Source organism: Xenopus tropicalis, chromosome 2, assembly GCF_000004195.4.
Source record: "Xenopus tropicalis strain Nigerian chromosome 2, UCB_Xtro_10.0, whole genome shotgun sequence".
NCBI classification, from domain to species: domain Eukaryota; kingdom Metazoa; phylum Chordata; class Amphibia; order Anura; family Pipidae; genus Xenopus; species Xenopus tropicalis.
This window is the reverse complement of record NC_030678.2, coordinates 111,993,627-112,137,805: the sequence shown is the minus strand read 5'-3', so window position 1 is coordinate 112,137,805 and position 144,179 is coordinate 111,993,627. Positions and strand designations below refer to the sequence as shown.

General features: G+C 39.0%; 1 protein-coding gene and 1 long non-coding RNA gene across 3 annotated transcripts; one reads left to right on the top strand and one right to left on the bottom strand.

The window, feature by feature from the left end:
• Positions 1-24,586: 24,586 nt before the first annotated feature.
• Positions 24,587-139,809, bottom strand: rasa3 (RAS p21 protein activator 3). 2 transcript variants are annotated; one of them, XM_004911800.4, is made up of 24 exons: positions 139,513-139,809; positions 103,885-104,002; positions 96,985-97,088; positions 87,575-87,669; positions 69,784-69,860; positions 65,888-65,968; positions 64,791-64,863; positions 61,456-61,532; positions 60,796-60,900; positions 58,756-58,909; positions 53,365-53,513; positions 49,488-49,602; positions 45,336-45,410; positions 43,584-43,707; positions 41,276-41,382; positions 38,934-39,011; positions 37,621-37,698; positions 34,983-35,056; positions 34,174-34,280; positions 31,859-31,944; positions 31,480-31,688; positions 30,881-30,984; positions 30,242-30,425; positions 24,587-29,146 (listed from the first exon to the last, which is right to left on the bottom strand). In XM_004911800.4, exons 1-24 carry the CDS (start codon positions 139,565-139,567, stop codon positions 29,071-29,073), a joined length of 2,505 nt encoding a protein of 834 aa, XP_004911857.1. In that variant the 5' UTR covers positions 139,568-139,809; the 3' UTR covers positions 24,587-29,070. The 2 variants fall into 2 exon arrangements, with proteins under 2 accessions (XP_004911857.1, XP_002937911.2); XM_002937865.5 differs by having other exon boundaries at positions 31,859-31,941.
• On the top strand, positions 53,443-72,504 carry LOC116408869. Its single transcript, XR_004221348.1, has 3 exons — positions 53,443-53,530; positions 57,999-58,073; positions 72,273-72,504. It is a non-coding gene; the product is annotated as an uncharacterized LOC116408869 (long non-coding RNA).
• Positions 139,810-144,179: the final 4,370 nt, after the last annotated feature.

Here is a 144,179-nt window from a genome sequence, read left to right as displayed (position 1 = left end):
CTTGTTTAAGCATGTAAGCAACATTCTCCTTCAAATTCCTATGCATATTGTGCTGTACAGAAACAATGGCGAAATCAGTATGTGCTGTTCCAATTCCAAAGCAGTCAAGTGGTTATTTTTGCCATATTCGTTTGCCATCCATTTAGTAGATCTGATTTTTAGCATAAATAAATATAAATACTTAAATATAAAGGGGCATTTACTTACCTGGTGCGGTGTGCAAAGTTCCTTTTTTGGTTTCTTACCCACAATACAGTGCTTTTTCCCAGCATTCCAGCATAATTGAGTGCAAGTGTGCATTTTCTTAAAATCATGTGCAAGTTGCTGTTAACATTTTTAGTGTGGAATTGCATCACTTCTGAAAACAGTGTTAAGGGCAGATTTACTAATCCACGAATCTGAATCCCGCAAAGGGAAAAAATCGTATTGGAATCGAAAATTTTGCGACTTTTTTCGTCACGTCACGATTTTTCGTATTTGTTGCGACTTTTTTGGCGCTGTCGCGACTTTATAGTATTTTGCGCAACTTTTTCGTCGCCGCCGCGATTTTTTCGTATTGAGCGATAGTAAACGGCGGAAAAACCAATCCAACTACCACCACGTTAAGATTGGTGGCTGCAGGGTTCCCCAGCATTAGTAGGAGTAAGCATGGGCGTCCACAGAAGGGGGCAAGAGGGGGCACTTGCCCCCCCCTGGAAAAGTAGCAAAAAAAACAAAAAACCTTACTCGTTTCTGCACTTTCCCCTCAAGCCCGTTTTGCTGTGCTCCGATTGGATCTTTCTTCTTGTGGATTCTCCAATCAGAGCACAGCTTCCTTGACAGACAGTAAAATTGACCAATCAGAGCACAGATGCACACAGGGATCGGGAGATTTTGCAAACTGGAAACAGAAATGAGGACTGAAAAGAAGAATCTTTACCTAAGAACCAACTCTCAACTTTTGCTGGAGACTTCATCCCACAGGTACTATACACAGGCACTATACACAGGCACTATACACAGGTACTATACCCAGGTACTATACCCAGGTACTATACCCAGGCACTATACACAGGCACTATACCCAGGCACTATACACAGGCACTATACACAGGCACTATACACAGGCACTATACCCAGGCACTATACACAGGCACTATACACAGGTACTATACACAGGCACTATACACAGGCACTATACACAGGCACTATACCCAGGCACTATACCCAGGCACTATACCCAGGCACTATACCCAGGCAGTATACACAGGTACTATACCCAGGTACTATACCCAGGTACTATACCCAGGCACTATACCCAGGCACTATACCCAGGTACTATACCCAGGCACTATACCCAGGCACTATACCCAGGCACTATACCCAGGCACTATACCCAGGCACTATACTCAGGCACTTACCCAGGTACTATACCCAGGCACTATACCCAGGCACTATACCCAGGTACTATACCCAGGCACTATACCCAGGTACTATACACAGGTACTATACAGTTCTAAAGAATCACTAGCTGACATTAAATTGTTTTTTGCCTGACCTGACATCTATAATAATTTATAATCTATCCCCTACCCTAACACATGGAGGGTAAGTTAACTCTTTCCCTCTGAAAAAGCTCATTGTGTGTTTGTATATTTGTTGTTGTTTTTTGCACTTACTATTTTTTTTTTATTTTTGTCATTGTTTTGTTCATTTATAGTAAGTTACAGTGGGGCCAATGTTGTGTATCAGTGCCAGTGTTATAGTGCCAGGGCCTGAATATCTGCCATCAGTACCCACTGCTTCTCACTGTATATAATGTGCTGGGTTTGTAAATACGGACTGCGTCTCACTGTATATAATGGGGAGTCAGTACCCACTGCCTTTCTTGCTATAAAACTAACATAAACACATCTAAAGGGGTGGTTCACTTTTAAATAAACCTTTAGTATGTTATAAAATGGCCTATTCCTAGCAACTTTGCAATTGGTCTTCCTAATTAATTTTTTTGAATAATTTGCCTTTCTCTTCTGCCTCTATACAGATTTTAAATGGGGGCCAAAAAATATTGCTCTGTGAGGCTACAATTTTATTATTATTATAATTTTGTATTACTTATTTTTCCAAGTAGGCCCCTTAACTATTCATATTCCCATCTCTTGTTTAAACCACTACCTGGTTGCTAGGGTAAATAAGACCCTAGCAACCAGATAGCTGCTGAAATACCAAATGGAGAGCTGCTGAACAAAAAGCTAAATAACTGAAAAACCATTAAAAATAAAAGTGAATTCGAATGCGAACTACCCCTTTAAGCTAACTGATCCCAAACACAAATGTTTGCAGATCCCCTAACAGAAGTGCACGTATGAATACATTTACATACTAAACATTTTAGGGTAAAAAAAAAAGCACCCCCCGCACTTTTGTACAGTATCCCTGGGAGTCAGTGGGAACGGCAAGAGGTAGTTGGGAGGTTAACTTTTTACGCCAGCAGCGAATCCACATTAGCTGTAGGTCAGTCTGTGTATGGGCCATCTTTAGCCTCCCCTAGTATCATCCTGCAAAAAAAAAATATATATATATATATATATATATTTGTCTGTTGCAGGATGATGCTAGCTTACTTGCCCCCCCTTGGAAAATTTTCTGCGGACGCCCATGGGAGTAAGCACTTTGGTGCTATTCATCAGCGCAGACCAAATTTGTAGTTGTAAATGACACTTGTAAACTGGGCACTCACAGTTGAAATATTTATTAATGTTACAAATAATATATAAGAACGGCACTAATGGAATGTTGTGGCACCAAAAACTAACCTCATACACACAGCTATGAGGTGTCAGCTCCTATGAAAGCTTTTCAAAACATTCTTAGGGAATTCCAAGCTCTCTTCAGTTCATTCTTACTTAGAGCACATAATCTCCTTTTCTAGTCTAATATTTTAAAGAAGAAGGAAAGGGTAAAAGTAAGTAAGCTTTATTATAAAGGTCTATGTAAATACAGCCATAAACACAGAACTACTGCTCTGAGTCCTCTGTAAGAAGAAATGCCACATTTCTTTCCTCCTGTTTTGCACACATAGGTTATGGTATCAGACTTCCTTCTCTCAGACTGCCTTCTCCCCCTCCCCTCCATGCTGTAATCTGAGCTGGGAGCTGTTTCAGGGAGCAGCATGCAGGCAGGGAAGTAACGCTAGACCAAGCTAAAATCTTAACAAACAGAAAGGTCTGCTAGGGCTGTACTCAGGTATGGTAAAGTAAAAAAAATATAGTGATATACAGAATAGATATAGTGTTCTGGTTTGTGTTCTAGAGCTTATTTGGGGACTTGCAGTGTGGTACCCAGTATGTTGCATAGACTTCTAGACCAATAACCGTAATAATTCTACAGCATATGAACATGTAAGTAACTGATATTAATATGAAATAATTGTAAAGTAAGTGATTAAAAAGCAAAATCGTGGTAAAGCCATAGTTAAATTTCAAGCCTTTAATAAACATAAATTTAATGTGAGGAAGTTAGATGTCAGGGGTAGGTTTATTGCATCTCCAGGTTAAAAATTTGGCATGTTATGGGAACTGATATACTGTGTGTGCATTTTTGGGATGTTTTTGTGTTATTGCTATTGTTATATTTACTTATGCTGTGTCAGTGCTAAAATATATTTCGCTATAATGTGTTTTTAATATATAGTCTTTTTGATTTACTGGAATTGTATGGAGTGGAGTTGTATGTATTGCTCTATACACCTGGGGGCAGGCTAGTTATATATACCCTTCAGGCACTGATAGGTAATTATTCTTTCCGACAACATGGCTGTGTCCAAAAAAATTATTTTCCCTGGCCTTCCGTGATTATTTTAAGCCATTTTGAATAAGGCTTTACATTTTCAATTTGCAACTGGCTGTCATAGTGGTCCACTGCCACCAATATTATTTAGAATTCACAAAGTGGACTTGTATTCAGATCGGCTTATACTCGAGTATATACAGTATGCCCTATTTGGTTAGTAGTAACTTTCAAATTTGAAACTGTTTGGCTCCTAACAAACCCTAGCTGTTAAAATGAAACAATTAGTTGTCACAATTTATTGTTAAAGATTGTTTGAGGGATTTATTGTGCCTCCTTTAATTTAAAAAAAAAAAAAAACACTAAATAAAACACTAATTAAAAACGGTTTTGTTTTGTTTTTCCTGGTGTTATTCCATATTTTGTCCTATATAAAAAGCAATTTCTTCCAAGGTAAATAATGGTCTCTGTATAAAAAAACCTATGCTGCAGTTTTTGTGATAATAAGGAGCTCTTTCCATAGAGGGCTTATCTGTTGACTGGTAATTTCTTTTTATCAGCTTCTCTTTTATAAATAATGACTCAGCATAATAGACATTCAGTGCTAATTTTGCTTCTGCACACCAGTTACTTGCTTTTTATTGGGTGCATATAATTCCCAGGCTTCTTCAATGCCACAGCAACCAGCAGTACTTTGTTAAAAGAAGAAGCACACCAGCACATTCAGCACAAATTGTCTTTAAAGGGGAAGGAAACGCAGGCACCCTCAGTGATTATAATCACTTACGTGATACCCCAGGCTAGTGTTTGTGTTAGTAGAAACTGCAGGGGCCCAGGGTACTTCTGAGCAAGCTCCATGGAGCAATCACCTTCTTTTACTTCTGCATTCTTTAATGGCCTGGGTTGGCGATGTGCAGTGTGAGTTTTAAGCCCAGCTTTTTCCTAAATTTTTCTTTTCCACCTATTGCATATGTACACCCAATGTGAAGAAGGGCAAAGCAGGGAGAGGATCACTTTGTGGTGCTTGCTCAGAAGTACCTCCATCCTGTGCTGCTACTAGTGCCAGCCAGGGTATCAGGTAAGTGATTATATTGACTGGGGGTGTCTAACATTTGCCAACCCCCACTGATTCTCCCTTGTACTTGAGGAAGCTTGTGCTGAGGCATTTCTTATATGTGCTGTTGTACTTCTTTCCTTTACAAAGTGCTACTCAGCAGAACAAAAGCTTGGACTTAAAGCTGGAAAACGAAAGCAGTTTGATTTTGTTGTTAAATGCAAGAAATATAAAAAAAACATCAATATTTTTTAAAAGAAAAGTACAACAGAAAGCAGAAAATTGCAGCACCCTGGGTACTTCTGAGCGAGCACCGTGAAGTGATTTTTACTTTTTTTGTGTCAGGTGGGCAGACATAGCAGAGTGAAAAGCAGGCCTTTTCACTCTACTGCTAAGTTAATGGCCAGCCTGAAAAGCAGAATAAGATGAAAGTTTCTTGGTGCTCACTCAGAATTTCTTGTCCTAAACTTATATTTTGCCTATTTTTTTTATTAAAGGATTAGGAAAGGTGAAATCACTGGGAATAGGTGCCAAATGTTAGGCACCCCCCAGTCATTATAAGTACTGGGCCGGACAAGACATTGAACTTGTTGCAAACAGGTGTTTACTGCCCCTTTAATTGCTCCTGCAAAAGAATTCTATGCTTTGTTGCACTTGAGAGCAGCTCTGACCTTGGAACAAATGACGAGCATTACTGACCACAATATCAGAAAAACATCATTGTTACACAACATTGTTACACAATGCAGGACAACAGATATTCTCACCACCTGTCAGTCTGAGTACAAATCAACCAGAGGGACTAGAGCTGATTTTATCTCTCCAGGGAAAACATTTTAGCTTTGAAGCTGACAAGTTTAAGCAAGTTCAGCAACTTCCTACAGAAAATCTCAGGGAGCATGACCACTTATGGTAATTGTAGCTCATGTTACAATTTCTGCAGTGGCACAGAAACATATCAGATAATTTAGATAATGTACTGAAGGGCATGGGTTACTTGGGTTGACTCAGCTAACATACAAGCTACATACATGTTGCTAAATATCTACCTGCCTTTATGTAGATTCAGATATGTAGCTAAAAGCAAAATAAAGCTTGGTTTTGTTTTTTAATCACACTGGGGTTCTTTTGCTTCCTTGCCTGACTCTAAGGGGAAGATTTATCAAAATATAAGTTTAGAGCTTAATACATAAAAACTCACAATTATGATCTTTTCTGCGATCATTGCTTTGTACCCTCCACTTACGTTCAGAGCTGAATTGTCAGACAATCGACAACGCAACAGTTATCAAAAGCATTTGCCAATATCGGTTGCCTCATCTCCTGCCGTACATGCACAGAATATTGTACAAAACTTTGTTTAATATGGGTGCTTGTATGTCCTCCATTATTCTTGCTAAACCTTATAATGAGAGAGTAGGTACCCTTCTGTATTCCAAATGTGATTGGTGAAGCAAAATGATTCTCTAGCTCCTTTATTAAGTACACATAAAGCCTGCTTAGGTGAGCTGCCCATTCATTGACTGACCTGCTTGTTTAAACAGGTAATTACTTTGGTCCATGCAGTTACCAACCAACTACATACATTACAGTGTAGAAAAAAATTATTTAAACCTGGTAATATGATATTCTTTGGCTACTGACACAAAAACAAGTAAAGTAGCGCTCCTGCCACTATATCACTAATCTAATAATACAGTTGCTCAAGAGTGTAATATTATTTACAATTTGGGCAATTTGTTTCATTTCATGTAGCTATATACACATCCTTTCATGTGTTTCTGCCTGCTATGATGTACAAAGGAAATATTTGGATTGTTTGCCAACTAAGCCTGAATTAAAAGCATTGTAAGACATAAACATGTCTAGCTGGAAGTGAATTGCACAATTCCTGCATTTCTTACTGATATTAAAAGAAAATCAGAATACTGTACATCTGGTGTGAGCAGACAAAAGCTTTTTGTGTGTGCCATTAGCCTAAAGCGGACAGACTGGAACAAGTAGAGCATAGCATTTTACATTTTTAATGATCATCCAGGATAACAAGCTTGTTTTACTGTTAAAGGAGAACCAAAGCTCAAGGAAGGAAAAAGGTAGCTATTGAGTACAGGTATAGGTATCTAGCTTTTTCCATAACTTGAGTATGCAGTGTAGTTTTGGGCCCCATTCCTTAAAGGAGAACTTATACCCCCGGGCGCAAAAAGCCCAGGCGTATAAGCCCTCACCTCTCCCTTATGGCATAATTGTTTAAGTTTACACTCTGTCCCTATCGCCAATACGAACCTGCTTACACATGTGCAGTTGAAGCAGATTTCCTGCTACCTCCAACTGTGTATGCGCAAGCAGGTTCATATCGGTGGAGACCTGAAGTGTCTTCAGCCGGCAAGAAGATGTTGGCGAGGTACATGGCTGCGTTTCTCTGCATTTTTAGCTAGCAGATAGCGATAGGGACAGGCAATGATAGTTAAGGGGGCTTTTTTCTTTTTAGAAGGATAGAAATGAGCTGGAGAGAGAGCAGGAGAGAGAGCAGGACAGTGTTGGACTGGCCTACTAGGATAGCAGGAAAACTCTCGGTGGGCCCAGGTGTCAGTGGACCCTTCTGCTCACCCAACCATTTGCCTTGTATGCCTACACCATAGCCATTACTCAATTCTATGTGAAAAAAAAACAGAAGAAATAGAGGAAAGGCTAGATAATAATATGCAAAAAAAAGTAATTAAGAAATTAAAGAAAGTGATTGAATAGGGAAGGAAAGGTGGTCTGGAGAGTGAGTCTGAGTGGACCCTTGACACCCCAGTCCGACACTGTGCAGAGATGTGCAACTAAAGTAGTAAGAAAACCAACCAGGGCCCCCCAAGTTGTTGTTATAAGATTCTATTTTATGTCTTACTTTCTGGGTTCGGCAACACTGCACAGTCTGTAGGGAATTCACATAAACATCCTTAAAACAAATAAGAATAAAAATGTAATGGTTCTTAAAGTGGACCCTGCATGTCAGTTTCTATGGTGGGCCTAGAAGACTCTAATGTCATTAGTTAAAAATGAGAAATACTGCAAATGAGACAGATGATATTACCATAGCAACATTTTTGGTGTAGAAAGAATCATTTGGTCTAACATTTATAAAGATATAATAATATAATAATACATAAATGAATTATTAATACAATAATATAAATACTAAAATACACAAATAATTAAAATAATTACAACATTACAGAATAAATTCCATTATTCAGATGAGTCCTTGTATCCGTGGTGCACACAGGGAGGTTTTTTGGAATTTTTTGAACCACATTATTTAGCAGCCCTAACACCTTGGCTAAAATCAAGATGAACTTCTGATGGTGCCTATAGGAATAGATTGCTAGTGCATATAAAATGCCTTGTATTGTTATTTTAACAGTCTGAGCACTAGTATTGCACAATAATCCTTCAACTTTGGTTTGATAGAATGAGTTGGGCAGTTTTGGAAAAACTATTGTTTGACTTCAATTCAAGTCAGTGGATGTGGTTTATTAGTGCCCTTTCAAACCCTTAGCCACCACTTGCTACAGGGCTGATAAGTACACGTGGATGTGAATATACAGTACATTATACCAGAAAATGGTTATACAGATTATCAACTCTCTGGGTCAACTCAAAGCTTTGGCATTAGGTTAGATGGTGTGAAGATGTGTACTGGGTTTCCAGCACTGAATCAACTCTTCTCTGCAGACCCAAATATTTGTTATTTCATAATATTCACTTTTACAGAATTTAGGGGTGGCTCAAATCATTGTAACCCCCTCATCCTTACCAGCATGGAGTCTTCTAATTAAGTGTCAGGCAAGCTCTCACTTTGCTTGGCTAGTTTACCCGAATGTATAAATAGAACCCTCTCCAGTATATTAAAGGAAAAGGAAAGGCGTTTTGGCATTTTACTGCCAATAGATTCGCCACAATAGTGCAAGCTAGAACACTATTTATTCTGCGGAAAGCTTTACCATACCTGAGTAAATAGCCCTATAAGCTCCCTCTATTTGTTTAAGTTAGCAGTTTCCATTTTAGCTTGTTCTCAGTAGCTTCTATGCTGCAGCTTTAGCTGCTGGTAGCTCAGATTACACAGCAAACTTGGGAGGGGGAGGAGAAGGGAGGAGGAGAGGAGTGAACTGAACAGACTCGTGCCCATGCAGCACTGTAAGTGCTTATGGCTGTATTTACATAGACCTTTCTGATGAAGCTTACTTTGGTTTTACCTTTCCTTCTTCTTTAATAAAAGCTGTCTTAGAAAACAGAAAAATGAATAATGCTTGGCAGCATTAAATGCTCATTTGGTTACGTGGGATCAGTGTTTTTGCTGCAAAAACACTGATCCCACGTAACTGGAAATCGGTGATATCCCCATCCTTTACGGAGTGGGTTAACTTAGTGGAAGACATTAGAAAAATGGAAGAGATCACCCATATTTTACATAAAACAAGCATGCTTTATTGGGAAATATGGGAACCTTAGCATAACTTGGTTAGTATATTAAGATAGCTAGTGATTATGATATTATAAGGAAAAAACTGGAGTGTTAGTACCATAATCAGGGCGGTAATAGAGAATTAACAGTTAGTGTATTTGCATAGTACTGCTTGTTTTGTTATGAAAAACATTGACATAAACAGAAACCACATGAGAGAAGCATTGAGTATGGTGAATGTATAATTGTGAAGAGGATTAATTGTTAAGGATATGCCTGTTATTTTGTGACATGACTTGATTGATTTCTTCCCCCCTCCCCTTCCTTTTTTTCCTTCTGTATCCCTTTTATTTTGTTCAGAAAACTAATAAAGAAAGAATATATAAAAAAAATGCTCATTTGGTTATATCTGTCATGTTAATTTACATGGATAGGCTAAAAAAAGTGTCTTAAGTATATTACCAAGCAAACAGATGAAATCAGAATATTTCCTGGAATACTTTTCACCATTAAAATGATCACCCATGTATGTACAGCCAAATACCTCCCAGCTAGAAAATGTTTTCTTTCAGAGTGTTAACTCCTCTGCACATTATTATTATCAGCTAGAAAAGTAAGGGCCTAACTCTTAGAATGCTGAGCCAGAATATGGATCTTACACAGTATCTCTATAATTGATTTTGTTACAAGCCAGGTCTGTAAAATTAAAGCAGCCTGTGTAAGCAGAAAATTAGACACTTTAGGCAGACTCCTGTCTGTGTCAGTGAAAATATGTTATTCCAAATAGATGGACCTAATAATCCACTGACTACTGGATTTAGGTCTTCTATCCTCAATTGAAAAACAAACTGAAATCTTTTAGGTGGAGGGAAGAAAACCAGAAAAACTAAAATAATGTGGTTGCATAAGTGTGCACACCCTTAAAACTAATACTTTGTTGAAGCACCTTTTGATTTTAAAACAGCACTCTGTTTGGGTATGAGTCTATCAGCATGGCACATTTTGACTTTGCAAGATTTGCCCACTCTTCTTTGCAGAAACACTCCAAATCTGTCAGATTGCGAGGGCATCTCCTGGGCACAGCCCTCTTCAGATCACCCCACAGATTTTCAATCGGATTCAGGTCTGGGCTCTGGCTGGGCCATTCCAAAACTTTAATCTTCTTCCGGTGAAGCCATTTTGTTGTTGATTTGGATGTATGCTTTGAGTCGTTGTCATGCTGAAAGATGAAGTTCCTCCTCATGTTCAGCTTTCTAGCAGAAGTCTGAAGGTTTTGTGCCAATATTGACTGGTATTTGGAAATGTTCATAATTCCCTTTATCTTAACTAAGGCCCCAGTTCCATCCAAAGAAAACAACCCCAAAGCATGATGCTGCCACCACCATGCTTCACTGTGGGTATGGTGTTCTTTTGGTGATGTGCAGTATTGTTTTTGCGCCAAACATATTTTTTGGAATTATGGCCAAATGGTTTCATCAGACCAAAACACCTTTTTTCCCACATGCTTTTGGGAGACTTCAGATGTGTTTTTGCAAAATGTAGCCTGACTTGGGTGTTTTTCTTCATAAGAAAAGGCTTTCGTCTTACCACTCTACCCCATAGCCCAGACATATGAAGAATACGGGAGATTGTTGTCACATGTACCACAAAGCCAGTACTTGCCAGATATTCCTGCAGCTCCTTTAATGTTGCTGTAGACCTCTTGGTAGCCTCCCTGACCAGTTTTCTTCTCGTCTTTTCATCAATTTTGGAGGGACGTCCAATTTTTCTCTACTTGATGATGACTGTTTTCACTGTGTTCCATGGTATATCTAATACCTTGGAAATTCTTTTGTACCCTTCTCCTGACTGATATCTTTTAACAATGAGATCCCTCTGATGCTTTGGAAGCTCTCTGGGGACCATGGCTTTTGCTGTGGGATGCGACTAAACAAATGTCAGGAAAGACCAACTAGAGCAGCTGAACTTTATTTGGGGTTAATCAGAGGCACTTTAAATGATGGCAGGTGTATGATGACTCCTATTTAACATGATTTTGAATGTGATTGCTTAATTTTATCATAACACCAAGAAAGCCATCAAGTATTTGTTTGGGAATGTAATTGGAGCCATTCCATGTGTAATAATCTATTCAGTGTCCAACTGCCTTCATTTAATTACAGGACAGTCTGTAAAAGACACGTTATTTTAATTCCCCTGTATAAAAAATACTTGAAGTTAAGTACTACACCACAAGATCAGAGTTACTGTTAACTACCATAAAATTGGCCAGAGACCGTTATGTCATGTATTATAATCATCATAATGATCATCATGCATCTTTTTTACCTGGTTTTCTGCAGGCTCAATGCCAGACATTAGGCACTGGTTAATAGTGAGAACACCACCACCATCTTGTGGCTTAAAAGTTAATTACAAGCATTTTTATTGGCGAATACACTGTAGCTTTGTTTTAAGCTTCCTACTTGTTGCAATGGGATTAGTGTGGCGGCAAACAGGGCATTTTATCTACTGGCGTAATTCATCTGACGGAGGAGCACCTGAAACCATTCCTACCACCTCCAATTAACTTAGGAACTGCCCAGAAGTAGCTATTTTTTTATTTCAAATATGCTTTAGTAAGGCTGAAATGGACCCAGTGATGGTGCTGTGAGGTATGTCAGTTTAAGTTAATGGGATGTGGCGGGGATGGTTTGAGGGGTTTCCCTTGTGCTATCGGACTTAAGAAAGCAGATTTTCCAAGAAAGCCTCTAGTTGGAAACTTAAATACTGATGTTGGTAAATACACATTTTGTGCATTTTTTTGTACATTATTTGCTAACTCTTCACAACGGGAGGGTTGATATATTTACTGTTATAGATTTGGTTGATGGTACATCTCATCATATCTCATCATCTGATTAAAGATGGCTTCTTATTTAGAAGGACATAAGGCTGCTAATTTGCTTAGATAAAGTGGAATTCCTTGCATTGCAAGTTTTGCCATTTATAGGGCAAGTAAGTCATCAAGGTCATAGGCCTTGGATTATCTATATCATGGCACAGGGTTGCTGTGCTATTTCTCTCAGACACAATCCTAGTACCTCTTAATTTACAGTATTCCTGTCTTCTCCTTCCCTAAACTCAGAACATGGTGTATTCTTATCTAGCAGAATAAGCAGTAAGGTATAATTTTCTGCATAGCTGCAGGCTGCTGTTTGCTCCCCCTGCTGGTGGGCTGCTTGAGGCATGTTTCTCACCTTTTCTCACCTGGGAAGTTATTGTTCAGTCCTGTTTATCATTTTCACAAGTTTGATGTGATTACATCAGAGGCTGGATTGTGAAATGGATCAAATAATGATACACACATACGGCTGATCATATTTGACTTTTGGAATGTGATTGCATTCAAAGAAAACTAATTGCTTGTTTGCTTAATAATATACAAATAGTTAAATATCTTCCTTGCACTCTAACAGGGCAGACAATCAGAGTAGAAAAAGTCAGTACCAGAAGCAGGCACCTAAAGTGAATAAATATTAAAGTGGGAAAGCAAGCTAAAATATAATGTAATGCATGCCCCTTCAAAGTTACTCGTCCTCTCACAAATATACAGTTATATAACATAAAAACTGTAGCCACTCTGCACAAGAACAGGATGCATAGTTTATCCACGGATACCTGCTTTCGAGAGGTGTCAGGAAAGTAAAGTTTCTAGGACAGGAAGCAACAATTTCATTGCATTGTACACATTTTCCTGCAATTCACTCATGCCATTGCCATTAGGTTCCAAATTGATCTCATATAACAATAATAAGACAACATATAAAATCTGTAGGGGCTGTTCACCTTTATAAAACGTTGTATATTCAAATCTTACATAACAAACAATGTCCTATTTCTTGCTTACTATTTCTACTGTAATTACATCAGAATGTCCAAGAGATTAGTCTTTTAGTTTTCCTGATTACTTATCAGTGTAAAAGACAGTTATTTGTGAGTTCCTCCAGATTAAGAAGTGGAAGAATAAGCTGAAGTAGAAGAACATTATGTTGATTTTTCAAACCAACATTATTAAATTAACTCAAATGTTTCTCATTCCAAGGCCACTAGATGTCAGAGCAGACCAGCAGAATGATGCTAAAAATGTGCTTATTTATCTGTGCAAAAAGACAAATACATCACATATCGCCATCTGATCACCATCAAGTTGTGCATTAATTGTTGTTATTTGCTTCTTCAATATACTGGGGTAAACAGTCCAATGGCTTTTTACATAATGGAAAATATATTTCAGATGACAAAATGTATCTTCAGTCAGCCCATAATGAAAGACATCCGACTAGCTCTCCTAACCCTCTCTATCAAAGAGTTAAATAAACCTCAAAATAATTTTTGGGCTCTAATCTAGCCAAGCACTGGCTAGAAAACTCCGTCACATAGTACAAAACCTTCTATATTTAATAACTTTATTGGCAGATCAACTAGACAAACATAGAGAAATATGGACATAATGAAATAACTATTGTAAGTCTAGAAATAAGTACTGTAATATTTAGGAACAATTGCAGTTGTACTGTCTATTCCCCCCCCCCCCCTTTGTTACTCCCCTATGCTAACATCAACACCCCTACTTTCAGATACACATGTTACAATTATGACTTTCATAGTGAATTATGACACAAATGTGATACCCATGATCGTCTGATGGTTGTATCTTAATTGCTGAAAAATAAATACGAGATTAAAAAAATAATAATGGAATAAAATAAGCATTACACACCTTTAGAAATAAACTAATTATTTTACGCATTGAAGTAAATCCAGAGAAGACCCTTTTATTATTTAATGCTACTGGTTCTATCAGCATAAAACAGTACAGGTTATAGTACATGTAGTTACAATGATGTGTTTCTTAAAGGAACATGATACCAAGTGATTATAGATTTAGGAAAAAAGTATTTTCATCATTGCTTCTTTTACTGATTTTACAAATAAACATGCAGAGAAAACCTCACTGTATTGGAAGCCTATGGCAGGAGCCAGGCCCAGACTGGGATTCAAAATATGCCCTTGCATTTTAAGCACACAGAGGCTCAAATTGCAGCTATTTAAATGGTTAAGGTGATGACTATTGGATACTGTGATGGTACTGTAAAGGGGATGGCTATTAGACACTGTAATGGTACTGTAAAGGGGATGGCTATTAGACACTGTAATGGTACTGTAAAGGGGATGGCTATTAGACACTGTAATGGTACTGTAAAGGGGATGGCTATTAGACACTGTAATGGTACTGTAAAGGGGATGGCTATTAGACACTGTAATGGTACTGTAAGGGGATGGCTATTAGACACTGTAATGGTACTGTAAAGGGGATACTGTAATGGTACTGTAAAGGGGATGGCTATTAGACACTGTAATGGTACTGTATAGGGGATGACTATTGGATACTGTAATGGTACTGTAAAGGGGATGACTATTGGATACTGTAATGGTACTGTAAAGGGGATGACTATTGGATACTGTAATGGTACTATAAGGGGATGGCTATTAGACACTGTAATGGTACTGTAAAGGGGATGGGATGGGCTAGGGTTAGACACTGTAATGGTACTGTAAGGGGATGGCTATTAGACACTGTAATGGTACTGTAAAGGGGATGGCTATTAGACACTGTAATGGTACTGTAAAGGGGATGGCTATTAGACACTGTAATGGTACTGTAAAGGGGATGGCTATTAGACACTGTAATGGTACTGTAAGGGGATGGCTATTGGATACTGTAATGGTACTGTAAAGGGGATGGCTATTAGACACTGTAATGGTACTGTAAAGGGGATGGCTATTAGACACTGTAATGGTACTGTAAAGGGGATGACTATTGGATACTGTAATGGTACTGTAAGGGGATGACTATTGGATACTGTAATGGTACTGTAAGGGGATGGCTATTAGACACTGTAATGGTACTGTATAGGGGATGACTATTGGATACTGTAATGGTACTATAAGGGGATGGCTATTAGACACTGTAATGGTACTGTAAGGGGATGACTATTGGATACTGTAATGGTACTATAAGGGGATGGCTATTAGACACTGTAATGGTACTGTATAGGGGATGACTATTGGATACTGTAATGGTACTGTAAAGGGGATGACTGTTGGATACTGTAATGGTACTGTAAGGGGATGACTATTGGATACTGTAATAGTACTGTAAGGGGATGTCTATTGGATACTGTAATGGTACTGTAAGGGGATGACTATTGGATACTGTAATGGGACTGACCAATGACTTTTAATGGAGGCACACAAGCAGCAATATCAGTCAATACTGATGCAGATTCTGAGGGAAGTGTAAATGAGGAGCTGTTGTTTTTTGCATCCTTAGGGCAAGGTTACACAAAGCGTAGATCTGCTTCTCTCACCCCTGCATTTTTCCATCAGTGGATCTGCTTCCCTACACTGCTCCGTGTGCCTGCACTGAAAGCTACAGTATCCACACAAGTGCAGGCACATGGAGCAGAGCGGATCGAAGGTCAGCCTGGAAAACACAAAAGCAGGCGTTTGGAGGTTCAGTGTGGTGCCATAGGGCCTGTCACTATAGGATGGGTCCTTGTTAGTGGGAAAAAGCCAGTACCCTGGAGTAACCTGAAGACTGACAATGCTTTTTAATCATGCAGAATGTGAAGGGGGAGGGGTTATTTTGCTGGACCAAATTTCGCTCCAAATGATGATTGAGAGATCACACACTGTTACAGTGTTTCAGACACGCATGACTCTGTCCTTCAGGAGTTTATGTGGGCAATTCTCCCTTGAGTCCTGCTGTTGTTGCTCTGTTTGTCCCCGATATGTTTTGTTTGAAACTTATTCCCTAAACTTTAATGTTTAGATACTTCTTGAACCATTCTTTCACTTGATACATGTGTCAAAACCTAATAACCACTTAACTGCAACACTTGTAACACTATAGTTTCACCTATTTTCACTCCATTTTACTATATTTCTTTGCCTCTTTTTGCTTTCTTTTCTTTTGTTTACAGTGGTTGCTATGTTTCCAGGGTCACTTTTTGGCACCATTTTTGGGGGGGGGGGTACTTAAATTGTGTGTTGGTATTCAGTCTGTTGGTTTGTCCCTAAAGAAGAGTACTGTTTGTACTCGAAACGTTGGAGTTTCTTCAATAAACTTTTTTCTTTTGCACCAAGTCCCTAAGTGTGCGGTACTTTTTCTCTATATGTCTATTTTTTGACCTGCACCCAGGGCTGTTATTATGGTGATGGGTGTTAAGATACATTTGGCAAGCTAGGAGCCAAAGAAATTCACAATTCACAGAAAGTATCTTATAGTACCAGTAATATATACATTGCCTCAAAGATCTGTTTAAAGGAGAAGGAAAGGCTAATAAAGAGTTAATCCCAAGCTGCAGGCATACCTTCAGTTGTCTCAATAGTGCCCTTAAGTCTCCCCATATTTCAATCGTTCAGATGATCAGAAGCAAAAATGCTGAGCTGGGTAGAGAAGATTCCCATAATGCCTCGCTCCTGCACAGACACTAAGACCAGCTCTTTAGTAAGCACATGCGCACAAGCAGGAGCACTCCCCATAGCGTCTGGTTGCTATGGTGACGTGCCATGTAAAAAGTGGATTCATCGGTGAGCTGGGGCTATAAGAAGAGGACGCAGCCGGAGCGGGGGGGAGCGGGGTGTGAGACGCGGCCAGACACAGAAAGACGCAGCTGGTAGGTGCTGGGGGGAGCGGGAGAGAGTTGGGGGGAGACGCGGCCAGACGCAGGGTGCTGGGGGGGGAGAGTTGGGGGGAGACGCGGCCAGACGCAGGGTGCTGGGGGGGGGGAGAGTTGGGGGGAGACGCGGCCAGACACAGACGCAGGGTGCTGGGGGGGGGGGAGACGCGGCCAGACACAGACGCAGGGTGCTGGGGGGGGGAGAGTTGGGGGAGACGCGGCCAGACACAGACGCAGGGTGCTGGGGGGGGAGAGTTGGGGGGAGACGCGGCCAGACACAGACGCAGGGTGCTGGGGGGGGAGAGTTGGGGGAGACGCGGCCAGACAGAGACGCAGGGTGCTGGGGGGGAGACGCGGCCAGACACAGACGCAGGGTGCTGGGGGAGGAGAGTTGGGGGGAGACGCGGCCAGACACAGATGCAGGGTGCTGGGGGGGAGACGCGGCCAGACACAGACGCAGGGTGCTGGGGGGGGGAGAGTTGGGGGGAGATGCAGGTTGCTGGGGGAGCAGGGGTACACAGCCGGATGCAGCATACTGAAACAAGTATGTAGTATGTGTATCTCTGTAAATCTTTCATTAGGCAAGCCAAAAATATAGCGATTCTACATAGTGATAGTAGTACTATTTAATAGTGTGCTTAAGAGATTTTGACTTTCCTTGTCCTTTAAGCCCCCTGGGAGGCTGATTATATCATCCAGGGCTTCTTCAATTGAAAGGATAGCTCATTTTGTGGATTTTATACTTCAACCATATATTAAGGATATTAGTAGTTACATTAAGGATATCAATGAGATTGGTTTAAAGTATAAATTTCCCATTGAAGAATCTAGTGCTGGTAACTATGGAAGTGCAGAGCCTTTATACCTGTAAAATTTAGTGATTGGCAATTTGGAGTATAAGGCTAATGCCACACGAGACGTAGGGCGGATATTTTCGGCAAGTGTAAAAGCGCTTGCTGAAAATTCCGCCCTACGCCTCCTACTTGTGCCTGCACCTGAATGAATGAGATACGCTCGGGTGCAGGCACATGTAGCCGATATACGCATGAAAACGTGAGACTTTGCATTATCTCGCGTTTTCATGCGTATATCGGCTACATGTGCCTGCACCCGAGCGTATCTCACTCATTCGGGTGCAGGCACATATAGGAGGCGTAGGGCGGAATTTTCAGCAAGCGCTTTTATGCTTGCCGAAAATATCCGCCCTACGCCTTGTGTGGCATTATTAGCCTAAAGGCCCCCCCATCCGCACGCAACCCCACCCCCCATCCGCACGCACCCCCCCCACCCAAACACCCCCCCCATCCGCACGCACCCCCCACCCCAAACACCCCCCCATCCGCCCACCCCAAACACCCCCCCATCAAAACAGGGTAATGGTGAATAGATTGTTCTAAGGATTTTCTTTCGCAGTGATATGTATGTATATTATAAGTGGGTTTACACATTGTTTATGGAATGGTTACAAAATATTATCTTTTCTCTACAGGATTTTTATTGAATGGATTTTTAAAAGGACACTGTAATAGGAGCATTTTAAGGTACACTGGGGACACCTGCTGGTGAGATTGAAGTATACATTTTAATTGACTTTCGTAAATTATTTATGGTCATATTATGGTTAAATTATTCCACTTTTGTTATTTATGACATATGTAGTATGACATTTATAAAACTTTGAAAAAAAGAGTATTTACAAGCATGCACTATTAATATGATTTTTGTAAAGAGAACACTGGTTTTGGTGTGTTCAAATTTAGCTACTAACACTATGGGGCTGATTCACAAGGTCGATAAAACGAGTGCTATTTATAGCATGCGTTAAAAATTGTATTGCTTCTTATTTTTTTGTGACTTAATGCTTGATTCACTAAAAGGACAGGCGTCATAATTAAGACGCAATGTTCTTTGCGTTATTTAACTCGTGATGAACTTGGCCATATGCAATATCATACGTTCCACAATGAATGCTACTCTGTCCACAGTGTAATGATTTTCTGTTATATTCTGTGTTCTTTCAAATATATTTATATTTTACACTGGGCAGATTTAATCTGCAGGGGGACGCAGGTCCCGTGTTTATGAGGTTAAGTCATTGACCAGTGTTCCCTTTAATAAGTGTGCCTTATCCTTAAAGAATGAATACGTACAAAGAAAATGTTTTTACATGCACACACAATTCAGCACTGGCTTGGACACTCTCACCTCTCCACACACATGGGTTTTACTAAGCATGAACAAAAAAATCATTTTTATGCACACGACAGAGTAGAAACCAACATATTGGCAGAGCTGCCCAACACGTAGCCCTCCAGCTGTTATTAATCCATATCTCCTGGATCTCTCTTTTTATACTACTTTCTTTGACCTCTCATTGAGGCCAATCATGTATAGCAGAATGTATTGCTGTCTACTTGCTTTTACTACAAAATATATTGGGGCTTAAGAAACAAAGGGCAAGAGCAAATCAATTTGTAACTGCAACAATGCGTCATTATGTAAACATACATAACTGAAGAACCCAAACAGGCCACTGCTGGATTTTCATTTTTGAGTTCTTTTTTTTTTTGGGGGGGTCTACATGGTGATACTCAGGGCACCCATACAATTATTTACTGTTATTTGAACCATTAAACTATGATATCCTGTAAAATATAGATTGGAAGGAATTCTATTCAACCTCACAAATGGGTAAAGTAATTCTGAATATTTCTTTAGGTTTTGTGGTTATACATAAAGCGAAACTGGAATACATTAAATTAGGAGACCCCTAGAAGCATGAATACCAGAAAACACATAACCTCCATATGGATAGTGTCCTGGCTGGAACTGTAATAGTGAATTTGTTATCATGAAAAGCACACTGGCATACAGCAGCAGTCCATTTAAATGAAGAACTTAACTATAAAAACCAATATGGCTAGAAATTCTGTATTCTATATACTGAACTTACTGCACCAGCCTAAAGTTTCAGCATATTTATAACAGTGATGTTTCAGGCCTTTGATCTAGTGTACAGGGAGTCATCATCTTGGATTCTGTAAGGGGTGTCAGGGACTTCCTAGTCTTAAATCAAGCCATTATTAAACCAGTTAAAGGTGAACTCCACCCAAACATAACTTAACATAGTAACATAGTAAGTTGGGTTGAAAAAAGACATACGTCCATCAAGTTCAACCATAATGCCTATATATAACCTGCCTAACTACTAGTTGATCCAGAGGAAGGCAAAAAAACCCCATCTGAAGCCTCTCTAATTTGCCGCAGAGGGGAAAATATTCCTTCCTGACTCCAAGGTGGCAATCGGACCAGTCCCTGGATCAACTAGTACTAAGATCTATCTTCCATAACCCTGTATTCCCTCACTTGTACTGAGAGCTATCCCCCTACCCCTGTATTCCCTCAGTTGTACTGAGAGCTATCTCCCCTACCCCTGTATTCCCTCACTTGTACTGAGAGCTATCCCCCCTACCCCTGTATTCCCTCACTTGTACTGAGAGCTATCTCCCATACCCCTGTATTCCCTCACTTGTACTGAGAGCTATCTCCCATAACCCTGTATTCCCTCACTTGTACTGAGAGCTATCCCCCATACCCCTGTATTCCCTCACTTGCTAAGAATCCATCCAGCCCCTTCTTAAAGCTATATAATGTATCAGCCAGCACGACTGATTCGGGGAGGGAATTCCACAACTTCACAGCTCTCACAGTAAAAAAATCCTTTCCGAATATTTAAATGGAACCTCCCTTCTTCTAAACGGAGTGGGTGCCCTCGTGTCCGTTGGAAGGACCTACTGGTAAATAAAACATTAGAAAGGTTATTATATGATCCCTTTATATATTTATACATAGTTATCATGTCACCTCTTAAGCGCCTCTTCTCCAGTGTAAACAGACCCAACTTGGCCAGTCTTTCTTCATAACTGAGACTTTCCATACCCTTTACCAGCTTAGTTGCCCTTCTCTGGACCCTCTCTAACTCAATAATGTCCCGTTTGAGCACTGGAGACCAAAACTAAACAGCATATTCTAGATGGGGCCTTACCAGTGCTCTGTAAAGGGGAAGAATAACCCCCTCCTCCCGTGAATCTATACCCCTTTTAATACAGCTCAAAACCTTGTTTGCCCTTGCAGCTGCTGCCTGGCATTGCTTGCTACAGCCAAGTTTATTATCTACAAGGACTCCAAGGTCCTTCTCCATTATGGATTTGCCTAGTGCAGTCCCATTAAGGGCATACGGGGCTAGCATATTTTTACATCCCAGGTGCATGACCTTACATTTATCCACATTAAATCTCATCTGCCACTTAGCTGCCCAGATTGCCAGTTGGTCAAGATCCTGCTGCAAGGATGTCACATCCTGGATAGAATTGACTGGTCTGCAGAGTTTTGTGTCATCTGCAAACACTGATACATTACTTATAATACCCTCCCCTAAGTCATTTATGAACAAATTAAACAAAAGTGGACCCAGTACAGAACCCTGAGGGACCCCACTGAGGACCTTATTCCAAGTAGAGAATGTGCCATTAACAACCACCCTCTGTACCCGATCCTGTAGCCAGTTTTCTATCCATGTGCAAACGGCTTCACTAAGACCAATAGACCTTAGCTTAGAAAGCAGTCGTTTGTGGGGAACGGTATCAAATGCTTTGGCAAAATCCAAATAGATTATATCTACTGCATCCCCACTGTCCAGCTTCTTACTTACCTCATCATAAAAAGCAATTAAATTGGTCTGACATGACCTGTCCTTCATAAAGCCATGCTGATTCCTGCTCATAATGCCATTCTCCAGTACATCATTTTGAATGTGATCCCTTAACAAGCCTTCAAATAACTTTCCCACCACGGATGTCAAACTTACAGGCCTATAATTGCCAGGCTGAGATCTTACTCCCTTTTTAAATATAGGAATGACATTCGCCTTCTTCCAATCCCTAGGTACCATACCTGATGAAAGCGAGTCTGAGAATATCAGAAACAAGGGCCACTGCAATTCTGCCCCTAGCTCTCTCAGTACCGGAGGGTGTATTCCATCTGGCCCAGGTGCCTTGTTTACATTTATCGTGTGTAACCCTTTAAGCACCATATCCTGTGCCAACTACTGTGTAGTTGGAGCTGAGGCAACAGTTATTGGGTGGGACTTGGCCCACTGGCTCCTCTACTGTATACACAGAAGAAAAGAACTGGTTAAGCACATCTGCCTTTTCTGTATCCGCTGTAACCATATTGTTACTATAACTCAATGGGGCCACACACTCAACCTGCATCTTTTTACTATTAATATACTTAAAAAACTTTTTGGTTAGTCTTGGCCTCGGCCGCGATGCGCTCCTCATTTTCTATCTTTGCCTTCCGGATTGCTGTTTTACAACACTTGTTATAGTGTTTATATTCATTAAACACAGCTACTGTCCCCTCTGACTTATATTTCTTAAAAGCTTTCCTTTTCTCCCTATTAACTTCTTTACCTCAGAGTTAAGCCACATAGGGTGATTCTTAACACTTCTACTTTTTCTTATTAATGGAATGAATTGAGAACAGTAATGATTTAATATCATTTTGAATGACAACCATTTCTGCTCTGTGTTTTTATCAGAAAACATAATGCCCCAATCTATGCCCTGAAGCGCTGCCCTTAAGGAGCTAAAATTTGCCTTCCTAAAATTCAGTGTCTTTGTTGCCCCCGTGTAAATTTACTTCCTGCACCAAACATCAAATGAAATAACATTATTATTATAATTAAGCTTTTTAACTTTGAAGTACACATAAATTAAAAAATATACAGCCTTTTCATGATGTACATCAGTGCTGTCCAACTGGCAGCCAGTCCATGGCCCCCCTCTGTGTGGGCCCCCCACCTGTCTGGCTGCTGTGACTGCTTGCCTTTGTGTAAGCTTTAAATGGTATCAGTACTGAGATTAACTGACACATTTTAGTGCCTTCATTGTTTACACCTCAGTCTCAGACTCTGTATGGCACACACAAGCAGCACTGGGAAGGCAGAGTATGACACACAGGCAGCATAGGGCAGGCAGAATATGGCACACACAGGCAGCATAGGGCAGGCAGAGTATGTCACACATAGGCAGCAAAGGGCAGGCAGAGTGTGGCCCACACAGGCAGTACTCTGCCTTCCCTATGCTGCCTGTATGTACCATACTCTGCCTTCCCAGTGCTGCTTGTGTGTGCCATACAGAGTCTGAGACTGAGGTGTGAACAATACAGGGGGGGGGTAAACAATGAAGGCACTAAAAGGTGTCAGTTAATCTCAGTACCGATACAATTTAAATCTTACACAAAGGTAAGCAGTCACAGCAGCCAGACAGGTGGGGGGCTCTGTCTGCCCTATGCTGCATGTGTGTGCCATACTCTGCCTGCCCTATGCTGCCTATGTGTAACATACATAAGATTTCTGAATGTGTAAAGAGTTAAATCTTGCTTTGCTTATTTGTGTGACTAAAGAACATAGCAATTGCTACAATTAAACGAGCAGGGAATGCAGTGGTATAGAATATAAATCAACCGGGGTGGTTTTAGACTTTTATTTCTGTTTCTTTAGGTTCTAGGTTCATAGTATGCAATTATTTGCTCCTGCACTGGATACCTGGAATCCTTAATAAGTTGCTGAATTACAAATCACTAAGGTTAGTTCTGGGAACCTGAAGGGCCTAAGGGTGTCTTAACTGGTTTATACTGTGTTTTTCATAGCATATGTGAAATCTAGCAGTTCAGGCTGCAGCAATTTTAGAATTTAGTTCAGCTAGGTGCCCAGACTGTGATCAGTGGCCCTCCCTTTACTGGGTGGCCTCCCAGAGTCCAACAATGCCAGAAAACTAGATGTGCTATCAGCTTATCCAGGATTGATTACTAACTTCAAACAACAAAAACAAAAAAGTACATCCAGACAGATGCTTAAAGGAACAGTGAAGTGAAATTGGCAACAACTGGCATCAAACAATCATTCCAGCAAATCTCTCACAATTCCTGTTTGGTGACGTATTTTCCACAACTTTCAGTAAAAATACAGTTTAAACCTCTGTAAAACAAGCAGAAAGCAGCATGCAAACCCTTACTGTAGCACTTTATTATTATTATTACTATAGTACTATTATAAATGTATTAGGCTTTTCACATTACAATTTTTTCAACAAATCTCCTAGGATTGTATTGTGCTTCACAGATGACAAATGTAAGATAAGTTGTTCAGGGAACATGGGGTAACCCCTGAGAATACCAGGTTCATGTTTGAGTTAGGATTGAGATAAATATGTTTATAGACGGGCATTTGAGTATCTGAAAACAATACTAGCAATAAAAGTGTGTTTAGTGATGTCATGTGTGTGTCATATGAATCAATGAAACCTGTGTATTATAAAAAGTAATGTACCCCCTGTTGTAAAATGTGTATGGCACACAAAAGGCCTTGATGCCCATAGCTGCTGCAGCTTGTAATGATCTTTTAAATGGTTCAGCCTTTGTTGTTTACTATGGTCAGCATAGGAGGCCATGGGCAATAATCTAACTTCCTGTAGGCACCCTCAGCATTATTATTTTTTCCAAAAAAAAAAAAATGTCAAGATGTAACACAGTATTAATTTCATTTAATAGGGATTTTAACCCAGTTGTTTTATCAATCATATTCGTCTATACACAATGAAAACAATAAAAAGCTTCAGTTCTCAGAGTCTGAGCATTAATAAAACATTGTTTTAATATCAAGTAAAAACCACAATGAATATTACAACAGTATCTACAGCATGGGTGATATTTTACAGACATATTTTGAAAATGGCTTGGGGTGGGTGTTACTATACAGAAATTCTAATTAAAAAAACCCTATATGTTCTCTGACATTACTTCACAAAGGCTTCTGGGGCAAATTGTTCTAATATACTATCAAGGCTTAGGTTACATTGTACAGTTAGGTCACAGAGCCCATACTCGTGAGCACACTGGGTTAAACACTGCTTTGAATAAATGCCCTGTGTAAGCATACGATCAATATCAGGATTCATACTCCATACACTATTAGTATTTACTACACTACTACTTAATACGTTGTGTGGCTGTGTAGCTCACCTAATTTAGTATATTATGCTGTCTGCATAGCCAGATGCCCTCATGTGCCTATTTCCGAGGATCACTGTTAATTAAAGGGACAGTATACCCCCTTTTTAACATGGGGCACTAAATAAGGCTTGTGCTGAACAAACTTTCTGCCTATTGTTTTAATTAAGAAATATCTATGGTTTCTCTTATTTCTTGCACTAAACAGGTCAAAAACTGTACCTAAAATAGTAAAAAAGTGATTACAAATCCAACTTCCTGGTTTTTACAAGTTGGTTAAAAACAAATCACCAGAGAATCCTTCTGTATAAACAAACCCCTGCAGTCAACCAGCTTCTGCCTTTCTTAGGCTTTGAGATAAGGAGCAGCTTTCTATACAGAGAGAATACCTGCAGACTGATAATTTGTTTTAACCACCTCCTTAGAACCTTTCATTTTACTTTTTGCTCCGTTTTTTTGCAAGAAATAACAAAAAACAGATATTTCTTAATTAAAGCAACAAACAAAAATATGTTCAGAACAAACCATATTCATTAAACTAATGGAATATACTGTCCCTTTACGTCTAAGCAGCAGGGGGGTCTGTTACTAAAGTCTTCCTAAAGCTGGCCATACACTATATGATCCTGTTGTTTAGGAAGGTTGCCCCATTAAGGCGGGAGATATTGGGCCAAACAATCGTATTACAACAACAGGAATTCCTGCTGTCAGAGCAAGGACCGCATCAACAAGCCAACATGGTCTTTAATCAAACCTGTGCCCATGTATGGCCACCGTAAGTCTCTGCCTCACTGACTGAGCAGCAAAAGAAGCCCACTTACCTCAAGAAAACTGGAATATATTTTTATGTGTGCAAGAAAAAAATATTGCACTACAAAAAGTGTAGAATGTGACTTATGGAGCGCTGACTGGTTCCAAAGGAACTATAATATTTAGGGGGCACATATGAAGTCCCATGGCATTTAGATCCTATACTATGGAGCAGACAGAGGTCCCCTTAAAGATACAATTACATTGTGTTTTCTGAAAATTAAGAATTACTACAGCACACATATAGGATGGGCTCTGGATGACCTTACATAAAGAATGCTTGGTTCCTTTTGGCTAGACTTTAGCTTATACTAAACATGCCTGATAGGGCATAGCCATAATCACAACTGACCACATTCTGGACACTTGCCTTCAAAACCTATTTACTACAACACATGGTCAGCTACCGTAGATCACTGATAGCTTAGGCTATGTGGCAGTTTTAATTCTGCAACATCTCCATTACTGCTAGTTACCTATCATTGTTTATAATTATAGACCGGGTTGGGCACCTAACCATAGTAGCCAGCATTTTTCTTTTGCCGTATACATTAAAAAAACATACCTTGGAAGGCTAAAATGTAGATTAAGTAGATTTTTTCAGCCTGTAAGTGGCAAGTTTGTACTCCTCCTAACACCCTTAATAACACATCAGTGACAAGTAGCATAACAGACAGAACCAGTGTAAGAAACAATGGAAAATGAGCCAGTGCAAAAGGGGTGTGCAACATGTTCCAATTAAACACAGTGCTCTATAATTACTGTGAGGTACTTGGCTTTTAGGAATCACTGCAGCATGAACGTTTTATTTATGCCACTAATGCCAAATGCTGAACCAGTTACGTTGCTAATGTAATGTTATTCTATACTACCAATATCCATTTGACAAAAAGTTTCTAATTCAAACAACAACACTGTACACGTTATATACATATTTTATATACTCCTTCCATTTGCCTTAGTTCTTCTAAAATTAACACATTTTTTCCTACTTTCCTAACCACAGTAAATGAGCAAATATTAACATCCACGTTGGCAAAACATCTCTGAAGAGACAGTTAAAACATGTAACACTGAAGAAGAAAATACAGAACTCTACAAAATGGGGCAAGGCCTAAAGTAGTTGAAAGAGTGTTGGCTGGTACCTGGGAGTGTAGTTCAACAATGTTTAGATGGTCTCTTACTTGTCCTTTACTGCTCTTCTGGATTAAGATTAGGTTAAGTAGGGCAGTGCTAAAATATAATCTTGAAATAACCAGCTACACAAAAGTCTGCCATTCAAAATATTGCTAGATAATGATGCAAAAACAAGTGGTTGCTTTTTGTGTACCCCAATAAGTGACTTTTGGTCCGGGTGCATTTTAGGCATCCCTTGAAACTATATGATATAATGACTTATATATACAGTACAAAGGCTGTAGAGCAGTGGTTACCAAACTGAGGCGCTAGCCCTAGGGTTTTGGGGCAATCAGCCTGAAGGTCAGTTAGGGTAAGATATGTAGGGAATGCCCGCTGGCTTTCCCTGATAACAGCTGAAGGGCATTAAGAAAGAGATTTAAGGTGAACACTGGCCCATAATGATGTGCAGGCTGACCCGATACCCGCGGGTTCGGACCGACCTCGGGACACCATTTGGTGGGTGTTGGGGGGGGGTTTGGGTTGAGCTCTTCCACTTGCCCTCCCTGCCCAAACCTTACACTGCCGGCTGCCTCTTCCGACTTCTGTATTTATAGGCATGCGCCGCTTTTGTGATGACATTGCGGGCCGGGCGCAGGTCTATGAATAGAGGGGAGAAGTCGGCTCGGTTACAGGTAAAGTTTTTCTCGACCCGCACATTACTACTGGCCTAGATATTCTGGCAAATATGGTTGAAATGCTCATTTTCATAACTCTGTAGTCTTGTTATTCATTATGTAGTTATTACCATTTAGATAGCATTAGTTAGCATTTAGTTACCATTTAGAAAGCATATTTCTTGTTGCTTACTTGTGAGCTTATTTTTTTAATACTGTCATATTATTTCTTATTATTTATTTATCTTTAATTTTGGGCCATCTCCTATTCATTTTTAATTTCTGGTATTCAGTTCTTTGCTCAGCTGCCCTCTGAGTAAATGGGCAACTACCTGATTAATTTGCCCAATGCAAGTCACACTACAGTAGCTCGGCTGAAATAAAACACAAATTAAGAACACTAAGCAGCAGTTTGGCACAGAAAGTGGAAGTGCAGAGAGAAGAGCAGTAGTTATTTTTGTACCATCACTCAAAGGACAATAAAGCAGAACAGTAAAAGCAAAGGTAGCTGGTGGCACCATCACATTTGTTCCTGGTGTTGATGGACAGGCAGCCAAGGGCCTGCTTTATAACCACAGATATATTAACCATTAAGGCCAGTTTTAAGGTCCTAAGGATAATTATTTCATACCTCAAGTGTATGCAACTGTATCAGTTTTAGCTAAATGGCACTTACCAAAGAAAATAATGGTTGGGGTAGCATCCACTGATGCCTGATATATTTTTTGTAATAATTAGATGTGGGAACCAAAACATTCTCTGTGACTCAGCTTCATGGTCCATGGGAGGTTAATTTGCAAAAGTGATTATTGCTGTGTTAACCTCCATATAACGCTGGTAGTGCCTTTTCTGCTCCTCTACTCTTTTCAGCAACAGGAAATATTTCAAGTGAAGCCAGAACAACCACAAACAATCCTTGAGATTTCAGAGCATTCAATAGGCAGGACACTGGCAAATGGTGCCAAGGATAAATGAATGCCCCTTGGGAAGGCATTAAGGCTGTAAATGGATTTTAAGAAACGCACAGCTCATGTGCAACCCCTTACTTCTTTCTGTATATAAGCCCCAGGAATGCATGTGATTTTAAGGAAGAAAAAGCAAAAGGTCCATGTATGACACAGTTCACTGAACCGAGCATAAGGAAAAGAGGGAAATGCTAACAACAAACGAAAAAAAGGTTCTGCCATCTGTTATCAGATGAATAAAGTGCATAGCAAGTATTGTAACAGTCCCCAAAACACATTGAAATCTCAGCAAGTCTCTGCTCGTAAGTCCAAAGCACTGGGTAACATTGCCCAGGCATTCAAGCACTCTCTGCTCTGTTCATATGCCAACATCTTCAGAGATTAAACATTTCCTCTTTCCTGCTTTAATCCTTCAAGTGCATCCTACGTTGGCTCAAATGGAATGTGCAGATACCTCTGACTGCTGCCTGATATAGCTTTGGAAGCTCTTGTCGCCTATGGGGTGCTCCCTGAAAGAGATAATAGATTCATCTGTAGTGTAGTTTAACATATATTTGTGCGCTGATTTGAATAAAGTGACTTTTGAACTTTGACATAAAAACAGGGGTTGCTATTGTCTTGGGCAGATTTACTAAAACTCTAACATTTCTCTTTTTTTTTTTTTTTTTAATTTAAAATTCGAATAAAATCGTTTCTACAAATGGCTGGCATTTACTAAAAAAATTGAAATGAAAAAAGTTTAAGCTGGCAAATTGTCAGATTCCGATTTTTAGCCATTTTGAGGCATAGTAAATCTCAGAAAAGTCACAACTTTTTTTTCTAAGTGCTAAGTGTTAGCTCGGAAGAAGGCTACCTGCACCCAAGGAAACATATTTGATACAGAGTTATTAATGTACAAGGCACATAAGGAAGCCCAGTGAATATTCCCCATCCCCTACACTCTCTCTCTCCTATATCCCTTTCTACATGCCAGGGGCACCCTCTACAGCCCCAACTTTTTCTACAGTCTCTGACATTTTTTCCTTGTTTTTCTGTTAAAATTAAAAAGAACAATAAGGAGAAAATCTTTAAAAACAAAAAAAACATATTTGATGGATACATATTAATTAAATTACATTAAACACACATTAAATTACATTAACAAGGTATATACTCTTTGTTGCATAAACGGGGAACCCCACTAAAAAAAACAAAACAAAACAAACAGTTAATGGAGGCTAAAAGTCCTCTTGTGTGCCTGAACCAGCCAGCTCTCTGGGTATCAGCCTATTTGGTGGATTGCCTGAATGCTATTAACAGATGGCTGTTATTTCCAAATAAGTGCCAATTCTAGCAGGGTAAACGACAAGGGGCCATTAGCCTCCTTTGCCTAATTAATTTATTTAGCAAATATTGAGTGGGCATGATATATTTGAAAGTTTGTACAGCCCTCTAAGTTTTACAGATCATGAGGTTTCCTTTCACTGAGATTTGAAAAGACACTGTGCAACTCATGATTAATTGCACTCCATTTACTCAGCTACTGTGCCCAAGGAGCAGTCCTACATGGATTTAGCTACATAAGCAGACAGACTGAGTAGTTCCCCCTCCAAGGCTCCACTTACTGGCTTCCATACTTTGTCTTTTTGAACTTATCCCTTTTGTACTGAGCATGCTCCTGTTCCAATGTTTTCACTCCATCTATGATCTGGTAGAGGGTCTTGTAGGTTTCTCGAGGTTCATCAATTAGGAACGTGCTATATTCCTCCTGCTCAGGCCCATCATATACAGACTTACTTCCACAAGCCTCTACCAAAACAAAACAGCAGCAGCATTAGGACATATTCAAAGTGGGCACAGTGATGAGAATTTTACAACTGTCTTTGGTTACAGAATAAACCTAGATTATCACTACAGCAAAAGTACCTGTGCATTCTTTTTTCTTTTTTTGTAAAACCAGAGGCACAACTGATTACTACAAGCCTTCTATATGCAATAAAGGAATGGGATCCTATATCCGGGAACTTGTTATTCAGAAATTTCCAAATTACAGGAAACCCTGCTCCCATAGGATTCATTTAAAAGCAAATACTCATTTTTAAAAATAATTAACTTTTTTTTATGTAATAATACATTAGTACCTTGTACTTGAGGGTAACTGAGCAGCATGAATCCATACTGGTGGCAAAGCAATCCTTTTGGGTTTATTTAATGTTAAAATGCCTGTAGTTTAATACAGTTATAAACTGTTTATTTTGACTTACCTTGCATTTTTTCTAGCTTGCATATGTAGGTGTTAAACAGAGAATAAATGCGTTCTGTCTCCCTGTCTCCATCTATGTCAAGCTGTATATTTGCTGGTAGGCCCCTGCAAAAGAAGACAAAACTAAATTGTCTAGTAAAACATTCTAACAACTGATTCTGAAATCTGCAAAACATTATAGATTATATGGATCCCACAAGCAAAAGCTATACTATTTCTAACTTGGGTGAGGATGTTTATCTACATATTCAGGCAGAAACTGATGGTGTAATTGCAATTTTTTAAATATACATAATAATTACTAATAGTATTAAAACAGAAAAAAAATAATCAAATTAAGGTAAAGAGCATACTTGAAGCAACAGCACATTGGATACTATAATCTATCCAAGTAAGTTTTACAATAAACCAGCTTTGTGCTACCGGGATTTCCCTGGCCAGTAGTAGTAGGCCAAAAGGCGGGTTACGTGTACATGTTATGGAGATTCAGTTTGGGAACTTGGCAATTACAATAAGATAGTTCATAGAACTGCTCCTAAAGCATTGGCTCTAACATGACATTGGTTCTAACTCTAGTCCAATCCCTTGCTGAACTCTTACCCTGTGCAAGGAGTGCATCCAGGGGCATTTTCTGAGGTAGCCTTGCAGCACAGCCAGTGAGCATTCAGATAGGCTGATGGGTGGTAAACAGTAAGGCGCTTCTTGTTGCACTGACTAACTTTAGTGAGGATGTCTATCCAGTCCTTGGCTTCCACACAATTATTTGCTTGGATGTACAGCGTTCGTACTGGTTGAATAACCTGGAACATCTACAGGTACATCAAACTGATTAGTACAATATAGAAAGGTTGGTAAAATAAAGCGTGCAAAAAAAAAAAAAAGTTTAACTTTAGCAGAAAATCAGGTCTGTAGTCTGTGTACACACAAGTATGGCAGCTTTTCAATTTCAGGCAACACAAAGTACATTTAAGCTACTCACATTCTTCATTTTGAATGATTCCTCCTCTAATTTTTCAACAGCCAAAATGTTTTCTATGGGGATACTGCACAAGGGGTGATCTCCTGCTTAAAAAAAAAAGAGAAAGAAATAATATTAAATATTCTTTGCTGACATTTCTCACACAACCACCTACAGAAAAAACATGGCATTTACAAGTTGGACTTGTCTTTCCTCTGTTATAGAGAAATAAAATTCGACAATGACACATAAGGAGTTTTGCATTGCAGGGAACATAACATCAGAAATGCCACGTCTTTGCCCACAGTGTAAACCATGGCGGGTAAGTTACACAAGTCTCATAATTGCACTAAAATCATTTTGGCCCATTATGTGACTTGAGTAAGTTACCTGTTCTAATTTACACTGTAGGTGCGGACATGGAGTCTTGGGCATTTTGCAGCTTGCGATTTAACATGGAACTCACAGATTTACCTTCTGGGGCTCTTTGTATTTATTAATATACAAATGGGGGCTGCAATATGGACCCTTCTCCATAGGCAACCACACAGCAGCACTATGAAAACAGTTCACAGCCAGAGCTGGCAATAAAATATCTCTGAAAAAGCAAATACTATGCCCCATGTGTAACTTCATAAGAATCTATGCTCTCACACTTAGGAAAAGCAGGGTAGAAAAGGAGGGTAGAAAAGGGGTTGGAAATTGAAAGGGTTCTTTCTTTTAGTGGTATATTTAAATGTGGAAAGAACTAACTATTTCCTACAGGTAAGCATGCTGGTGGTGTGATCATAAAAGCAATATTATGCAAGTTGCTTTTGTAAAGGTGCAATGTACACAGAATAATGTTAAAGTTTGGTGGAATAGCAATCCCTTTAGTTTCATCTCTGCGGCCCACAGGGCACCATGAAGAGGACTTTGCCCATAGTCTTCCTACATGTAACACCTAGCACCTGGAAATTAGGAACACTGATGTGGATATAAATAATAATCAATAATTTAATAATATAAAGTTGTGGCTGCTTCTAAGGATACCAGTCACAAACATACAGATAATACAACTGCCTGCGTAAAACTTGTGTATGCTTTTCTGAACATTTCAAATGCTGTCGATGGAAACCATACCTATAAACAGTGTCATTGTTTGTTTAAGTATCATTCTGTGTGAATATACCTAGAAGGATGACTTATCGTATAAATGTATCCATTCTTAGCCTTTGTGTACTTGAAAAAGCAATTAATACTAGCCATAACCCTTACCTCCTGCAGTGAATCAAATAAAGCTGGGCAGGCTAAAACAAAGAGCTCCTTAGAAATATGCTGTAGTTAAACAAAGCTAAAGAACACAGAAGGCATATTATACATATTAGCACAAAAAACACTGGCACTCAGAGCTGCAAACGGGACTAGCCCTTTAATGGGGTCACTTTGTCCCGAAATGTTGCACCTCCGCAATAAAGATTTTTTTAAAGGGCTAGTCCCGTTTGCAGCTCTGAGTGCCAGTGCTTTTTGTGCTATTTGGAATTTTGGGAGGGTGCGCCGAGCGTTAAATTGTTTTGGAGAGCCAAGGGAGTGCGAGGAAGGTCTTCTGTTCATTTATATTATACATATTACACAGGCTTTTCCATGTCAAATGTACAAGTGGCGCAGTAAGGCTAAAGGCACATTGGCATATATGTCAGCAGAGAAAATCTGATCCACAGCCTTGCACCTTGTATGTATGATCGGCCTGTCAGCACACAAATAGAGCAGATTTTGATGTAAAAATGCATTTTGGTGCCTCCATTTCATTCTATGCGCTGACAGGCTGATCCTGCACATACATGCAAGGTGTGAAAGCAAGAGATTGGCTTTTATCCACATGTTGTGGTCATAGGAATATGGGTCAAGGTGTTAGATACATAAAGTTGGTTTGCAGGTGAACAAGCTCTGCCACTTAGGGTCAGATACAGTTATTGGACCTGTTATCCAGAATGCTTGGGACCTGGGGTTTTTCAAATAATGGATCTTTCCATAATTTGGATATTAAGTGTACTAAAAAAAATTATTTAAATTGAATTAAACCCAAGGTACTGTTTTATTATTAAAGATAAAAATTAGAATTATTTGCTTATAATGGAGTCTATGGGAGATGGCCTTCCCGTAATTTGGAACTTTCTGGATAACGGGTTTCCAGATAGTGGATCCAATACCTGTAGCAGATACAAAGGGCTGAGTTTCACTACTATACATATTGAATACACATAAACTGAGGAACTGCTTATCACCAGCATCTCATTTAATAAATGGCAGTGAAACTGATAAGAAAAAGTATTACAGTAAGTGAAAACTTGGTTTACCTTTACTTTTTTGGTATGTAAATTCATGGTTGGTAAGGCGAAACCATCGTTTCTTAAAATTTTTCATCCCGAATCGTTTTCTCCCTTGTGCCCTCTTGATCATAAACCTGTTTTAAAAAGGAAATACATGCACAGTCACTTTAAGGAGAGCACAAAAGCTATGCTATTTAGCAAGCAGTGCTAATGGTATATCCTATATTCCTGTTATTACATGTATTCAGCTTAGCTAGAAACAGATCTTTTTAAGAGATTTTCACGTTTTCTCTCGATCTTAGTTAGTACTCCCCTGGTATACTGTATTATATTGTCTTTTTTGTACAAACTCTAGTGCTCCCCTACCATTATTGACAGGGAGGGATATTTTCTCCCTTAGAAAAGATCAAAGAACGAGAGGCCACCCTTTTAGACTTGAAGCGGCTATGGTGTTTCTTCACAGTGAGGTTGTGCTGGCAGATTCTGTTAATGCCTATAAGAGGGGCTTGGCTGATTTCTTGAACAAGCATATTATCCAAGGCTATTGTGATACTAAAATCTACAGTTTTTATAGATACTGGTATATATAGTTTATATATGTGAGTGTATAGCTATCAATGTTTATGTATTTGATACAGTGGCACTGTTCCGATCGCTGCCTTTTCTTTTTTGCAACAAACAGGCATAACCAGGAGTTATGTCAATGTGAGATTACCTGCCTAGCACATCCTTGGCTTTGTGTGAGCAGCTGCTGACAACACAGCAATAAGATCAGTACACAGCCAGTTAGGCTCAGCCGTTTAAGCTTGCATGCAATTGGTGTGCCTGTCACTTACCCTTCCTTAAGTAGAATTGGCTGCTCTATTCTTTTGTGATCTCTTCTTCCAGAAGATGAAATCAGATCAAGGAACTGCACAAACAAACAGAGGCACAACATAGAAAACCAAACCAAATCTCCATGAGGTAAAGATGATTGTGTAGTGTGAATAGAATAAGGTCAATTTGTCAGCAGTGTTTTACTCTACACTGCAACAAGCATAATGCCCCACATTAGGCATCTTATCAGAACAACAGGGAAAACTATAATCACATTTATTTTTGCAGCAAATATAGCAAAACACAAACTGAATCAACCAGTAAAAAATCATGTGTATATGTATATGAATCCCCTCCCTCTATCTTGTGTCTTAACCCCTTCTTTTAGATTGTAAACTCTTTTTGCCAGAGCCCTCTTTACCTCTTGTGGAGAAGGAGAAGGAAAGTTACAATCACTGGGGGTGCAAAATGTTAGGCACTTCCCAGCGATTGTAATCTTTTACCTGAAACCCCCTGCCGGTGCACAGGCTGGGGTGTATGCAACAAAGTGATCCTCTTGCTTCTTTGCTTTTTGCGCATGCGCAGTGGAGTGAGGAGCAGAACTTTAACAAAAAAAGACAGCTTTTCGCTCAACTGCGCATGTGCCAGACCCCAGGATCTCATCAAAAGGAGAAGGAAGGAAGGAAGATCGCTCATCTGCATTAACCCGACAGATGCAGATTTCTTCTACCAGGAGCACCAGCCAAGGGTTTCATTTAAGTGAATACAATTACTGGGGGGTGATTGTAACTTTCCTTCTTCTTTAACACTACTACTACTAATAATAATAATACTAATATTAATAATTATGTAGCAGAAGCCAGTTGATTAACAAACTTGAAGGTCTCTGCTACATTGTTAAGAGTCAGAACCAGAGCACAGAAAGAAATACACAAAGACTGCCTTTAATAGCAATTACTTTTACAAATAACTTCCAAAGCTCTGAAAATGTATAATTAATGTATATTGGGAAATTGCTTAAAGTACACTTACAGATCAAATTTCTGCCCAAAGAGATAAGACTGAGATCTAACAGGGTTGTGACCAAATTTTTTATTTAGGATTTTAACATTTTAACAACAAAAAAAATAACAGTTTAGAGAAAGAAAGCAGGAAGAAGAAAGGGTATAGAGAGCTTTAGCGAGCCAGACGGATTTATTCAGATTGTGCATTTAACCAGGTATCCCACACTGCATTGAATTTGGCTGGACAGCCTCTGGAAATGTACACCAATTTTTGTTTAGGTAACACGTCATTGACTAGTTTTTTCCAAAAGGTAAGCGAGGGGGCAGATGTTGATTTCCAGTTTAGCAAAATGGCTTTTTTAACATAGAATAGCAATTGCAAATAGCATAACCGTTGATATGACGATAACCCCAGGTCCTCTAGCACCCCCAGTAAACATAACTTTGGGGAGTGTATGTTAGGGAAAGCCAATGCTTCATTGATGTATTTCAATACTGCTGACCATAATTGTTGAATAGCTGGGCATTCCCAGAAAACATGGGGAAACGAGCCTAATGCTGTATTACATTTGGGACATAAGTCTGACGTTTGAGGGTATATCTTTGCTAATCTGTGGGGTGTTAAATAAGCACAGTTAATAAATTTAATTTGGATAAACCTGTCTCTGACTGACATTGTTATTTTGGGAATCTGATCAAGAGCATCTTCCCACATTTCGTCATCCAGGTCTGGTATGTCGCTCTGCCATTTAACCTTGGTCTTAGCTAGGGGGTTTGGGGTAGATTGCCATAGTAGGTTATAAAACCATGACATAGCCTTCCCCAAGTCCGGTCTATGCAGGTATTTTTCAAGCGAGGTGTCTGCCAACTGTATAGGTCTAATAGTAAACTTGGCGTAAAAAGCGTGCCTGAGTTGTAGGTAGCGGAAATACATGGCAGGGGGGAGCTCAAATTCCTCTTTAAGGGTACCGAATTGTTTCTATTCCCCATCTTTCACAATATCATGAAATGTTTTAATGCCTTTACCTGCCCATTGACAGGCATAGAGTCGAAATGGGCCAGTGTGGGATTACCCCATATAGGAATTCGAGGGGACCATGCCTGGAGGGATTTCTGTGCTTGCTGGAGAGATCTTTGGAAGATCGTAATCACAGTGAGCATTGGGGTAGTAGTGCGGTAGTAGCCTCGGTATGGGAGTTTAGCTAGGGCCGTGTAGGGCCGCAGCTTCAAGCATGACAGCTAGGTTGTCTGCTGCTGGCGTGAACCACCAGTGTGCATAGACAAGCTGACTGGCCCAAAAGTACAGTTTAAAATCTGGCAATGCCAACCCGCCTTTAGTTCTGGGCGCTTGTAGGATTTTTATATTGAGGCGGGGGTGTACCCCAGCCCAGAGGAATCCACCAAATTATTTTATTGAGGTGATTAAACCATTTAGCTTTGGGGATTATCGGGGAGTTGTGGAAGGCGTAGTTAAATTTAGGGAGAAGAAATTATTGCTTAACTAGAACTCTCAGCAGCCTGGCTATAAAAAGTGGAAAGGTTCTGTATATCATCATCACATTCACACATCTGTCAGATCCTTGCTAACTGCACTGTCACATAACTGTTAAGGAAACTACAGCCAGTTATCAGTGTTAACAACAAAATTACTTACATTTTTTACAGCATCTGCATATTTCTGTTCATTAAAGTTCTCATAAAAAGCAGCCATGTAATTCTCCTTGAAACTTGCCTGCAATTTAAAAGATATGGTTACTGTGAGTGTTTAATTACATGCACCTACGGAAGTACAAAAAATCTGCCATGCCACTGCTGCTGGCCTGGAACCATAAGATTGCAATGTTGTTATTGTTAGCCAATAGAGGTATCACTTTTACAGTTCTTTTGTATTTGTTTGGTTTTTTTTTGGGGGGGGGGGGTTGCCACTTTTTTTGCTCTTGTTTTGTCATTTATGCCATGAAAATACCTTAAATGCTATCTATTATCACCTGACTTTACCAAATCACACACAAAACAGTTTTCCCATCTGTCTGCAATTTGTGTGCCTATGCATTAGAAATCAAGAATTCCCTAGAAAGGCCAAACATCTTATTTGCACATAAATTGCAAACACATGGCAGTAAAGTGTTGTTTTTCATGTTTTTGTTACAAATATGGCAATGGATGATATGTTATTTTCCTTATGCAGTTTGCATTTTATATAGAATACCCCTTTTAACAGAAATTTTTAATAGTATTAAGTTATGGGTTTCAATGTATCCTGGCAGTGAAGAGATTATCCTGGGATTCTGAAACTGTGTTATTTGTGGAGGGAACAAGCAATCGGCAATCTAGAGAAGCATGTTTTACACAGGAAAACCTGATGCAATCGTACAAACATCTAAATCTACTTATGGTTCCTATAAACACATTATATGCATCTTTTAACAAGATTACTGGAGCAGGGCTTCAGGGCTGAAATTGTACTGCTCTGCAGCAAAACATGCTCTCTCCCTAAGCATTTCACTAGGGGAGATTTTTAAAATGTACCTTTAGGGGGTAAACTCCTATAATGTCTGGAATATTCAGGAAAGTGTATTTATCAAAAGGTGAAAGTTGGATTTCACCATTTGATAAATATGCTTCTGCAAATCCCACAGGAATGAATAGGAAGTGCCAGAATTTTTCAGTGGTGAGCTCTAATCTCACATTTATATACATCTGCCCCTAAGTGCTGTAAATAGCAAAATTAAGGATTCATCTACTAATATCCACAGAGGTCAGAGCCTAAAGCAATTATAGCAGCCAGGCCCATGTGCTGGTCACAACTTAGATCCTGCACAAATCTGTCTTCTAAAAATCAAAATATCAAATCACTACTCAGGGTACATAAAGCAGGTATGTAGGTTACTTTCTTCCCATGGCAACAAAAAAAATGTATAAAAAACATAACGTATGCACAATTATAACACTAGAAAAGGCACTTACAGATTTTGATTTGGATAAACTTCCTAGTGTCTGTATAGTCTTGGAGATAAGAGTTAAGGTTCTAGACGTTTGTGGGTCCTGCAGGGAACAAGAAAAATAAGAACAAGAGAATATGTCAGGAAGAAGAAAACAAACATTACCTCTACAGAGATGTTCAAAACTATTTGTCATCTCGAGTAAAAAGAACTTTGCTTTATGTCTATGAAGATTCTTATTCACCCAGGTCAAGATACAAAGTATCTAGTTGAAATAGGACTAAAGCAACTGAAGAAGCAGCTCAGATGAGTGGTTAAACTTTTTTTTTTTTTAAGAAAACGCAGAAAGTCCAGTTGCTTTAGATTTAGTCCTACTATACAATTTACTATTTTTTAAGTAGTTAGTTAAATAAACTGCCTCATATAAAAGAGGTTGAATACTGATTCATATGCATATGTTGATATCAGGGGGAAAAAATCATGACTTGGTAGTTGGCAAGACATATGCAGGCAGTTTCTATCTGCAGAAAGGCCAACTGATGGGGATGCTGGGAGAGCAGGCTAAAAGAGAGAGCAAGAGAGAAGAAGGAGCAGACACTTGGTGGGAATTTGGCAGAGGAGCAAATACCACTGAAGGAGTTAAATGACCTGTCAATCAAGTGCCTCAGTCAGTGAAATAAAGTATGACGCTTCAGCAGACTGAATCTGCATAATGAAAGCCTAAGATATTTTATGTGAATGTGGAAAAAAAAATGTTGCTTACCATACAAAGAATTCTGAAACATTAATTTATGACCAGTGCTCTGGTGTTGTAACAGACATTTTCTTACATTATGTGAAGCATATATGCCAAAATATACAATTGAGTGGAAGAAGTAAGCTGAAACAGGCAACTTCCTACCAACACAACAGTTGGCAAAGTGGAAATCCAGTGATCATATATATGGTAGTATCATTGGCTTTTACCATTCTAGCTCAAAAACATACTTATACAAAATCATGGTATCAAAAGACACTTTACAGATCATGGTATATTACAGAATGATCTTTTTTTTTTTAAAGTAGCATCAGATGGGCATATGCCCCAAGCACCCAGACATAAACAGCTGTATAATAAGTCCTTTTCAAATTAAACATGTAACCCTCGGTCATTTTTTTATTAACACATCTATACATATTATATAAGCATTTAAAAGTCCCAGCTGTCAATCATATATTGCCTGACCCGCTTCTATGCCTTAGGCATAGGGGTGGGGCAGACAGTTACTTTCACTTTCAATTCAGAACTTCTTAGATGTCACTGAACTCCTCACATTCCTCATCCCTCCTCACCATCTAATTGTGTAACCAGTGCATGGATATGGGTATCAGGTCCCCCCATACTGGCACAGAAACAAGATTTTAGCAGGATGCACAGCTTGCCTTAAAGTGCCGATACATGTTAAGATCCACTCGCTTGGCGAGGTCGCCAAGCAAGCGGATGTTCTCCTGATATCTCCACCTACTGGTGGGAGATATCGGGCAAATTTAGGCTAATTCGTAATCGTTTGGCCTCAGGGCCAAAAGGTCGAACTATAACAATGGCAATGGGCACAGTCGACTAAATCTTTTAACCTGCCCAATCGATATCTGACCAATTTCAGGCCAGATATTGGTCGGACAGGCCCCGAATCGGTCTAAGGGACCAATATCGGCAGCTACAATCGGCCGGTGTATAGCCACCTTTAATAATAGTGTCCACAAAATGGCCCCTGCCTGTTTTCTGCAATTGTGAATTCCAGTGCTGAAGGAAATAAGTTTAAAATAATTTATATAGAGTAATTGACGTTTATTTTGCTTGACAAACACAATAGAAAACAATTTGTAATTATTTCTTAGGGTGACAGGTCCCCTTTAAGCCCAATATTATTTCTACATAATAATGTTGCACCTGCATCCTGTATACTTAGAAAAGCCTGGGATATTGGGTATCCACATTATTTAGCAAGTAAAGTTTGAGTGAACAGACAGATTTGTTTGATTTTATAACAGATATAATGCAATGGACAGAAGAATAGTCCTTGCTCTATATGTTAATAGCAGGTACTTTTGCAGATTTTTCAGGTACTAAGAAGTAAGGATATAATCTCTAAAACATCAGAAATCAGTTCTAAATAATAACCTATCAAAATGGCAATAATAATAAAGAAAATGACAAGGTGTTTCTGTAAATGTTCCCCAGCACCTGTGTCTGTAATGCATTCAGCACATTAAAACCCAAAGCCTGGCACAGTGCGTTCTATTCCCACTGAGTTCCATTCAGCCACTTCTCTGCATAGAGTGCCACTCTGACATGTAATTGGCACAGAGCTTCTCAGAAACACTTACTGGGTGATGAGGGCTGAGCTGGAATAGATTAGGGGATAAGATGGCAGGTGCAAAGAAGCGGAGGAAAATGAAGCTGCTCACAGCTGTGAATCGAACATCTGGGTCACCTGAGAAATAAATGATAAAAACCAAATGTTAAACAATAGAAGGGGACAAGAAACAGCAAATAAATAATGACAGAGGAAAAAACAAGAGCACACACTGAAAATGACTGGTTTACACTGCGTGGCACTTGCACCTGGTGTGGGCTGCGCAGCATTTGTGCCTGCTGTATGCTGCATAACATTGTCATGCACGTTTGGTGCAATGGTGCAAGCAGTGTGTGCTGCATGAGGTTTGTACCTGTGCCTGGTGCCAAGCATGGAAAGAAATGGAATTGACATATTTTATTTATCATGTGAGTACTGAACTGGGCTTGTGCTGTAGATTATGTCTGGCCAACATCCACCTCTAAGAACCTGCCTGACCAGCACACAATGGGGCGTGTTACACTGCAGGGAAAAGTTGCTTGTGTACATAGCAATAGGTATCTTGGGCATATGCATTTTGCACACTGCCCTGAAATCCTATATATAACAACTACATTTTAGTCAGTACGTTTCTAATGCATACAAAAGAAAAGAGAAATTAAAAAAACACATATACTGTACATGTATCAAATTATGCTTTTCTAGGTACAAAATTCCCAGTAGTCTACCTTCATGCCCTGCAACCATAAATGGCCATCAGAAAACTCTCTTTATTCTTTTACCGATTTTAACTATTTTCCTCCAAAATTATTATATACCACTAATAATCTCTGATTATTTTCTTGATTGTAATTTATATGATTTGACTTTTCTTAGGCGAACCAGTCATCTTCTATGCCTACAGGGAAGCACCTGATCCCGCTACTGCCTCCTCCTATTCAGTTAAATGGGAATTGGCTGACAGCACCAGCACTGAAGCCCAAAAATCAGTTTACAAATTGAAAAGCTCCAATATGGGTGCTTTCAAGTGTTTCTCAGCTGGCAGAGAAAACACCTGTTGTGACATCTGCCTACAAAATTTCACATTAATAAACTACTGAACCAACTGAAGGGGCAGTTGTAGATACTTCTACGATGGCTGAAATATGGAAAACAATACCTTGAGTGCCATAGCCCTTAGTACGCCATACATTTCATAAGTATTGTCTGCTTTAGATGTATTTACAGTGTGTCTCTTGCAGTATATCATTTGTTGTGTACCAGCCATTCCATGGGGTTCCATGTGGATTCAGACACACTAAAGGTAGAGTACTGTTGGCATTGTTTAACTGTTAAATAACTCTGTTACTGTCGGTAGCATGGATGGCTAGCTCTCAGCATGAAAAATATTGGCAGTGACTGCTCCATGAGAGTCAACCCAGTTGCCCTCATCCATTGCTTGTGTTTAGCATTAAGTGTAACTATCTACTCTAGATTGGGCATGTTGGGCTGCTGTGTGGCCATACTATTCCTGGGTATATTTTTTGCTATTTAGCAAAAGCGCCAGTTAATGGTCTCTCAAGCAATTCTATTTCTCAGAGATGAAATACCACCTTTATTTTTATTAACAGTATCGCTATCTGACAGCCATGTGGTATTTTCGTTGTTACAGCTTTATTATGTGCAACCCCCAAGATCAAATATAAATCCCACATGAATTTTCCTAGTAAATCTGCACTTTAAGATTACTTTATGTGTTGTCATTTAAGAAAAAGCTCTTGTTTTCCAGGAGTGGAAGGAGTCTAGCCAAGGGTATAGCTGATAGTTGTTGACTTCCTCTGTTTCACCACAAAGAATTTGCCCTGTCAGGTATATGGAAGAAGGTTAAGTCCGGACGAATAGAGAGGCCTGCCAGCAGCGTGAATACGTGAGAAGGCTTTTAATGCTGTTGCGCTAACCACTTCACTGACTTTATTGGCATTCTAATAAAGGCACTTAAGAAATGTGTTGAAACTGAAGCAGAACAAACTAAAGCAATTTGTGTATGAATGCTCTGAAAGCATGTAGGCCCTCTATGTCAGACTTGTAGACCTCCAGCTGTTGTGAACTACAACACAATCAAAGCTGTTGAGGAGAACTAGGGGTTTCATAACTACAAGCTATTTGGACTAGTAAAGCTGCTATCTTCTAACATTTATCATTCGATACTTAAAATGGCAAGTATGGTACAGAATCTCTACCGCAAGTCCTCTGCTTCCACCCCCTTCGATACCATATGTAAGCAAATCAGAAGAAACACTACCATACACATATTTATGCTTTCAGTCTGATGCTAAATTTGTCTTCAGTACCAGCCTTACCTTGGAATCGCTTGGCAGCTGACTCTCTAAGTGAGAAAAAAATGTCACACATGACGGTGGGGCAGCTCACACCAGATTTTGTGATGACATCAAATATCCGGTCTACATAATTTTTCAGGTTTTCCTATAATATTTTGTAAGGACAGACATAAAACAATGTAAGCTAAAACAAGTTTTCACATCTCACTGTCAAACAGAAACATTTCAGATAATGATGCTGATTGGGAAAGCACATTGCCTACCTCCCAGGGCTGTACTGTAACCATGCCAAGTACAATGAAAAAGCAAAACAACAACTATTGAGGGGATATTAATAACAGGTCAGTATGCTCACAGAAACACAACCTTATCTTGAAGCTCACACTGCCATCTACTGTGCTATAAACCCAACATAAAAACTGCCCACATTTTAACAGTAATGGACAATGTAACAAAATCTTGAGCTTTTACGTTATATATTTAGAGAAAACAACAATTCCTTTCAGAGACATATTTCACAAGGTATCTAGTGAAGAGATAAACTAACCCAAAACTGTAAATAATGTTTAACAATAATATATTAATCTGTTGGTTAGTTCCTCTGTAAAATGGGAGTGTGGTTTCTTTCTAACTTAGAAAGAGAGCAACTAACTATGCATGTATACAAAGGTTAGAGCTCTAGTGCAGGCAGCGAGACTCACACAGACAGGGAGAAACATTGCTAGGCAAGCAGGAAAATACATGTTACCAAGCAGGTTACAAATTATTAGTGATAAGCTGATAGATCCAGATCAGGTCTATTAGTTGTAGCAGTCAAGGCAAAAGAAGCAATCTAAACTCCCTGCAAACCATAACCCCTTGTCTCTATTAATTGGTGGCAGACACAGATAATCTTAAACAGAAACTGTAAGGACACACAAGGAGGTGGTCTCATCAAGAGCATTTAAGATAATGTGCTGTTATGCATACTAAAATAATCATTTCATACAATTGCACCCCCCCTTCCTAAAGGCAGGTGTTTATGCTGCCTAACCCTAGTTCTGGCCATGGTTAGCACCACCAGACGGCTCTGCCCTTAGGTGGCATTATGGCTTGGTAATTTTATGATCACATGAACTAAAACTCCTGGGGCCAATAACTGTGTCAGCAATAGCTAAAATTGGAAAGCATTTCTATACATTTACTGAATCTGTCCAACATTTGCAAACAAATTCTCCCTCCTATTAGCTACAGTCCTATTTTTATAAGGCTGAGGAAAGGAGAGCTTTCAAGCAAATCTAAAGTGCCCTTGTGAACCCAGCCAAGGAAAGGTTTTCACTCTTTATGTGAGTGTGTTGAGAGCCATCCATGACCCTGTATCCTTACTTAGGATAAGGGGGTGATGCCAAGTTGGCACCAGGTTTAGCAGTCCACACCAAACAAAGAGAAGGTGGAATTTACTGGTCATCTACTTAAAAGCATATGCTGGAATGGCTGCTATGGGTTACCAGATGTGCTGCAAACTTTAACTTATCTTTTAATAGCTGTGCAAAGCTGGCCCTACTGCACTACTTACTGGAAAAAAAGCAAAAAAAAGCGGGTGGTTAATATAAATTGTATTAGTTTCTGAACACGATTTTTAGCCTCAAATAGTAACAAGCCCAAAGGTATTATTTTTCCTTTCTCCAATAAGGTGAAAGGTACCATGGGCAAAACATTCATTATGGTATGACTCTCCATTAAAATGGCCTTGCAATAAAGAAATTCATACTGTGTAAGATCGGTTCAGTTTACCTTATTGTTTTCAAAATTTTCACCGTCTTTTAACTTTACCGGATCTATCTCACAGGGTTTATGAGCCTCGCAGATCTGTGTGTCAAACAAAATAGAATGAATTAATGTATCTGATATAAATTGCCATTAGTGTGCTGTAATCATTTAGGTACACCATCATACTGCACTGTACCGGCACAACTAGCTTAGCATGGCTGCTGCACCCAAATCCATGTCTGTTGTACTCCAAAAGTTGTGGCCCATTTTAAAAATCACATTGCAGCAAGATGTCAGTAAACAATGTTTTACACAATGCAAAGAACTGCTTTAAATAGTGAATGAATTAAAATACAGGTATGGGACCTGTTATCCAGAATGCTTGGGACTTGGGTTTTTCTGGATAAGGGATCCTTCTGTAATTTGGATCTTCATACTTCATACTCAAATATAATTTAATTGTTAAATAAACCCAATAGGATTGTTTTGCCTCCAGTAAGGAGTAATTATATCTTAGCTGGGATCAAGGACAATGAACTGTTTTATTATCACAGTGAAAAAGGAAATCAATTTTTAAAAGTTCAGCTATTTGATTAAAATGGAGTCTATCCATTCCTGTAATTCAGGGCTTTCTGGATCATGCATCCTATACCTGTACATGATTTATTAACACTATCAGGCTGAGTTCTGAATGCAAAAGACAAGGCATGACTGGCAGGATTTAACCCAGCTCAAGTAGAGAATCCTATAAAGTTCTGTGCACCAAGTACAGTATAAAGCACACATTTCACAAGTGGGGAAAATGAGGTTTCCTGTGAGTGACTGGGAGAGGAAGCTTGTGGTCTGACTTGTTGATATTTTAGTGCCCCGGAAGAAACTTTCGCAAACTGCCCAATACAAGCTCAAAATTTGTACTGTGAATGGAAGCACCAGGCAGGGTGTAACCATTATCGTTATGACTGTGCAACAATTTCAGAACATACTGTCAAAACAAAAAAATAGAGCCAGTGACAGGTTTGCTTAAAGGAACAGAAACACGCATATTCCTCATGCATGCATGCAAGGCACTGGGCGTATTCACAATCTATTCAGAGATGCCACTGAAAAGCATGCAAAAATATTAAACAATTAGCTGATCAGCACTTCACAGCTGCTTCATTCCATAACATTTGGTAATACAAGTTTGAGCTGTTTCTATTAGGTTATAAGCCCACACTTCACAAATGAAAACAATTAGTCTGCACTCTGTATTTTGGCATTGTGCCCCAGATGGGACGGCTACTTTATGTTCGTGGGAATATATAACATTGAATGGCACTACAAATGTTAATAAGCAGTGCTGGTCAAATGAGCTATTTGGCTATATAGTTGGTACCAGGAGCCGCAGTCCAAAATCAGTCTGGTTGTGAAGATGTTAATGCAGCCACCCTTCTTTAACCTGCTCTCTGATATATGGCTATAATTAGTTACATGCACAGTTGGTCAGTTCGGCTTACAAATGCTTGAATGACTGCTTCGGGCTTTTCCATGAATAATGAATGTTCTCATGGAATTCCTTGCTTTCCATGCAGACCAGATGTAATGGTTTTGGCAATCTTGTAAAATTTTAATTTATCCCCCATGTTTTTTTCCTCGGGCTTGCTCACTCTTGCTCAAGAGAACACAGGGAGTACTTTTTACTGAGGTGCAAAAACAAAGCATGTGTGGAAAGAGATTTACATGTATGCACACAATCTGTTCCTCAACCACAATCCTTTGTCACAGACCCATGCCCCACTATATATTCTGTTATATTCACTTGTTTTGGATATGAATGTTTAACAGCAGTTTCTGAGTTTGTTTTCTTACAATCAGATTTGTTGGAGAGCTCCTCTCTCTGATTAAACCTAAAAGAAAAGGAGAGACTGTAATGTTGGGGACCTTCCAGTTGGTATGGAACCCAACAGGGCTGAACTGGGACTCAAAATAGGCCCTGGCATTTCAAGTACATAAACAGTCCCCACGGGCCCACTAAATAGTGACTGACTATGGCATCTTATAGCAGCTCCTCTGACATTTGCCAGAATCCACAGTTACTAGTCTAGGTCTGGCACCCATCGGGACCCCAGCCGCCAACTAGTATTTCCTTGCAGTTACTCTGGTTTGGTAAAAATTCCACCTACCAGGGAAGCATCTATTACTTGCTGCTCTTGACGCCACACATTGGCAGCATATGTGCATTTCCCCTTTTGCCAAACAGGCAAGAGTAGAGTTGCCCTCTTCTGTTGGATCAAGGCAATGCCATATTCCCTGTCAAAGCACTTTGCAACACACAACACAGAGGCAGACACAAAAGGTATGCAGGGCTGCATCTCATATTAAAACACTTTTGTAGCACTGTTCTTGAGTCATAAACTTAAACCTGTTTTTCAGCATTATCTGTAGGTATGATAGTTATTCTGGTTAAGAAAAACAATAAAACTTTGGCTGGGTTTATCATTTTTAAGGGAAATAAAGGGTACGCTATTAGGGTAAGCATCCACTTTGGCTTTCCCTACAGAACAAAAGTAAAGCAATCTGCTCATCTTCTTCAATATGTATCAGTTAAATATTTTATGTGCACAATAGGTAATTTTCCAGAAAAGGACAGATGTTTGGGCAAATCTGCGCCAGGAATATCCCAACACTGTGGTAAGTTCATTAAGCATGTGTCAAGCTGCACATCTCAGTGTATGTCATAAAACCCTGGGGGCTCATGGAATAAGCCTTGGCAGAGTATCCTATGAACAATGAACAGTTTGTACTGCCTGGTTAATAAGTAAACGCCAGTGTGTTATATGTACAGCACAAGCTTTGCACCAAATACATTCCACACTGAAAAACAGCCTTGTACTTATTGCTCACACACATGAAACGCTTACAGCGAAGACATAGTTGCAATAGTTGTTGCTGCAATTTTCGGAGAGAAAGACCTTCTTTCGTCTTTTTAATGTGGCTGACTAGACAACTAGCCAGAGTTAACAAGCAAACACTAATGTGAGCAGACATAAATGTATTGATGCCATTAAGACACATACACATATGCACGGCCACAACATGTTAACCAGGGATAGCATTCTTGTCAAATTTTGCACATGAATTGACAAATTGATTAGTGCTACCACTGTAGAAACAAATAGTAAATAAAATATATCCACCCAGTGAGAGTATCCAATAGGTAAAGTAAACGCATGTCTAAGACCCTCACCCAAGGGTTAAATATCCCCACTGTCTGCCATTCATAGCAGCCGGCTGTTGTGTGAAGGGTCAAGGCAGGTGTTTTTAAAATAGAAAGTTGTACTATAAGTCTATCGCCTAACTGTGCATTTACAACTCTTAAAGAAAGCAAAATGAGGAATTGCTTGCCAGATGCCCTGTGCATGCACTGATTGGTGTGAATTGTATAGAAAAGCACTTTATAAATACACAGTATATTTGTTTATATGTGTCTTTATTAGGATGACATTCTGCAGTCAATGATATTCTGTGTAGTTTTGAAACCCTGAACCCCTAAAAGAACACAGACAGTAGGTCCTATGGAGTTTATTAAGGCCCCTGGTAATGGGATGGATGCAGGTAACATGCAAACTCCTGTGTGATCCCAGAAATCAACACCTTTTCATAGAACACCATTATCCAATAAAAAGTCAACATATTTTAAAGGGCTGTACAATAAATGGCTGTATATATGGAAAACAAGAATTTCCATACACAGCAGCCAATAACCGATACAAGGGGTAAAGAGTGCCCTGCCCAAAAGCACTTACAATCTAAAAGAGTTAAATAGAAATGATGTTCCTTTTTTGTTACTGCATCAGAATTTGGGAAGCCCTTTTATAATAATGCCCATACCAAAACTGATATTTTTAATGACAATATTGTGTTGTATTAAGCAGCCAGTGGATTTAGACCCAAAAATTGCTGGCTTGGTACAATATTTTAGTCCATCCATGACCTCAGACACAGAGATATAAGTAGAAAAATTCTTGTTTAAATTAAATGTAGGGTAAAAGGACTAAAGGTAAGGGCTTAAACAGATAATACATAGAACGTATTATAACTCCCAATTCGGGAACAGCTTGAAAATGGTAAATGAGAAACAATTTACCCGTAAGAAACATGCAGTATCTCCTAAAAACGTTTATTTCATATACTTACCTCGTCTATAATCGGTTTTAGTGTAACTTGAAGATAATGCATCCCTGCCAATTTCATTGTCTCATCGATGCACTTTGAGGTTAATGAGTTTCCTCGGAATATTGTGTTCGGATCTCTGGGAACAAAAACAACTGTTGTTCATTTTTATTCTATTAATACTGGAAACAAACACAAACTGTGACCAGAAAATGAAATTAATGTGAGTTTCCAGGCATTGCACATCCGCACATAGTATTGGAAAGCACCCTAGAGTGTACCCCAGAGACACACATCTGCTCTTTAATGAGATATACAGGATAACTGTTCCTAGTAAGTGTTCTCACACAAGAGAACTGGTCCTTATCTGAGCTGCTAAGCTGACCTCTATTTTATGTCACGGTTTGCAATATTAGGGGAACAGAAAGAACATAGGAGAGGTAATCGCAATCCAGTGGATTATCAAAGCTCTGTAAACAGACTACTGACAAATCATAGAATAGTAAAAAATAAATGTGTGCTCAACACAGATTGCCTTTACAAATAAACAAATAGATAACGATGGGACACCTTGTTCTAATGGATATGGGGTGTTCAAGAGGTGCAATATTAAGTATAAATACTTAGCAATATATACTCTTCATCAATGAAGAGGCCTTGCATACTGAAATCTTATACTGTGAATTCCAGTAGATATTTATGTAGTGGATTGCTATGCCATGTGTTAAACAGGATATAAGAGATTAGGTTAGTCCATAACTATTCCAGAAATCTTGATACAATCCTTAGGCTAATGCAGTGTTGGACTGGCCCACCTGGATACCAGGAAAACTCCCAGTGGGCACAAGTGTAAGTGGGCCCTCCTGCTCCTGACAATTTGGCCTGTTTCATTGTCAGTCCCTAATTCTGAATGGGAATAGAGAGATGGAAGGATAGATGGTAGCATGTAAATAAAATAGACTAGGAGAATGAAGAGGTTGGGTGAGGAAAGGAGGAAAAATAGTTTGGAAACAGGCCTAGGGTCCAAGGTTTTCTTGTGGGCCCCTGGGGTCCCAGTCCAACACTGGGCTAATGTCACATTGGGTAGATTCTCCATTGCCACTTTTTCAGCAGATGGAGAGCCTCTACCTTCTGCCTTCTATGGCTTCTTAAAAAATAACTTGTGAAGTTAATGGGAGATATGGTTCCAGAGACATGATGCATGTTGCCTTGAAGTAACTGGTACTATTCTGTCTGCTGAATCTAACACCTTTCAGTATGGGGTATTTTCTGTCCACGCCTTAACGCCTTCAGCACAGAGATGTGCTTATAACAAAGGAATCAATTGTATCCAAAGGAATCAATAGTATTCATTTTCTAAAGTGTAGGGATACAGAGGAAAAAAGTTATGAATTCAGTTCTAGGACAGAGGTGGGCAAATGTGCAGACAGAGGCCTTGCAAATAACAGGGACAATAAGCCCTGCAACTCTTTGTGGTGATTTCAAATATCAATTTTTTTTTTTACTACTGAATAGATCAAGACTTCTGCTATTCCATTCTGCCCATGGCTTGGTTACACATGGACTATATATGGGACAGTCTAGACCAGTTGGTAGCACTATTTATTATGTACAGTGGATATAAAAAGTCTACACAAAATGTCAGGTTCCTGTGCTGTACAAAAATGAGACAAAGATAAATCATTTCAGAACTTTTTCCACCTTTAATGTGACCTATAAACTGTACCACTCAATTGAAAAACAGAGAGCTTCCAAAGCATCAGAGGGATCTCATTGTTAAAAGATATCAGTAAGGAAAAGGGTACAAAAGAATTTCCAAGGCATTAGATAAACCATGGAACACAGTGAAGACAGTCATCATCAAGTGGAGAAAATATGGCACAACAGCGACATTACCAAGAACTGGACGCCCCTCCAAAATTGATGAGAAGACGAGAAGAAAACTGGTCAGGGAGGCTACCAAGAGGCCTACAGCAACATTAAAGGAGCTGCAGGAATATCTGGCAAGTACTGGCTGTGTGGTACATGTGATAACAATCTCCCGTATTGTTCATATGTCTGGGCTATGGGGTAGAGTGGTAAGACAAAAGCCTTTTCTTACGAAGAAAAACATCCAAGCCAGGCTACATTTTCTGAAGTCTCCCAAAAGCTTGAGGGAAAAGGTGTTATGGTCTGATGAAACCAAGGTTGAACTTTTTGGCCATAATTCCAAAAAATATATGTTTGGCGCAAAAACAATACTGCACATCACCAAAAGAACACCATACCCACAGTGAAGCATGGTGGTGGCAGCATCATGCTTTGGGGCTGTTTTTCTTCAGCTGGAACTGGGGCCTTAGTTAAGATAAAGGGAATTATTAACATTTCCAAATACCAGTCAATATTGGCACAAAACCTTCAGACTTCTGCTAGAAAGCTGAACATGAGGAGGAACTTCATCTTTCAGCATGACAACGACCCAAAGCATACATCCAAATCAACAACAGAATGGCTTCACCAGAAGAAGATTAAAGTTTTGGAATGGCCCAGCCAGAGCCCAGACCTGAATCCGATTGAAAATCTGTGGGGTGATCTGAAAAGGGCTGTGCCCAGGAGATGCCCTCGCAATCTGACAGATTTGGAGTGTTTCTGCAAAGAAGAGTGGGCAAATCTTTCAAAGTCAAAATGTGCCATGCTGATAGACTCATACCCAAAAAGACTGAGTGCTGTAATAAAATCAAATGTTGCTTCAAAGTATTAGTTTAAGGGTGTGCACACTTATACAACCACATTATTTTAGGTTTTTTGGTTTTCTTCCCTCCACCTAAAAGATTTCAGTTTGTTTTACAATTGAGTGGTACAGTTTATAGGTCACATTAAAGGTGGAAAAAGTTCTCAAATGATTTATCTTTGTCTCATTTTTGTACAGCACAGGAACCTGACATTTTACCAGGGGTGTGTAGACTTTTTATATCCACTGTACCTTTTCTCAAAATGGCACCATTTTGTGCGATTTACCAAATTAAATGACATAGAAAATTACACCCCTGACTTCCATTTTCTGCTAAATATTTTTATGGCACATAGGTCAAGCAGGCTTGTGCTCCTCTATGACAGCATGCTCCTTGTGCAGCAAGCATACTTTAGGCCAGGAGTCCCCAAAACTTTTTTTTACCCATGAGCCACATAAAAAATGTTCCTGGGGGTGCCAAATAAGGGCTGTGATTGGCTATGTAATAGCCCCTGTGTGTACAGACTGTATAAAGGAGGCTCTGTTTGGTAGCACACCTGGGTTTTATGCAACCAAAGCCAGAAATTCAAAGATGAGCACTTACTTTAAGGCTACTGGGAGCAACATTAAAAGGGAGGTGGCAGATGGGAAGATTAGTCACCCGCTACCAGCGATTTACATTCTTGCCGGTGGGATGGCATTCCAGGAGATCAGTCGCCTGCGGTAGCGAAGATTTATCGTGGGTGAATAATCTTCCCGTCTGCCCATAAAGGGGTTAGTGAGCAACATGTTGGTGGCGAGTCACTGATTGAGGCTCACTGCTTTAGGCTAATGTCACATGCAGCATTTTTTTCTGGCAGTGAAGAAAACAACAATCCCACATAAGTAGGGTGGATTTCAACTAGAAAACGCACATGTGTTTTGTGCCAAATATCCGCCCTATGTGTGTAGTAAAGGATCCCATGAATATCTGTTACAACACACACAACTCCACTGGAGGAGAAAACGCATTGTGTGGAATTAGCTTTAGCGTTGACCCTCACTTTGTATCATGTTATAATACAGTCAAACCAGCATTGAATCAAAGGAGAATTGTTTATCAAGGAGGTGTAATGCATTTTTTTGTTCTACAGCACATGCCTTATGATTGATGAATAGGAAACATACACTCAAAGGATTTCAGCTACTCACTGTGTTCTGTTCACTTCAGCATTTGCAATTGCGCTGATGAAAGGCACAATCTTGCCATAATGCAAAAACAGGCGGACTAGAGGTATAGCAGCTTCCTGTTTCTCTCTGCACACTTCACCTAACACGTGGGCAGCAGATGCAGACACAGGCTGAAGAAGAGCAAGAGGTAAAAAAGAAACATTTACAATGCGTATTAATAAAAATACAGCAACTATTAACTCTAAGAATGAAGTTCAGGAAAATTATGAGTAAAAAAAAAAAGTGGGTAAAGAAAGTTCGGTTTGTGCTTATTATACGGGGACAAATTTTTAAAAATACAGGTCATTTCAGATAATGGATTCGATACACGTATTTCCCTTTCTAATGAAGAACACACCCATATGCCAAACTGTTAGCAACAGTTTATAAAGATATTGTGGTACAAAGTAACTCTTTATTATATATATATATATATATATATATATATATATATATATATATATATATATATATATATTTATTTTAATTATATATGCCAATGTTCCTGGGTGCAGTTTAGCAGATATCACATGGACCAAAAAGATACATTCCGCACTCACAGGACTTAAATAGAAGTGGTAATTTATTGTGACGTGGAACGTGGAACTGTGTCCACAGCCTTTGTCAAAGTTACAGTGAGTGGAAACAACCCCCCTGAAAAACCCAAAGTGGCCAGAAAACAGTGACATCATCAGGTAGACAAATTGCAAGCTAATTAAGTAAAAAAAAGACAAAAAAGAATGAGCATCAAAATAAAAAATAAACACAAATAAAAAGAGTAAGAGTGAGTATTGAGAGCACTAAAATAGCAGGAGAGAGATATGTTTGAAAGGAAATAAGGAAGCGGGAGATCCTACGTAGCTGAACTGCAACTCACCGATCTTTGCCTGTAAGTGTAGCTAAATTATAGCATCAGGAACAGGTATTAAATATAATATCAGCACAAATCGCCAGGTAAGCAGCATCGGCACAGAACCGCAATAGTATTAGGTATGAGTATGGCATCACTAGGCGGAGTTACTAGCAAAAGTAGCACAGCGTTACGATTAAATAAGTTTACAAGTAGGATTGAAAAGGAACCACTGACAGAATACAGTAAAGTGAAGTGAATGAAAGCAAAGTGAAGATGTTAGTGAGCAGAAAATTGCAACATAAGTGTCACAAACACATGTTTCGGTCTCTATCTCCAATATGAGACTGAGCTAAGGCAGGTGACAAGAAAGAGTTAAATCGTAAAAGTTACATTTGCAACAATATGTGGCAGTGATTGGGGAAACAACATAGCGACATATTGCCACTCATATTACAGAATAAATTATGTGCATAGGGTGTGCAGAATAACATATTTTAAATAAAATGAGGAATAGGAAACCAGTTTGTTTAGTCCATGGGGGCTAATCGTGTTCAGTCTATGCATCCATTTGAGTTCCATTTGGAGGAGTAGTCTCTCATGAGCTAGCGAGTTTGTGATTATAGGACAAAAAATGTGCCGCAACTGGGGTATCAGCTTTTCCCATTGAGAGTGCAGAGCGGATGGCTGACCTATGGTTCGCCATTCGGTCCCTGAAAGTGGTGATAGTTTTACCAATATACAGCAAACTACAGGGGTATTTAATGAAATAGATAATAAATTTTGAGGTACATGTAAGTCTAGGTTGGATTTGTATGGTACGGCCCGTGTGGGGATGATTGAAGACTGGTCTGGTTATTAGGGAGTTGCAGGTAGTACAATTAGGACATTTATAGCAGCCAAGTCTAGTCGATGGGAGCCAAGTGTTAAGAGTACTAAACTGGTAGCAATGGCTAGCATCAGTTTTTACAAACAAATCACGTAGACTGTTGCCCCTTCTGTACACAATGTGTGGAGGGGTCCTAAAAACTGGGGGAAGAGTGTGGTCCTTTTTTAAGAACAGACCAATGGTAAAGAATTGAATCAACCAATGGTTTCTTATCTGGGGTGTACGTGGTGAGGGAAAGTCAATCTTTCTTCCTGTGGTTGGCATTGTGATCTGTCCTTGATGTGTAAAGTATCATTTTGTGTGAGTAACAGAGCTTTATCTTTGCATGGTAGCAAATCTTGAAGCTTATAGCCGCATTGTAAAAAACAATGTGTCAGATCATCAAGTTGTTGGTTTAATAGGAGTGGGTCCGAGTTATTCCTAACCACGCGTACCATCTGGGAATACGGGATACTCCGTAATAGGTGTGGTGGGTGGCAAGATGAGTGGTGCAATAATGTGTTCCTGTCAGTTGTCTTCCTGTAAGTAGTGGTGGTCAATGTTGTGCCAGCAACCATTAAGGTTAAATCCAAGAAGGACAAAGGGGTCAATGTGTGCAGTGAACTGTATAGTAGAGGGAAGTTCGTTGAGTTCTTGAACCATCAACCAAAACTGTTCGCAGGTGCCAGTCCAAAGTAGTAGTAGGTCATCAACAAAGCAGAGCATTCTGAAAATGTGTGTGCCATAGGTCGGTAATACAGGTTTGTTCATAATATGCCATATACAAGTTTGCGAAGGAAGGGGTGACATTCAACCCCATGCTGGTACCGTTGGTTTGTAAAAAGTATGTTAGTTCATATTTAAAGTAGTTTAAAGTCAGGCAGTGTGTGAGGAGGGTGGTCAGGAACTCCGTTGGTGGTCTAGTCCTGTCTGGGTGATCTATAAGATGTCATTTTACATTCTCAATCCCTTCATCGATCGGAATTACCTTATATAATGAGGACACATCCATAGTGGCCAGTTTCAGACCAGTATGTTAAGGTTACAGTTCATGCAGCTTCAATAGAAGATCACCTGTGTCTCTAATATATGTAGGAGTCTTCCTAACTATAGGTTGTAGAAAATAGTCAACTTAAATGGACAGAGCTTGTAGAAGACAGTCACATGCGCTGACTATGGGTCGTCCAGGTGGTGCCGTTAAACTTTTATGTATTTTAGGTATTGTATAAAAGACAGAGCATTTCGGGTGTTCTTTAGTAAGAAAATTAAAGACATCAGTGGTGATGTAGTTGATTTGTAATCCAAACTGTAAGATCTTATCAATAGTTTTTTTAAAGGACCAAATAGGATTCCTGTCAAGTTTGTGGTACACATTACCATCAGATAATTGTCTTATGCTCTCCTGACGGTAGTCAGAATAACTGAGAACCACGATTGCACCTCCCTTATCGGCAGGTCTGATAATGATATTGGGGTTCTGGGACAGGCTATTTATGGCTTCTCTTTCTGATCTAGTGAGATTGGGGTGAGACAGAGTAGAATTAGGGAGTTTATGAGTCTCATCTATTAGAAGCCTAGTAAATGCCTGAATGGATTTCGGAGTATTCGGGGGTTCATATTGACTCGGGGATTTAAATGGTGACCTATGAGTATTGGGGGTACGGAAATGATCCTTAAGTTTCATGCTATGTTGGAATATGTGTATGTCAGTCTTTAAGTCTAGATTTCGTGTTTTGCAAGTGGGGACAAAGGACAAACCTTTCTGACTCTGTTAGGGTAGTACTTAGATTAAAGACTACCTATTCCGGGGTTTCTGGTTTCTTGTGTAACGGGTGCTTACGCCCACCCCAGGTACGCCTGTTTTGTGTGTACACATGTTGGACCCTAAAAAGGTTGTTTGGGAAGAGGTGGCGATCGTGAGAGACTACTCCTCCAAATGGAACTCAAATGGATGCATAGACTGAACACGATTAGCCCCCATGGACTAAACAAACTGGTTTCCTATTCCTCATTTTATTTAAAATGATATGTTATTCTGCACACCCTATGCACATAATTTATTCTGTAATATGAGTGGCAATATGTCGCTATGTCGTTTTCCTCACTCACTGCCACATATTGTTGAAAATGTGACTTTTACTATTTAACTCTTTCTTGACAGCTGCCTTAGCTCAGCCTCATATTGGAGTATCCACGCCACAATAAATTACCACTTCTATTTAAGTCCTGTGAGTGCGGAATCTATCTTTTTGGTCTATATATTATATAAATATATATATATATATATATATATATATATATATATATATATATATATATATATAATTTAATTCTAATTAGATGAATTTAATTCTGCTGAGTTTATATAAATTGTATGTTACCTTCTTCTGACACTACCATAGGAGTGGCTCATCTGTATTTAGAACTGCAGAGTCCTAGTGACCAGAATGCTAATCTATGGCTGCCTCTGGGCTACCAAAGCGGCCACCAACCCTGCGACAGCAGGAGGATGCCAGCAGAGCAGGGATACTGCAGGAGATGGTGCGGGTGACTCAAGATGTGTTAGGAATTGCATGAGTACCTAAATTTTGTCCCTTTCACAGGTCACCTACGATTCGGTTTGCAGGGGGCCCTTGCCACTTTAGTTACGCTCCTGCTCTGGGATAACAAGTTTAAAGAACTTTCAATAATCAATACCAATCTGAAAGCAGAAAAGTTCTGATGGCTGTGGGTGAAACGACTAGGCAGATTTTGTCACTATAAATTTCCATCAAAGCTACACATGTATGCCCTTGCTAATATCCAAAGGGTTCTGTTTCTGTCACACACAACTAGACTTCTGAGTATTAAATGCAAAAAACCCAAAAGGTAAACTGAATTTTTTTTACTTTTACACAGTCCAGACAAGTGGAAATTTCCAGGAATGCTTACAGCAGCTCTTTGGTGACACCCATTGGTTGCACAATGCAAGAGGTAGGCAACACCTTTTATTGTAGTTCTGACACAGGTGATACAATGTCATGTGCTGTTATAGCTTTGTGTAAGGTGTCTAGAATACAGAGCAAACTTTGCCTTGACATCATATGGCTCAAAAGATGAACGTGTCTCAGTAAAGGGTATGATAATGATGTATGTAAATGGAGCTAAGACTGTAGCCAGACAGGGCTGATTTTTGGACCTGTGAAAAAACGCAAGCCGAAAGCCCTGTGTGGCATCAGCCTAAAGCAAACTTGCCAAGACATCATTGCAGGTTAACATACACCCACAGCTTATTTTGAATCCTACATATAAGGCTCCTACATACACTGTTCTATTCACTGTATCTATTCACTGTTTGTTCGACATCTTTAACCTTGATGTTCACCTGGGGACATGTTATTCTGGTGATTAACATAAATTAGGGTGCTGCTTGAGATTAGTATCAGATTAATGACCCAGGGCAAATTTATTTACGAGAAAAGCATGCCTGGAAAAGAACTATCAGATGATGTTTGTTTGGTGGATTTCCTTCTCATACCACATTACAGAGGAAGGGACTGGGTGTGCCTTCACAAATCACACAGAGAAGACTGAACCTTTTTGTGGTTATCAGATGAAACAACCCTCCCAAGGTCAGCTTCTACACCTGTACAAAGCAGTAACACCCAACTTTTACCTCAACATCTCCCGATTTTAAAACAAGGTCCCGAAGGGGGCTGTAGTATTCACTAGGGAAAACATGATCCTCTGTATAAACCACATTTAGCCTTAAAGATCCCAGGTCATCTGGCTTTACAGACTTCCCATTGTCCCTGGGCTGAAGAAAGTACCTGATGCAAAAAAAATAAATAAATAACAGGTAGAGGTTTGAGCACAGCACAGCTTTTTTTTATGACAGCCATTAAGTTAACATGCACCTCTTCAACTTATTGTGCCCAGCTCCTGTGCTATATTACAGAGGTCCTCCACTCACAGAATTCACTTTTTTGGGCCTAACCCCTAATCCTTCGAATACCAAACTGATTTTGAACCGTAAGTTGCATATGGCAATAAGGCTCCCAATGGGCTAAAGAAAACCATGCACTGCGGGTACGGTTAAACATTTTCAGCTTCCATGTTTATATGATGAAATGTCACACGTTTTTAAGGATTTGTATTCACTTCGGCCAGACATGTGGATTCAGCTAAATCCTGATGAAAAAGGCAGAATCTTAGCCAAATCCCGAACAGAATCCTGGATTTGATGGGTCCCTAATAATTACCATGTTTTTAACTAGAGTTGTTTTCTATCACAAAGATGATCTATGAGAACAAGAGAAAGAGAGCACAAAGCTCTCCATACTTTGGTGGAATCCTGGGGACAGTCCAGTAAAGTTAATATCCCAAGCATGAACACAGTCACTGAACTTAATAATAATTGGCCTGAATAAAGGTGGCCTGATCAGGTACGCTATTCCCAAGGGCTAAACAGACTGAGTGTGCATGATAGGCCATACATGCTATGGCCACAATTCTATCACTCCAATCATATGGGCAAATCTGACCAGAACCGTACTGAAGAGGAACTGCAGCTATTCTTTAAATTCGAATCTACCAATGCAACATGCACTGGCAGGTGACAGTTACAAACATGCCTGATGGATATTGGTCTCATCAGCAGGCCAGATAAAATTGTACAAAACATTCTATCTGTGGAGAGGCCTGTAAAGCTGGCCATACATGCAGACAGAAACACATATTATTTTTATATTGATTCTATCACGAGTCTTGTGAGACTGTTAAGTTTCACTCAACTCACTTCCAGCATTTGTTAAGGGAGAAGGAAAGGCTAAATCACTGAGGGGTTGCCAATTGTTAGGCACCCCCAGAGATTGTAAAAGCTTACCTAAAAACCACCTGATGGTGCTCCTGCAAAGGGCAGTGGCAGACTAGTCGCCCTGTGGCAAATTATCGTTCAATTCCACTGGCAAAAATGTAAATCACTGGTGGGATGGCATACGCGTTGCTACGATTTCCCAAAGTAGTGGGGCGACTAATCTCCCTGTCTGCCACTGCCCTAAGACAAAACTGCACCAGATAGGGATTAATGCAGGTGAGCGATCCTCTTCCTTCCTTCTCCTTTTGATGTGATCCTGAGCCTTGTGCATACGTAGTTAAGTGAAAAGCTGGCTTTTTTTGTTAAAGTTCAGTTTTTCACTCCACTGCACATGGATGAAGACTGAAGAAGGAAGAGGATCATTTTGTCGCATACACCCCGGCCAGTGCATGTTTCTCCTAATAGGAGCACTGGACAGGGGTTTCAGGTAAGCAATTATACATTTTGGCACCTCCCAGTGATTGTAACTTTCCTTCTCCTTTAAGGCCTTCTTTATCTTATTAGAATGTTACACATATATATAACATGTTCTAAAAGTAACTTTGTTGTAGTTCCAGGAATATAGAGAACGGTAAATAATCATTAGCCCCTTACACCTCAACCTACTTGGTTGCTACAGAAAACCACTAAGTTAATATAAATGCAGAGTCAAGCACTCCCTCCTCAAATACTATTTATTCTGAGCTTGGTTTAGATGTTTGCCTATAAATACTGCAGTTCAGGACTAGGGTTTTATCCTCAGCCCAGTTTGTATGGCTTGGCTTTGTCACAATACTGAAGGCCAAAAATGTTGTACTCTGCATTTAGTGCATCCAGCTCCAGAATATATAATACACCTACCATGCTCCATGACAACTAGACTGCCGTAAAACCTTCAGTGGTATCTTCAGTTCGCCAAGAAACTCATCGCCAAACTTTAGATTACTGGCATTCCATAAGTCAACTCTGCAAAAAATGTCTGCCTTTAAATATAGTACATTATGCACCTTATATTTATATTTTCCGGTTACAGGAAAGAATATTGTTCTACATATGGTCCTACAATATCATATATCTGAAAAAGAAAAATGCTGGTTCGAAGGCCTAATATAAAATGGGTCCATATAATGTATAAGAATATTCATCCAGTAAGCTTCTGGAAGAGCAGACCCAGCACCCACCACAAACCCCATTTAAAGCGGGGGGGGAAAAAAAACAAAACAAAAACTAGATAGGAAAAAAGGAAATGTGCCAGAGTGTCCCTTAAATTAGACAACGCAGTATGAAAGCAAAACTCCTGGGTACATATTAATTGGGTCTGTAGAAAGCAACACTTTATGCCCAACTTTACCATCTTACTAACAGATGTTCAAAAAGAAACAATTAAAAGGATAATCAAGTGAAAGTATCTATACAACTTTATCCAATAGGTGACTGCAACATTCTCTTTTCTTCTCACAGCATTTGGCATGGCAGGCACTCAAATGTTCAAAATACAATGGCACATCTAAATACCCATACCTGATCTCCAGCTTGTCCACATCATCTTCTTCAATTTCAAAATGAGACTTCTTGTTGTAGCTGCAAGGTTTTGTTACCTGCGCAGGAAAAAAAAACAAGATAAATCAGAACTTGCCTTGATTTTAATAACCCGTTGCTATCTTTTATAGGGCACCAATCATATTCTACATAGCTGTAATGAGATGGTGTTTGTGTCAGAACAACAACAGTGAATGCAAAGTGGCTACAACCTAAATTCAGGAATATATGCCAAATAGCGTCAGTGTGCTTTTATCTCGGTTTAATATAGGTACCTAAAGCTTAAATGTGCCCAGTACCTGCACATTGATATATCATATAATTCTCTAAATATAAATAGCGCCTATTCCCCTGTACAAAATGCAATTCAACAACAGTTTATAGTTACTTTAAGTTACAGCCCAACACAAGTAAACAAAAGGAATTCTGCTCACGCTCTGGGTTTTATTAGCTGATCAGATACAAAAGGTGTTTTTCATCTGACTATGGCAGTCATTTGGTTCTTGGCAAAACACATTTTGGTATTACTGTAGGCCTACACGTAGCTAAAGGTTCCAAAACCTTGTGATTATTTTGCTAGCATTAGTGCTCCTGAACCACTTCCTAGTTAGTCAGCCTCCACAGAACTTCTATTAACATTGGTATTATGGTTTTATGTATTTGAAACATTGCGGCTAGCCAGCCAGTACTGGATATCACTGTGTACAGGGAAACTGAAATCAAATACATTATACCAGCCATTTGGTTGCTAGACCTGGAACAAACTTTGAATCAATTATTACCAAAATATACCTTAGGACTTACAACTGTAGCCTCAATTGTGGTTGTGCAAAAGTCAACACAATTGTTGTTTGTATTAACACCAAACAAAGATACCATAGACTGGTACAGTGAAAACTGGGGATATATTTAGAACCAAAAATAAATGGATCACTGAGGACTCATTATGAAAAACATACTGAAGTTAGTTGCACAGTCTGTCTCTCATTTCTTTCTTTCAATCTATAGATAAATATTAGTTAGCTATTCACCTAAAGAATTTAATGGGTACATAGCAAAGCTGTACACTTTGTATTTACTATCACATAGGGCTGTGTTACAGCAAGTTACTAAATATCGGAAGAAACTGCTTTACGAAGACATGAATTTCTTTTTCCATAACCTTTACTTATACAGGAAATATGAGTGAAAAACACCACACCCGATACAGAACCACAACAAGGGCTTTTAGTAAAAACCAACATTTAACATAACCAAGAGCAAAGTTTTGAGCCTCGGTTTTGGGTGGGGCTGTTGCTGACAAAATAATCTACTGTTGCAGCTCTATAAGAAAGAGAGCGAGAAAGAGAGAAATGCATGTGTATTTAGGATTTTTTAGGCCCTACGTTTCATTACAGCCTGGGCACTAATTGCAAGGTTTCTATTCTCACTTGAGTAAGCCTCCTCCCACACTCTGCAAATGGGTCCATAACGTGGACTATAGGGTATGTCAAATTTGATAGGGACCTTAAAAATGTAAGGCTAATGGTTCATTTTCTCTGCTGGTGTATATACATTATGCCTGACAACCTGCCTTTTCCAAGGCAAGCTGTGTGATTTTTTTGGACGTACTCTTAATATTCATTGGGGATAATTTAATAAAGGGGTTTTTTTAGGTTTTAATTTAGATCTAAAATTGCACCACAGAAGTCTCTTTTTTTTCTAGCTTGTTACAGGCTGATGGAAATGAATTGCTGATGGTGACTGCACTCGTGTAAAATAAAAAGCACCCACGTAAGTGTAATCAAGCTTAAAACATCAACACCACAATAAAAATAATTTGTTTAAACAGCAGGGGGGGGGTAAACGTCATTTAAGTTAAGACGCCTTGTACTTCTGCACCCACACCCTCTGCAAAGTGAGAAGCCCTGTCCTGCGACCAGCATAATTATTACTAAGGTCTTTGGCCCGTCTCAGTCACTACAAAAAGAAACATGTCATCCTGGTTAATGGTAATCCTTTACTTTACGTTCTATAGTTTTATTACATAAGGTAAATAAAAGCTTCTTTACCTTATGTTACCAGCACACAAGCTACTGCTATTTTTTCCTGTAAATGCAAATTACAGGCTCAAAATGAACACTGCATCAAATTAAGAAGAAACTGTGACATCTACACCTGCACTGGGTAATGAGTTACATCAGCAAGTGTGATGTTTGGCAGGGTATTGGATTAGATTCCCTTTAATGCTCTAAAAGGATACAACATAAATTTCCCACCAGAATCTTGTTTTGAAACAAAAAAAAAAACTAAACTCAACTTGCTTCTCTAAGCCAATGAATGCAAGAATGCAAGACTCACCCTTACATAGCAACCATAGGGTTGATTCACTAACGGTCGATAAGCGTTATCGCATGCTTTTTTGCACTAAAATTGACGCAAAAAAACCCGCACGATTCGTTAAAGTACTATCGCATGCGTTAAGTTGCATATCGCGTGCATTAACTAGCATGCAACGGAATGCGTTAATTCCGAAAGAAATAATACTAACGCATGATTCCCAAACACTTAGATGCTAAATATCGCATTAGTCTGTGCGAAAATTAACACCAACTTGGGGCAGGTGGTAATTATAGAAAAGTACAGTGCATGAGCTTTTGGCAACACAATAATGACTTTGCAGTGTGATTTATGCAAGTCTGTGTTGGCCCTAGAGTGATGCAGCCTCCAGTTTGCAGGGAAATGGTCATTTTCAGAACAGTAGTTTTCCAAAAGTAATGGTGTGTATGGCTAATATGGCGTGCGTTTTTTCGCACATGGTGACAATTTGTGTGCGCTGCGTTAATTAGCACGCGTTGCGTCAAATACCACGCAAAAATAGTCAACTTAAATAAAGCAAACAGCATCGCGTCTAAATTAATGCAAGTATCCTTTTAGTGAATTGTGCGTTAAGTCCCGAAAAATAAGATGCGATAAAATTTTTACCGCATGCTATAAATAGCGCTAGTTTTATCGCACTTTAGTGAATCAACCCTCATGTATCTGAATAAAAAAAATGAAGTTATAGTTAAGACAGTAGCTGTACTTTGATTTTGCCTAGAGCATGCTACCAATAAAAATGCAACATGGCATAGATTAAAAGCATTCAATCCACACTACTGGCATACTGGTACTTTTGTGTTGTGCTATAGATGCCCCTCAATAGTTGGATATCACCTACTGCTGAGTTCTTCAGGCTTCACTTCTACAGAACACAGTTGGGTGAACCTGTATGAAACCTGCTGATTGTGTGATGAAAAGAGAATTCTTATTAGCATTCCACCCACCAGAATACTAACCTCAAAATAAAACACCTCATCAAACTGTGGGTTGTTAGTCTTCTTCCTGACCTTTGTCTTTTTTGCTTCAGACCTGGAAGAGAAATGTCAAGAACTGAAGTTATAGTGAGACACCAATGAAACTTGGAACAGTAGTTTTTTCTCCATAGATGAAGGTTCCACACATAGTGCTTACATTTTCATAGACATGGCTACTATTCATGCACTAAATATGCCACAAATATGGCTGGATTTAGGCTGGAATTCAACCAAGGTTTTTGCAGCAGTTTCTGTATTCAGTATTTGAGCAAAACTTTGAATATGAACCCAAAATCATGTATTTGGTTCATCTATATCTATATCATGTATAGCCTAACAATGCTATGAACAAATGACAGGCATCATAGGCTCAATGGTTACATAATGAAAATATACAACAATAAAAAGAACGGGCTCACAAATTATTTTGTGTTTCTTAAAAAAGCAAATGTGTTGGCTTTTGGTAAAACAAAACAAACTAAAGATCCATAAAAAGTACTAAATATACAGATATATGAAAAAAGTATGAACTGTGCTGTCAGTGAGTGACCAGGATGACAGAATTTCCTATTTATCTGGATGATTACCCACTGCAGGCAGAAAAAGATTATTTATTTAACTTTCCTAGTAAGCCATAGGGCTTATCACGCAAGCAGGCACAATATTGACAACGGGCGTGAACCAACTAGCTTTATCACATAAGGGCTGATTTTAATCACTTCCTTTAACAGCATGGAACAAATGTGAGCATGTAGGGCAGAGGCACTGTTAATAGATATGCTTTCCCTATTTTCTATTGTTTGAAGATAGAATTCTTCCCCAAAACCTGGAAGAATAATTTTGGAGTCATGTTGTTATAACTTAGAAATGCATTGCCTCTGGCCTAGGAACGTTGTATACTATGACTGCTTTTATTTACAGATGTAAAATTTACTGCCATTGCTTCTTATAGGCTATAGACAGCGTGAACTGCTTGAAACTGAAATCATAATGACTGCAGTCTTAAAGTTGCAACCTATTGTTGCTTACCAAACAAAAATCTGTAAAAAGAAAAACAAAACAAAACAAATCCTACTTACCGAGATGGTCCCAATAACGTTACTGTAGCATATGGATCACACTGACCATTCACAATTGGCAAGCCCTGACACTCCAATACACTGGCAAAACATGTAAAAATATCCAAGTATTAAAACATATCTGATGAATATTACCAACAAAAAGCCTATTTCATTTACAGTGGTGCTGTGCTTTTTTTTTTATTTAATGAAACCTAAACAAAATAGCACTAGGGAAGTAGCCTGAGAAAGTTTCTGTCATGCATCAGAAACCAGAATTCTGAAGTATAGCCAGGACTGAACAAAAGCCTCCACAGTCTCATGCACAAAGATCTCTCTCTTATCTGCCTATGTACTTTAACTAGTTTTATCTATATTTAGCTTAAAAACACAAAGCAACCAAGCTTTGGTTGCCCACACATGAAGATACCACTGGCCGATTAGGGGCAAATATGTAATTGTTTTAGAAACGCTCAGAGACTTGAGTAACAAATAAATCAAAGTCTGTTTTGGCAGATTTCAGTTAGACACAATGGAAAATATATTGAGTGGTCACTGGCCAAAGAGTTTGCCCAATCATTCAGGGCTGGGCTGTAAATCAGAACTATGGCATACAACAGACTTTCTTACTGCTGCCAAGGATAAAATCAGGATATAAACATGCCATGTGCCATTCCCAGTTTGCTGCCCATTTAATAAAGGGAAGCAATCCATATCTATTACTGGTGTTCAGCCACTGAAACTTTTCATATATTTTTCACATATTACTTGCCATAATAGCCAAAGCAAATATGACCAGGACAATAAACAAGAGATAATAACACATTTAAATGAAAGAGTAGATGACAAATGATCACTATCTGAGGCAGAGAAAACAAAAAGCACCAAAGTTTTAATTTCTGAACACCCACAAAAATGGAACATTATTTAGATTTTTTGTACAAAAAGAAACTGGATTCTTACCAAAATGGGTAATATCAGAAGGTTAGCAGTGAATGGGAGATATAATTCAGCCCAGCAATGGAATTTTATATTCATTTTTACAAGTTAAGAAATTAAACCCAATGAGTAAAATTGAGAAAAAAAGAAAAGAGAATTAAATGTGCCCTAGACGTTTTAGGTTAGTTTTGTTCCCAAAAATGACATCAAGAGCTGCAGCCGTATGCAGATAAAACACATTCTGTCTGGAAGTGTCATTTGTTTCTCAGACTTTATGCATGTTAATGTGTATTAAGTAAGCAATGAGTGATGCCAAATCCTCTGCTCACTCTACGTCAACTACATTATAATGTGTCTAAGCTGGGAGATAGGAAGCAGTCATTACAGGCCTCGGGGGAAATCAAGAGTCAACAGAGCTGTGTGGATGATTTGGAGGTTAACGTGTTCAAAGCCAAACAGACTTTGATTCTGCTGAGGAGGAAGCAGCAGGTACTTTAGATCAGCATTGCAATTGGGACATGACTCACCAGGCTACGCAAGAGCTTGCTCATACACAATAAGTGCAAAGGGAGGAACGAGAAAGGGGTTTTGAATTAAAATGCGAAGAAAATGGGAAACTAGTATAAAAGAATGATGCAAAAAGGTTTGTTTAATTACGTTATTTGTGACTGAAGAACTTGCGCCACAACTCACGACAAAATATCTCAGTAAATGCTCACTAGGAATTTATTTAAGAGGACTGAATTATCACCATTTTTCCCTTAATGTAAAAGAAATGGACAACAGATTGAAACAAGAGCAACCTCAACTGGTTTATATGGTAAAGAGCTACATAGTAAAATTTGCTGTTCTGATTCAAGCAAAGCTGACAATTGGCATTTAAGGGCCAGAAAGTTTTGCCTTGCTGCAGTGAGTGTTTTAGATAAAGCCTGCCCTCTGTTTGGATCACTGCCCAGCCATCCATGTACTGCACAAGAGAATAAATCACTAATAAGCCACCTTCCCACATTAAGCAAATGGAAGGGACAGGCAGTAAGCGCTGAGCAAGGTCACCGCTACATTCAGAAGTAGGGGAAAAAGTGCAGGGGCAATCTTCAGGCAATGATGTTAGAATAAGTAAGAGAAACACTTTAGTGCTAGTTTAGGGTCTGGGGTAATGTCACAGATTTCTTAGATTTGCCCACATATAGTAGCCCATAGCAACCAATCAGATGTGAATTTTCAAACAGCTGACCAGTAAATGCTACCTACTTGTTGGTTGCTATGGGTTATAAGACAAGTAGCAAACGACCATGCGTAAAGCTTGGTCCAGTTCTAAAAACAGCCAACTATCAGGCAGCATTTAATGGTCGTCTGTTTACAAGCAAATATGATTTGCTGCTATGGGTTAATAAACCTAGTGCAAACTTTAGTACAATTATGCTGTGTAAAACCACTGTTTAAATACACCAAGCACCCCTACATTAATGTCATGATACCAAGTGAAAAATCATGCATAGTTATAAAACTGTGAAATCATGTGTGTGTAGTATAAAAAAATCTGTTATGGCATTATTGTTACGTACAAAAAAATTACACACCTTTATAAATAGCAAAATAGCAATTTATATTGGATCGCACCTAAGGCGCGCTAATTTTCACAATAAATAAATACACCTTTATTTTACACTGCTAATATCATACCAGCTGCCAGAAGGTTAAATGACTGATGCAGGCACTGCAGCTCTGCACAGTTTTCTCTCTGTCATTTAGATTTAAAGACAACTTTAAAAAGTAAGACTAATGTCCATGTCTCCCCAGTATCTTGTGACACAGCATTGGTAGGGTAGGTGAAACCAAAACCTGCATGGAACTGCTTACAAAGCATATATAATTTTTATGTCAAATAAACACATTTTGCCATGTACACCACATCAAAACACTTTCTTTTTACTGTTGCCAAATTCAATTTCTAAAAATAATTGCAGCCACTGTTTACTAAATGATGTGATACTAATGTAGCACTTTACTAACATGGGGCTCTCAGCAGACAACACACTCATCTGTGCAAAGGCAAGGGCACAAGGAGAAAACAGTGTATTGGAATCTATGCCCAGGGTGCCAGGGGAGGCTAAGAAAACACAAAGCTGTAACACTAACCATTTTACTGAACTGTATTTGTGGTTTTACTACAAATCCAGGTGGCAAAATGTGGCACATAGCGTTAAATGCATGTTGTCTTGTCCACACAAATCTCCACATATTTGTCTCTGATTGGCCACACACAATAGGCATTTTCACAGGGGTAGAGAAACAGTAATTATAATGATTGTAAAGTGATTTTACTGATATACAGTATATAGGGACACAGAAACACTGAGAAAAGATATATAAAATCCATTTGTATTAGACAAGAATAGTAAATGTTAAAAGAATTCAGGCAGACCTCTGTTTTAGCAGCACTGCGCTATTAATTTGGCTCTTGCCTACTAGGAACTGAATAATAAGTAGTAATGATGTAATGATGTCAGTGTGCCTTACGCACAGACTTAATACTAGGAGATCCTATATTTGGAACCACACGTACTTATTTGTTACTTTAATATTTATATCTACAGATGTGATTGCGTGTGCCCATAGGCTTAGCCAATTTACAAAGCTTGTGGATCATGGATGGGATTAAGATCTTATTAAGACTGATTGACTACTTATCATGCAGTCACTGTGCCTGCAGCAGCCCTCCAGTAATGCTGTGTATATTGGCCATGTAGGCATAAAGCACCAAAGCTGCTACTGTTTAGGAAAACACAGACTAACATCTTCTTTGCTAGTGAGCACAAATTAGTCAAGTGTACCACCAGCTCTGTCTTTTCATGATGTTAAGGTACAATGTTGTAACAGTGAATAATGATAAATTGCAGTGTGCAGTTCTGTCGGTGTACTTTGTGATGTATGGAGTACCCTAATAAATTTTAAATTAAATCCAACACAGATCTTACCGTGCTAAAAGCTTATGGCAGATGACTCCAGAGTCAGTAATCACTTCACTTAGCCTCAGCTCCAGGTGTACTTTCCCCTGAAATATACACAGAATAAGAGCAGCAGGTTAGCTTCCCAATAGCAATGCATATAGCATGCTTCTTATCAAAAGTATTCAAGTATGTTCTTTATTTCTTATCAGAAAAGAAAAAATCTTTGAATCTGCTTTGTCTGGGCAAGATTTGATTCATTAAACCTAACACTGCCACACAGCTTAAAAATGATTGTCTAACTACTTTCTTTAAAAGGAGAAGGAAAGCTAAAAACTAAGTAAGCTTTATCAGAAAGGTCTATGTAAATACAGCCATAAGTACTCACAGAAACGCTGCTTTCTAACAAAAGAAATACAGGATTTCTTGTCTACTTTTTTGTAAACATGTTCTTCCCTCTGACTTCCTCTCTCAGAAACATCCTTCATTTCAGGGGCCAGAGTCTGCGCAGCTCTCGCCCCTCTCCTGCTCCCTCCTCCCATAAGAATTCATAAAACTCACACCCCCCTCCTATAGGAATGTGTGATATGTGCTACCAACGGCTAGAGCTGCAGCAGGAAGCTATGAAGACCAAGCTAAAATCACAGCTGCTATCTTAAATGAACAGTCAGGTATGGTAAAGCTTTCTGCAGAATAAATATAGTGTTCTGAGTGGCACTAATGTGGTGAGTATTTTGGCAGTAAAATGCCAAAATGACTTTCCTTCTCCTTTAACTGGAATTTACTTTATTTAAATTTTATAAGAGCACATACATGGGTAGAAAAAATTGGTGTTGGTCTTGATGTTCCTCAAAAAGGGTATTCAGTAATTTCCAGTACAGAAATACAACTTACACTTAGGGGAACATTTACTAACATACTTACTAACATACAGGTCATGTGTAAAAATAACATGAGTGTTTTATTTAATTTGTCATTTTAGAAATTTTCATGGGGGGGGTGGTTTGAGAAAAAAAATTGTGGTTTTCGTGTTCTTTTTGTTTTCGTTACACATTTTAATTCATCTGTGCTTTTTCAATTTGGACCTTTTAATAAATGAGTAGACATTTATGGTTTTCACAGAAATGAGTTTATTTTTGATCTCAAAAAACTCTAAATCTGCCCCTTATGCTTAGTGTTTACACATGACCAAATGTAAAACAGGTATGCTGAAAACTGAATCATTTATTGACAAAGTCACTGAAAAGATTTTTCTACCCTGTGTACTGACAGGATACTTCCCTCTATATCCGCTCATTAGCTAAGCCAATTCACAAAATGCAGCATATCAGCTTCACTATCATACAAGCCTGGGGAAGCCTACACCAAAATCAGTAGGAACCACCATAGACCAATTTACACCCACGGGACACTGCAGACTGCCCCAAGGACACACACAGATGCCTCTCACAGACCATGCCAACTCAGGTTTGCTTCACTGCACTTCCAGCCTTGTGACAAAGAATATACTGTCTGTAGAAGAAGAGTGTTAAAAAACTGGCTGAGTAATAAGTCATTGCTAAACTGACCAATAACAATAATGTATTGCCCATGCACAAATTACTGTGAATATGTAGCAATGCATTTAGCCTTTCCTAGTAGTTGTTTTTATATTGCACCAACAGCAGCACTTTAAACAGAACATTTATATCAGTTCCTTTCACAGTTGATCTTACAATCTAAGGTCCCAATCGTATACACACTATGGTCACTTTTATCAAGAACCAATTAGCCAGCCTGTATGTTTTTGGAGTGTGGAGTTAACCAGGGTACCCAGAGGAAACCCAAGCAAGCACAGCACTATTTCAATACAGTAGGCATAAACCAGCATGATCAATGTCAGTACAAAAAAAAGGCTGTAGCAAAACAAGCAACTTAAGGTGGTCATACACCATACAATACCAATGGTCGCAGGAAAGCTCATTCTTTCCCTGACGTTCAGAGCTGTATTGTCAAATATGGATGTAGAAACAATAGGGATTCTACCTTTACCTGACGATTCAGCCCTAAACGCAAAATCTTTTGTCCCGCCCTATTGACGACACGACTGATATCTGAAGCATTTGCGTTATCGGCCTTCTCGTTGATCCGCCATACACGCACCAAATATCGTATGAAACTAGGTTTTGTACGATAATATCGGTTTGTGTATGGTCAGCTTTGGAATAAAGGAAATCAGTGATATACTGAGCAGTTTCAGCTGGTTTATGAAAACATGCATTGTTAGATTATCACAGGCACAGGAGGTGGGTGGCAACATATCAGACACCCCCCCAGTAATTATAATCACTTTCCTGATACCTCAGACCAGTGCTCCTGTTCACCAGCTTGAAGTACTACTGCAGAAGCACCTTACTGACACCTTTTTCTAAGTTTTGGTGTGCATGTGCTGTAGAGTGAAAAGCCTATTTTAAAAGCAAAAAGTCGTCTTTTGACTCTACTGCACATTTACATTTAATTCTCCCTGTGCATTAACCCAGGGCCAAAGAGAAGATCGAAGAAGAGAAAGAAGATCACAATATGGTTCTCCTACAGAAGGCAATGCCCAGGGTATCAGGTAAGCAATTATATTTCCTAAAATTTGGCACCCTGCAGTAATTATAAATTCCCTTCTCCTTAAAGAGAACCTATGTATTAGATGTAGAAACCAATCCTGGCACATGCAAGAGAGAGGGAGGGGATCATGGAGAGAGAAGGGGGGGGGGTCGGGAAGAGAAAAAGATGGGGGCGAAGTGAGAACAGGAGAGAGCAGGTAAACAAGGTTTAGAATCTTGTAAAAGCTGCAGCTGTGAGTACTACAAGTTCTTTAACTATTAAAGCAAAAAGTAAAAAAATCATAAATAAATGCTTGTGCATCCCTAAGCCTAACACTTCTAGAGTCATTTGTCATCTTTAATCACATGCTTTCTATTTTAAAGGAAAATGTGATTATGAGGACAGCCACAACAAATTTATAGTTCCACTTCATCACAAAATCATGAATTGCGGCCTCAGTTTTACGCAAGAAACCCTGTCACGCATTGTATAATTCACTGTGCTTTCCATAGCTGGCACTTAGCCTGAATTAGCTATACTCTTACATCTAAAAAGCTGAAACTGTAATTGAAATAGAGGGTCTGCATGACTGAGTGATTTAACTTATTTCAATATACACTAGTCCATCAGCTGAGCCCAGGGAACCAGCAAGGCAGAAAGGCCCATTAATCTTCATGATGAGCAAAACAATGAATCAGAGGCATGAGAGGCATGGTCAGGAATGACAAACAACAGTTTAGGATAAAACAGCCACTGTTTCTAGTTTTTCTATAACAGTAATGCTAACATTTTTACTGAAACCTGGATTAATAGAACACTTTTAAAAATATTCTTTTCAACTAGTACACCTGAATTTTTTTTTATTTTTTTTTTTGCAATTGCTTTCTTAAATTATTCAAAAATAACTCTCATGTTTCCCAGCAGCAACTCAGAGAGCTGGATCACCAATTTCCTAAACTATTCTAATCTGATATATTAGTTATTTAATTGTGCAACAAATTCAGTCCCTGCTGTGCATGCTCTGAACGTAACTATAACCACAGCAAGTGTTATAAATGATACCGTAGACGGGCATTTCTGTGATTACACGAGTTGTATGAACTACTGTATCAGATTTTACCAGAAGTTTAGAGGATTAGTAGCCTGACTAGGTACAGCATAAAACGTCTAAGGTCAAGTCTATGCTGTCAGCTAACTCTACTAAACTGGTGACTTGACTTTACCTATGTGGGTTCTGAGTGTTTGTGAGAATGAAAAATACATTAGTAAACAGGATATTCAAAATACTAAATCCTTAATAAAAGATTTGGTCAAATAGCTGACAATCTGGTTGCTAATTTCCAAATTCAAATCAGACATTGAAAAACATTGTCAATGAAAATTGATGTTCAGTAAAAAAAAAAAATATCCCTGTTTTACCCTTTGTTGTGACATTTTTGGCTAACAAATAAGCATGGATTATCTCTACAATCTAATTATCTACCCCACAAGCACTAAACATGGAGTAACTTCAGGGGGGGTTGCTTTTGCAAAGCATAGATTTTCCAATATTAAAACAATTGGCAAAAAGTAAGTTCAGCCCCAAGCACTATTCATTGAACTCATGTTGAACAAGGGGTATATTGCACCTTTAACTCAAATATAATGAGATCAAATATTATGATCACAAAAGTACTCCAATAAGATCTGCACCATTCCCACTAGAGATGCACCAAATCCAGGATTTAATTCGGTATTTGGCCAGAATTCGGGCATTTTTCGTCAGGGTTCAGATTCGCCCGAATCCACGGTCCTGGCTGAACTGAATCAAAATCCTAATTAGCATATGCTAATTAGGATTTGGAAGGGTTAAATGTCGCCGCATGAACACGGAAGTGGAAAATCTTGCGTTTGACTTTTAACCCTTCCAAATCCTAAATTAACATATGCCAAATAGGATTCGGACTCAGTTCGGTATTCTGCCGAATCCCTTACGATGGATTCGGGGGTTCGGCCAATTCCCACAGAATCAAACAGGCTGAAAGATCCCAGGATAAAGCTAAAAACTAATTTTTATTAATCACATTAACATTTTCAAATATCATCTCTCCATATATGTAGGAATAAAACTAGCGTTGGGTATTTATTGCTCCATGAGGGAACCTCGGATAGATCAAAAAGTGAAGAAGTAATTTTGTCCCTCCCTATAAAGCACTAAGTGTGCTACTTTCCCTCTAACCAAGGATAGAGGACAAAAAACAAAGTAAATGAGTTATTTGTCCCTGCCTTGCTAACCAAAGGCACTCCGCGTCAAACTTTCCCTCAGTAGCTGCAGATAGGCAAAAGTAGTATCCATTCCTATCATAGTATGGTGTGTTACAAAATGCTGATGTAGCTATTAACATTAAACAATTGTAACCATGTGAGAAACATTCCTGCTCTGAACCTGCCTATCAACACTGTAATTAGCAGTCAGTGCCTCACTTTCCCTTTTCTAAAATGAGGTCATGGAACACCCAAGCGGGATTATTACTTCTATTCACCCACAATAATAAGGGTGCCCCCTCCCCACATACCCCTTAAACACTAAACAAGCGTTTCGCTCCCCACCGCGGCATGGGTAATACTTGCCCAAGCTTCCGGCAGAATTCTTTATTCAAGAATACTGAATGATCGAAGGGTGCTGATCAAAAATTTGCTGTCAGCAAGAATACTTTAACCAACACTAGTTTTATTCCTACATTTATGGAGAGATGATATTTGGGAATGTTAATGTGATTAATAAAAGTTATGTTTTAGTTTCATCCTGGGATCCTTCAGCTTGTTTGATTCTGTGGGAATTAGGGATGCACCCCAGAATCTATTGTAAGGGATTCGGCAGAAGTTTTAGTTTTATCCTGGGATCCTTCAGACTGTTTGACTTCTGTGGGAATGGTGCACTGGAGTCTTTTTGTGATCACAATATTTGCAATCTTGATTTCATAATATTTGTACTAACTACTTCTGCACATTACCCAACAATTATCTAAGGGTTCAACACTTTGGTGTGGGTGGTGCTACCTTCTCTCTAGTCACTTGATATTAGCACCTTTAACTGCTAAATCCAAATCCTGAGAAAACTGCTGGAATTTGACAAATCCTAAAATTGTGTAAAGGAAAGGAGTATACTGCCCCTTTTATCTAAATAAATAGAAAATAGTAAAGTCCTGCCATATGTGTATTGGAAAACCAATAGGAAACTATTAAATGGAAACTTCCAGCAATTCCAGCAGTATCTGAGTTAAAGTTGGAGAGTGTCCATTCTGTTCTCCCCCTAGCACTTAGAGATGCAATTCAATGCCACATGGAGGGACAGGTTGGCTGATCATTAACTTGTACGGCATGAGGCCTTAGTACCATGTGCGAACAGATAATCAACGTATGCAAATTCAATTTTCACTTTATTACAAATATACTTATATAATTTTTTACAAGCTCAAAAATTAACCAGAACAACTCTGTAAACCAGTAAGAAAAGATAAAGCCTATTCAAATACTTTTCAAATACAAGAAATAAGAACAGAGCCAAACAAGAGGTCAGATGACCCTGACTGTGAGAACTTCCAGCAAATGCTCAGAGTTTAGAGCAACTAAGTGCTCTGTTTATTCCAGACACACAGAGACCAAGGCAACTACGTAGACAGATAGCAGATGCTGTGAAAATCTATTTGTACTTGGGAATCATTTGAAGATGCATTAGTCATTTCCTGGTGCTCTCACTGGAACAACTCACCACCTCGAAGCTGCACACAAGTTCACTGTCTCATACAAGGGCCATTCCATTCTGACAAACTGCAGGGAATCAAACCTGCTGTCTGCTTAAAAGACATACTGTTCCCTGGGCATTAAACCTCACTGAACCTGCTTGCTTGGAAACAGGTAAAGTGATTAACTTGTGCCTTCTCTTTCCCCAGGCTGAGCCTCAACCGTTATTTTGAGTGGCGGTGTGCTCTGGGAATTAGGGTAATACTCTGCATCCATCCATTCAACTTGACAATCAATGGCTGTGACACAGCAAGGTCAACCAAAGCCTTATCCTAAAAATGAAAAAACAAGACCCAAATGCTGAATTTATCCTGACTAGCATGTTTTATGCAGCAGTTATATATTACTATTATGCATTCCCCACATAGCAAACTCACAGCAATTACCAAGAAAAGTTCGAACTACTGAAACCTCATTATGTGAAAGTTTTCTAATATAAAGAGGCCTTTATTAGGGGCAGCATTTGAAAAGGAGGGTGGTCAATGGTTTTACATGCAGTCACAAGCTACTGTAGTTACTCCTCTATGCTGTAGACCAGCACTGGTTTGCTTTTTTTAATCTGCAGGTAGCAGATTTAATTTCAACTGCTAAAACCACTTCAGTAATACACACAGAAAGAAGGAAGCAGTAAGGCAACACCCACCTGATTGGCCAAGACACACATAACAGAGGTATCCTCCCAAGCAATAAAAAAAACCTGGTGCATAAAATACATGATGTAAGCAGAGAAACAACGTTGAATAAATACATAGTACTGGTTAGATTTACAAGCATTCTATCTTCAAAAGTTATCGAACAAATGTAGTTAGGGACAAAAAAAATAAAAACTGCTAAGTGCAAGAACAACATGCTCCCACAGGGATAATGGAAAGAGCAAGATAAATATGTCTGTTTTCTAGCAAGCCACAGAGGGATATCAAGGACACTGTACATGTATATACACATTTAAACAATAAGCTCCCATATGTAATAAGAAGCACTAAGTTTGCCCTGGTGCAGTAACCCTTAGCAACCAACAAGCTGTTTGCTTTTAAACAGGTGAACAGTGAATCCTACTTGCTGACGGTTACTATGGTTTCTACACCTGAGCAAATGTATGCATTTTTGGGATTATGAAATAAAAGACACTAACAGCACAGAACTGACATGTGACCTATTTCTACAGATTAAAGTATATTATTAAGGCCTATTGATTTATAGATTTGATTTATTAAACGCCACAAATATCCATAACAATCCAAGAATCAAAAGTGTAATAGACATTACATTAACTCCTAATACTGTGCTCCTAGCCAGATTTTGGCTTATTGTGTTGTGAAGCCACAATGGGAATATTCAGTGGCAATCATATCATGCTGCATAAAAGCTTGGTTCTGAGCTACAGAAAGCGAACCAGACACCCAAAACATAGCACTATTCTGCTACCAGTTTTCAGTTAAACACTGATGGGTTTCGGCAAACAAGTTTATAGGCTGCTGATGGCACTGGCCTAGAGTCTGCATGTGGGTGAACATGGATGGCATTTTGAACTATAAGTGAGGGCAGGAACCAGTAAAAATGATGGACAATCTTTGTAAGGTGCTGTTTTAGTGCTATATAAAGAATAACTGGTACTAGGATCAAGTATGCATTCTAACCAAAAATATCCATTTGATAAGTCAACCAGAGTGATAATGAATCCTTGCTAACAATTCAAACTGATTATACAGGGAAGTGGTTAAGAGCTATTGTGAGCTCTTGTCTTAAGACTCCCCAGAGAAATGTATTGCTTAGCATTAAAAAAATTCTCTTCTATATAACCTTGGATATCAGAAAGATCTTTTTGCTATCCCTCAGTAATAGTAAGAGCATTTAAAACCATTTCTTCCACAATACATTTAAACAAATACTAGCAGCAACTACCTCAAGCATATACTGTAGAACAGTGATCCCCAACCAGTGGCTCATGAGAAACATGTTGCTCACCATGCCCTTTGATGTTGCACCCAGTGGCCTCAAAGTAGGTGCCCATTTTTAAATTTCTGGCTTGGAGGCAAGTTTGGAAGCACAGAGACACAGTTTTTCAGCAAGCAGGGCCTCCAACAGGCTAGCAGTCCCCATGGGGCAACCAATTAGCCAATCACAGTCCTTATGTGGCACCCCAAAAGAACAGTTTTCATGCTTGTGTGGCACACCAACACTTTTTACATCTGAGTGTGGCTCATGGGGAATCCCTGCTGCAGAAGGTAATCAATGCCCTTTTTCTCCAGTTCAACAACACTGAAGTTCAGCCACACAAGTGATGGTCTCTGACCTTAAAGGACATGTAACTCCCACACAAAAAATGTAATAAGTGAACAGCCTCTTTGAAATCTTTCAATACCTGCCACACTGGTTGTCCAGAAGTTAATAAGTAAGGCTGCAATATCTCCTTAATTACTTAAGGTGGCCACACACGTGGTGATTTGCGATCTTTCGTGCAACCATCGGTCACACAAAAGAATCAGCCACTAACCGTTCAGGGGTGAAACGGCAGATAAGGAGATAGAAACAATAGGATTTCTACCTCCTTCTGCCGATTCAGCCCTGAAGGCAGATTTTGCTCAGACTCCTGTGATATTGGTCGACTCGCCGACTTGCCATACATGCACCGAATATCGTACGAAACGAGGTTTCGTACGATATTATCGGTGCATGTATGGCCAGCTTTAGATTTCCTTCTCCTCCTGCAACCCACTCGGCCCCCTCCCTCAGGAATTTGCTTTGATTACTGGCTTGTCAGACATGCTCAGTTGTTCTAGACTCAGATTACTAAACAGGGTCTGTGTGTGTGTATGCTGTTTGCAGATTTAAATGTATCTGATTATGTATCAGAGGAAAAATGGCCACCATGTGAAAGCTGCTATTTGCTTTAGGAAAATGTGATGGTGCAAATAATGCCATTTGAGTGGGGGAGACCTGCCCAACTGATATACATTGTAGGCAAATGTAGGCTTTACATGTCTTTTAAAACCAACATTGGCTCCTGATGAAACTAATATGAAACGTTGTGTTAATATGACCAACTACTTTGGCAGGGACTGATGTGAAGGATAAACAGAATTTAGCAGGAGACAGTAGTTTTGACCAAAGATTTGGTTAACTTTCTTTTTTCAACTTTGAGGTTAATATCGCACTACAGGGCTGAATTACTATAGGTCAATAAAACGAGTGCTATTTTTAGCATGCGTTAAAAATTTTATTGCTTATTTTTTGCAACTTAACGCTTGATTCACTAAAATGACATGTGTCATAATTAAGAAGCATCATTCTTTGCGTTATTTAACTCGCGATGAGCATTTTTCTTGCATTATTTCCCGCTGCGTGCGATATATTTCGCTGCGTGCTATATTAGCGCACGATTTTACACACGTAACCATTACTTTCGGAAAACTACTGTTCTGAAAATCACCATTTCCCTGAAAACTGGAGGATGCATCACTCTAGGGCCAACACATACTTGAAAAAATCCCACTGCAAAATCCATGTTGTGTTGCCAAAAGCTCAGGAACCACAATTTTCTTTAAGTACCGCCTGCCCCAAGTAGGTGTTAATATTCTCACAGACTAATGCGATATTTAGCGCGTTTAACTCTTCATATGTGTTTGTGAATCATGCGTTAGTATTATTTCTATGCGAGAATTACCGCAATGCGAGGTAAATAACGCATTGAGATGGTGCGTTTTTTTACGCATGCGATATGCGTCTTAGCGCATGCAAAATTTAGCGCAAAAAAGCATGCAATAAGCATTATCTACCTTTAGTGAATTGGCCCCTACATGTTTTATCCACTGGTATTTTTCTTTCATGTTTAAATGTCTTCTTTTGGACAATTTCACCACATGTGCACAGTGACAGAAGAAGTGGTGTTTTTCACTAACAGTAGAGAAAGTCTTATATGACATGATATACCCATACTCTTTCTATAGACAATACACAATATTACATACGGTTATGCAATGTACATGATTAAATGCCACCTCCACACATTTTGTGTAAGCCCCAACAGGCAGCACTGTTCCTTACATCTTGTATTTTTTTTCTGTATTTCTAAAGCGTTTTTTCCGTCAGGGTCTGGGCCCAAAAAGCTTGCATTTCACATCTGTGTCCCATTTGTGAACAATCGAAGTGTCTATTCCACACAGACACCTTTACCCAAACACCAAACTTCCAGGACATCTGCATGCACCTGATGTTAAAGTAAACCTTAAACCTCAAGTTATACAAATTGCCTTCAATAAGCAGCATCTTACCTACACTACACATGCTATTGTTACTACACGATTAATATGTCTGCTCTGCTGCAACAGAGGTAAGCAAGAAAATTCCTTTACAATGGCACTGGCTAGCTACTTACAAGAAATATACCTTAATAACATATCATGTAAAGTATACGCAAATAGATTACTTTATATACAAAACTGCACCGATGAAGGGCTGCCATATTGAATCACAGCCATTGAAACTTAGGCAGATACTTGTATAGATACTTGTATAGAGGTAACAATAAAAAGTTATTTATCCCAGTTTAGGAGTGTTCCTAAATAGCTGGACAGGGTTATCAGTCCCATGGAACTCTTTTGTACTAAAGTTATAAATCTCCAATCAATTACAGAGAGAGCAAATACATTTCTGGCATTGGCTGAAGTGTAGTTTGTGCACTGGAAGAAGTTGTGGGCAGACTTTCTTTTGTTCCTAAAAATAGCCATTCAGTCAGCCAAACAGTATTTGTATGGTTTGAGCATGTGCCAGTACAGACTGACTATTATCTCACCAATAAAGGGAGTTTCCCAGTGCTAAACTGTCCAACTCTTTCAAGGCTAGAACATTTTAATGTTCACATGCTGGAAGGAAAAAATATTTTTATATGGACAATTTTTTTGCCCCCAAACAAACTGATGCATGCTGTTGCATTAGGTTCTGAGGTGGACAAAGTACACAATTGGGTTAATTCACAAACAAAGGGGAAGTATGACCATTGCAGTAAACCACATAAACTAATAATTAAAGCATGTGTCTAATTGATTGTTTAATGGGCTTTCAATGTGCCTCACACACAGAACACACATGCAAAAGAGAAATAGCTAGGCAAAAAGGATTTGCTTATCAACAGATCTCAATCTAGAGACCCTGTTTTACTTGTGACCTTAACAAAGTGTCAGTCTCCTGGTGTCTAAAGGTGGCCATACACGTACCGACATTATCGTACGAAACCTCGTTTCGTACGATAATCGGTGCGTGTATGGTATGTCGGCGAGTCGACCGATATCGCAGGAACCTGCTGATATCGGACGACTCGCCGATCGGACCAGTTTGAAAATTTTGATCGGGCGCCATAGAAGGCGCCTGACCAAAATTCTCCCTTCAGATCTGAATCGGCAGAAGGAGGTAGAAATCCTATTGTTTCTACCTCCTTACCTGCCGATTCAGCCCTGAATGGTGTGTGGTGGATCTTACGATGTTTCGTGCGACCCATGGTCGTACGAAACATCGTCAGATCGCCACGTGTATGGCCACCTTAAGCACAGAGAGAGACTGTAGATGGCTGGACTGAATGCAATAAAGCATAGGATAATTAGGTAATACTATAGAATTCCATTGTTAAAAAGTCTGCATATCTTAAGATGGCCATACACGTAAAGATCCGCTCGCCTGGCAGTGTCGCCAAGCGAGCGGATCTTCTCCCGATATCCCACCCTATGGACGGGCGATATGGGGGGAATTTAGGTTAATTATGGGCACAGTTGGTTCGAGGACTGCATCAACGAGCCGATGCAGTCCCCGATCCAACTGAATTTTTTAACCTGCCCAACCGGGCCTGCAATTGGCCAGATATTGGTCAGGCTGGCCAGTCGTTGTTGCCCCTACATGGGCCGATAAGCTGCTGAATTGGTCCAAGGGACCGATATCGGCAGCTACAATCGGCCTGTTTATGGCCACCTTTAGTTTCAACTTTTTTTTGGAACACAGTCTGCTTGCCCAGCACTAAAGCACTGAATCGCACAGTAACAAACTGGTTCTATATCAGCTAAGTGCTAATCAACTTCAGTCCCATTACAAAATAGGAAAACTGCACTAAGTGACTTGAAAGCAAGAAGAGCTGCCTTCCATTCAAAATTTCCCTTCTTCTGTATTAAAAGCAGGTATTGTATCCACAGATAACCAGTGAACATTAGCTGGTTCGCTAGTTTTAGACTGGGATAGAAATTAAGCTAAACTGGCAGATATTTGTGGTCTATAAAGCAAAAGGCCTATTAGCCAGTTTATGGGTCCCTCAGACGGGCCCAGTCAACAGATTCCCATCTGTGCCATACATACTGTCAATGTGATTCAGTCAATATGATTCAATCAATCAGATACTGCCCACCTCATTTTGGGGAAAGATGCACTCACTTGCTGACCTTGTCAAACGGTGGTATGGCCAGCTTAAGTCACATGTATTTTTCAAAATGTATCAGTTAATAGAGCTTCTCAAGCAGAATCCTGCATTGAAATCTGTTTTTTTACATTTTAAAATTTTACATGGGGCTAGCCATATTCTTAATTTCCCAGGGTGCCACAGCCACGTGACCTGTGCTCTGATAAACTTCAGCCACACTTTGCTACTGAGCTGCAAGTTGGAGTAATATCACCCCCCCCCCCCTCCAAGCAGCCTCCTGAGCAGAACAATGGGAAGGTAGCAAGATAGCAGCTCCCAGTAGGTATCAAAATATCACTCAACAGTAAGAAATCCAAGTCTGGCTTGGGACTCTTCGAGTTACATGGGAGTAGAAGAAACCTTAGGTTCTAATGTGTAGGGCTGACTCTTTCTGAAAGTTCAGACTCGGGCACAATGCTCTAAGATGGCTGCCAATATTACAACTGAAAAAAATACATTTGTTGGTTGAAGAATGAAATGTTAAATGGTAGAGTGAATTATTTGCTATGCAAATTGTGTAATTAAGAAATAAAAAGTATACCATAAAAATCATGACAGTATCCCTTTAATATGCAAAATCATGTCAATGGGAGATCATAGTCATTTTAACATTGCTAAATTACAATAGTCTACTGTGTACCATAACCCTTACAATGTTACGGTAAGTGATAATAAGCAAACACCAGCATTTATTTTTCAGACAGGCAATCCAGTTAGACTACCTTATTGCATTTAGTTTGCCTTGTAAGAGGCAATAAGTTTGGTGTTTAATTCACTAAAGCACCTGTGTAAACAGCAGGCTTCAAATAACATCAAGTCATGCCTGCAGCTTAACCACAAGCATACTTCCAATTAATTTTCTATTACACGATTAGCGTGCAGGCAGCAAAACCATTTTCCAGCACTTGTTGCTGCACACAACATAAGAGCTTAGTAGAAACACACAGCTGTAACCTGACAAGACCTTTCCTTAAGGACCTAGTTCACACTAAAGACTTTTATCCAATTTATTCAGAAGCCCACAAAATCTACCTAAGGCTAATGCCAGATGAGGCGTAGGGCAGATATTTTCGGGAGCGGAAAATTGCTTACCGAAAATTCCGCCCTACGCCTCCCTACATGTGCCTGCCACTGAATGAATGAGTGCAGGCACATGTAGCCGATATACGCATGAAAACGCGAGATAATGCAAAGTCTTGTGTTTTTATGCGTATATCAGCTACATGTACCTGCACCCGAGCGTATCTCAAAGATTTGCCCATGAGTGAATCTTGCCATGTATGGCCACCTTCACTCAAAGGTGATCTGTAAATGTGTTTCCATGTGGTAGAATTTTTGTGTTCTACTGCATTAGAATGTAGGTGTTTACTGACCCCAGTCTTCTCATTGTGACTGTACTGACAGGAGCTCCTGTAAACACAGATAAAACTAGACAATGGCATAGCTACTTTTCTGCTTAAGGCCAATGCCACATGGGGGCTGATCTTGGCCTGCGGAAAAGCACAGGCTGAGAATCAGTCCAAACGCTTACATTAGCTTTCTTCTTTGCCTGCACCCGGAACTACTATGTTGGCCCAGGTGCAGGCACTGAAATGTGACGTTTTTAGATATCCGCCAACACAATGGTTCCAGGTGCAGGCAAAAAAGAAAGCTGATGGCAGCACTGGGGCTGATTCTTAGCCTGCGCTTTTCTGCAGGCCTAGATCAGCCTCCATATGGCATAAGCCTAAATGTATTGTGGGACACGGGGGCCGGTCTAATATTTCTCAGTCGTGTGATCAAAAGCCATCTGCTAGTGTATACTCCAAGTGTTCCAGAACTACAAACCTTAGAATTATGGGCAATGCCTGTGATCTTCCCTTTCCACACTCTGGCACACCCCCAAACATAATATTGTATCTCTGTACCTGAATTAGATACATGTCAAAAAGATGGGTATATTTTCTCTTTGAGAGTTATTTTTAGTGAGGAAGACATTGTTTATTTTCCTGAAAATATTCTGCCTAAAGGATGACTGGGAAGGTAGATGTCAGTATCCATCCACAATACAAGAGACACAATATTACCCACCAGTGGAAGCTACATGCAAAAATTCCAAGTTAGACACAAAAAGTTAAATAATCTGTTGCCCTATCACCCAGACTTCCCATAGCAGTCCCAGGCATTAGATGAAAAGACTGAGCCCATTTATGAATGATTATTTTTTTAAACTTAGTATGATAGAATCTCTTTATGCCTGGTTATATTTATGCAATTTCTGTTTACTTATATCAATATGCACACTGATTAGGGAAATAAAATCCCAAACTGCAACTATGTATTTTAAAATGCTTCAGAACGCACAGATAACAGATAATAATGCAAGTTGTTCAGGATTCAGATATACAGTGTTCACCAAACATTTATGTTTGCAAAGCAACAACTCCTAAAATGTATGTGCAGCATCTAGAAGCAGAAGTTCAATGTACTGCTGGATTCTTCGAATCAGTGGCGTTACAACAGGGCACCAGGTCCCCACACAAGAAAATTTTTTTGGAGGTGCCCAGCATGCTCATCAACTCCTACCTGGCCCCTCCCACATTACTCTCACTCTTAGATAGTAGAGTGTCCGGAAATGGGGAACACACCCACAGTGGTCTGGGCTCCCCCCCACCCATGACCGAAAAGCCTGCTTCTAATAAAACCTAGCAAAATGGTTAATAAATATAATATTCCACACCTGTAAGAGAAAAATATTACGTTTGCTAAAATGAAAATATTTTATTTCTAATAAATTGGTTTAACAGGCAAAGCAATGGTAAGGTGCTAATATATTTTCGTTCATTACTAGTTGTTCCACTAGTGAGTACAAGGCAAAAATTGAAATGCCATATTCTAACTTAGGCTTTCCACATGGGAAAAGGACCTGTAAACCTAAACATTAGTCATCTGAATTAACAGACCAATTATTTTAAATAACATTGTCTTCAATGTATTTTGTGAATTTCTGCTGTTGTTAGGCCTGAAAATATACTTAGGTTGAAAAAAGACACACGTCCATCAAGTTTAACCTTAGCGCCTATATATATATATATTATATATATATATATATATATATATATATATATATAACCTGCCTAACTGCTAGCTGCTCCAGAGGAAGTGAAAAAACCCAAACTGATGCCTCTCAAATTTGCTGCAGAGGGGGGAACAAATTCCTTCCTGTCTCCAAGATGGCAATCGTACCAGTCCCTGGATCAACTTGTACTAAAAGCTATCCCCCCATAACCCTGTATTCCCTCACCTGTACTAAGAGCTATCTCCCATGACCCTGTATTCCCTCACTTGTACTGAGAGCTATCTCCCATAACCCTGTATTCCCTCACTTGTACTGAGAGCTATCTCCCATAACCCTGTATTCCCTCACTTGTACTGAGAGCTATCTCCCATAACCCTGTATTCCCTCACTTGTACTGAGAGCTATCTCCCATAACCCTGTATTCCCTCACTTGTACTGAGAGCTATCTCCCATAACCCTGTATTCCCTCACTTGTACTGAGAGCTATCTCCCATAACCCTGTATTCCCTCACTTGTACTGAGAGCTATCTCCCATAACCCTGTATTCCCTCACTTGCTAATAATCCATCCAGCCCCTTCTTAAAGCTATATAATGTATCAGCCAGTACGACTGATTCAGGAAGAGAATTCCACAACTTCACAGCTCTCACAGTAAAAAATCCTTTCTGAATATTTTGACGAAACCTCCTTTTATGGATAAAAAAGATAAAATGAATATTTCAAATTATTTTTGTCAACCTTCCTAATTTGTAGATATAGGCTTGCTTTCATAAATATCATTGGACTATATTTCTCCAATGCAATTTGGGTGACCCAAATAGCAGGTCCAGTACAGGTATGGGACCCGTTATCCAGAATACTCGGGACCTGGGGTTTTCTGGCTAAGGGGTCTTTTCGTAATTCAGATCTCCTACCTTAAGTCTATGAAAAAAATTATTTAAACATTAATTAAACCCAAATAAGATTGCTTTGCCTCCAATAAGGGTTAATTATATCTTAGTTGGGATCAAATACAAGGTACTGTTTTATTATTACAGAGAAAAAGGAAAACATTTTTTAAAATATGAATTATTTGATTACAATAGAGTCTATGGGAGATGGGGAAAAGAGGCAGGTCTCCAGCAATACAAAAGGCCAGCAGCAAAGCATTCCTGAAAATTATTTTTAATTGCTGATAATGTATAAATATAACATGAAGCGCAAATGAAATGGGATGATGCACAAAATTATACAGTTTTTAATTATACACAGTGACCAACACTCATGATTTTCAGTCTTGTCCACTATGTCATATGTTTAAAACATCGGAATAAATCAAAGGCTTTCTGTGTCTCACATGTACCCAAAGAGAATCAACATGCAATTAAGGGCAAACCTAATGTTTCTCTCTAGCTAAGGTTACTATTTATACACACAGAAAATTACATAAAAGTCTTTGGCCTACTGCAAGCCTGTAATTACATTTTGGCATAATACAATCTGTGATCATGTAATTTCAGGAAACCGTAGAGTTTTGTCTCACAGGTGCCCGAGGTGGATTAAAAGTGAAGAACAACGGACATTATTTCTTATTACAAACTTTCTCACAATACCTTAACTACTGTTTGCATCCTAATGTTCTAAAACACTAGCTCATGTTCACCTTTCATGCAGAAGTCAGTGATGGGGAAAAATATTTACCAAGACTACAGTATTCCGCAGTTTCCTTTAAGGGATATTTTGGGATACATTTTTATAAGGGAACAATGTATACATTAAAGAAAAAGGTTGGGGGGGAGATTGAAATGACCTGTTTAATTAATATTTTTAAAATGCATGCATAGATATACAAAAGTGTTTGAGCTGGGTGCTACATGATTAAGACTGATGGAGCAAAAGATCCTGCATGTATTTTAGAACAAGCAAAGCTATGGCTGCACAATACCTTTCTGGACATGGTCATATAATAATAATAATTACAGAAAACTCACCTGAACCTCTGAATCAGCATCCACGTGCTGAACCTGGAACCAAGTGTCCCTGTTATTGTACTGCTGCAGATCTTCTTTTAAAATTGAGACTTTGCCTAGAAACATATGACAATAGAGAATCAATAAGTCTGTATAAACAAGACACTAAAGCCTTTCCGATGAATCAAAAATTGGACATAATGACATCACACACAAACAGAAGATTACTGAATGGAGGGTGTTTAAACCTAACATAGTTAGGCCCAAAATTGTAGGAAACAAGACATTTTTCCATAAACACATATTGCAGCTGCTTATCAGTCAGAAGGCCCCTTAGACTTCCTAGAAGCTGCAGTGTTTCCTCTCTAGCTACACCCCTGCTTTTCAGTAACATCATTTGTGAGTTTTCTCTTAGTAGCTGAGGTTAAAAGAAAACCACATCCATCAAGTTCAACCCTCTAGCAAAACCCACCTAGCTGCTATTTGATCTTTTGTGCAGACCATACAAGGTATATGGTCAAAAAATGTCAGTACAGCTTGTTATAGGGAAACCCCAGGCAAATAAACTATACAGGGCCCCACCATTTCTGATTCATGTAACTAGCACATTTGAAGAATTCTGACTACAACAAAGACCTCTGCAGACAACCCTGTTCCAAATTATTACCTTTTTTGATCATTGTGAGTATATTGCCAATTAAAGGTTGAAGAAAAAGAGCTAGGGAACGTTGAGTTCTGCAAGATCTGGAGAATCAGAATTAACAGCTTGACTAGTATTTTCATTTTTTAATATAAAAAAGAAGTAAATATTAATGGAAAGCAAACATTGTATACAGATATTTACAACAATATGGAGTTGTTTTTCCAAACCCAGTTGTGTTACTGGGTTAACATTAAATACATGAATTAGGTTTGCATTACAAACTGTCCTGAGACAATAAGAGTCTAAAATTCCAGCCATGGAACCAGAAGAGTGAAGAGTAAAGGTGGTAATACACATTATAATAACAATCTTTTCTGTGACCATTGGTTGCAGGAAAAATCATTTGTCCACTCCACTAATGTTAAAGGAACAGTAACACTAAAAAATGAAAGAGCTTTAAAGTAATAAAAATATAATGCACTGTTGCCCTGCACTGGTAAAACTGGTGTGTTTGCTACAGTAACACTACTATAATTTATATAATAAGCTGCTGTGTAGCCACGGGGGCAGCCATTCAAGCTGGAAAAAAGGAGAAAAGGCACAGGTTACATAGCAGATAACTGATAAGCTCTGTGGAATACAATAGTGTTTTATCTGTTATCTGCTATGTGCCTGTGCCTTTTCTCCTTTGAATGGCTGCCTCCATGGCTACATAGCATCTTATTTATATAAATTATAGTAGACTTTCTGAAGTAAACACACAACTTTTACCAGTGCAGGGCAGCAGCACATTATATTTTAGTTACTTTTATACACTTTCATTTTTTGGTGTTACTGTTCCTTTAAGAGCTGAATTGCCAGATATGCAGATAAAAACAATAGAATTCTACCCCTATCTGACAATTTAGCATTACCCAACTTCCAATGTAATTTTCCACCCTGGGTGGTTGATGTAACAGCTGAGTTCAGCCCCTCTGGCATTTGCCAGAATACACAGATTGCCGGTCGGGGTCCCACAGCAACAGAATTTTAGGCCCCTGCAAAACTTGGAAAAGGGGATTGCTGCTGTTACAAGTGACCACTACTGAAAACTATATAACTATTGATTTGTTAATTGCTTACAGGCAGAGAGTTGACCGTGTATTTTAAGGGGTACAAAGGGCTTGCTTGGGCCACTGTTACATACTACGAACCTCTAAGACCAAGTATACATTATCATGTGTAGCAGAGGTGTTTCTGAACCATGCAGCATTGGCTTATTAACCTCAGCAAAATGTAAATGCTTTCTGGAACTTGAGGTGTCAGTCCCATCTTGCCCCAGATAACTAATTTCACTACTGACCTGGTGAATTCTCAATACATGACTGACACGGCCGAGAGCAGAATCATGTACATTAGTACTTGCAGACTTTTTAACCAACTGGTTGTGTAAATAGAAATGTCCTGCATCAAAGATTACTCAAGAAGGCTGTTATCTATTAAGCAAATATTTGCAAGGAAGAGGAATCAATATTTTCTCCAGCCCACAGAAATAGTATTTTTCCTATATCACGGTGGCCAAACATGTTCAGATTTTTGTCTTCTACCGACAATCGTTCAGATATTGATCATATGTTTTACATGCAACCTCCTAAAACTAACATTCAGACTGAAATTGTTGGATAAAACCCTAAAAATAATAAATCGGAGGATGTTCTGAACATGAAATAGTTGGCAGACACCAATCGTACAAAGTGACTTCCTGTAAATGCATTGTAGTGCATTAGCCAAAGACACTCAACAGATCTGCATCACTGTATATAGCAAGGGCTGCCAACTGCAGCCGACAACTCAATGTTTACACAGTATAATCACAACCATAGGTGAATTGCATTGCAATAGTTAATCTTCAGCCGCAGCAGGAATCCTCTGCTGACTATTCGTATACCTGAGTTCATGTGAGGATATCCTAAAAATATCCACTCCTGGATGCACTTGCGTATTACAATAGCTGCAAGAATTCATGTTTAATTTTAAAAAAGGGTTATAATGAAATTGATCTAGGGGATTGTGTAAAAGGGTCATGTGTTGAAAAACAAAGCAAAAAAAAAAAAAAAAGAGGAAAATAAAAGGCTTGACATCAGCCCTACGCCTGCTACTTGTGCCTGCAACCGAATGAATGGGATACGCTCGGGTGCAGGCACAAGTAGGAGGCGTAGGGCTGAATTTTCGGCAAGCGTTTATCCGCTTGCCGAAAATTTCAGCCTTCGCCTCGTGTGGCATTAGCCTAAAGAAAAATCCAGGTCCAGCTTGGGACTTCCCCAGTTACATGGAGTAGAAGAAACAGCAGGTTATCTGAAAGCAGTTTTAATATGTAGCACTTGCTCTTTCTGAAAGCTCAGACTCCGAGCACCGAGATGGCACCTACCTACACACACCAATATTACAAAGTAAAAATGTTAATGAAGTTATTCTTGCTAAAAAAAAAAAAAAACAATTATACATGCCCTGCAGAATATGGGTTAATCCTATTTGTTCGCAGTGGCACAGTGGTGTAATTAGAGAAGCAGCAACGTTAAGCGGGTGTCAGGAGTCTAAGAATAGTGTCACACAGTCGCAGTGATAGGAATGGTGTTAGCAGCTGCTTGCCATTGTAAGAGAAACCCACAGGAAAAGGAGCAGGAGGTGCGAATGACTTCATCTTCCTGCTAGCACTCCAAAAGAATGCCAGGAGGAAGGCTTTTATACAAGATGATGTACTGGTATGTTTGTCTATTTTTATTTCTATAGTGCTGCTTGGATAGGCAGCACTGTACATTTATTTAGACTAAAGACATGAATTTGCTCCCTTACCATGAAAATTAATTTCTACATACATACACACACACACACACACACAGGTATAGGACCCCTTATCTTGAAACCCATTATTCAAAAAGTTCCGAATTACGTAAAGGCCATCTCCCATAGACTCCATTATAATCAAATAATTCTAATTTTTAAAAATGATTTCCTTTTTCTCTATAGTAATGAAACAGTAACTTGTAATTAATCCCAACCAAGATATAATTAATCCTTATGGAAGACAAAACAATCCTATTGGGTTTATTTATCATTTATATGATTTTTAGTAGACTTAAGGTGTGGTCTTGAGCATTCTGGATAACAGGCCCTATACCTGTATATATTACACACACATAAATATATTTCACAAAAGGACCAGCAATATCAGGAATTTTTGTGAAAAAAAACAAGTGTATATTTAGCAGGAACATACAGCCAAAGTTACCTTTCTTAAGGCAATCACAATCAGATATAAATAGCCCATCATAGAGAGCATAAAGACAATAAGTGAGTGATACTCATACCAAAACAACTATATATATTATATTAATATACAAGTATGGAATCCTTTATCCGGAAACCCAATATCCAGAAAGCTCCGAATTACAGAAAGGCCATCTCCCATAGACTCCATTTTAATCAGATAATTCAGATTTTTAAATTTGATTTCCTTTTTCTCTGTAAAAATAAAACAGTGCTTTGTATTTGATCCCAACTAAAATATAATTAATCCTTACTGGATGCAAAATAATCTTATGTATGTATGTATGTATAATTTTATTTATAAAGCGCCACAAGGGTACGCAGCGCTGTACAGTCTTACAGAATACAAAATTACACACAGGGAGGACAAGTGATATAATAAATAAATACAATATATATATATATATATATATATATATATATATATATGTATATATATATATATGTTGGGTAACATACAGGCACAAACTGGAAGGTAAGAGTGCACCAGGTATGGGCATTTGCCCTTTAGCGCAGGACTAGGCAAAATAATGTTTTAGTGCTCCAGAAGGAGAGTGGGTGAGTTTTCCTTACCAGGAACATGCAGGGAGACCAGTGAAGAAATGTAGTGAGGAGCAGAGGAGTTAAGGGCTTTGAACGTTAGCAGAAGGATTTTGTAAGCTATCCTTTGCTTAACAGGCAGCCATGCAAGAGAGCTTAAGTGAGGCTGAGCAGGTTCCCTCTTCGGAGAGAGCAGGAGGATCCTGGCAGCAGAGTTTAAAATTGATTGCAGGGGAGAGAGGTGGGAGTCTGGGAGGCCGGTTAACAGGAGATTGCAGTAATCTAAGCGGGAAAGGATAAGGGCATGGATTAGTGTTTTAGCTGTGACTAGTAAAAGAAAGGGGCGTATCTTGGCAATATTGCGGAGGAAAAAGCGGCAGGTTTTGGAAGTTATTAATATGGTTAGAGAAGGAGAGTGACTGGTCAAAGATAACCCCAAGGCAGCATGCAGAATTTACAGGGTTGATGGTCATGCCATCAGTAGTAATGGTGAAAGGAGGAGGAGGGCCATGTTTGGGTGGGAAGACCATGAGCTCTGTTTTAGCTAGGTTAAGTTTGAGCTGGCGTCGGTTCATCCAGGAGGAGATAGCCAGGAGGCAGTTACCAATCTGGGTTTGAACATCAGCAGTTAGTGCAGGGGTGTCTAAATATATCTGGATGTCATCTGCATATAAGTGATATTTAAGACCAAAAAAAGAAATAAGGTCTCCTAGAGAGAGAGTGTACAGGGAGAACAGCAAAGAACCAAGCACAGAGCCCTGAGGCACCCCCACACTAAGCGGAACCGGGGTAGAGGATTTGTTAGTAAGAGCGACAGAGAAGGAGCGGTTAGAGAGATAGGAGGAGATCCAGGATGCAGCCTGATCCCGGATACCCAGAGAATAGAGAATTTGCATAAGAATAGAATGGTCAACAGTATCAAAAGCAGAGGAAAGGTCTAGGAGAATGAGAACTGAGTAGTGTCCTTTGGCCTTGGCAGTCTGGAGATCATTTGCCACTCTACATAAGGCCGTCTCAGTGGAGTGCGCAGGCCGAAAACCAGACTGCATAGGGTCCAGCAGATTATGGGTGCAGAGGAAGTTAGTGACACGAGAAAAGACAAGACGTTGCAGGAGTTTAGAGGCAAGGGGCAGGAGAGAGACGGGACGGTAGTTAGAAAGGCAGGATGGGTCCAGCGTAGCCTTTTTAAGAATGGGTTTAATTAATGTTTTATTGATTTCTTTGTAGATTTAAGGTATGAAGAACCAAATTACGGAAAGATCCCTTATCCGGAATACCTTTGGTCCTGAGCATTCTGGATAACAGGTCCTATACCTGTATATATAGTTAAAAAGTCCAGAAGTTGGGGCCGAAACATTGATTTTTCTGCACTACTAAAGGAATTTTGTTTAACTTTTGCCATGTCCTGCGAGTGCTGTGTCCAATCTATACCTACATTTTGTTACCTACACCCGGCACCCAGGCATTTTATATATATATATATGTATATATTAAAAACATGCTGATGGACACCAGGAACTTAAACATCTCACTAAACCTCACTATATCTTGATAAAGGTCCCTGGTGAGGACCAAAACTTTGATCCAATAAATAAGTGTTTCATGTTTATGTTCCTGATGTGCATCGTCATTTTTCAATATTTGTATTACTTTTCTGATTTGTACCCAGCCTTTTGTCTCAATAAGTGTGTGCTCGAGCCTTTAACTATATATAATATATATCATTTCTATTTCCAATGTCCCATTTTGTGCTGACTAAACTTCTGTGGGTGGAGTGAGAGAGATCTGTCACTAAGATGAGAACACGAGAAGAAAAAATTAGAGGAACTTAATGAACCCATACTGTAATTTATTACAAATCACCAACAAGTTTCAAGACACATAACAGCACAAGGCCATGGGCTAACTGTTTTTATAAAAGTCAGCGTCCTCTGAGTTGTCTAATAGGGGGCATTATTCTTTATATTCCACAAGTACCCATCCAATTCCCCTACAGATTTCTTTATTGGCTATTCTCTTCTCATAGGACATGAGAATTCGCCACTGCTCCCAGCATCTTCAGTCTCATTAATAAATTCTAGCACCAGCCACTCCCTCTCCTTTTTTCACTAACAGCACTGTGCCCCTCCCCCCTCAAAATCTCTTTTCACTGTTCCACACTCCCAGCATTTCCACTCTCATGTTCAACTCCAAGAATCAGTTTAACTATCTTAAGCCTTTCATTTAAAGAAGCTGTTGAAATTTCCAAAATTTCCAGTTTCTGCAGCTAGCCTCGTCCCTTTCAATCATCAAGCATTACTTATTAAAAATCTAGTTTCTTTTATTGGCTTTACTGACAAAATAAAAAAAAAGGAGAAGCGGCTAGAGGTGCTTTTCAGAAAGGAGAGAAGCTAAGAGCAGCCACTGTTCTGACACTAGTGCCCATAGCAACACTTTGTGTCAGTCCCTTTAAGTTAAAAAAGGCACATTCTGATTTCAGATCACTATTTATATGTATATAGTCTATCTAGAAGATGACGCATTGCAAAATGCCCCAAAGGGGTTTTGTAATAAACACCTGGGCAAACTTACTGCCTTTTATTAAATATGGGGATAGTTCTGTTGTTCAGTAAAAGGACAGGAGCATATTTCTTAGAGGCATTTTTATAAAACTGTAAAATAATATGCAGAAACACACTTTTCTTGAAAAACCAGCATAGTTAAGCTAAAAAATATCCAAGATGTCGCAAGTAAAAACTTACATAGAAACCTGCCCAAGTTCATAGAAAATTACATGGCTAGTAAAGCTGTGTAAAGATTAAGATCAATTTTACTGACTATACCGGTTTCTAAGCAAGGTTTATATTTTCACCAGATTCTTCCAGTATGCTTCACTGGTCTTGGCCATACTCCTCAGTTTTATAAATAGGTATGTCATTTTACACCACATGGGATTTTCCATGTAAAATTAAATGCACATATTTATAAATGTAACTAGTCTATAAGCATCTATAAAAAGTGTCTATAAACAAAGCAAACATGCACAACATTTAAATAAAAAAAGGTATAAGGTTTATATAGATGGGAACTTCCATTTAGCTTGTATGAGCTGATGTTTCCTATACTGAAACAGTACTGTTACTCTGTATACTATTGCAGCTACCGCTCAAGTGCAAATCTAGAGCAAAAAAAAAATAATAATAATCTTTTCATAATTGGGTAATGTTCTTTACATAGTAACAATGCCACCAGAATAATCATAGGAATATTCAAACAAGCAAAAAGGAAGATCAAACTCCCTACCATAAGAACATAGAACACACAAAACGGACAGACTCGTGGGAGGGCATCCTGGGCAGCACTTAAAGGGGTGGTTCACCTTAAAGTTAACTTTTAGTATGTTGACAACCCCCTTAAACCATACAATGTATACATACAATACAATTCTTTGATGTTAGACATACACATTTCAATAAAGTTGCGCTCACTAGATACTGAGTTTAAAGGACATGTCAATCCCAAAAATAAATTTTTCGCCTAATAAAAGAAAACCTAATTCAAAGCAATTTTCCAATGTGAATTTATTAAAGAATTATAGTGCTTTAAAAGTTATATGTAAATGTAATTGCTATTACTTTTTAATCAATGTTTCGAAGGTCAATTTCCTCCAGCAAGTCAGGGCTGTCAGGCTGCTGCCTTGTGTTACATTGTTTCAAACATCAGAGCCACCCGGGCAGAGAATAGAAAAGGACAGGCAGACACTACTTCTAATAGCAATTATATATACAAATAAGTAAAAAAAAAAACTAAATTGTAATGAATATATATTGCAAAGTTGCTTAAATTTATGTTTTCTTTTAATAGGCAAAGAAATTCTATTTTGAGTTGACTTGTCCTTTAAGTTTGTTTCTTTTGTTTATATTAAAGTATAGTTCCAAGTCGTATAGTACAGAAACATCCTTTAATTAAGAGGATTCTAGGCCATTAGGAGACAAACGCTAAAAGCTGAATGACCTATATAACTGCATTGAGCAAGCCCATTAATACTTATGATCCACTTATCACAGAATACTTGGCTTTTATATGAGGCATTAGGCATATCCACAGTAGTGTGTATATTCCTTGAGCTCTGCCATTGTCACTGCTAACTTTGAGAGAGAATTACTGGTTCTTATACTCGTAAAGGTATGGGATCTACTGTATAAAATGGGTGGAACAGTTTTTCAAGATAAGGAGTCTTCTGTAATCTGGAAATAGGACAAGGAATTGATTTTGCCATTTACATGGTTTTTTACTAACTTTTTTACCCTCAAGGACAAGGAAACAAAATTAAAACTGTGTGTTTAAATAGGACGATGTATTGCAGAGCTTTAGGAATAATGGATTCATGAACAACAGATCCCATACCTGTACCTTATTGTTTTATAGCATGGACTGCAAAACAACATATTACCCAAGTAGTAAATTCATGGCATGGGTCCTGGACTAAAACAGAGGTTTCAAAACAAGAGGGCTAAGGCAATGGATGGGGACAATCTGAGGGGCAAGCAGGAGAAGATTCAGGGCTAATTGTGTATTTCCTATACTCCTGGAACACTACAGGAGTGTAGGTAGATAATATGAGCTCATTCTAACATAATGGGTTGCTTTTTAGCCATTGAAAACAAGATATTATACAACACAACAATTCAGTGTTCATGGAACGTACCAGTCAATGTTTAGCTAAAAAGACTTTATGGAAATGAGTAGGTCAAGCAAACAATATGAGCTGCACCATAAAAGTAATTATTATGTAAAAGCTCCCTAAATAGTACATTATCCAGGACTGAAATTAATTGTCTTTACTTATATGAATGGATTTACACTAAGCAAGGCTTTCTACTCCACAAGAAATAGGTCTATGCTCTGATCTTCTTTCTGAAGGGGGGGTGGGTTTCAATACTACAACAATTAAGGCACATACCCATGATTGAATCCCTCCGGAAAACATCTCTGTCAAATATGTAAAAGGATAGATGGCGAAAGCTCCGAGGGATCTCACAGTAAAAGTCTTCTCCATAGAATGGGCTGGGAAAAATCAAATAAGCATTATATTAGAACATTGTCCTAAATTAAAGGGCATGTAAACCCAAAAATACAATTCTTTCAAATGTAAGAAAATGAAATGCTAGGCAAGTTCCAATATACACTAATTAGCCATAGTCATATGTAAATGTAATTGCAAATGAAAGCCATCATTTTCTGTACTTTTTTTGCTGCTGGTTTTGTGTCCTGAAGCAATGCAGCAGATATTTGTCTGTTAATCAGCTTCTGCTACATTGTATCAAGACGGCCACCAAGACAAAGATTACAAATGAAGAGACAGTCTGCAGGCATAACTACAAATAACTTTTAAACCTTTGAAATATTGTAATGGACGTATTTTGGAACATTTCTTAAAATAACTCGAATCCAAACTAAATCCTGGATTCGGTGCATCCCTAATTTATTTATTTATATCAAGCAGTAATGGTGATTCACACTTGGAAAAAAAATTGTTTCAATTTAGATTGAACAAGCTCTTTGCAAATCTTTAAGACCAACATTAACTTGCAATTCTCCACCTGCCTAAGGAGTGGGAACAAGGAAATTACCAACCCACTGATCAGTTTCCCCAGTTTCACTTAATAATTTAAGTTAGGGATCCTCAAACTACGGCCCTCCGAGGTAATTTACCCGGCCCCCACTGTGTACTCACCCCCGGCTACTACCTGTCTGCAGACGCAGCAGGGAGCTGAGAGCCGGAGGACTAAGTGGGGAGCAGGGAGCCAGAGGACTAAGTGGGGAGCAGGGAGCCAGAGGACTAAGTGGGGAGCAGGGAGCCAGAGGACTAAGTGGGGAGCAGGGAGCCAGAGGACACAGCGGGGAGCAGGCGAACAGGGAGCAGGAAGACACAGCAGGGAGCGGGCCGTAGTTTGAGGACACGGGGGGGGGGGGGGGGGGGGGGGGGGGGACATAATTTGAAAACTAAAGTACAGCCCTCCCAACAGTCTGAGGGACCATGAACTGGCCCCATGTTTTGGTATGCATCACTCTTATATTACTTGGAGTGTTGACTGACTTGGTCAGAAGGGAAATGCCTGCATGTACACTCTCCTGTTATTGGCTGGAACTTTCAGACAAACGCAGATGGGCACATATTTTATAGGGAGGGTTTGTGAAATTGAGGGGGAAAAAATTTGATTTTTTTTTTTTTTTGGTCTAGTTGAGGTGCAGTCTCACGTGGGGGGAGGGAGGATTATCAAAAAATCAGCCTCTTAGTGCTAAGACCCAGCCCTGTCTCTTTACATTACACAATGTTTTGGCACAAATTAAAAACACAAATTAAACATTTCCTCTTTTACTGTCCATTCTATGGATTTTTTAAGCATCACACAATTTTATGATGCACACGCCATTCTGTAGCAAGTTAAAAAGTAAAATGGCGCACTAAGCACATAAGGAAATAATTTAGTTTCAAAATCTTACAGACAGTCTAGGAATATATCAAAATTAGCAGCCCAGCATACCAACAATAAATAATGAATTCAATGTGCTATTTTTGCTCAAACTGCTAAAGCCACAGATATGTGGGGGTTATGTAATAAAAGGCACTAAGTTTGCCCAGGAGCAGTAAGCAATAGCAACCAATTAGCAGGTGGAATTTACTCACCTGTTTAAAAGCAAACATTTAATTGGTTGCTATGGATTACTTCTAATGGCCAAACGTAGTGCCTTAAATTACATGGGGGGGTGCATATTTCTTGTATAATCAGTGGCGATCCTGGGGCTGCTGCTGCCGCACCCCTCTCCCACTCCCTGCTTACAACCTTACCATCAGAGCGGGTTCAGAGGGGGCAACATCGCTACTGCAGAGAGCACTGTTGCACCAACAGAACCACATTTTCTTTTTAAATAACGAAAATTCAGTTCTTAAAGTTACCAGAGGTGGCTTTTTGCCACCCCTGGTAAGTGGTCGCTTACTGCTGCCTGAGGCAAGGTTCACATTGCCTCATCGCAGAAGCGCTCCTGTGCATAATGCTTATTAAGTTGTGGGGGGAAAATTTTTTTACTAGATTTTAATTTAAACTGACAAATCCCTGAGAGCTACTGATATGTTAAGCATTTCATATATTCTTAATTCCCCTAAACACTGAGATTATTAAAAAAATACAAGAGTGAACCACACTGGAGACAAGGTACTTCGAATACCCTAGTAAAAAAAGTCCAACTTTTAAATTCATGGTTTATTTGTTGTATTTATATATATGAGGAGGTAAATAGTGGTCCTCATGTGAAGCATACCCTAAAGGTGGCCATACACGCACCGATAATATCGTACGAAACCTCGTTTCGTACGATATTCGGTGCGTGTATGGTATGACGGTGAGTCGAACGATATCGCAGGAAGTTGCTGATATCGGCCGACTCGCCGATCGGACCAGTTGGAAAATTTTGATCGGGCACCATAGAAGGCGCCTGACCAAAATTCTCCCTTCAGAGCTGAATCGGCAGAAGGAGGTAGAAATCCTATTGTTTCTACCTCCTTACCTGCCGATTCAGCCCTGAATGGTGTGTGGCGGATCTTACGAAGTTTCGTGCGACCGATGGTCGTACGAAACATCGTCAGATCGCCACGTGTATGGCCAACTTAAGACTAAGCCATGCTATTATTACACTGCAATACAGATATCAGACCTGTTACCCGGAATGCCTGGGACCTTTCTGTAATTTGAATCTCCATAATTTAAGTCTGCTCAAATACATTCCAACATGAAATAAACCCAGTTGGACTCGTATGCCTTCAGTAAGCATCAATGTTATTTTAATTGGTATCAAGTACAAGGTAGCATTTACCTGCCACCCGTTTAAAAGCTAAGATCTAATTAATTGCAATGGTATAGAATGATGCTCTTTGATAATGTGTGTCTATTATCATATTCATTACATCAAATAGAAGCAGTGGAACCCTTTAGTTTAGACAATTATTATGGTTACTGTGTTTTTATTGTTTGTGTATTTTACCTTTATGTCAAACACCTTTAGGGCTGTGACACACGGGGAGATTAGTTGCCACCAGCTAGAATGTAAATCACCGGTGGGATGGCATACACGGCGGCGCAATTTGCCGAAGTTGTGGAAGTCTCCTCTCAAGGCAACTTCCGCGACTTCGGCAAATCGTGGCGCTGTGTATGCCATCCCACCGGCGATTTACATTCTAGCCGGTGGCATGGCATTTTGGGGAGATTAGTCTCCCGTGACAATGGAGATTTGTCATGCGTGACTTAAACATGGCTCCTGTCACAAGAGGAGATTAGTCGCCCATGGAAAATCTTCGCTACTGCGGGCCACAAATCTCCTCCAAATGTTTTCTCATCTGCAATAATGTAAAGATGCTGGTGGGAAAACATATGCGGCTTGGGGAAAATGGGGAGGGGGGTGTTTACTGACTGGCCACAGGTGTAGGTATCTCATAAATCTGATTGGACAGTTGACATTGATGTTTTAAGAGAAAACACTGTATTTGAACACAACTGTGGAGGCAGGTATTAATAAAAAAAAAAAAAAAACTAAATATATTTACAAAATACTATTTTACATAAAATCCTTGTTCTTTACAACAATGCACCTTTAATTTAGCACAACTGAATAGATTTAAATATCTTAAAAGTACAGTAACAAAGTATGTCTAATAACTTGCAGTTTTTTCCTTTATAATAATCTAGATGAAAGTACATCTTGTGATACTCAAAGTTATAGCAGTATAAATAAGAGTGGGCTTGAAGTACACACCACTCCATGACTGGATCTCTAGGTACAAGACACATTGCATGAGGATATTAAAAGCGCTTACAATGTATAAACTGCTTGTAAATAACAGATACTACATATGGCAAAGGACTGTATGGTCTTCCCTTTTTTACTGGTGTTTGCCTCTCTTTAACTCTTTTACTGCCAACGACGTATGGGATACGTCATGGCAGTAAAAGGGCTTAAATGCCAACGATGTGTCCCATATGTCGTTGGCATTTAAGGGCTGCAGAGAGCTTCTAACGATGACAGCCCCCCTGGGCAACGTGCCAGGGGGCTGTCATGAGGGTCCTGCGATCGATCGTGTGTGTGATGCGATCGCGTCTGCTGCTTCCTGCTTCCTTCTTCCCCCCAGCGCCAGCCCATTTTATTTTTGTATTTACACACTTACACACACACTTACATACATTTATACACACTTACAGCACACATTTTAGCATTTTTTTTGTTTGTTTTTTTTCATTTTTCACACTTTTATACACACTTACACCCTATAACACAACTTTTACACATGTACACACATGTATACACAAACACTGTTTTTTTTTTTTTTTTCGTTTTACCACTTGTTTTTAGTTTCTTCTACCTAAAAACTGTTTATTTTGGAAGCGTGACTATTGGATCAGATATTCTGACCACTAATTACACTGTCATGTGACTTATTTTGCACAATTTTTGTGGTTTTATCGCATTTTATCCCTGTATAAGTGTTCCTAATCTGTTTTTAGCGTAGCTTTGCCAGGTGTAACTTTGGTGTACAAAAATAACTTTGCCTATTTTGAATTCATCAGAATGTGTACTTTCCACAAATATATGGTTTTCTGGGGGTCTCTGTATAGTTAGGGGGGGTTACTGCACATAATACACTGACAGGGGCTCTGTGTGCAAAAGCTGAGTTGGCAGGCGAGAAATCCATATGCGCTATTTTCATTTTGGGGTCAGTACATACCGCAGACTTTGGTATATCTATGCATATTGGGCATCAAACTGTTCAGTAGGCCTCTGGTGTTCCTATTTGGGGTGACTTGCCTTTGTATGCAAGAAATTGTGTGAGATAAATGCGGCAAATTGCAACATTTTTAGGCGATTTTCTGAAATGTCATAAAAACCAATAACTTTAGGAAAGCTTTGCAGATTGGTACTTTGGTGTAGAAAGGACTCTTTACCCTTGTTGGATTTGTCAGAATGTGTACTTTCCAAAAATATATGGTTTTGTGGGGGTCTCTGTATAGTTAGAGGAAGTTTCGGCACATAATACACTGACAGGGGGCTCTGTGTGCAAAAGCTGAGCTGGCAGGCGAGAAATCCTTATGCGCTATTTTCATTTTGGGGTCAGTACATAGCGCAGACTTGGGTATATCTATGCATATTGGGCATCAAACTGTTCAGTAGGCCATAGGTGTTCCTATTTGGGGTGATTTGCCTTTATCTGATCTTTATCAAGAAATTGTGAGAGATAAATGCGGCAAATTGCAACATTTTTATGCGATTTTCTAAATGTCATATAAATCTGCAAACTTAGGAAAGCTTTACAGCTTGGTACTTTGGAGCAAAAAGAAATGTTTACCCATTATAGATTCGGGGGGATGTGTACTTTCCAAAAATATATGGCTTTCTGGGGTGAGTGTACTTTTTTTTGTAGCATTATCCCACATAAAGGATGTAAATGTGTTGATTTTGCAGGAATTGAAATGATACATCATATGGGGGTATGTTCCCATTGGGGCCCCTACATGCCACATACTTAGGTAAACCTATACATATTCAGCATCAAACTGTTCAGTGGACCCCTGATGTTCAAATTTAGGGTGTTTTATCTTGGTACCGAACACTATGTAGGAGATAAGATGCTGCAAAGTGGAAGCTTTGAGGGGATTTTTGGAAATGTCATCAAAATTGCTAACTTTAGAAAAGCTTTGTCGCTTGGTACTCTGGAGTAGAAAGACATGGGTACCCATTTTAGATTCGGGGGAATGTGTACTTTCCAAAAATATATGACTTTCTGGGGTGAGCGTACTTTTTACTAGCTTTATCCCACATATAATGATGTTAATGTGTTGATTTTGCAGGAGCTGAAATGACAGAAATTATAGATCATATGGGGGTATGTTCACATTGGGGCCCCTACATGCCACATACTTAGCTAAACCTATACATATTGGGCATCAAACTGTTCAGTGGACCCCTGGCATTCATATTTAGGGTGTTTTATTTGGTTACTTTATGACCTGTAGGAAATTAGATACTATAGACTGGAAGCTTTGAAGCAATTTTTAAAAAAATTCACAAATTTTGATAAAAACCAATAACTTTAGGAAAGCATTGCGACTTGATAGTTTGGAGTAGACAGACAGTTGTGCCTATTCTGTATTCCCCAGAATCTGTTCTTTCCAAAAATGTACAATTTTCTGGGATAAACCTTCTGTTAGTGGAAATTTTGTCCTTGAAATCTAAAGTATGCAGCTTTCTGGAGCAGTGCTTTGGAAATTTGGTAGTGTACTGCTGGGACCTATACAAGTGACAAATCTCCATAAAACTATATATATTTGGTATTGGCACGTTCAGGAGACATGGGACTTTCCAAATCAGGTGTATATTCGTGCATAAAATAATTTTTGTTTCTAGTATGTGTGTTTATATCATGGAAAATTTGATTTTTTGGCATTTTTAGACATTTACAAGCCTATAACTTGTTACAGAATTGGATTCTACCAAATTCTACCAAATTTTGAAAGCTTAGGTTGTTCTGAAAAAAACCATATATTGTTTTCCTTGGTAAACTAAAAGTCCCCCCGAGGAAAGGCCACTAAAGTGAAACAATGTTCAAAAACTGTCTGGCAATACAAGTTCCGCTTTGACCAAAACAGCTGGCAGTAAGAGGGTTAAGCAAGATATTTCTTTCAAAGGACAGGTTACCTTTGCCTAGGGCAACACTTTCTCTCAAGCCATTAAACTGTAGCAGTGCCAACACTATCCACAAAAACTAGCCAAAATCAGGTTAAAACTGCCAGCAAAAAAAATAAATTTGTATTACCAAAGTGATTTCTCGACTATCTTGGTCCTGAACACCTCCTCCTGGTCCAGGTTTACAGTACAGAAGCAGTCTCGCATCTTGTTCGGCCCAGGATAAGATGGCAGATTTTTTGCTTCACCTAGTGAAGATTAAAAAGAAAAAAAAAAAACAAGTATGAATAATTTAAGTATATTAGATAAATGTATATCTTGTTAAAACACGTATAAAACATATAACAGACAAATTCCATATTGCACATTTTCAGTCAGTGTGTAGTTACACTGTCGCTGTCTAAACTTATAATAATGTCTATATGTTTTTGCATGTGACATTTCCTGTGATTTATTTCATTTCTTTCTAATAGGACTTAACTGGGTGATACACTCATGCCAGTGCATCAGAGACCCTGCAACCGTGCATTGATACTTCCAAATCATTGGGGAGGAAAGGAAATCTCAATTTGCCTAGCTGTCAAATGACAACCAAGAACAATACTGTGTACTGTGGGTCAAGGTCAACTCGTAGTAAATCTTATTCCCACTTTGCCACAGCCCTTTGCTCCTCACCTGAACCTGAGACAAAGAATAATGTTAGATTATAAAGGAGGCTTTTCTTGAGAAGGTTCAAGATAGAGCTGGGCGGTATGACCAAAAATTTATATCACGGTATTTTTCAATAGTATTTCAAAATTATATCGGTGTCACGGTATTTGACGGTATTTTTTTTTTCCATGGTTAACCCCATTTCCTAATAAATTAGAGAATAATTACTGCAGTATTGAAAATCAGAGTCAGGCAAGCGAAGGATCGGCAACAGAAAGTCGTAAGGTAAATCAGGCAGGCTTAGTTTCCCAGGCAAGGCCGCAGACAACATAGCACAGGAGGAGGCGTTTGATAGCTTTAAATACCCCCCACACATGCGCAGAACCGGCGCCGTCAGCGCGCCGCGGACGTGCACGCTTTGACATGTACGTGCGCTTTGACGCACGCGCACCTGGACGCGCGAGACCGGGTAACAGGGGTGAGTACCCTGACACCCCGGTATGGCGGTATCTGAAAAATGAATATAGTTTTTTTTAAAAAAACACCGGTATTCGGTATTAAACGGTATATCGCCCAGCTCTAGTTCAAGATACAAATCAAAGGTTTATAAAGAATACCAAGATGAAAGCCCAGTACAGCGTCAACAAGGCTTTGAAAAAGTTTTCAGGGAAAAAAAAAAGTTTACATTGATTTACAATGACATGCTCATATCAACGCACCTTGCTGCAAGCAAATATTTTCAATTTACTGTACACACTGGGAACACAGCCTATAAAGTCTATTATCAAAATAAATGGTACCTGTTATGTGTAAATGAACAACAACATGTAGGGAGCTGCTGTAAGGTGACTACAAACAACATTTGCAGACACCAGTTCATGTAAACTATTTACTGTCTGTAAAGGGGTCTCAGCAAAGCTAAAATAACATTTTGCATAAACTTACATTGCTATTTTAGGGTATGTGCTCCTAGAAAACACTAAATCATAATAAAGGAAAATGTTGCATGTAAATCCTGACTGCTCTACTTAGGCCTTTCAGAAACCCCATTTAAAACACCCACATGTTCCCCTCTACTTCATGTTCCCTCTACTTCATGTTCCCTCTACTTCATGTTCCCTCTACTTCATGTTCCCTCTACTTCATGTTCCCTCTACTTCATGTTCCCTCTACTTCATGTTCCCTCTACTTCATGTTCCCTCTACTTCATGTTCCCTCTACTTCGGCACAAAATCATTATCTTTAGTATGCCCCAGACTCCCTAGTGTCTGTGTCAAAGGCAGATGTTGTCAAAAACAAAAATTAAGAGAAAAAACTACCAAACCTTTACGGTATTCATTACAGACTACAGAACAAAGGCTCCCATGTCAGTTCTGAAAGGGGTTCTGTAGAACCCATTCTCAGCATGTGGCTACGTCTGCATGCTTTACAGAACACAGGGTTTTAGAATGTGAACCACTTAACTAAAAACATACCAACAACTTCTACTCATTACTCAAGGAGACTGCAATGTGGCTGAATATATACATTTGTCTTAAAGCATAACTTGTCTTTCAGTCACTCCTAAAATCAGGGTTTTTTTCAATCTGCTTAACATTTTTTTAAGCCAAGTGGCAGAGAAACATTACATGCAGGTGCAGAGGCAACTGCAACTGTGGGCCCTTCAACCAATGCCTGCAATGGTTGTGTATTTTGCCCTCTTTCCTTTATATTATTTTAGTTTCTGGAATACAAATGTAAAAACCATATAATGCAATTCTTCAAGCTTCAATTTGTTCTATAAAGCTAGCTCTTATGTACTGTACATTTAGTATAGCTTAGTTCCAATACTGATTCTTGGTTTGTTTTAGATATTTTGTCTACAGTGTTTATACCAGGCCAGAAACAGGGAGCTAATGTGTTTTTCAGTGTAATTCCCTCTATCAGCTGTTTTGCTTGCTCTATTTCAGCTAAAGCTGGCGATACACACCCTGATAAAATTGAAAAAACACAATTTTTGGACCACGTATGGGCTCAGAATTATCATCCCTATAATTTTTTGTATTGTATATCTGACTATATCCTCTGAGGGCCCTGCAATGAAAGTAACTTTCTTACAATCGGTGTCTGCCAACTATTTAACGTTCAGAACATCCTTTGATTTGTTATTTTTAGGGCTTATCCTACAATTTCAGTCTGAATGTTAGTTTTAGACAGTTGCATTTAAATGTATGATCGATATCTGAACATTTGTGGGACGAAAACTAAAATCTGAATGTATATGGCTACCTTAACTTTCCTTAACCTCCCATAGCAATAAAAATTTGGCAGTACAGAAAATACAAAATGATAATGGTCACTGATCATTCTGTGTCTCTTTTAAGACTACTGTAGCTCATTGAGTCAGACTCTATATATAGAATCTCTACCATTGGATTGCAGGACTGTTTTATGTAGTAAGGTTAATGGAGAGTGCATTTGCTGCACCCCTGCTATACAACTTCTCTAGTTAAGTAACATGCTACATTATTTTCTCTTGGAAAGCATATCCAAATCAACTAAACTTAACTTAGGTCCTTCAGACTGATTCAGCAGCTTATCTGCCTGTGTATGGCCTGACAGGCCTACCCAAACCACATCTAGCCTAAAATTGGGCAGAACTCAATCAGGGCATGCTGATGTTGCCCTCAGCCCAACAGTGCCTATGCCTGCCGGTTTAATGAGATTGTTTGGCCCTAGAGCCAAACAATCAAATTAACCCAATATCGGTCACCTTATTGGGAGAAGATCCATGGCCACCTTTACATTCCAAAGAAGAGTAAGGTCACTAAGAATCATACTGATGGTGAGAGATAGAATGGCAGAGGGCCAACAGAATGCCAAGCTTAAGAAACTTGTACAAAGCTTCCTGGAGAGTCTATATGCCGTCTAACTGGCATTTTACCATCTTGAAATAGCACCCTCAATCTATCTATAGCTGTTCCAATCTGAGTCAGCTGTCAAAAAGCAAGAATGTTTGTCGGAGGACTGACCTCCCAGATGGTATTATTCACAAACTTTGGTGCAATTGGTAAACAATTTGTCAAATCTAAATAGGAAGATAATGAGAAGTCAGCAGATTTAAATATTAAGAGATTTGCTACATGTTGACTTTGGTCTAACCAGAGCATCTCCAACTTCCACCTGACTTGATCTGTTGATATGACACCACACAATCACACAACTAGAATCTATCCAACTGAATCAAATGACAGAATACAGTGCAAATTAGGGCTATGACACACATATTTTGATCATTGACAACCATGGATGCAATCAAATGCTTTTGGCTACCACAGATTACCAACCATTCTTGTATCCCTTACCTGCAATAATATACATATTTTATATGTATTAGGGCTGTGTCACACGGGGAGATTAGTCGCCGCGCGACAAATCTTCCTTGTCACGGGCGACTAATCTTCCCGAAATACCATCCGACTGGCTAGAATGTAAATCGCCGGTGGTATGGCATATGCGGCGGCGCAATTTGCCAAAGTCGCTGAAGTTTCCTCTCAAGGTGATTTACATGCGATTTACATTCTAGCTGGTGGGATGGCATTGCAGGGGGATTAGTCGTCCATGACAACGGAGATTTGTTGCGGCGTGACTAATCTTCCCGCGTCACGGACCTAATACAGCTAAAAATAACATTTTATATAACTGCCCAAAATAATGTAAGACTGGAGCTAATACCAAATGCAAAAAAATGGGTGCTATTGCCAAAAAAGTGTAAATATCTATGAGGGAGGGGCACACACCAATATATGAATATAGTGTTAATATTAAAATAAATTAGCACTATATTCATATATTGGTGTGCTGACCCTCCCTCTTATAAATATAAACAAAGAGATTTGTGAAGTTCAACTACAAGATACCTCTGATCGCTTTGAACAGGGGGGTTACTAACAGTCAACACTAGTGCGTGGTTCTCTTAAGCCCTTCCTCATGCTAATTTGTAAATGCAAATTATTAATCGCCCAAATCTTTTGCAGGATCCAGGGTTTGGCCAGATCCTAAAATACTGGAGTCCGTGCACCCCTAATACAAACACACACAAGTATGGCACATCCTTTATTTTGATTTGAATGGATTACTGATATACTATTACCGTCATCTCCCAGAAGTTGCTTGTGATTTTTAATTTACCGTTCTGGTAATTGTTGCAAGAGGGAAATAACACGTGACAAATTATTTGCTTGCAACGTGGTGGATTAAGGTCTTTGGTTCACAAACACAAAAAAGAATCTTGTCATCAATGCGCACATTGCTTTAACAAAACAGTGAGTTAAATTCAACCCTGCCTAGCAATATGGGTGGGAGGAATTCTCCTATAGTACTCAGAAAGCAAAATAATAACTGTGTAATGTGTTTGATATTCAGATGACTTTCAGTCCTAGTAACTTCCTATTGCGTAATAAAACTCCCTTTTCTAGGAAGAAAAGCAAAAGTCCAATCCATGCGTGATAGAATGAAAGGACAAATAGGTACCTAACTAACTCAAAGCAGACTCCAGAACATTTTAGATATGGCATACTGACAAAAAGGTTATGCAATAATATAAATGAAATGCTATGGAAAGCCATCCATGTTTCAGTTCTGGTTTTTAGGAAGTGATGCTTGCCGTTTCATGAATAACTTCCTCACTCAGATCTGCATTCACTGAAATCTGTATTGCATAACAGTTTTCAGTTAAAAAAAACCCTCTGAAGAAAAAAAGCAACCGTTAAAGGAGAAGGAATGTCATTTTACTGCCAATAGATTCGCCACATTAGTGCCACCTAGAACACTATATTTATTCTGCAGAAAGCTTTACCATACCTGAATAAAGAGCCCTAGAAGCTCCCTCTATTTGTTTAAGATAGCAACTGTCATTTTAGCTTGGTCTTTATAGCTTCCTGCTCTAGAGACTGGTAGCTCAGATTACACGTTCCTAAGGGAGGGGGGAGTGAGTTTTATGAATTCTTAAGGGAGGTGGGAGCAGGAGAGGGGAGAGAGGAGAGAGCTGTGCAGACTCTGGCCCCAGGAACAAAGGATTTTCCTGAGAGAAAGTCTAATACCAAAGAACATGTTTACAAAAAAGGAGACAAGAATTTTTGTGTTTCTTTTGATAGAGGACTAGTGCAGCTTTTCTATGAGTGCTTATGGCTGTATTTACATAGACCTGCTGATAAAGCTTACTTAGTTTTTACCTTTCCTTCTCCTTTAACGAATTAAACAGCCTAAATGCTTACAAGAGAAAAGGGATTTCACTCAAATGACTCATGCACATTGACATGATTTAAATATTACCTGTTTCAATAAAGTGCACTTCCTGAAAAGCTTTACTAGAACTGGAAACAGTAACTTTAATTTTTCAATTAAGTTATTTGTTCATGTCAACACAAAACTGTAATTTTGCTTAACATCTTAACCTTTTCAACTGCTGCATTTACAGCTAGCTTTATCCCCTAGTCTAAAACTGGCAGCTCATCATCAATTTAACATACTTGCGCTTGGATTGTGTGAAGGCCCAAGGTAAATCTCGCTCAGTTCAATCACTGTCTCTCTGTATTTGCAAAAGCATGCAGTCCTAACAGGTTCTGGATTGGCTACAATAACTAACAAATTGGGCCTGTTTTCTTCCCCCTTTATAATCTAATCCCCCTACCACAGGTACAGAAATACCCATGGACCAAGTTTAACAGAAGCCAATATAATCTGTGAAAAGAAACTTGTTCACTCAAATTAGATTTACACAAACAGCAACCACAGAGCAGGAGAGTGAAAGACCAAGTTGACTTATAGTAAGCTGCTAGGGTAAACATCTTTATTGCATATCTATCTCAGCCTTGCCTTGTTCTGAAAGTTGCCAGCAAGGAAGCATTTTAAACAAATAAAAGCATACTGCAATGGACACAGGTATATAAAAAGTTTTAATTTACTGTGATAACACTGTGACTAAACATCCATTGAAAAAGATAAACAGAAATATAATTCTGCTTTCCATCTGCAGGTTTAAGGGATTGTTTTGTTAGAGGGAGTACATGATATTTAGAATTGTTTGGTATATGTTTTCTTCAGTCTGCCACAGTGTTCTCTTCATTCAACAGGATGCTCTGTCTTAGGTTATTTTTTAATTACTGTGCTCAGCCTTAAAGGAGAAGGAAAGGCAAAGTCGCTTGGGGTTTAATCGCTTACCTTCAACCCCGGGCTGGTGCCCCTGTATGGAGAAAACCACATCAGTCCGGGGTAGCTGCCAGCGCTTCCTCCTTTCTGAACGATCGCGCGTGCATACGCAGTAGAGTGATAAGCCGAACTTTGAACAGAGAAGTCGGCTTTCACTCTACTGCGCATGCGTTTGCCCGGGACAATTGGCTGCAGCGCGAGTAGGGAGGAGGAATCGCTCTCGACAGGTACCCCAGGCTGGTGCTGTTTTCTCCTAATAGGGGCACCAGCCCGGGGTACAAGGTAAAGTCACTTGGGGGTGCCTAACATTTTGGCACCCCCAAGTGACTTAGCCTTTCCTTCTCCTTTAATTTGGTTTGCTTTGAACACCGGCAATAATGGAAACTTTAAAGAGAATGGTGTTAGAAAAATGAAAAATACTGTCGTTTGTACTAGTACTAATTTACAAGACACTAACCTTAAAAACCTTAGTCAAAACCTCAACCACTCATTTTACACCAGCACTACACAGCTAAAATATTTAGCTCATTTAGAAGGTGGCTTCATTGGCCTAGGGTTCAATTGTTGAAGTTGAAGAAAGACATGCAGTGACTGCCTAAACCAGAGCTGTCCAAATGGAGGCCCACAGACTATTTAAAGGCTCCATAGACTTCACTGTACGATATAATCATTTTCATTTAATCTGGCCCTCAAACATGTTACATGTAATAAGTTAGACAGCACTGGCCTAAACCATTAAGTATTGTGATTTAGTCTAATTCCAGTCTGTATGACGTAAAGAGCTGGCAACATATAACATACACATTAAAGGGGTGGTTCACCTTTAAGTTAACTTTTAGTATGCTATAGAAAGGCCAGTTCTTAGAAATGTTTCAATTAGTCTTCATTATTTGTTTTTTTATAGTTTTTGAATTATTTGCCTTTTTCTTCTAACTCTTTGCAGCTTTCAAATGGGGGCCACTGACCCCTGAGCCAAAAAAAAACTATTGCTCTGTGAGGCTACAGTTTAACTGCAACTGTAACTTTATGATACTTATTTTTCTATTCAGGACCTCTCCTATTCATATAATTCCAAGCTGGAGAGTTGCGATACAAAAACTGAAATAATTAAAAAACGAAGATCAATTGCATATTGTCTCTGAATACTACTCTTTACATCTTTCTCATGGTGTTTTATGTTCTGCATGAAAAGCACAAAAGCTATTTTATATACATAATTCTATTGCCCACCTTTGTTTTGGCCATGTGCATACCCTGCAGCAACTTAGCAGATAGTTGCTTCCATCATTCAAAATGCAATATACCGGCAAAATATACTAGGATACTTGTCTAAAGCCATGTTACTGTACTTCTCAAATTAAAAAAAAAAAAAAAAAAAAAAAAAAAGGGAAACTTAACTAAGAAAAAATGAAAGAAGTGTATACTGAAACTTATTTTGGTCAAATCTGGTTCCACTAAAATGCTGCTTGTCTATAAACCACTATATTTCTTTCATTACAAAGGTGGGGATCGTGTTATTGCTCTCTGACTTATAGCATGTGGTTCCACAGCTCCTGACAGTAAATACCAAAGGACCAATAATACCAATGTTTGAAAAAACATTTTTTTAAGTAGCCTAAACATATTAGGACCAAATGGGTTGAAATCACCTCCGCTGGCTTCTACAGCAATTAACATACAGCGATTGTGCAAACGCTCATTAGGCAATGGGGCATGGCAGTCTTCAATTTCACACAACAGTTGCATGACAGGTGCTTGGTTGCACATGAAAGTGACATAGCTATACATTCCACTCGGCTCTCACAGGCTATGGGCCTGCAATGGAGACTCACATCAGGCACAGATAGTCAGTGATTCAAGCCAAACAAGCCTATCACTGATGATGTTGAATCATAGTTAGACTTTCCTCCAGTTGAAACCACCAAATTTGAAAAACTTCTTAAGGTGGCCATACACTGGCCGATTTTATCTGCCGATATCAGTTCTTTAGACCAATTCAGCATCTTATCTGCCCGTGTATGGGCACGAACAATGGGGCCTCCCCAACCCACATCTGGCCTGAAAGTGGGCAGATCTCAATCTGGCAGGTTTTATTTTTCCATCGGATCGGGGACTGCATTGGCTCCTTGATGCAGTCCCCAAACCGACGGCGCCTATACCCACCATTTTAATTAGATCGTTTGGCCAAACAACCAAATTAGCTTGATATCACCCACCCGTAGGTGGACATATCGGGAGAAGATCCGCTTGCTTGGCAATCTCGCCAAATGAGCGGATCTAACAGTGTATGGCCACCTTTATAAAGAAACAAATGGACTCCTACCAGCAGGAGTTCCACACATTCTTTTCTATACAAAAAGGTTAAAATTGGTTAAAAAATGCATCTTGTTAAAGACAAAATCATCATTATTTTGGTTTTAGTAATAGTATGTCACAGGATTAAAAGTTTGTATTTCAAAACATTGCCAGGTTGCATAAAATGTGTTTCTAAGATGCTACGCTTTATTGCGCTCTGTTAGTTAAATATATGCATTTATATTTATATTCTTGTAGGACTCAATCCCAATTTGTTCACCAGGGTGCAAATGTAAGCTTTGCACTGCTCAGCGTGCGTCATAAGTACCCCCAATCACTGCCAGTAGGCATACTTTTTTTACAAAGACTACAGGAAGGCCACCATGCAAAAACTTAAAAAGTCACTATAGAGATTCCACAAGATCTAAAGGCACCTAATATTTCAGATCATTCATAACACATACAAACTTTAGCAAGCTTTGCAGTTAGTGATTTGGAGTAGGAAAACTTTTTACGAATTATGAATTTTTGAGAATATGTTTTACTCTTACGAGCTCATATAACAAAAAATGCAGGCATTTACTTGTTTTACAGTAAAGTATCAGCCTTGAAAGCGTGTAAGCCCAATCTTAATTTTGGAGTCTCTACCTGCCACATAATATGGTAAATTCAAAGCATAATGGTTATGAAACCACTTAAAAACACAAGGCATTCATAATTATGCTGTTTTATCTTTGAGGGTAAGCACATGTGAAAATTTAGATGTAAGCTTTTGGGTAATTTTTATAAATATAACTAAAGCAGTTTAGCAAAGCATTGCTGTTACTGTTGAGAAAAAATACATATTTAACCCATTTGAATTAATCAGGAATACCAATTTTCTATAATAAATAAAAAGAGTAAGCTGATACAAGAAAATCATACAGTTTTTCAATTTATTATAGAGAACTGGTATCCTATATCATTCACATAGTTTCCATAGGTAAACCAAATGCCCCAATCAGGAAATGTGTTTAAATTGAAAGATCATAAAATATCCATGAAGTGATATTTTCAGCTGGTGGCAAAAGAGTTAATAGAAGGCCTGCTTGATACGTTTGTAAAATGGAATGAGCCCCACACAGCACATTGAACTGCTTTATGCCGGTGAACAAATTAAGCCACAATTAGATCTAAATGTTATTTCCCAATCGAAAACCTCACATCCCCATCAAGTTATGCATCTGTCCATTAGAAATTGTAATTAGAGAAAGAAAAGTGTGGGATACATCGCTATTCATGAGGTAAAAAAATGTATCATTTCTACATTCATTAATATTTATGAGCGCACAAAAAAAACACATTTTCTAAATTCATATTGGTTTATTTAGATTTAAGCAATAGAATTTAGACTTAAATTAGATAGAAATGCACTGAAGAAGTTAAAATCATTGCAATGTGACACAATATATCTGAAAATCTTGCTAGTAGCAACACTCTCTATAGAAAGGTGAACCTGGCTTCATCTGATGCAAGAAAGGAGTGGGTGCCAATATATGGTATATGGGTAAATGAGCAGTCTTATATTAGGGTATACATGGGTATATGACCAGGAACACCAAAGCAGAGTAATATAACTCACCCAAGTTTTCCCACTGTATGATGAAGGTGCCAAGATGCAAGAAAAACTAAAAAATAAACCTATACCTATCCACCAATACCGGGATAAAAAAAGTCTTTGAGAAAGTCCACGCTGTAGTGATCAAAACGTTAAACTTTTAAATATGATTAAATAAATATTTTTTATTTATTTGGCAAAGAACGATGCATGTAGAACTTTTTAAGTATATATATTTACACAAACCCTGAGCAGAAGTCTCTGCACATGTAATCTTAAAACCATCACCTTCCTGCTAGTGGAATACAAGCCACAACTGTCTCAAAAAGGAAACTGTTCAGTGATGCTTCCCTGTTCCATGATGGGTGACGGAAGTATGCATAAAGTCAGATATAGCTAACTGCATGATTCTGATAAGAAAGTTTAAAAGGCATAAACATTATAATTTTTTTTTTTTTTTAAATAGTAGCCTGTGCGGTGGGCCCCCAAAGCTATTAAATCCTGGTTGGATTTAACACACCCCTGGTAAAATGTCAGGTTCCTGTGCTGTACAAAAATGATACAAAGATAAATCATTTCAGAACTTTTACTACCTTTAATGTGACCTATAAACTGTACCACTCAATTGAAAAGCAAACTGAAATCTTTTAGGTGGAGGGAAGAAAACCAGAAAAACTAAAATAATGTGGTTGCATAAGTGTGCACACCCTTAAACTAATACTTTGTTGAAGCACCTTTTGATTTTATTACAGCACTTGGGTATGAGTCTATCAGCATGGCACATTTTGGCTTTGCAAGATTTGCCCACTCTTCTTTGCAGAAACACTCCAAATCTGTCAGATTGCGAGGGCATCTCCTGGGCACAGCCCTTTTCAGATCACCCCACAGATTTTCAATCGGATTCAGGTCTGGGCCATTCCAAAACTTTAATCTTCTTCCGCTGAAGCCATTCCTTTGTTGATTTGGATGTATGCTTTGAGTCGTTGTCATGCTGAAAGATGAAGTTCCTCCTCATGTTCAGCTTTCTAGCAGAAGCCTGAAGGTTTTGTGCCAATATTGACTGGTATTTGGAACCGTTCATAATTCCCTCTATCTTAACTAAGGCCCCAGTTCCAGCAGAAGAAAAATAGCCCCAAAGCATGATGCTGCCACCACCATGCTTCACTGTGGGTATGGTGTTCTTTTGGTGATGTGCATTATTGTTTTTGCGCCAAACATATTTTTTGTAATTATGGCCAAATGGTTTCATCAGACCATAACACCTTTTCCCACTTGCTTTTGGGAGACTTCAGATGTGTTTTTGCAAAATGTAGCCTGGCTTGGATGTTTTTCTTCATAAGAAAAGGCTTTCGTCTTGCCACTCTACCCCATAGCCCAGACATATGAAGAATACGGGAGATTGTTGTCACATGTACCACACAGCCAGTACTTGCCAGATATTCCTGCAGCTCCTTTAATGTTGCTGTAGGCCTCTTGATAGCCTCCCTGACCAGTTTTCTTCTCATCAATTTTGGAGGGATGTCCAGTTCTTGGTAATGTCACTGTTGTGCCATATTTTCTCCACTTGATGATGACTGTCTTCACTGTGCTCCATGGTATATCTAATGCCTTGGAAATTCTTTTGTACCCTTCTCCTGACTGATATCTTTTAACAATGAGATCCCTCTGATGCTTTGGAAGCTCTCTGGGGACCATGGCTTTTGCTGTGGGATGCGACTAAAAAAATTTCAGGAAAGACCAACTAGAGCAGCTAAACTTTATTTGGGGTTAATCAGAGGCACTTTAAATGATGGCAGGTGTATGACTCCTAGGGTTCTTCTGGAGCAAGAGACGTGTGACAGAAGTGATTAGAGTGTAAATTCTTATCCAGAAATGAACTGCAACTGCACTGAAGTCATTTTTAATGACTGCCAATATTAAAGTGGCAAGTGGCATGTGTGGTTCTTATGAGAGAGAAACAGCACAAATCTGTTGTCACCTTATGCAGCAGTGTAAAAATAGTACTTATTGTCCTTGGCAAACCAAAATAACAATATTCAGGCATTTGCTGTTTATTCATATACACTGAAGCAAACAGAAAGCAAGATTCCTCAAACTTATTAAAATACAGCAGAGTAAAATGTTTCTAGTACATAATCTGAACTACTGTAGTGTACAAAGACAAAAGGCACACATATGGTTTTAATAGTTCTACTGTACATGGAATGTGCAGGCCCCAGTACTTAACCAATGAATAGCAAGTCTGAAAAATTTAAACTCTATTAAAAAAAATAAATAAATAATGCACTCAGCACAAGCCCGGCTCAGATCTCAGATCCAGGAACTGTATGTATGTGTCTTGGCAGGGCCCCTGTAGCAATTACCAATACATTTAAACTATATACATTTAGCCATCTAAAGAAAGCCCATAATATACAATTGCAACATTCTTTCGGTACTTGCAGCTGCAAAATACAACCAATGACCAAACACCTACAAAGATTTTTTTCAGGAGTACTATGACACACTCACCTAACAGCAAGGAGCAAGAGGAGTCACCATGTGCTTGGCCACTTTCTATGGATGCCCACTTGCTGAAGGAAGTGATTGGTGGTAGAAGAATCTGAGGTAAGTGTAAGCCCCAGTAAGAAAAGACAGTGCTGGAAAAGATTTGCAATAGTTCACTCTAGGAGTATGAGGCAAGATCAGGGTAGATATTTGAGGAGCCAGAGACTCCATCAGGGACCCAGAATTATTGGTTCCTTGGGTGTCACCTTCCACTATAAGGACTTAGGACGAGGGCAGATGAATCGTATATACGCTTCTCTCAGCCCTGCACTTCTCTGCCTGGGCGAGAGAAGCAGAACCGCTCCAGTACGATGCTCATAGAACAAGTGGATCAGCGGTCGGCCTGAAAACGTAAAAGAAAACGTATTCCAGGCCGACCACCGATCCACTCCACTCTGTGTGCGCACACACTCTGGCTGTTGCCATAACTTTTAATGCACGTGGATCAGCTTCTCTCAGCCAGGCAGAAAAGTGCAGGGCTGAGAGAAGTGGATATATGCTTCGTCTGCCCTCGCCATTAAGCGGTTAGGATCAGATTTGTGGTGTAAGCACTACTGTGAGCATCTGCTAGTGCTGGGAACTAATTCACCTATAAGTGAGTACTACCTATGGGCATCTACAACTGCTATGCCTGTGCAACATAATTAAGTGAAAGACATTTTCTGAAGGATCTGGTGTTTGTACCATCTGAGTAGTATCAACAGCAGAGATAATGTAGCATCTAACAAATTAAGAGATATTTTGTTTCAAGAACCACTAGAATCCAATTTATTGTGAGATCAAGTTATGTGTGGTTAACCCTTCCTCCACCAGTACAGTGAGGGCCCACCTGAGTGAAAGTTCCATATAAGATGCTTTATTGGGGTCTTGTCCAGTCAAGTTCAAAGTAATTCATCTGAAGGTAATACAGGGCGAGGTACCCAAATTAAAAAAAAAAAAATAGAAAATGATTAAATGAGCAATAAGCAACTGTGTTTTTTTTCCGTCATTATGAATATGTCTACTGGGGATAGTGTTAATTATGTAAATCCAGGGCAATCAACACTAACAGGGCTATTTACAAATGGTTTGATTCCCCCCCCCCTCAGATTCAGATTTTTTAGCGTTAAAAGTCACAGAAAAAACATCTTGACTTTTTTGAGATTTACCATGTGTCAAAACAGCTAAAAATCTGAATCGAAAAATTCGCCAGCTGCAACTGCCCCATGGGTTAATTTTTTTTTCCTACGCAAAAATAGTTTACAGGAAATGTTTCTTACTGCCCCATGTTGATAGCAGTGCTGCAAAATTACAATGACAAGTAATACTAAAACTTTTCCCATTACAGATCATTCAGTTTGGAAACAAGTGTTGTAGCTGGCTATTCTTGAACTTATCGATGCACCTCCCACACTTTATCCAGACATAATTTATACAATACAGGCTAGTGAAGACCTTTAAAAGGGTTACAAATGCAAATAGAAAAAGTAACAAATTTACTTGTGCTCCTCAAAACACTTTTGATATTTTCTATTCTAACCCTTAGGCTGATGCCACACGTGGCGTTTTTACGCTGCGTATTTTCTCAGCCTAAAAACGCCGCACAAGCCACACAGCCCCTGACTATGACGTTTTTCAGCCTAGTACTGGTGATGTAGCAAATCCCGTTTCCATGGTGCTAATAGTGCAAAATAGTAAAAAACGCTGCGTATTTCAGCTAGGTCTGGCAGCTGCCTTTGTGTATACATAGGAATAGCTTGCTTTGCAAATACTGGCGTATTTCAGCCAACGCTTGAAAAATCCGTGGTAAGGCGTTTTCTAGCGTATTTCCGCATTGTGTGGTTTGCTTCGAGTCTTTTCAAGTTATTTCTATGGATGATGATATCAGGCGTTTTTCAGCCGCTGAGAGAATTAGAAAATACGCAGCGTAAAAACGCCACGTGTGGCATCAGCCTTATGTGTAATAAAAGGCACAAAATTTGCCTAGTAGCAGTAACCCATAGCAACTAATAGGATGTTTGCTGGGTTGCTACTCGTGAGCAAACTTGGTGCCTTTTATGCACTTATGCCTTAGTGCCCCCTGTGTGGCTTTTACTGCCTTTAAGCTCAGAACCTCAGCTCTAACTCAAAAACAGTGCTAAGTCAAGTCAAAATCTTGGTAGTAGGCCTTAAAAACTGCAAATATTTCAGAAACCAATACAATATGAATACAAAGAAAATGGTAAAGTGCAAAAGTGCTCAGGAGTGCTCTGTTTAAGTTTACATCACTCCTCTATATGGATTTAGATCCCCTTTAATGCCGCAAAGCCAATTTTGCAAACTAATTTCCAAGAATGTCAGTAAAAACAAAAGATAGAAAATACGTGAAAACCATAACTTTTTTGTTTTGTCACACAAAACCTGCAAGCTTTAAAAAAATAAAACCTACAAACCTCTAAAACCACAAATCAAAGAAAGATTGTGCAGTTGTAAAAGGGACACCTGCCATGTGGTGTATTTTTGTATTTGTATTTCTTATGGTTTTGTCACATAATATCATAATAAGTCAGGTTATGGCGTAAAAAAAAAAACAAGTATTAGTAAATGCCTCCCCCCCCCCCCCAAAGTGTAATGAAAGCTGAAAAAAAGGAACTGCAGATCCTCTTCACTTCCTCATCTACCAAAGCACCATGCACGTGTAAATGGTTTTAGCCACATCAGATACCAAGTTCCAAGATTTTGAAAATGCCGTACTGACCCTATCTCTGTATGAACATTGTGATTTCACTTGCCTCTTCTCATTGATTAATAATCAACAGCAAATTTAGGTTTCAGTTATTTAAATTGCAAAAAAATGCATACAACATTGTTGGGTTATTATAAAGTTTTTCTCAAACAAGTTAGACAGGTCATACCAGTGGCACATTGGGGTGTTTTGAACACTGCAGCAGTCAAACACCCATGTCCATCTGTCATCACTCCTGATATTATGAAATAGAAAATACAAATTGTCACATAAAATGACAAGAATGTGTGTAAGTAATATGCCAGGCAAAGTATGTTAGTTCTGTGGAAAGCCAGACTACAGTACTATTAACCAATCCACTACAGTCACAATGGTAAATCTATGGCAATGTTAGCAGTCTAACATGATAACAGCAAGTATGCATTTCTAAATTCAACTAGAAACTGCAACATTAACCACACTGTAAATTTAAAAAAGGAAATCCCATTCTATTAAAGGAGTTAATTATTCATTAATTGAAAGAATTAATTTTTCAATTGTCGTGCAGTTTACGTTTCTGACAAGCCAGATGGTCTGCTGCTTTAAATCCAAACCAACAGAGAATATCCTGGTCTTGCCCCTCAATGCAGTCATAGGCTTCTAGAGAATACTTCCTTTTCCCACGCACTGAGAAAGGGCTAAACAAATGCCAGCGTCACACAAACAAGACCACTAGTTATTACAGCATAAAGCATACAGCAACCTACTGGTCTCACCAGTGCACTAAAAGCCGAAACCTGGATTTCTAGGATGGAATAGGTCAGCTGCTGTTAATAATGTTGTTTTACAAGAAAGAAGAACATTTTCAAGGCCGTGGAACTGTAGTACTGAATTGTACAGGAAATGATAAATACAGAAAGGAATTTCATAGATTCCAGATGTACCAAAGCTGAAAGGAAGCACAAGGGGGAAGAAAAGAAATTGCTGCATGAGGCAAAGGGCTGAACAAAAATAAATACACTGGGGGCTATACACTATTATCTAGTCAACTTGGAAAGTAATCACAGCAGTGATGACATTATTTTCCTGTTTATTGAGATTTAGGATAATAGTGAAAGCAAAGAGTCATGCAGTGTGGCTAGCCAGAGACCACAACCTAACTTCTGGGCTTTTAAGGAATTACACTGCCCACGCATTAGTGTGTCTAAAGTGGTCAGTTCTAACTATCCACCATCTTCTGATAAATTATAGAATAAAATAAATTCCAGTCACATGGCAAAAATTGAAACTCTAAAGTAAGGCTCATAGCTAATTTAAGCTTGTAAGATTTTACAAATGTATACCTCCCAACATTTGAAACATGTAAAGAAAGACAAAAAAATGCTGCAATATACAATATGCTGAATATATAGGATATAACTGTCACAATAAAAGTAATTAACAAACATGATTACTGCATGGCAGATCTGAAACCAGTGCTATTAGCATCACACTTTAATCATCAGCCGTTAGGATCAGCTTATATGATAGACAAACATCATTTTCTTTTCTTGATAATTTCCGACAACCCCTAAGCTTAGCTTCTCAGGGCGCACTGAGCATGTGAGTGTTGCAGACGTGTCCAGTCCATGCCCAGTATGGTCGCCCCATGACAACTTTAAAGGACTGGATTTTTACTACAGGTATGGGATCTCTTATCCGGAAACCCATTATCCAGAAAGTTCCGAATTACGGAAAGTTTATCTCCCATAGACTCCATTATAAGCAAATATTTCTAATTTTTAAAAATGATTTCCTTTTTCTCTGTAATTATAAAACAGCACCTTGTACTTGATCCTAACTAAGATGTAATTAATCCTTATTGGAGGCAAAACAATCCTATTGGGTTTATTGAACATTTAAATGATTTTTAGCAGACTTAAGTTATGGAGATACATATTATGGAAAGATCCCTTATCCGGAATACTCCAGGTCCCAAGCATTCTGGATAACAGGTCCCATACCTATACTATAGAGATGTTGAACCTTTAGGCTGGTTCAATAAGTTCATTACATAAAATATGGCATGTCTAGCCATATTCATTTTGTAGAGTTCTCCTTTAATATCGGGACTGTCCAGTAAAATTTCAGACAGCTTGAAAAAGCACTAACAATTTTTTTTTATACAGGTATGGGACCTGTTATCCAGAATGCTCGAGACCTGGGGTCTTATGGATAAGGGGTCTTTCCGTAATTCGGATCTCCTACCTTAAGTCTACTAAAAAAAATAATTTAAACATTAAACCCAATAGGATTGTTTTGGCTCCAATAAGGGTAAATTCTATCTTAGTTGGGATAAAAGGGAGTCTATGGGAGATGGCCTTTCCGTAATTTGGAACTTTCTGTATAATGGGTTTCCGGATAAGGGGTCTCATACCTGTACAAGACATCATTAAAGTCATACACTGGTACTAAAAGGGACACAAAGACTCCAGTCCTGACGCGCCACAAATCCACTCACTACTAAACACTAAATTTTTAACCATTAGGCGTGGGTGCAATGAGGCTGTGACCAATTCATACAGATAGCAACCAAAGATCCTCTGCACCTTATCAATATATGTAGGACATTCTATGCATTAAGCTACCACGCAATGCACTCCCCTTTAAGCAAAATAGGGAGTGTTTGGCCATATATTGCAATATATTGCAAGCTGGCCAACCACATTAAAGTCATCCCCTCTGGCCAGTCCTACACTCATTTTCATCTGATTCATTAGGAATTTGACTGCTTTAATATATATTTAACAAAGAGCCTGAGTTTTACCTGCAAGTTATTTGCTTTCAAAGTTTAGACCCCCAAGTGGTTGCCCTTTTATTGTCTCCACTTGGATCACCTGACTATAGCAGGGAAGGGTGGGGAAAGCTTGAATTATATTGCAATATATGGACAAACAATCCCTGTTTTGCTTAAAGGGGATGACATTGCTTTGTGGTGTAATGCACAGAATGATATAATGTCCCAAATATATTGATAATGGGTAAGTGCAGAGGACCGTGTTGTTGCTGTCTGTATGAATTTTGTGGTCACAAGCCTCATTGCAAACACGCCTAATGGTTAAACATTTAGAGACAAGCACAACTTTTCCTATGACATTTCTGCAAGGTACATATATTAATGGAGACTACAACAGGGCCTTGTATTACACACACATACATTAGATATATTATATATAAATTACCTATTTTTACTTTGCAAGACCTGAGTGCAATTAATATATTAAAAATTACATTAAATTGGCACACCTTATAAAAGGTACTAGTTTAATAATATCTTTGCTTGTGAGTGTGCGCGTGTGTGTGTGTATATATATATATTTTACATACAAGCAAAGTTGTACATGACAAATGTGACTACACAGTTTATATAAGGCATATAGTTTATCTTTCTGTCCCATTTTACAGCTGGTAATCAGAATGAAACCAGGCACAAAAGAAGGATGTCATAACATTACAAGACTCTTCCTGCTAAGAAGTCCATCAGTTTACAGCCTCTCAAGCCAGACGCTGCACTTCCAGAAAGGATTTCTTATTGTGTAGTCTGGGCAGTTATTGTCTTTCACAAATGCCTCAAACAGGACACTCTTTCACCTATTGTATTTAAATGCTGGGCTACTTCCATTAGCAATAGCTATTTATATAAGGGGAGCAAGAAGAAGTTAATATCATTATTTTTTCCAAGTGCAAGGTCACACAGGCTAGATTATGCAGGCTGACAACTCGCTTGCATGCTTAAAAATTCTTCTAGTTGTGCATGCACCCAGGAGCATCGAATCCTCCCGGGTGCAAATGCCTCACGAGGCAACTTCGGCGATTTGCCGAAATCTCCTGCGCAGCGTGTGCCATCCCACCGGCGACTTACATTTTCGCCGGTGGGATGGTAGTTCGGGGAGATTAGTCGCCCGTGACAAGGGAGATTTGTCGCAGGCGACTAATCTCCCCGTGTGCCAGAGCACTTAGGTGTTGTGTCCGATCGCTAATTTGCCATTTATTTTACACTTCAGATTTTTCTATCAGTCCCATTATTTTTTAACACATGCAACTACATTCAACTTGTTGATCCGACACCATTCTACAAAATTTCCTATGTAATTTAGCTCTAAATCAAGGAGACCTTGTGATCTGCAATTCCCAGAGTCCTTGGCTAGCCAGACTTCACATCAGCAGATTATCATTAGAGGGGTAAAATAAAATTAGCCTGTTGCCTGACACGGCAGCTGCAGTAACATACACTGTAAATGTCACATGTTTTTATGAAATAGGGTTTTGTTTTTAGTGATAACATCCAATGGAAACTTCTGTTACAGTAAAAACAACTTATTTTCATTTGTTATGTGCTTACTACAAACCCTGAGGGGTTAATACAAAGGAATGTGTTACATGAGAAATACATTTGAAGAGCGGATAAATTAAAATTAAATTATCACAGCATCAATGCAACCTAGTTAATACAATTGCATAGAGAACTGGGCGGCTGTCAGTATGATGAAAATTTAAGACAAACAGTAGGGGGCTGTTTTACTAATCCACGAATCCGAATCACGAATGGGGAAAAAATCGGATTTGAAACGAACATTTTTTGCGATTTTTTTGCGGATCTTCCACGGGTGGGCGATATCGGGGAGCATTTAGGTAAAAAAAAAAAATAATCCGATTGTTTGGCCCTGGGGCCAAACGATCGGATTATGTGGGCGGCAATGGGGCAGTCGGATCGGGGACCGCATCAACGAGCCGATGCGGTCCCCGATCCGACCAGATTTTCTAACCTGGCCGATCGAGATCTGGCCAATTTCAGGCCAGATATCGGTCGGCCAGGCCGCTCTGCTCTCCCCATACACGGGCCGATTAGCTGCCGAATCGGTCCAAGGGACCTATATCGGCACCTATAGTCGGCCCGTGTATGGGGGCCTTAAGAGTCAAGTCTTTAAATAAGATTTTATCAATTGGTTTGCAATGATGTTTTAGGGCTCAGGCACACGGGGAGATTAGTCGCCCGCGGCAAAACTCCCTGTTCGCGGGCGACTAATCTCCCCGTGTGCCAGAGCCCTTAGGAGTCAGAGCCAATACAGTACAGAAAATGGACTCAGCCAGATAGATACTGATTTTTACAGCAATTAAAAGTACAAATAATGTCAAAACCACTGAAATACTGTGTATTGGAAAGTTGGTTAGATTTAAATTTTTTCACTATACAAAAAATATGGTTTTTCAGTGGACTCAGCATTTGACTGTATATAATGTGCCTGGAATGTCAGCACTCACTGCCTTTCTCTTTATAAAACTAACTAAAATTAATTTACACTAACTAATCCCAAACACAAATGGATTGAAAACCCCTCACAGAAGTGCATGCATGAATACTTAACATTTCAGGGAGGAAAAAAAACACTCCCACTTGCACTTTTGCACAATATGCCTGGAAGTCAGTGGGAACCACAAGAGGTAGTTGGGGGGGTTCATCTGTACGCCAGCAGCGAATCTCACATTAGCTTTTGGTCAGTCTATTTTAGTATGGCCAATCTTTATACAAAAAAAGTCACCCTCCGCCTATGTTACTCAGTGTCTGAAGCAATTGCCACCATTTATGGTAGGCTCTTAGAAATGGCAATGGGATGGAAGTAAGCAAAGCTTGATCTACCACATTTAAACACATAAAGGCCCACATCACACCAGGCATTCAGTATCAACACATCCACTGTGCCATAGTCCTTTAAGAAAAAAAAAAAAGAAATAATTATAAAATGTAAACTGCAGGCAATAATGGAAGTAGAAATATATGTTACAAAAAGCACAAAATAACTCTAACCTGTTTCTTGACCCCAGAATTTCTCCATATGGGTATATGTTTCTAGATTTGGCAAACATTATTCATAGCTACTCATTGCCTCTATAAATACTCATGTGCATACAAATTACCCATAGAACTTGAAATACATATCTTAAAACCTTGGCCAAGGTCACATTGAAGTAACAACATGCCTCATAAAAGGTAACCAGTGACACAGCAATATCACTCCCCCAGCACAAACATAAAGCAACAGTCTTTTCTGTTTTTTCAAATGAATATTGATTTCATGAACTACAAATTGACAATACATTCATCAAATCAGTACAGACAAACTAATTAATCACACCGTGGCAACATTTTCTAGACAGTCTCTAGTTACTTAAATGGCCTTTCTTGGAGTTTTCAGCATTTCTTACAGGGAAAACAATTACACAAGCACAACTGGGAAGAATATAACATAGGGGCAGATTTATTAAAATGTGTGTTTAGAGCTTTATACATAAAAACTCACCCACATTCTAGTTATTCCTGTGGGATTTTTAGAAGCGTATTTATCAAATGGTGAACTCTAACTTTCAGCCACTGATAAATACGCATCTAAAAATCCCATAGGAATTAATAAAATGTGGCTCTGTTTTTATGTAGTAAGCTCTAAACTCACATTTTGATAAATCTGCCCTAAAAAGTGTAGCTTGCCCAGCTTCATTCAAAAGTGCACACCAATAAAGGTGGCCATACACGGACCGATTTTTTACTTACAAACGACCGATTCCCGAACGATCCGATGCTATCGTTAAGTTATCGTATAGTTGGTGGTGTACGAACGATCGTCGGCCCACTAAACGAGCCGACATTATCGTCCCCAAAATCGATCGGCCAGGTTTAAAAATTTTGGTCGATTAACGATAAAATCTGCCAGTTGGTGTGAGTGTCAGACATTTGTCTTTCAACGATTGTTCTCTGCGCATGTCACGATTGCCAGCAGCGGAAGTCAACGACATTCGATCGTATGTAGATGTACGATCGTACGTATTTTACGATAATGATGCGACGAAATCTTTCCCGAATTATCGTTGCCCATGGATGGCATATCGTATGGGAACTCGATCGCCATACGATCGTTTGTCGATATAATCGTTCATCGCACAACGAGCGAAATCGCCTCGTGTATGGCCACCTTAAAGGGACAATTTTCTCCATTGATGTGCAGGAGATGCCAACTATGCAGATTCATTGAAGGTAAACTTCATAGCATACCATATTTATTCTGCTCCATGACAAATTGTTGGCAGTATTCGATCACAAACGAGGGAATATTAAAGAGCCCTCAAACAGGGCAGAAATTAAAAAAAAAACTTTCTAGAGCCAGCACTAGAAAAAGAAAGATTTTTTTACCACTTATGACAATATCTACATACATTTACCAGTGTTTGAAATTGGCTTAACGTAGTATATAAACACTCACACTTGAACAAATAAAGCATTTCCTGCACATCAGTAGCCTAGCACAAATATGCACCTTCGCTTTGTCACCCTTGCAATTACAATTGTGTACATTGCATGTAAAATATTTCACCTGAGCCAATTGCCATTCATTTGCATGTAGAGGTATTTTCAGGTGCTTACAATGGCTGTTGTGCCATCATCCTTAACCACATGGTTTATAGAATACTAGCCCTAAAATATTTTCAAGAAACTTACTTTGGCACTCCGACCTGGCCCATGGCATATGTGCACCAACACCTTAGGGTTGATTCACTACAGGTCGATAAGTTTTATCGCATTCGCGATTTGCTAAAGTATTAACACATGCATTAAGTCGCATATCACGTGCGTTAAATTTCGTGCTACCGCATGCGTTAATTTGAACACATGCGTTAATTTGTGCGCCAAAATAATACTAACACATGATTCACAAACACATAGACGCGCTAAATATTGCATTTGTCTGTGCGAAAATTAACACCTACTTGAGGCAGGCGGTAATTATAGAAAAGTACAGTTAATGAGCTTTTGGCAATAAAATATGGACTTTGCAGTGTGATTTATTTAAGTATATGTTGGCCCTAGAGTGATGCATCCTCCAGTTTGCAGGGAAATGATCATTTTCAGAAAAGTAGTTTTACGAAAGTAATGCCGTGTATGGCTAATATGGCGTGCGTTTTTTCGCACGTGGCGACTATTTGTGTGTGATGCGTTAATTAGCACGCTTTCCGTCAAATACCACACACAAATAGTCTTTGCGACTTAAATAACGCAAACAGCAGCATCGCGTCTAAATTAACGCAAATATACTTTATGAATCGTGCGTTAAAATGCGAAAAATATTTGCGTTTTAGACGCGATAAAAATTTTCATGCATGCTATAAATAGCGCATGTTTTAACGCACTTTAGTGAATCAACCCTCTTGTGTGAAACTAGTGATAAGACTTGAAATGTTACTTTTTTAGATTAAATACTGGGCATTTTTTGGCTGAAAATATGGCAACACTGCTATGCATTTTCTATTCAAGTGAATGGGAGGCAGGAGCCTCAGTGCAGTGTGCATTATTTATCAGGGTGTCATATATAAATGGAAGCTATCAGCAGATTACTGCCTATATGCATGATATATATAATAAAGTCGTATTTTCATATGTGCTTCTGTTCATCAAAATAGAGTGGATTTCACTCAAGGAATATCTTAGATGTACCATGGATATGTTTGCTTGCAGAAACCACTCATCACTACAATTGTGTAACTCTTGCCATGTCATAATTACAGCTAAAAATCTAATCCTAAACCCAGGCTTTGTTAGAATTATTTACAGAGCCCAAATTAGAATCCAAACCCTTAGAATATCCTAAAAGTGCTAAGGGATGTTGTTGTTTGGTGTAGTTTACCTTTTAAATTATTCTAAAATGCTATGCTAATGTCTATTTACACAGATAGAATTATGCATGGTCAAAAAGAAAATATTTGGATACTGGGCTTTTCAAATATACAAGGCAATACAAGACAGGTGTCTTTTTGGTTCAGTCAGTTCTCCTAAATGATGCTTACTATTTATGAAAATTCCACTGGATCCAGAAAGCCCTGTTTACAAGATTTAAAAATGAAAAGAAAAAAAAGACGTGACTGCCCCCATTAATGCATACAATATCTATTCACATTTTAGATTTCATTGCACTTCATCTCGCCTGCTGAAATGTACTTGGAAAAATCAGAGTTAATGGAAGATATTACTCATGAATCTATGACAAACTTTCGTAGTTAATCTAGTATTTGAGATAAATACATTTAGAAGAATAAATTAAAAAAATGAGATAAGCTTAACACAAAATGAAATAATTTAGTTATTTAACCTGAGCTTAGCTCAAAGCAATCCCAGTTCTTTGTTTACAGCACCTCCTTCTTTACGGATACACAAAGAGTGGTTCACCTTTAGGGTAAATTTTTTATGTGTTTTAGTTTTAGAATTATTTGCCTTCCTTTTCTGTATGTTTCCAGCTTTCAAATGGGGGTCACTTACCCTGGAGGCCCAAAAATAAACTATTGCTCTTTGAGGCTACAATTTTATTAATGTTACTTTTTATTTCTTAAACAACAGATCATATCTCAGTCCCTCATTTAAACCACTAGAAAGCTGCTAAAGTAAACTTGACCTTAGCAACCAGACCTGCTAAAAAAAAAGTGAAATAACTGGAAAAACATAAAAAATAAAAATGAAAGTCAATAGCAAATTGTCCCAGAATATCAAAGTCTATGTCATATTAAAATTTTATATAATTAATTTACATATTAATTTCAAGGTAAACAACCCCTTTAATCAGAAACCATGGCAGAATGGCACCAGAGTGTAGAGAAATTAGAATGTCTTATTCCTAGCAACTTATCCCGTGGTCGTTGAGGCACATTTGAGGCACAGCTAATTAACACTAATAAGCAAGGTTACAGTTAAATAAAGCAGGGCTGTTCTCATTAATGCGACTAAACACTGTAGTCGCATAGGTAACCCTTCAAACATAGAAGAAGTAAAAGATAATCATTTATAGGAACACAGCTGTAATTTCCTAGTGTGCAGCTGTCCACTACCTTTCAATTGGCAATACAGACAAGCAAATTCATAGTTGGGGAACTAATGAGAGTGACAGAGAATCAAAATCTCAAGAAAAGTCTGGAAAAGGTGGTAAGGGATGAGAAGCAATGGCACAGAAATTCACTTCCAAATGTATATAACAGCCTAATCAGACACAACAAAGAACCATATATATTGACATAGAGCTATTTGGATTACTTAGCAATCTACTCTTCAAACCATTATCTTATCTTGTGTTACTTACATGTTAAACCCTTATTTCTTTGTACAGGTATAGGACCCATTATCCAGAATGCTCGGGACCAAGGGTATTCCGGATAAGGGGTCTTTCCATAATTTGGATCTCCATACCTTAAGTTTACTAAAAAATTAATAAAACATTAATTAAACCCAATAGGATTGCTTTGCATCCAATAAGGATTATTTATATCTTAGTTGGGATCAATTACAAGGTTCTGTTTTATTTCTACATAAAAAAAGGAAATCAGTTTTAAAATTCTGAATTATTTGCTTATAATGGAGTCTATGGGAGACGGGCTTTCCGTAATTCGGAGCTTTCTGGATAACGGGTTTCCGGATAAGGGGTCCGATACCTGTATTAAGTATATTGTATATTTTTCCACACAATAGAGGCTTTCAAGGCACTCCATTGTCCCTAGGTAGTTCATTTCCATGGAAACTGTCACCAAAATTGTTGAAGCAAGAAATGGTACAGAACTGTTGTGGCAGCAAATATGAATTTACTGCACGCAGGACCAGGAGCTTGAGATTGGCACCAAAACAGCTTTAAAATGACAGCAACCTTTGCTTAGTTTGTGGGTAAATGGTTTATCTGGAATTCCTCATCTGCCTTCTCTTGACCACAGGATCTGCTGCTGTTTGGTCTACCAGCTTCAATACTAGCTATGCTAGGCTAGGCATACCTGATTGAAGTAAAGATGCTTAGGCCTGTGCTCAGTTCCTGGAGACTGGGCAGTACTGAAGAGCTCAACCTAAAGGCAAAAGAGGATGATATAGGTTTCTGTGTCTCCCTATCTCTAATGAAGGAAGAGGCAAGACCCATTATCTAAAAATTCTACTTATAAACATTACATAGTGCCCACGCTCTCCTAGTGGCTGGCTAAACAACTAACTGACAAGAGACATCAGGCCTAAAACATTAAGCCATATATGCATAAGGGTTTTCTTCTTATACTTGTGTATCTTTTAACAATAACATTTTAATGTTTCTTCACTTTCTATAATGTATAATGCAACAAGAACATTTGCCTTAATCTGCCACAAAAAAAAACAACATATTATAAATTTCTTTCTCTTACATAAATCTGCAATGAGTTTACACAAAAAGGTTTATGGTGTTCTGTGTGGAAGCCACTCTTAAGTTCCACATGGAAGCCTTAATAAATTATCATCCACAGGACTGTGTGATGCATATGCTTTGGCAGATCACAGTACTAATAGGACTTTCCCTAAGCAGGTTCAAATGTTGGTAGACATAATGCTTAAACATGATGACAAAAAGCAGTCCTCAGGTATTTATGCCTTTATCTCTTAATCTACATACAACTGCAACAATGCAATATATTTCATAGTTGTTTCCTCTCCAGTCACTGCTCTGCTGATTGCATGGGTAAATATTTTGTTTGCTTTCCTCCAGACATGAACACCACTGCTGTTTTTTGCTGACCTCTCCTTTCCAGTTAGCCAACTACGTGTCCTGATAAAATGGAAGGGAATGTGGTTTTCTCTACATACCTGAATATTCAAGGTAGCCCATGATTATGTTAAACATTAACTAAGTATTGGAAAGAGTGCCAAGCTAATAAGTGATGTACAGACAAACCAAAACAAATGTCACATATGTTTCTATGTGTTTCCTAGGTAGTATCCCTTTTTTCCTCTGTTCCACCCTTCCTCATGAAACGCATATCCAGTACAGAGTACACTCTGCTAGGCTCCTCTCCAGAGAAACACATTCAAAACACACTATGATTGTGTTATGTGGAAGGGTGCAAGCGCCTTGATGAACCGATATTTGGTATGTAGTGGCATCTCCTGTTCTACTGACCTGCTTCCCTCCAGATATCACTGAACTACAAAAGCCAGAATGTGCTAAGTACTGAAGTCAGTCAGTACATGACGGATGCCTTAAAGGAAAAGTAACACTAAAATGTTTTAAGTAAAAAAAAATCTAATCTACCCTTCACCAATAATTGCCCTATCCTGCAAACCACTTAGTATTTTGAATGCTTTATTAGAAAATACCTGCTAAAACTTGGCTTCCGGTCATTTGAAATAAGGCGATACGACGAAGGAAGGAGCAGCATCCACAATGCGACGATCGATTGATTGAGCCTAGCCTGACTCCTTCCTATAAAGAAGGAAGGCTTGGCAATTTGCCGAAATCGCCTGCACAGCGTGTGCCATCCCACCGGCGACTTACATTTTCGCCGGTGGGATGGTAGTTCGAGGAGATTAGTCGCCCGTGACAAGGGAGGTTTGTTGCGGGCGACTAATCTCCCCATGTGCCGGAGCCCTTAAACGTTCCTGACAAATAGTCTACTGCCCATATATTAAAGAGACTCCAAAAATAATTCTTCTCTAGTGTGTAATGCTCAGTGGTTATCATAGCTAGAACATTCCAAATTGCAAATAAAACATCTCCCGGTGTTGACTCTTGCAGCTTATCTCTTGCAGAGATACGAATGCAGGGTTATAGCCAATACAAGAATTATACAATTACCCATATTTCCAGGATAGATTTCCTGCCAGTTCCGACAGATAAACTGTTAAACAGGGAAGTTTACATTTAAATAAACTTTTAGTATGAAGTAGACATTGATTTATTTAACTTTTTATTCAGCATCTCTCCAGTTTGGGATTTCAGCAGCAACAGTTGCAAATTTAAAGGAGACATATCATGTGAAAATTAAGAATTAACTACCAGTGCATTATACTCCTCTAAATATATAAGGATTTAGAGGAGAAATTCACCAAAAACCCTACTAGTTTCACCCATCTCTTCCACTTCCTGCTGCCTACTTTCCCAGGCTGTACAGGGGGGCCGGAGGCACTCGGCACACTGCACTGTAGGGTGTTGGTACCAATCAGAAGCTAGATGGACTTGATAGGGAACTGAAGCCTGTCTTTGCTAGTGTGACTGCAGGGCTGTAATTGGCTATCCCCCTCCTACAGTGCTTTTGGCAGGGACCGTTAGGACATGCCCACCCTTCATCACTGGGGGGGGGGTGATATAGTGATGTAGTGTAGTCATGTAGCCTTTCCTTTTCCTTTAAGTGACCTATACCTTTTCTAGTTATTCTTACTAAACTGCTTTGGGAAAATGACAGTCTAATGTGGCAAGAAATAGATTGAAGTAGAAAAATTATATTTTAAAGTAGGAGCAATAACATTTTTAGAACAATAATGCACTGAAAATTAATCTGCCTGTATGTTTTTGAAGTGTTGTAAGAAGCTGGAGAAAAACCCACGAAAAAAGAATGTTCTGCTTGAGTTATAGTTATAGTGATACTTGCCACTTTACTGTCCAAATGAAAATAAATTAAAGATTAAAGATAATACTGTGAATTTAATAACATTGTTTAAAATGTTGTACCTAAATACATACTGAATGCCACCTTGTGCAATTCCACAGATGCCTGCTACCGTAGTCCTAATTTATTTCTACTAGATAGCAGAGGTTGCATGATTTTTTTCCCTAAGATAAAATAAATGTTCTGCTTAATGCGAGGCAATCGCAGCTAAAAATAGCCAGAGGTAATGGAGACGTGATTTCTCTGAATGTTTGCGTGGGAAGGCTAGAGACAGACACACTGACATTAGACGCTGTAGAATTTAATCCATTGTCTGCTCCTATAACATCACACAGTGAATCTGACAGCTGCGTGACATGGGCTATAGGACTGCAACCCTGCCTCCCTTCAACAGCAATACATTTTCAGTAAATGGCCATATCTAGTCCTTAATTGTAGCTAAGCTGCTTCTGCATCTTTCAGAACAAATGAAGAACTGGCAGGATGCTAGGGGTTGTAATGAGTGAAAAAATATTTACACCAGCACACCCTTACCTCCTCCAGAGAATTACTACTTGGTGCACAGCCTAGAGAGTCGGCAGTCTCCACACAGTCCGGTCAAAATATTTCAGCCAGCACAACAAGTAAAGTGCAAGGAGGGCTTAGCCCTTGCGTGTTTATTCAAAATGCAACGTTTCGTCATGCCTGACGAAGAGGTACGCCCCCGAAACGTTGCATTTTGAATAAACACGCAAGGGCTAAGCCCTGCTTACACTTTACTTGTTGTGCTGGTTGTAATGGGTGAACCATTCGAGAGTCTCAAATAGTTTTTGGCTGACAAAATTCAGGTCTTCTGTACCTGTGACTTAAAGATTGGGCATTCTCTTTCATCACAAATTATTTTCTAAAACTTTGTCACACACTCAAAAGGTGTTCTCCTGCAAGCGACAAACCAATAAGGTGTGCCACAGGCCTTAAAGGGACACAATCATCTGAAAAACACAGATTTTGTTAATATTCAGATGCATTTTGTACAGTGATAAAGCTATGTAGCAGGAGTTAAAGGTATTGTACATTTTCTTCGGGTTATTTACACAGGTGATAACATCAGCAACAATTGTGACTTATGAAAACGAAATCACTAAGGTTATCCATATTGCCAGTCTGAACCACCATATTAGTTTTATTAGCAATGTTTTAGAGACAGTGTCAGACTGGCCTACCAGGATACCAGGAAAACTCCCAGTGGGCCCTCTTGCTTCTATTTAGCCAATTTCATGGTCATTCCCTATTTCTGTACGGGAACATGGAAGCTTGATAGATGGAAGAATAAAATATAGTATGTATAGAAAAAGAGACTAGGATAATAATGAGTTTGAAGGAGGAGAGGAGGAATTAAAGTTTTGAGAGCGGACCCATGGTCCAGGGTTTTCTGGTGGGCCCCTGCCATCTCAGTCTGACACTGTTTATATATTTTGCAGCATTGTACAATGTATGGGGGGACACATACACAGAAAAGCAGACCAATGCAAAAGTACAGAAGATGTTTGTTTGTTAGAGCTATGTCTTTTCATTAAATAAATGTATTCCTGATGGTAACCAATGTACCCTTGGTGTGAACAAAGGCCTAAATCTTGATCTTTTGGTGACCCCCTGGGAAAATGTCTGGGAAGAAATTATTTATATCCCACTACCAACACAAATGTCAAATCTATTAATATCTTCCATTCCAGACTTATCAGAGAACCCTCTCTAGTAAATGTATCATATAAAGTTCCTGTTAAAGACTATTTATGCCAGATCAGCATGTAACTCTTGACAAGACTTACTTGAGAAAAGCAATACAGTAATTTTCCATTTTGAGAAAGGCTGAGGTGTTCAGCCGAAACGTCAGTCCACCATTCATTAAAGGAATCTTTATTTTTTCACATAAGTCCTGTGAGAGCGGCTTCTTTATTTTCTATTCTGTTTCCGGATTTTGGACGCTGCACCCAGGCAGAATTTGTGCTTTACACGTGAGTGCCAGTGACCTCTATTACAGCATGCAAAACAAAATGCCGCACTCACAGGTCTTAGTGAAGATAAAGAATATTATTTATTTAATACAACGTCAAACTAACGTTTCGGCTGCAGCTGCAGCCTTTCTCAAAGTGACTTTGAGAAAGGCTGCAGCTGCACCCGAAACGTTAGTTTGACATTGTATTAAATAAATAATATTCTTTATCTTCACTAAGACCTGTGAGTGCAGCATTTTGTTTTGCATGCTGTAAAAGATTTTTCTAATACTGCACCCAGGCAAGTTTACACCTTACCAGACGTGAGTGCCTGTTACCTTTGAACTTATATATATATATATATATATATATGGGCTTGTGTCACCTTTTTCATAAAATGTGTAAAAAAAACTATAACGTGTCAGGGGAGCCAGCATCACTGTAGGATAGGGACCAATCAGCAGTTAGGTGGAACTAAAGCCTATCTCTGTATTGTGTTAATGTAGGCTCTTATTGAGCTTGTCAGAAACCGTTAGGATTCCAACTTCTAAATTGAAACAGAGGCCATAGTGGACCTATGGGGAGCTCCACTAAAGATAATAATAATTTTTAGCCTAGTGAAAGCTGACATATGGATATATGGCAGAACAGCACAAAAGAAAATAGACCACATATAAACTTTGCACACTAGAAAAAAAAACATACAGGGGTGGTATAGCAATTAGAAAATTTTATATAAAATTACATTTTATATGATCTTATATAAAATGTTCTAATTGCAATACCACCCCTGTATTGTTTTTTCTAGTGTGCAAACTTTATATGTGGTCTATTACCGTGTATATAATGCTCTACTGGGTGGAGTTTGAAACTTTAGCGCCTATATTTATCTTCTATTTGATGAAACTATTTGAAGGGCAAGAATATCTTAGCCTAGAGTGCCCTCCATTACTCTAATTTTCAGAACAAAATCAGATGCCAAATTTAGTGAAAAAATATAATTACAAGAAATAATCTGTTAACCTGTTTCACCACAACTTTTTGCTGCAATAAATCTGTAAATTAAGCACAGCACAAAAATGAAAGATCTGTCACCTTAAATAGCCCTAAAATAAATTCCTTTTAAGAAATAAATGATGTATTTAAAAACCAAAAGAATCCCTTAAAAACAAGCTGTAAGCTATAAATCTTAGTAATAGGACCTTTTTTCTCATTATAACATTACATAGGATTACCCTTAAAGGAAGCATATATCCTAAAATGGGATTACATTTTAATTTTCAGTAACCACACTTATGTAGTCTGCCTTATTTATCTTTAAACATGTGTTTATTTATGTAAGTATTAACTGCCATAAGAGTTGTTCTAACAAGTACACATGAAGTCTCTCCTTCTAAGGTCTAGGGGTGCTATTTCTGATATTTGAAAAACATTATAATAATGGATACAATCTCTAGTGGTCACATTTTTAGAAAGAAGGGAATGATGTTGCTTGGATTTAGTAAAAAGTAACCCAAGACACTCCTCTTAGAACTGACTAACCTCAGCAAAAGAACCCACAAAGCCTGCAGATTCATGAGTTGGATGATGCATGCAAATAGCCACCAAGAGATTTTTATTCTTTTAAAAACCAATTAGCTTTGTCACTATTATTTATGAAAAAAAGAAAAATCACACGCTGGTTTCTGTTGATCAGACGCCCTTTTCAGTCACTTTCTTTTCGTTACAGCCTGAACTTGGGAACCATGCCTAAAGGTGAAAAAATGTATCAGATTTGACACTTGATATGAAACCACAACCAAACTGTCAGTTCCTTTCAGATATCCGCAAGGGAAAGTCTCTCAAGAAAAACATTTGACTGCTATGCATTGCAGAAGCATACTCAGCACAATAGTAATTGTACAATCTCAAGAAGACAAAACAGGACAGTGGAGATGACCTGGCATTCATATAGACAGTATATACTATGGACACAAAGAGTAACACATTTCTTTACATCTGATATGAAATTGGTCAGCATTAGCAAATTTCCGTTCTTTCTAAACAATTTGTAGGCCTCTACTTTTATATTGGAGAAGCAATAAACTATAAACTTCAAATCATAGCAATTTTGTAAGTTCCCTGACCATATTAAGACATGGAGAACCAAGCTTCAAAGTTCTTTTGCACAGGTCATAGGAGTTGGATTTGACTTCTAGTATATCATATTTTAACCCTTTTGGGGACATTAAATCTTTGGGGAGATTCTATGTTTTTCATGTTCCTTTAGGGAACACAAGTTGCCTGGCAACTTCTGATCTCATTCAGCAGAGATCCACCAGCACATAAAGGGTTAAAAGTCAGGGAGCATGATGTTTTAATACACAAGTCTGAATGAACCATATGACACGTGACATCACTAAGGAAGTTATTTAAGGTGTTAGTGTACTATGCCGGGAATATTTTGTCCCCTTTTGTAAAATATAAAAACAATGGAAATCACTTGAGAAATAAATGACCATATAAGGTGACTTCACAAAGCATGGGTTATAACTGATGACATCACTAAGCTCTGTTTTAACAGGGAATAGCCCCTACTGAAAAATATAAGGATAATAGTAGACAAGGATTTCTGCAATTCCAAAATAACTATATTTTACAGCAGGGGATACATTATTATAATACATATGCTTTAGTGAGCCATGTGACACAAACTACATCAAAAACCACCAATTATACTTGGCATAAGCACTGACTTAAGCACTGTTTATAAGGATATCATTTACGGCTCTTGAATATTGAAAGAATCTATTTTACAAGATAAACCTCATTTGTTACATGCAGTGCTTACTGCTAATGCTTGTACAACATGTATTTTTCTACTAAACAGTAACTTACAAAAAAGCATATCAGACCTAATGGGTGAATAAAGCAAGATCAATAACTAAAACGTTACAGTTAACAACATTATAATGGGAAACTTCAGGGTTTTGATGATTTGTCGGTGGGCAGAAAGACATGGGTTAACTCACAAAACACAAGATCTGTTATAAGAAACAAGCTGATCTCAGTTTTATATTCAAGTCACTTAGGGCCTGGTGTTACAAAGAATTTCCACAGGGACAGAATAATGAGAGCATTGTTACATTCAAAATGCTTGCGCTGTCCCAAGGAGATGATTCGCCAACAGGGAAATAAGGCAGACATGTGCATCAACTTCTGCTTTCCACCAGTGTACCCCCAGTGAGTTGCACTCACACAGAGACATTACACATTATTCAGAGGTCAATACAGCATGTTTTACAGTACAAATACAATCCAATACAGTCTTCCTGAAAACAAGATCAGACTAGACTTTGACACCACTCATAGACTTCATGGGATGCGATAGTTGGCCTGAATGGACTGAAAAATGCTGCAACTTTCTTCAAACCTATGAATACAAACTATAACTGACCATGAAACATGAACAGATGCATCTGATCAAACATGGGGTGGGGGGTAAACTTTGTGCGTAAGAGGTCCTACAACAAGAATATCATGCAGATTTCCAGCTGTTGTTAAGAGGCAACCCCTCTTACTCCCCTGCCAGCACTCCAATGAACTTGGCCAACAGCTGGAGGATAACAAACTGGGGATCCCTGCTATATTTTGAGAAAGTAAAACATACTTTCCAACCAGGCTGCCTTGCTTGGATCTGACAGGCATCAGTATATGGTTACAGAGCTCCATTTCACTGATTGAGGCAGGTCAGAGAAGGCTAAAAGCACCCACATGTAAACCGCTAGGCCAGATTCATGTCCTTTTAGTCACAGTATGGGCTGCGGTCCGCAACAAGCGAGGGAATAGGTACAGCAGTAAACATGAGCACAGCATATAGGACTTCAGGTTTCTGGCTAAAAATTCCCAACAACTCTCCAAAAAGGGCTTGTCTTCCTACAAAACAGCAAGTGAATTAAAACTTGGTATTTCTGATACAATCAAGAATCCCACTAAGATGATCTGGTCGCAGGGGGAGCTGTTTCATTAGAACTTATGGCCCTTATGTTTCACTGTGACACAGATATATCAGACATATGTTTAAGTGAAAGAAATAGCGTGCAAATATGATTACAGCTTCCTTTAAGGATGGGCGCCAATGGAAAATGAGACAGGCAGCACAGTAAGCAGCTGGAGATGGATGAGCACTGCAAAGGGGTTTTAGATATTAGCATAGCAGTGACTGCCACAGAAACTGCACTTTATTGGAGACGGCGAGTTGGTAGGTCCATTTGGTGCTTTGCTTCCCCAACTGTGCCAAATAACTTAGTAATGTTGCACAAGGCAGCATGGCATCTCCCTGGCACACACGCTGCAGCCGTCCGAGCTTAGAGTCCCACTCACCTATTTTGATCTTGACACTCTGGAACACCCGTATTCCTTCTTCCTCCACAGCCATGGCTCGGCTCGCACGCACCAGCTCCTTGCACTGTGCTGCAATAGCCCGCGCTCCGCGGGATTCTCTCTGCGTTTCCTCGATATGTTTCCGGCTTGTGCTAGCGCCGCTACCCGTGCTTCTCCTTTCCAACAGAACTTAGCAGAGCGCCAAGCAGCCGCAAGTGCCATCCTCCAGCCCTACCAGCCCCACAGCCTGCAGCACCGGACTGCCCAACTACGCCCCTTCAGCAGTTGATTGGATTGTTCCGACGCTCAGGCACAAATGGGTGTGACCGTAAGAAGTTTGGAGGGTCTGCTATTGGTGCAGTGGGCGAGTAAGGGCGTGGCTTTCTCTTACAGAGAAAGCGCTGGTGTTTAGAAGGCGCTTGCGAAGTTACGTGTGAATTGCGAAAAACCGGTTTATAGCTGAGATGTCATTCAAGACAAATTTTTCATGATTTTTGTGATGATAATTCTCATGTATGCGGAAACGTTAAACAAGAAGAAAAACAAATATATCATGGGCTTAGCACTAGCTAAACAAGCATTTTTATTCTATATAATTATAAGAAAAATAGTTCTAACCCCATCTGCACTAGTGATGCGCACCCCCCTTGAACCGCTTCCAGAACAAAACGTGGTGAGAGGGAGAGCCAATGAGCCATAAAATGAGCCCCAGTACAGCCAACAGTGGGAACCCTAAAATTACCTCCAAGTTCAGGGTGATGGTAGGCTTACTTGCAAGTACCTTAAACAAATGGCATCAATACATGCAATGATTGTGTCAGTTTTGCCCAGCCACACTTGGAGCTGTGATCAATGAGCTTTCTTACAAGCAGTTGTGGTTGGAGGACAAGGGGACAGTTTATCAGACTGCCAATGCACAGATAAGGCTAGTGCCACACAGGACTTTTTCTTGGCCTGGGAGTAAATGCAGGTGAGGATGAGGAGTTGGCCTAGAGGTTAAGTCAGTGATCCCCAATCAGTGGCTCTGGAGCAACAGGTTGCTCACCCCCTTAAATGTTACTCCCAGAGCTGGTGCTTATTTTTAAATTCCTGGCTTGGGGGCAAGTTTTGATTGCATGAAAACCCATTGTAATTCCAAATAGAGTCCCATGTAGGCTGCCAGTCCACATTGGGCACCCCTGGGAACTTTTTTCATGCCTGTGTTGCTCCCCAACACTTTTTCTATTTGAATGTGGCTCACACATATAAAAGGTTGGGGATCTCTGGGTTTAGTCATCAGCCTTTATTGTGGGATCTCATACTAGAGATATTGGTTTGATTCCCTGTGGCAACTCTTTGTGACCCTGGACAAATCACTTAAGCTGGCCATACACGTGGCGATCTGACGATGTTTCGTGCGGCCATCGGTCACACGAAACGTCGTCAGATCCGCCACACACCATTCAGGGCTGAATCGGCAGGTAAGGAGGTAGAAACAATAGGATTTCTACCTCCTTCTGCCGATTCAGCGCCGAAGGGAGATTTTGGTCAGGCGCCCGATCAAAATTTTCAAACTGGTCCGATCGGCGAGTCGGCCGATATCAGCAGCTTCCTGCGATATCGGTCGACTCGCCGACATACCATACACGCACTGAATATCGTACGAAACGAGGTTTTGTACGATATTATCGGTGCGAGTATGGCCACCTTTAATCTCCTGGTGTTCTAAGCATACTTAGGCACCTATAATAGCTGCCAATTGTCCTGATTTTCGTGAGACAGTCCAGATTTTAACAGCTCAGCCTGCAGTCTTGGATGCTTATTGAAAAGTCCCTCATTTCCCTTTGATCTCCTGCACTGAACACAAGAAAAGATATAATATTTTTCAAACTTGGACTTTTTGCAGAAAACACACAATACTCAACACCTGCACTTAGATACAATTGTAACTAATAAGCTTAACAAGTCTCTTGAGGAACTGAGACTTGCATCTTAAAGGGCAATTTTACCTTCATTAGCAAAACTGTAATAACACAGAAAACAAGACCCCATATTTTATTAAATGGGAGTGGCAATTAGAGTGTGTGGTCACAAAAATGGGCATGGTCAGATTTTTTTTTTACATTTATATGCAGGCCAAGAAACAGCCCAGTGTGGCATTAGTCTAAACCCCCTGCATAGTGGATTTCTGTGCATCTGTCAAAGCGGAGGGGGTTATTTATACAGACCTCACCATCTTGGTTTAAACTAAGCTGATTAGGCAGTGGGCAATCAGTAAATCTGATTAACTAAATGAGGAAAAATATAAGAGATTATATGAATATTTTTAAATTATTACAGTAGGCTCATGTTGTAAAGTGTACATAAGTTAATACTGCCTTTAAAATAATGACCCAGACAAAGTTATACATACATACATAGCTGGCTACTGCCCACATTCTTAGAATCTATTAACATTGGCTGTCATTAAGGATCAAAATATTCTAATAGTGTGAGTTTGGGTCCCCCAATCCCTCCAAACACCACCCTCCTCAGGGGTGATTACTGTGTTCATAGTTACATAGTTAGTTACATAGTTACATAGGGTTGAAAAAAGACCAGAGTCCATCAAGTTCAACTAATCCAAGTAAACCCAGCATACACAACCTATACTTACCAATCTATACACTCACATACATAAACTATATATATAACCACTAATACTAACTGTAGATATTAGTATCACAATAGCCTTGGATATTATGCTTGTTCAAAAACTTATCCAGGCCCCTCTTAAAGGACAATGAAAGGTTAATATAAATTAAAAGTAAGTCTAAAGGCATTCTTTTTAAGTACTTACTGCATATCTAAATTCCCAGATCCCTGCTTGCTTTTCTGAGATATGGTGCTGGCAGCCTACAGCAGAGTGAAGACTACAGTGACATCACTGAAATCTCTCTGTCCTTCCTGTAGCTGCCAGCGGCAGCCTTCCTATTCTCTGAGCATGTATGTAACTTGATCCAGTCTGCTGTTCTGAGCTACACATGCCCACCAGCCAATCAGAAGCGGATCTGGCAGAGGGCAGGGGGGGCGGGAATGAAACACATGTGCAGTATGAAGCAAGGAGGGAAAGGAAGGGAGAATACTTTTTAGAGATGGCTGCATGTTCTAGAAAATGTGAAGTAAGTGTAAATAGTAAATATTTGATTAGGTGAGCCAAAAGTGTGGCATTTTTCCTAAACAATAGGAGGACTATTGGGCAGTATGCTTTTTAAATTTTGACTTGCATTCTCCTTTAAAGGCATTAACAGAATCAGCCATTACAACATCACTAGGAAGGGCATTCCACAACCTCACTGCCCTCACTGTGATAATCTAAAGGGGTGGCCTCTGGTGCGTTGATCGTTTTATGGGAAAAAAGAACACCCCCTATCTGCCCATATTCCCCTCTAATGTATTTATACAGAGTAATCATGTCCCCTTGCAAGCGCCTCTTTTCCAGAGAAAACAACCCCAACCTTGACAGTCTACCGTAACCTCATAGCTTAAATCTTCCATCCCCTTAACCAGTTTAGTTGCACGTCTCTGCACTCTCTCTGGCTCATTAATATCCTTCTTAAGGACTGGAGCCCAAAATTGCACTGCATACTCAAGGTGAGGCCTTATCAGGGACCTATAAATCATGTTCATGTTACAGCTTTGGGCCCATACAATAAACTATTATTTGTAGTCTCTCCAACATATTCCTTGAGTTGCCCATGGTAGGTCCTTTACATGTTTACTATGTATGAAGGGTTCAAGGTAAAACAAAACAAAACATTACATTGTTATAATTTTACCCAGTTTGCCACAAAAAATAGACAATAAAATTTGAATTTGACAATTTATAGCCTAGTCCAGAATGTCCAACTTCAAGGCAAATTCAGATCAGGGGATTTGCTGGGTAACTGAGTAACCACTATGGTGCTACATGTAACAATCTAAAATGTATCACTTGCATAACCCACACTGAACATTTTATAATGCTCTTTGACAGTTGTTTGTCTACCTAATCAAAAAAATTAGTAGCAAGTAAATAGATTAAAGATCTTTTTTCAAAACTAATAACTTGTTAAACTAAATGCATTGCTAAACAACTTCCTGCCTAATGAATGTATAAAAGCAATGGAATGACAACACTGCCAATAGTCTATGTAAACTAACTAATTATATTCCTCAAAGAATGAACACAGGATTCTAGTGGCACAGATTTGAGAAATTCCAAAAATAGAAGAACAATGGCCATTCTGTGGCCCTTCTTTCATATTGCTCTATGTGTCATAACCCAGGTAAACCTCCTCAAAGGTCAGCTATGGCAATATGCTATCCTAGCCCCAACATCCCTTTTCTTACCCCATTTTTCTTTTACTTTTATATTAAATGGTCATTGTAAAATACACTGGCACAGATAAAGGTTTGCACACTAAGGGGCTGATTTACTAACCCACGAATCCGACCCGAATTGGAAAAGTTCCGACTTGAAAACGAACATTTTGCGACTTTTTCGTATGTTTTGCGATTTTTTCAGCGTCTTTACGAATTTTTCGTTACCAATACGATTTTTGCGTAAAAACGCGAGTTTTTCGTAGCCTTTACGAAAGTTGCGTAAAATCTTGCGATTTTTCCGTAGCGTTAAAACTTACGTGAAAAGTTGCGCCTTTTTCGTAGCG

Coding starts and splice junctions, on each gene's coding strand:
- rasa3 (XM_004911800.4), bottom strand. CDS start 139,567: ATGGCTGTGGAGGAAGAAGGAATACGGGTGTTCCAGAGTGTCAAGATC. Junction 104,003..139,512: donor GAGTGTCAAGATCAAAATAG/GTGAGTGGGACT, acceptor AATCTTCACTAG/GTGAAGCAAAAAATCTGCCA. Junction 97,089..103,884: donor ATAGTCGAGAAATCACTTTG/GTAATACAAATT, acceptor GATTTTTCCCAG/CCCATTCTATGGAGAAGACT.